Source organism: Schistocerca americana, chromosome 6 (genome assembly GCF_021461395.2).
Source record: "Schistocerca americana isolate TAMUIC-IGC-003095 chromosome 6, iqSchAmer2.1, whole genome shotgun sequence".
In the NCBI taxonomy this organism is placed as follows: Eukaryota; Metazoa; Arthropoda; class Insecta; order Orthoptera; family Acrididae; genus Schistocerca; species Schistocerca americana.
In genome coordinates this window covers 165,725,317-165,869,495 of record NC_060124.1, presented here as the reverse complement: position 1 = coordinate 165,869,495, position 144,179 = coordinate 165,725,317, and the positions used below count along the sequence as shown (strand labels likewise).

General features: G+C 39.8%; 1 protein-coding gene across 2 annotated transcripts; it reads left to right on the top strand.

Annotated features, from left to right (window-relative positions):
* Nucleotides 1-67,527: 67,527 nt before the first annotated feature.
* Nucleotides 67,528-131,096, top strand: LOC124619366 (N-acetyltransferase eco-like). 2 transcript variants are annotated; one of them, XM_047145690.1, is made up of 7 exons: nt 67,528-67,635; nt 94,621-95,775; nt 107,300-107,869; nt 108,065-108,272; nt 108,378-108,551; nt 124,715-124,917; nt 130,493-131,096. In XM_047145690.1, exons 2-7 carry the CDS (start codon nt 94,655-94,657, stop codon nt 130,614-130,616), a joined length of 2,400 nt encoding a protein of 799 aa, XP_047001646.1. In that variant the 5' UTR covers nt 67,528-67,635; nt 94,621-94,654; the 3' UTR covers nt 130,617-131,096. The 2 variants fall into 2 exon arrangements, with proteins under 2 accessions (XP_047001646.1, XP_047001645.1); XM_047145689.1 differs by having other exon boundaries at nt 67,547-67,790.
* The last annotated feature ends 13,083 nt before the right edge of the window (nt 131,097-144,179 follow it).

Below are 144,179 nucleotides of genomic sequence, written 5' to 3'. Positions count from 1 at the left end.
CTGCATGCTCATGTGAGTGATGCTGTCGATCTTGTCCCAGTCAACTCGATGCATTCTGCTACTTAGTTGATAGTAAATGTCTGAAAATTCCTCATCCATTCTTGTCAAGTATCTCCTGGCTCACCGAGTTATAAACTGGCAAAACACTTGGCCTCTCTGCTTCAGGCGTGCATAGGGAGACTGACACATACATAAAGGACCCAGGATATTGCTTTGAGAAGCTGAAGAAACTAAAACTTGCACAAAATGACACCTTGGTCAGCTTTGATGGTGTTTCTTTCTTTACAAAAGGGCCACTCAGAGACTATCTATCGAAGCCTAGGCACTCGACTTGACACCTTGTAACCTAAGGTGTGGTACAGATATGTTAATGATACCTTTTTTGTGCGGAGCCACGGTGAGAAACAGCTCGGTGACTTCCTAAGACACTTGAACAACCTCCATGCCAACATGAAATTTACTATGGAAGTAGAATAGGACAAAAAACTACCATTATTAGACGTGCTGGTCACAAGTGATGGTGAAAACCTTGGACACAGCATGTACTGAAAATCGACACACATGGACCGATACTTGCACAAACTGTCAAATCACCACCTGAGCCAGAAAAGGGGCACAACTGATATGCTCGTAACATGAGCAAGATGAGTATGTGAGCCACAGCACCTCTGATGGGGAAGTGCAACATACGGAAAGTGTTCTGAGGAGCAATGGGTATTTCAAAAGTTATATCAGATGTATAACAGAGTAAAACACTCAGTGAAGTGACACATAAGAAAAAGAAATGTCAGGTTGAGTCTTTCTGCAATACATTCCCAGATTTATGGACAGAATCAGCTGTATATTGCACAAACATGACATAAAAACTATTTACAAATCGACAAAGGAGTTTAAGAAGTGTCTCAGATCATCAAAGGAGAAAAGGGACCCATTTTCAATGTCAGGAATGTACTGCATACCATGCACATGTAGAAAAGTTTGTTTGGGAATGGCTTGGTGATTAATAAACTCCAGGATCACAGAACAAAAGTGACATTGCAGGTTGGGGCAGGTTGAGAAATTGTCCATGGCAGAGCACACACTGTGTGAGACTGACCACACAGTAAAATACGCTGACACAAAAGTTCTGGATGTAGAGAAGAGCTATTGCTCCTGCTAGTTCATGAGAACAGCTTGAACAAGAAAGAAGAAAGCCTCAAGGTAAACAGAGCTTGGCTTCTCCTGCTGTAGCGAACAATCGTTTCAGGTAGCAAGGGGAGAATCAGCAAGAGGAGAATTGCACCAGAAATGACCGTGGAGAAGCCCTTTTATGTTGGTGCACCAGGTACATATAGTTTGCGGCCGTGAGCTCAGCTCCAGCAATAGAGGGTGTAGCTTTGACAATGCCAGCCACTTGTGCTGGCGAAACATTAGAAAAATCACCAGACAAACGTCACCCGAGTCAGGCAGCAGTAGCCAACCGAGACAGACGCAGCATCAGGGAAGTAAGTGCTTTTGTGACATTTACGAGTTCCTAACCAGGAGCGAATTTTATTATATCATCTGTGTGCTTTAATAGTTTAGTTTCTGCGTGTAAATTTAATATCTAATAGCCACAGTTCTCGCTTTCATTTGCGTCAAAAAGTAAACCGATTTTGTGACATATTAAAAGTTCCTAATCAGGGTCAAATTATTTAGTTTCACCCGAGTGCTTAAGTAGTTAGGTTTTTGAATATCTGCGTATTACTAGACAGTTCATCCGTTTTCGTCAGGGTCTACAGTGGATTTGCACAGCACGTGCTGATTGTCCCCTTATCTGCATAGTCTAGTTTCCCACAGTCTTTAGTATGGACAGGGACTGCGATTGTTGTGTGTGGATGCGAGCCAAGTTGGTGACACTTCGCTCTCAGCTTCAGGCGGTGATTGCTTCAGTTACCCAGCTTGAGGCTGCAGTGGGCACCACTGTTGTGGGCTGGCCGTGTGGGTCCAACGGACGTCGAGCACGTCAGAGTCCTCTGATCGTTCCTCACTGGTGGCCAACCCAGTTACTGCTTGCACTGAGGCTGACCCCTCACCTGTGGTCAAGTGGGAGGTCGCCCCAGGGCGAAGCAGTCGGTGAAAGACTTCCCAGGCAGCTGCATGTAAGGCCTCCCCGCTTTGTCTGACAAACAAGTTCCAGGTGCTGTCTGTGTCTGACACTGTCGCTAAGCCAGATGCTATCGCCTGTCCTGTTTCAGAGGAAACCACTCAGCCTGCAAGATATGGGCAATCGCAGAGGGTGGGATTATTGGTAGTTGGGAGCTCCAATGTTAGGTGCGTTATGGGGCCCCTTAGGGACTTGGCTGACAAGGATGGTAAGAAAACCAATGTGCACTCCGAGTGCATACTGTGTGGAGTCATTCCAGATAGGGAAAGGGTCCTCCCGGATGCCATGAAGAGCACAGGGTGCAACCATCTGCAGGTGGTAGCTCACGTTGGTACCAATGATGTGTGTCACTTTGGATCTGAAGAGATTCTCTCTGGTTTCGAGCGGCTAACAGAAGTGGTAAAGACTGCCAGTCTTGCTTGCAAGATGAAAGCAGCATAGTCGACAGGACAGATTGTGGACCTGTGGTACAGAGCCGAGCGGAAGGTCTGAATCAGAGGCTCAGACAGTTCTGGGACCGTGTAGGCTGCAGATTCCTCGACTTGCGACAAAGGGTGGTTGGGTTTTCGGTTCCGCTGAATAGGTCAGGTGTCCACTATACGCAGGAGGCGGCTACACGGGTAGCAGGGGCTGTGTGGCGGGGCAGCAGGGGCTGTGTGGCTTGGACTGGGCTGAACACAGGAAGAACGTAGATACAGGAACCATTGGTATAACAGTTATAAATTGTTGTAGCTGTGTTGGGAAAGTACCCGAGTTCCTAGCGCTAATAGAAAGCACTGATGCTCAAATCGTTATAGGTACTGAAAGCTGGCTAAAGCCAGATATAAGCTCAGCCGAAATTTTTGCGAAGACCCTGTTGGCGGTGGCGTGTTTGTTGCTGTCAGAAGTAGTTTAACATGTCGCGAAATTGAGGTGTATACTTCCTGTGAGTTAGTATGGGCAGAGGTCATTGTTAGCAACCGGAATAAAATAATAACTGGGTCGTTTTACCGACCTCCCAACTCAGATGATACAGTTCACAGTCTAATATACACAGTCACGACATTGTCGCTGATTTTTGTTATACACCGCGGCAACAGCGCCCCAAGCGGTGGAGAAGCTACACTGCTGAATACGGTATTCAGTAAAATGTAAACAGTATCGTTTATATTCATTTTTAACATGGTTTTTACGAAATGTAACGTATGTAGCGCAATCAGTTGCAGTAATAATAGGAAGAAGATACACCATTTGTCTTTCTTCAGGTTTCCTAAGGACCCACAGAGGTATGAAACATCACATTAGAGCGCTCTTTGTTTACGATTTTTTTTCTAAACTGTATTGAATTACTCAATTTGTTTTTCTTTTTTAAGAGCAAGAAATGGTTAATAAATAGTAGAAGACAGGACCTGCTGCAAAAAGATGTCCTTTATTTGCACAATAACGTGAAGTTTTGTGTGTTACATTTCGAGTCAAACCAGTTCATGAGCGCGGAAAAGAAGAGTTTGGTATGGAATGCAGTTCCTACGTTATTTGACGTGCCGAATAAGCCACAACTAGTGACGATGAAGAGAAAATTGCCATACGAACGTGAAATTGTTACTGCAAAAACAATAAAACTGTCTCCTGACACAGAAGAAACAGCTACCACAAGTGTTCCTACACGAAAGACGTATATAAAATCACTAACATGCTTACATTATGTGAAATTATTCGCGTGTTGGAAAATCGAGTGAAATGTAGAAACGTGCAAATCATTAGACTTTCGTACAAAATTACTACGTGACAAGGAAAGTGCCCATCGTAAGAATAAACTGCAACCACAGCGTCACAGGACTTAAGTACAAAAGGACAAACAAATTTTAAAAAGTATTGGTTCCAAGTACTTGAAAAAAGATGCTCTCGATTTACTGAAAAGCCAAATCAGTATACCATTGAATGGAAAACGTGGTGCGAGATGGAAAAATGAAACTAAATTATTTGCACTTAATTTGTTGTATTATAGTATTCAGGCATACAGTTTTTTTATCACATTGTTTCAGCCTTCCATCAGTACGTACCTTACAAAGGTATGTGGAAGATATACAGTTAAACTGTGGGATAAATAATAACATATTTAATCTTTTAAGGCAGAAAGTGCAGCAGTTACCAGAAACTGATATAATTGTTAATTTGTCCATGGATGAGATGTCACTAATGGAAAATTTGATATATGACAGCTCTAGAGATCGTGTTATTGCATTTGAAGACATGGGTTTCATATGTACATCTGTGGTTGCCAATACTGCATTAGTTATAACGATTAACATCTTCTCAAATTTTAAACAGCTATTAGTATATTATTTCTCCAAAGGACCAGTAAGACCACCCATCTGACGCGCGCATATTTTTTGAAGTTGTCAAAAAACTCACAGAGATTGGTTTGGTTGTAAAAACGCGTGTGACTGACCAAGGCACGAATTTTGTGGAGTGGAGGCACAGACTGGGTATCACACCATTTAATCCATGCTTAGTACACGAAGGGAGTAAGATCTACTTTTTTTTATGACACCCCACACTTGATAAAAAGCATACGTAATAATTTATTCAGGTATAACATTATCCACACAACAGATGAAGGATGGATTGGCACTGCTTCATGGAAGGACATTTGTCAGTTGTACTCAAGTGATTGTGAAAGGAAGTACAAGTTGGCCCCCAAGCTCACTAAAAGAGCTGTCCAACTGCCAGCATTTTCAAAAATGAAGGTAAGCACTGCAGTTCGTGTGTTGAGTCATACAGTAGCAGCAGGCATTGAGACACTTGTTACTTGTGGCACCAAATCCTCATCTGCTACTGCTAATGCAGATTTATGCCAAAAAGTAAACGATGTTTTTGACATATTTAGTGCATAAAGTGTCAAAGGGCCTGTACCCTTACGGGATTGCATTACAAGTGCCTCAAGACATTTGGAAATATTAATGACACTGAAGCCATGGATACAGTCATGGAAATTTGTAGATGTTGATGCGAAAGATTTTTCATCTAGGATTAAGTGTGTTAAAGGACTTCTGGTTAACATAAGCGCTTTGAACATCTTTGTAGATGATGTCTTGGATGGAACCAAGTTATATATATTAACATGCAAAATGAATCAAGATCTACTGGAAAACGTTTTCTCAGTGATAAGGCATAAAGGTGGTTGTTGTAGCAATCCATCACCATGACAGTTTTGTGCTGCATTTAATAATTGTGCTTTAAGGAAATTAATGAACACACACAGTGTTGCTACCTCCAATTGTGAGGGGATAAACTGGGGTCAGACAATAGTGGATATGAAAGCTGCGCCCAACTTACTTGGTTCACCACTGTTGGACATCAGTGACATGAGTTTAGTGATCAGACTACCAAATGTGGAAGTCAAAACAGACCTCAGAGAGGCAAACAGCATGAGATACGTGTTTGGTTATGTATTAAAGAAACTGCTTACAATTCATGACTGTTACAAATGTAGGACAGTACTTGTAGATGACAGCCAAGACTTAGACGCAAATGACAAAGTTTATTGTCATTTTAAAAATTATGAAGGCAACTTTGGAAGCCTATTTATTTGTACACAAGATGTCAATGAATTTTTAACTCATTGTGAGACTAAGATGACTTCTACTTTTGTTGAATATGCTCACATAAGTAATTGTGGTGCTTTCTTTGTGAACATGTTGATGGACATCCCCAATTTTCCACCTGGGTGCTGTGCTGAAACTAAGCTGCTGTTAATAAGATTGTTTGTGAAAGTGAGGGTCTTTTACATTATTAAATTCAGGAATCAAGACAGTCTGTAGGAGCAAGAGAAGATATAAAAAAGTGATGAAGCTGGCTCATTTGGGTTGCTAAAGTGTTAGGACTGACTCATTCATTTAATTTTATATTCGTTAAATGTATCAATATGATATAATAAAGTTTTAAAACAGTCATGCTTTTTATTGAGATAACCTGATAGCACAAAGAATAAGGTGGAAATTGTATTTTTGGAAGCAGGCTTCCTGCAAAGCAGAGTGTAATGAAAAGTGATGTGTCGCTTCATTTCTACTCAAGGAAGAGCATCTATATACTTCATATATGGGATAAACAGTGTGTATTCTCTTACTTACAGTGGAATAAGTGCGATTGTACGCTAGGTCTTAAGCATTTCTTCAAGAATATGTAGCAGCTTATGTCACTTCATTCAATAGTTAGTGCTCTGTTTACTTTTATTTCACGATCATTTATGTCTCTCGCTGTTCTCCTAACACTTGTGACGCAAAAATATACTAACTATTTTGTAGATTACGTACAAAACGAATTAAAAACAAACATTATTTTTAGGTCGCATCTACCGTCTGAGGAAGGCGAGCTTTCTGGCCGCTAGGGGCGCTAGTGTCACTTGAACTGTCAAGTTGTAACAACTTTCACAGCAGTGAGTGTCGGGACTGTATATATTAGACTGTGATAAAGTTGCTGAAAGATTCAAAGAAAACTTGAGTTTGATTTCTAACACGTACCCGACTCCTACGATAATAGTTGGAGGTGACTTTAATTTACCCTCGATACGTTTGCGAAAATACATGTTTAATTCTGGAGGTACGATACATGTTTAATTCTGGAGGTACGCATAAAATATCATCCGAAATTGTGCTAAAAGCATTCTCTGAAAATTATTTCGAGCAGTTAGTTCATGAACCCACACGAATAGTAAACGGTTGTGAAAACACGCATGACGTCTTAGCAACAAATAATCCTGAGTTAATAACGAGCACCAAAACCGATTCAGGGATTAGTGAACACAGGGTTGTCGTAGCGAGATTGAATATTATAATCCCCAAATCTTCGAAAAATAAGCGAAAAATATACCTATTCAAAAAGGCAGCTAAAAATTCATCTCACACCTTCCTGAGAGACAATCTCCACTCATTCCAAATTAATAATATAAGTGTAGACCAGATGTGGCTTAAATTCAAAGAAATAGTATCGGAAGCAATTGAGAGATATACCAAATAAATTAATAAACAACGGAACTGATCCTCCTTGGTACACAATACGTGTTAGAACACTGTTGCAGAAACAACGAAACAAACATGCCAAATTCAAACAGATGGAAAATCTCCAAATTGGCGATCTTTTACAGAAGCTCAAAATTTAGCGCGGACTTCAATGCGAGACGCCTATAACAGTTTCCACAACGAACCTTTGTCTCGAAACCTGGCAGTAAATCCAAAAAGATTCTGGTTGTGTGGGAAGTATGTTAGCGGCAAGAAACAATCAATGCCTTCTCTGCGCGATAGCAATGAAAATACTATCGAAGACAGTGCTGCCTAAGCAGAGTTACTAAACACAGCATTCCGAAATGCCTTCACAAAAGAAGACGAAGTAAATATTCCAGAATTCGAATCGAGAATAGTTGCCAACATGAGTAACGTAGAAGTAAATATCCTTGGAGTAGTAAAGCAACTCATATCACTTAATAAAAGGAGGTCTTCTGGTCCAGACTGTATAACAATTAGGTTCCTTTCGGAGTATGCTGATGCATTAGCTCCATACTTAACAATCATATACAACCGTTCGCTCGACGAAAGATCCGTACCCAAAGACTGGAAAGTAGCACAGGTCACACCAACATTCAAGAAAGGTAATAGGAGTAATCCACTAAATTACAGGCCCATATCGTTAACGTCGATATGCAGCAGGATTTTGGAACATATATTGTGTTCGAACATTATGAATTACCTCGAAGGAAACGGTCTATTGACACACAGTCAACATGGGTTTAGAAAACATCGTTCCTGCGAAACACAACTAGCTATGTATTCACATGAAGTGCTGAGTGCTATTGACAAGGGATTTCAGATCGATTCCGTATTCCTGGATTTCCCGAAGGCTTTTGACACTGTACCACACAAGCGGCTCGTAGTGAAATGGAATGCTTATGGAATATCATCTCAGTTGTGTGACTGGATTTGCAATTTCCTGTCAGAGAGGTTGCAGTTCGTAGTAACTGACGGAAAGTCATCGAGTAAAACAGAAGTGATTTCTGGCGTTCCCCAAGGTAGTGTTATAGGCCCTTTGCTGTCCCTTATCTATATAAACGATTTGGGAGACAATCTGAGCAGCCGTTTCGGTTGTTTGCAGATGACGCTGTCGTTTATCGACTAATAAAGTCATCAGAAGATCAAAACAAACTGCAAAACGATTTAGAAAAAATATCTGAAAGGTGCGAAAATTGGCAGTTGACCCTAAGTAACGAAAAGTGTGAGGTCATCCACATCAGTGCTAAAAGGAACTCGTTAAACTTCGGTTACACGATAAATCAGTCTAATCTAAAAGCAGTGAATTCAACTAAATACCTAGGTACTACACTTACAAACAACTTAAATTGGAAAGAACACATAGAAAATGTTGTGGGGAAGGCTAACCAAAGACTGCGTTTTATTGGCGGGACACTTAGAAAATGTAACAGACCTACTAAGGGGACTGCCTACACTACACTTGTCCGTCCTCTTTTAGAATACTGCTGCGCAGTGTAGGATCCTTACTAGACACGACTGACAGAGTACATCGAAAAAGTTCAAAGGAAGGCAGCACGTTTTGTATAATCGCGAAATATGGGAGAGAGTGTCACAGAAATGATACAGGAACTGGGATGGAAATCATTAAAACAGAGGCATTTTTCGTTGTGATGGAATCTTCTCACAAAATTCCAATCACCAACTTTCTGCTCCGAATGCAAAAATATTTTATTGACACCGACCTACATGTGGAGAAACGCTAACCACCATAAAATAAGGGATATCAGAGCTCATACAGAAAGATATAGGTGTTCATCCTTCCCGCTGCTATACATGATTGGAATAATAGAGAATTGTGAAGGTGGTTCGATGAACCCTCTGCCAGGCACTTAAATGTGATTTGCAGAGTATCCATGTAGATGTAAATGTAGACAGAAGCCAACAGGCAGTTTGTCATTATGCAAGAGTTCATAAGAGCAGAAAGCTAAGTGCATTGTAGGTGGTGGATGTGGGGCAGAGAAAAATAGACCGGTCAAAAAATAAAAGATTTAGAAAACTAAAAGGGTGTGGAGAAAGGAATAGTCACTAAGAGGAAATGCTGTGATCAAAGAAATTAACGTAAATTAAGGCTATATGGATAGCGAGAACCAAAGATATGCTGTAATGTCACTTCCCACCTGCAGTGTTCTGAAGAACTAGTCTGTGAGGGAGAAGTCTATATGGCACATGTGGTGAAACACCCACCTAGGTCACGACTGTTATGTTGTAGAGTATGCTCTGCAGCAGGATATTGGGTGTTGCCAGTATACACCTGCTGCCTACGCCCATTCTTCCTGACTGATAACTACTGATAGTCATACCAATGTAAAAGGCCAAACAGTGTTTACATAAAAACTGGCATGCAACATTTTTTTCACAGGTGGTTCTCATTTGAGGAGATGAGAAGCCAAGGGGTATAAGTGACATTTTCGGAAAAAATGAGTTAAGTGCAGAAATGCGTTCCTAACATATGTAAAATTATGGTGGCCAAGAGATACAAGTTTATCTCTGTTTGGTGCTGCAATCTGGCGGCAGAAAATTTAACTACTTGCAGAAACGGGAGTATTGTTTGGTGGCCAAGGGGTATGTGTGAAGCGGCAATAATGGTGGTGTGTGTGTGTGTGTGTGTGTGTGTGTGTGTGTGTGTGTGTGTGTGTGTGAATGGAGTGCTACTGTTACGAAGTGAAGTTCGCTCTTTCATTGCATATAAGTGAAAAACGAACTTCATTTACTGTCTTTCATCAATAAATACGAATATTAATATTATTTTTGTTGTAAATTGGATATAAAATACGAGAGAGAACAGTAACTATGACATCTCCAGAAGGGGACTTTTCTGACAGCTCTGAAGGTGAGTAATTGAGTACACCATTAATATTATTGTCTCGTGTTTAAATAAAACACCTCAAAAATACGTATATTTTATATTTAAAGTGAAAAGCTGTTATTCGCCAGAATTACCTTTTTTTTGCTACAGACCAGACAGATGATGATATTTCGTATGAACCAGAGGTAGATAGTGTAGATACTGACTCCAGGGGGAACACTAGTGATGAAGGTAATTTTCTATAATTGATGCAATACGAGCAGTGACCTAAGTTACAGTTTGTAAAAATGTTCCTGCCAGAGTAGTTCCCTTCTTCTGATCGATAGTTCTCAGAGGAAGTCAGAGTGCATTGTGCTGTTTTCTGCTTCCAGACGCGGCCAGACGTAGTAAGCAACTGATTATAAGTGCTACGAAAGATTTATTCATTAATTCCACATTCATTAACACTACTCACATTCCACATTCCTTAACACTACTCATAACTACTTTACTTTGACAGTGAATATCTGTATAATATAATGCTTTCATGAAGCACTGTTACTGCCGTGCATCGTTAATTTCTACCATAGTGAATTATTAATGTGAAGTTAACATTACTACACAGAATTGTCTCCCCTCATCTTTCCTCACCCAATAGCCATGTTGGTGCATTTTCTTGTTCACATTTTCTCCTTGCTGTCCAGAAAAATTTTATAAGCTTTCTCTTTACCATTAAATAAGATATAATCAGAAATCAAAACAACTTACATTAACTGAAAAAGTTAAACTAACCACACATACTGCTCTATGCTTCTTCATTTCAGATGAAAGTGAGGGGTCTGATGAAAGTGAGGTAAACAGTGGAGGGCACAAAGCTTCTAAGAGAGTAAAGCATGTGGCGAGAATAAAAACACAAAGGACTCATTTATGGAAAAGAGTAGTATCATCTACAGAACGTAAGGAAGGCAAAGAATATGTGGATCGCAAAGGAAAGTTGCACAAAGAAAGAAAGGTAAGAGTGTACAACCACAACTGCTGATTCAAGTGCAATCAAAACACCAGTCAACAAACAAGACAGGAAGTATTTAATGAATATTGGAGTGTTGGTAACTGGGACTTGCAGACCTCCTTCTTATACTCTTCTGTCAGTGAGCCAAATAGAAGGAAAGGAACTGCTACAAAAAGAAAAACTATTAGTTGCCAATATTCTCTCCAGGGCAAAACAGTTTGCAAAGAGTTCTTTTTGAGGACCCTAGATGTGTCTAACAAGAGAGTAACAAACGTGGTACAAAAGAAAACCACTTCAACTACAAACATTTTACCTAAGGACAAGCGAGGCCATAAAACACCTGGAAATAAGATTGATGAAGCTAAAGTAGTTCTTATAAAGGAACACATCAAAAGTTTTCCAAAGTACAGTAGGCACTGTTCACGCCAAAAAGCACCTAATAAGAAATATCTGGCAGGAAATCTCAACCTCATGAAAATGTATCAGCTTTATAAGGAGTTTTGTGAAGAAAAGGATACAGAGCCAGTATGGGAAAGCTTTTACCGCCATGTTAGTAACACATGCTTTAATCTTAGCCCCCACAGGCCATATCCAGACACATGTGTTACGTGTGGCAAGCTGCAAAATACCATTTATCATAGATTTCTTGACGAAAAACATGGTGCTCTTGTTGAAAAGGAACTCCATCTATGGAAAGCAGAAAGTGCTCGGAAAAAGTGGTGGATGCAAAAAGTCTGGTTACTAAAGAAGCTCGGCATGTGGCTGTACGTTTTTACTTACAGAAAATGCTCCCAACACCAGTTCTGACATGTTCACAAGCTTATTACTCTCGACAATTGTGGACTCATAATTTGTGTGTACATGATTTGGGTACAGGAAAAGCCTTAATGTTTACGTGGCATGAGGGTCAAGCTTCACGAGGATTTCAAGAGATAATGGCTTGCCTACTGACATTTATTAACAGTTTGCCACCAACCATTACACATCACACTGCATTTAGTGACAATGCAGTAGGAAAAAACAAAAGTCAACACACAGTGAAATTGTGGCTCGATATAGTCAACAACATTCACATTCAGACTGTTGACCATAAGTTTCTACTTTCTTGCCATTCATTTAATGATTGTGACAGAAACTTTGGAATTATTGAGCGCAGCAGAAAAATTTCACAAAGGGGTATTTACGTTCCTCAAGACTGGATTGATGTATCACCAAGGTGTCAAGATGTTTTGAGGTAGTGAAAATGGATGACAAGGATTTTGTCACACTAGACGTGATTGAACCATTTTTTCTAAAATCTGTAAAGGGAATTAAAAAACTGCAGTGGTCGGACTTCAAAAACGATGAACCATGGACATTGTTTTTCAAATCTACCTTCAATGAAGATTTTGAATTCTACAACTACAATATGAAAGCAAAAAGCATTGGAAGACATGTTCAGATACTCCCAAGACTGACTCACAGAACAACTCCGCCAAAAATTGAGGGAAAAAAGTACAAAGACTTACTGAACCTTCTACCGTTTGTGCCTCCTGTGCATCACAGTTTTTACGCAGAACTCAGTTCTGCAGTCCATCTCAAGAGGAAAGAAGTCGATTAATCCTGCAGAGGGAAACCACAAGAGAAACTAATAAGTGTCGGCCCTTGTCAGCAGCACACCATCAAGAACAGTCGATAACAGAGAGTGATAACTCGAAAGGTTAAAATGACAATATTTTTGACAGTGATTCAGATTAAAAATGCAATAATAGAAGAAAATTATTACAGTTGTTTCCATTACTTTCCTTAATTTATTTTTTTTAAATCAAAAGGAAAGATTAGGCATTTTCAGTTTTTCTATAATTTGCAAAGAAACTGTTTTCTGGATTTTTCAACGTTAATTATTACTTTATTTAATGTGCATTATGTATTACGATTCATAACATAATAAATAATTTCTTTTAATATTTCTTTGAGATCATACCTTTCTAACTCTCACTTGGAAGCAAAGGGGTACTAGTGATATGTGTCATCATATTATCAATGACAAATTTTAAATGACTAATATTTTTGTTGTAGAAATATGAGGGAGATAAACATAAAACTATATCTTCAAATGATATTCAATAATGTTTTCTGTATTTATTTCTAGAATTAACTATTCAACTTTAACTGTAAACTTCATTATCTCAAAACTAACTTTTTGTCACTTGACCCCTTGTTCTCTCACCTCCTCATTTTAATATCGTATGTTTGTGTATTGCCAATTACAGAGTCAGTATAGGTGGTGCTTGGGGAGTGCATACGGCAGGTCTTCCAGTGGGGACAGTCACAGGTGTAGAAGCTGTGGTGTAGGGAAATGGGTGCGGCTGGTGCATAGGTCTGGCTAGGATACTGCAGAGATTGGGGGATGACAAAACCTATTTCAGGTGTAGTGAGTAAAATGGAACTCATTTCAGCACATGATTTTAGAAGTCATAGCCTTGTTGAAGTAGGTGAGTAATACATTCAAGATCATACTGATTGACAAGAGGTGTACTCCTAAGTTGCTTTTTGGACGAATCAGCAGTACCAGGATTGGATGCGATGGTCCAGGAAATCTGATTTTGAAGTAGGCTGGTGGAGTAATTATACCCAGTGAAGCTTGAGGTGAGAATGATGGTGTATTGTTGTAAAGAGTCTGCATCTGAACAAATATGATTGCTTTGAATGCCAAGGTTGTATGGGAGAAATGTTTGGTATGGAAAGGATGTCAATAGTCAAAATGCAAGTACTGATGTTACTTAGTAGGTTTAATGTGAACAGAAGTGTGTAGCTGACCCTTGGTATTTTTTACCATTGTTAAACTATTTCATCTATGTCTCCCAGCTGCTAAATCTTCACCCACCCCTACTTCTACTTCCAAATTTGGCTCTGTAACTGCCATTTTTCCCACAATTTTTTCGTCACATGACATAATCAACTGAGTAAATGCACTTTAAAAAAAGGTTTTTTACTGATCTTCCTGTGTCCATATTTGTTATTACTGTCTTCAGTTTGAGACCAAATCCTTTATAGTCCTCCATGATACATATTCTTTACTCAAATGTATATATTGGAATTTACGCTCTCAGGCACACTGTTATTTTTATTAAGTCTGTTACTGCAACATTTTACTGAATTTGTGGGAATGTCGCCAGCAATAGCTCCAGAGGAGGAAATAAGACACTCTGACCAGTGTGGCAGCAGCTGCAACTGGAACATATTGAGAGGAGAGGATAGTGCTTTGAGCTTGATGTCTGTATGGATGTGTATCAGGTTGTACTACTCTCAATAATAAACTCGTTATTCGCAACTGTGGCACTATTAGTCATTGGCTTTATCCTCTCTTGAGTAAAATCCACACTGCTGATCTCTCAGCTTCGAGAGATATTTCCATGGAACTTCCTCATTATTCAAGACTTCAAGGAACTGGTGCTTGTGGCTGATTTCCTCCGCCACTTTCGTCTGTCTCCAGATTTAACAGACATCACACTGCAACTTCAGCTCTATGCCTCTGCCGCCACAGTAGTCCTCCACAAACCCCTTCCAAAAAGCATTGAACATAATGCATATGAACAAAGCCAATGATAACTGAAAGACTGTATGAAATTAGTATTGGAACTACAACCGCTTAATAAACGTTACCTCAACACAAGATTAGAGACGTTACACCTGTGAGAGGAAGACGGTACCACATGACTAAAACTTCATGATATTATGGATGACCTTGCTATTACACATCACCCTTGAATATCATTGCGACAGAGCAACATCAACTCTCTTTTTCCACCGACTTCAGTGAGACAACATACATAGAGCATCATCTGGCAGGGACACCTATGATGGCTGTATGCAACACATGCAATCCAGGTTAGTATGGCGCATCCTGCTCATGTTCCTTCTGCATCGACTGAGTGTGTTGCCAATCGTGCATTCACGAACGTAATTTATTCAGAGTGGTATATCAAACGGTCTGTATAGTTACCACCACCCTGGGCCCCCCAGTCCAATATAGGGTGCAGAGACTAGCACCAGACAAACTTCGCTTGCCCAAAGGAAAGGAAGTCAGAACTGTGACACCTTCCGATGGTCTGTACACTTCATCTATCAAACTGGCAACCAAGAAACACAATACAGATAGGCTATGCGGTGACTGCAGGGACTTGAACTCCCAATGATCCCAGTTATCTGATTCCAGACACACAGGATGTCATCCACAGCTTAGCATGTTCCTGAATATTTAGCATGTTGGTTTGAAAAAAGTCATATCCCAGATCCCAATGAGTCAAGAGGACATTCAAAAGACAGCCATTATCACATGCTATGGAGTATATGATTTTCTGTACATGCTGCATAGCCTTGGAAACACAGCCTAGACATGGCAAAAATACAGAGACAATATTCTGTTCAAATTTCCCTTCTGCTATGCATGTTTGGATGACATTTCAATTTTCTCTGGTTCATGGGAATAACACAAAGTACACCTCAGACAAGTCCCCAATACTCTTAAGGACTCCAGTGTTATCTTCAAAGATAAGTGCTAGCTCAGTTGAGCTGAAATAATCTTCCTCATCCCTTTGGTCAGTAATGCTGTCACTAGAGAGCTACAGCACAATGTGCAGAGTTAATTACACAACTACCTCAACCTCTGGACTTTCATGAATTACACTGTTTTCTCAGTATGATTAATGTCTATCACTGACATGCCCTAATGCAGCTGCTATTCTGACACCACAAACCAAAGTCCTAGCAGGAAAGAACATAACTGTAAAATGCAAGATTGAGTGCACTTGACAAATGCAACATGCTTTTGACAAAATGAAAGACTGTCTCACACATACTACGATGTTAGCACACCCTCTAACAAATGCACAATTGACAATCACATCAGACACGAGAGATGTTATCATCAGAGCAGGAAGTAGTGGCCATGCTCCTAAGATTATTTTCTCAAAAACTAATAGATTGTCAAAGCAAGTGGTCAGTCTGATAGAGAACTGTTGGTGGCATATGAAGCTGTATGCTGGTTGTAATGGAAGCGGGAAGTTGAGCTGAAAATAATTACTCATGGAGTCGATTGATTTATTATACAATACAAGATGAAATTTATTGATCAAATTACACAATACTGACCCAAAGTATAAATACATAATTGTTACAATGTATGCACTGCAATTTAATATAAGAATGACAATCAGGATAAAGCTAAATTGCTGCAGCAAAATCTTATCAAAAACAGTTTCCAACCTTTGACTTCCATAATACAAAGATTCAGCAGGATGCTATTAAGACAAGAACCTTTAAAAACAACAAATCCCAAATCCCAAATTATTACTTTTACAAAATCGTAATAAATTCATCTTGATTTATCCTCTTCAGTAAACAAACCATAACGATGGAACCCAATCTTCAATCTTCTTTCAATCCAGCTCAGAACCCAGTACGTGAATACCTTTTCAAGCACCATTTACCGGCATACAGAAATCTAAAATAAATACGAAATAATGCTCCCCTTATATTGCAGCATCCCTCAACCACTGCCACTATCCTGTCCACTAATTCAGCAGTGTAGAATGTGTATATGGCATGTTTCCCTTTTACAGAAGCAACATTACATGGAGTTAATCAGCACAGACTGTGCCCTCATGTGCATAGGACTTAGACAGTGGTTTCATTAACCTGCAACAGGCATATGTTACACACAGGAAACAACAACATTCCATCAACTTAACAAAAAATATGCAAGCACCCATATTGAAGACAGTAGTGTCAGACTACTACAAAAATTGTTAGAGAAATGCCAGTCTATTACTCTGGCGTCTTATGAGTATGCTTTTTAGTTTTCCTTTAAAATATCATTGACATATTGTAAAGAAGTGACCACTACTAAATTCAGCACATTGTCTCCAAACCATAAATAGTACTCTGTATTTCAGAAGAGAGAGACCATGGCAACAGTGGTGAACAGTTCCAAGGCACTTCTTCAGTAAACTCTCAGCTAAGGTACAGAACAATCATACCTCAATTCAAACATCAGCTTCATAATGCTTACATCGCCACATGTACAGTCATCGTGTTTTCTGATCAAGATCTGATACTTCTGCAATAAAATTGCTTGAGCAGGGCGCCAAGTACACTTGTTACCAGCCAATTCTCCCGGCCCACCATGTTTCTGACTTGCCTCACTTCCGTCAACAACCACTCCCACTCACACCTGACCACTGCACCAGATAATTTCAGGTGCTTCCCAGCCTGAAGAGAGGTCATTGCCCTTTGATGTGACTATCAATAAGTGTCAACATGGCACATGCTTTAAAGATGATGTTGAGGACTCACCACTCAGACCATCAGCCAGACACTACATGCAACCTGTCGAAAGACTCATGGCCCCAACAATTCTGTCATCTGGACTACATGGCAGAATTCAAAACGAATGATGCGATGGTACCTAAGGGTTACCAGTAGGTAGTTGTTGCTCTTTCAAACAGCATCCTATACAAGCAACGCAGTTGTGTCTTTATCTGTGGTTGGTCTTGCTTTAGATACTTGGGCTATGCATGGCTCTGTTTGAAAAGAATAGATTGATATCGTCATAGGGTCGAGTTATGCATGTCTGCTTCCATACCCTGCAGCTAATTCACTGTAAATGATAACCTGTAGCTATGATGCTGTTTTCAAATAGTGTATGCATTGGCTGGAATTGCGAGTTAACAAAATAAACAGAAATACAAAATAAAAGTTAAATGAATAATTTAATAACAATTCTAATGTATGTAATTGATGTAGGTAACAGAATTATCTAGAATAATATTTATTTAAAAAGGTCATCTCAAATAAACAGGATTTGGTCCTATGATGTTAAGTTAAAATACAGACAGGAGTAAAGTTATGTTGAGAGCATTATGTGAATGGTAGCAAAATCCCCAAACTGAATAGTCATCAAAGATATGCGAAAACCAAGTCTGTTTCGTGATCAGAATACACAGAATATTCGCCAGCTCAAAACAGTTCAGGGGTGAACATGATAATTCACAAATGAACACATGTGATACAAAGAATGGTAACTCATGTGCTGTCTATCCTTGGCTCAGTAATACAAGCAGAAAAAGTTAGTGTGATACACTGGAGGACATTCAGACCTTGCATGAGTTAGAGTCCCTTCAAATGTTAGTACTGTAGTGACCATTCACCACCCAGAGTCTACCACCGAGGAGGAGGAGATTAGTGTTTAACATCCCATCGACAACAAGCTCATTAGAGACAGAACACAAGTTCTGAGTAGGGAAGGATGGGGAAGGAAACTGGTCGTGTCCTTTCAAAGAAATCATCCCCGCATTCACCTGAAGCAATTCTGAGAAATCACAGAAAACCAAAATCAAGATGGCCAGATGTTGAAATGTCGTCCTCTCAAATGTGAGCCCAGTGTGCTAACTGTTGTGCCACCTCACACAGTCTATCACCGACATGCCTGAATAACACACATTTTCACAGGCAGGTCTCCCTTCTTCCACCACTCACAGAAAAGTGCCCAGAATAGCTCGCTTGAGCTGTTCACTCAAGAAATTGTCCCTCTCCACATGACTCCGCTCCTGTCTGCTTTTCCATTGGCTGAAGGCAATATCTACCAAAAATACATCGTTCTTAAGTTCTACAGACATCATCTGGCTCAACTTGAGCGCTCCCTCACTAAACCAATATATTGCAATTAAATAAAGAAATGTTATAAATATTTGGTCACACTCGGACCATTCACAATAAATATAAATAAGGTTAGTCCTTAAGCAAAAAGTCAGTATTCTTGTGCAAGTGGGCTAATGTCAAATGACAACAGACAATCATTAAATTTTGCTTATTTAGGCCTACTCGTCACAAGCATCTATTGGCACTCTTTTACAAAGATGCAATCAACCGCTTCTTAACCTACTCAGATTTTGTATTATCCATTGTAATTAATTTTTAAATAAAGTTACTGGCAAAATAAGTAAACTGTTATCATTAAATAAATATACAAGTATGACAAAATATGAGGTATTCTTGCTGTATTTATTTGCTGCATAATTGTGGAGGATATGATGTTCTGACAAACATTTACATAATGAAAAGACATAAAAAATCAAGAAATAAAATAGATACGGATACATAGCATTCAGACATGATAGCTATAGTGCAATGCTGTCATCTGGAATATTATACACTCCTGGAAATTGAAATAAGAACACCGTGAATTCATTGTCCCAGGAAGGGGAAACTTTATTGACACATTCCTGAGGTCAGATACATCACATGATCACACTGACAGAACCACAGGCACATAGACACAGGCAACAGAGCATGCACAATGTCGGCACTAGTACAGTGTATATCCACCTTTCGCAGCAATGCAGGCTGCTATTCTCCCATGGAGACGATCGTAGAGATGCTGGATGTAGTCCTGTGGAACGGCTTGCCATGCCATTTCCACCTGGCGCCTCAGTTGGACCAGCGTTCGTGCTGGACGTGCAGACCGCGTGAGACGACGCTTCATCCAGTCCCAAACATGCTCAATGGGGGACAGATCCGGAGATCTTGCTGGCCAGGGTAGTTGACTCACACCTTCTAGAGCACGTTGGGTGGCACGGGATACATGCGGACGTGCATTGTCCTGTTGGAACGGCAAGTTCCCTTGCCGGTCTAGGAATGGTAGAACGATGGGTTCGATGACGGTTTGGATGTACCGTGCACTATTCAGTGTCCCCTCGACGATCACCAGTGGTGTACGGCCAGTGTAGGAGATCGCTCCTCACACCATGATGCCGGGTGTTGGCCCTGTGTGGCTTGGTCGTATGCAGTCCTGATTGTGGCGCTCACCTGCACGGCGCCAAACACGCATACGACCATCATTGGCACCAAGGCAGAAGCGACTTTCATCGCTGAAGACGACACGTCTCCATTCGTCTCTCCACTCACGCCTGTCGCGACACCACTGGAGGCGGGCTGCACGATGTTGGGGCGTGTGCGGAAGACGGCCTAACGGTGTGCGGGACCGTAGCCCAACTTCATGGAGACGGTTGCGAATGGTCCTCGCCGATACCCCAGGAGCAACAGTGTCCCTAATTTGCTGGGAAGTGGCGGTGCGGTCCCCTACGGCACTGCGTAGGATCCTACGGTCTTGGCGTGCATCCGTGCGTCGCTGCGGTCCGGTCCCAGGTCGACGGGCACGTGCACCTTCCGCCGACCACTGGCGACAACATCGATGTACTGTGGAGACCTCACGCCCCACGTGTTGAGCAATTCGGCGGTACGTCCACCCGGCGTCCCGCATGCCCACTATACGCCCTCGCTCAAAGTCCGTCAACTGCACGTACGGTTCACGTCGACGCTGTCGCGGCATGCTACCAGTGTTAAAGACTGCGATGGAGCTCCGTATGCCACGGCAAACTGGCTGACACTGACGGCGGCGGTGCACAAATGCTGCGCAGCTAGCGCCATTCGACGGCCAACACCGCGGTTCCTGGTGTGTCCGCTGTGCCGTGCGTGTGATCATTGCTTGTACAGCCCTCTCGCAGTGTCCGGAGCAAGTATGGTGGGTCTGACACACCGGTGTCAATGTGTTCTTTTTTCCATTTCCAGGAGTGTATGTTGAAATTGCACGAAGCATTTGAAAGTTGTTAATTCAGAGATTCTTCGTAAAAATGTTGTTCACTATGAAATATTTACTTCTTTAGTTTTAAAAATATTCAAGATATTGTTATGGCATTGAATGCATCTTACTTTTTGAGATTGCAGCTGTATTCAAATTTGTTTAATACTTGACTGTGAGTTATTGCCGAGTCTCAAAGAGCTACAGGCTAGCTATCTTGAAGATTCTCTGACATTATTGGTGCATCTCCTGCAAAAAGGTCATGTGTGCTGCAATTGTCCATATTCCCAGCTTTGGGATTTACCCACTTCCGGTGACGCAGCTCATCTCTGTGCCTGGACTCATCTGTACCAGTCGCATAGCTGGACCAGCTGTGGCATGCCCTGGGTCCACTAGCGCTCAGCTGTACGACAATTTCACCTCTTCTCATGCTACTTCTGGGCACTAAAATTGCTTGCCTACATGTGCATAACATCACAATATCAAACAGCTCCATTCAGTGGACAATGATGGAGCAGATTACCTGTAGAGAACAAACACCCATTTTGTGCATATTGGCTGTGACAAATTAGCATTACTGCTGCATTGCAAACAAACTATGAATCTTCCTCATGACACTGCATGTAGCTACCATGAGGCGCAATCCCTGAATCAACTAAATGAGTGTTGTACAAAGTTTTGCAAAACCAGATCTCACCTCTTGTACCTACACCCATGAAAAAAGACCATATTTGACCAGTTACACAATCTGTCGCACACTGACATATGCCCATCGACACAACTCATAACAGACAAGTTCATAGAGCTTAACGTCAAGGAACTGATAAAATTATTTGGATAGATAAAAAATCTTCTCACCAAGCAGCGGCAGAATACACACATAAAAGACTTCTATGACTGGCGAGCTTTTGAAGCCAGTGGCTCCTTCTTCAGGCAGAAGGGTTGAAGGGGAAGGAAGAAGACTGAAGGAATGGATTGGAGAGGTCTAGGGAAAGGGGTTGATTTTGGGAAAGTCACCCAAAACTCTGGATCAGGGGAGTCTTACCTTACGGGATGAGAAGGAAAGACTCCGTAACAGAGGTGGGAGGGGGTGGTCAAAAATAGACAGGAAAGACAATGAAAGATGTAGGAAATTAAAACAGAGTGAAGCAAAGAATAGTTACAGTGAAGAAAAGCTGAGCCGGAAGAAATTAACGCAAATTAAGGCCAGGTAGGTGGAAAGAACCAATGACATGTTGTAGTACTAGTTCCCTCCTGCGGAGCTCTGAGAAACTGGTGTTTGGGGGAAGAATCCAGATGGCACGTGTAGTGAAACAGGTGCTGAGGTCACGAATGTGAGAGTATGCTCTGCAACAGGATATTGCGAGTTGCCACTATATACCCTCTGCTTATGTCCATTCATGCTAATTAATAATTTGGTGGTAGTCATGCCGATGCAGAAGGCTGAACAATGTTTACACAATAACTGGTATATGACGTGCTGTTTCGCAGGTGACTCTCCCTTTGATAGTATATAGTTTGCCAGTTACAGAGCTATTATAGGTGGTGGCAGGAGGGTTCATACGGCGAGTTTTGCGGTGGAAATGGTCGCAGTGGTAGGAGCCATATTGTAGGGAGGTGGGTGCAGAAGGAGCATAGGGTCTGACAAGAATATTGCGGGGATTTGGAGGGCGACGGAAAGCTATTCTAAGTGTGGTGGGCAAAATTTCTGACAGAATGTATCTCATTTCAGGACATGATTTTACGAAATCATGGCCCTGTCTAAGTAGCTGATTAACACATTCCAGACCAGGATAAGGTTAAGTCACCAATGGTGTGCTCCGAAGCTGTTTTGTGGAGGGATCAGCAGAACCAGGAATGGATGTGATGGCCCGGGAAATCTGCTTTTTAACTAGGCTGGTGGGATAATTATGTCCAGTGAAGGCTGAGGTGAGAATGATGGTGTATTGCTGCAAAGTATCTGTATCTGAACGAAAACCTTTGCCTCGGCTCCCAAGGCTATATGGGAGGGAACGTTTGACATGTAAGTATTGTTGTTTGTTGGTAGGTTTAATGTGGACTCTAGTGTGTAGCTGGCGTTTGGTGAGAAGGAGATCAACATCAAGGACAGTGGCATGGTATTCAGAAACGTCCATGTGAAATTCAATTGGGAGAAGGTATTCAGATATTCCAGGAATTTTAGCAGGTCAGCCTCACCGTGACTCTATATGGTAAAGACGTCATCAATGTACCTAAACCAAACCAGAGGCTGAAGACTTATGGGTCCCAAGAAAGCCACTTCCAAGTGACACATGAAAAGGTTTGCGTAGGAACGAGACAACCTGGTTCCCATGGCCATACCCCTGATCTGTTTGTATGTCAGGTGAAGTACTTGTTGGTAAGTGTAAAGTTGATTAAGGTGAGTAGGAAGGATGTCATAGGTTTGGAATTAGGTGGGCACTGACTGAGGAAATGCTCAGCAGCAGACAGACCATGTATGTGGGGGACGTGTGTATAGAGGGAGGTGGCATCAATGATGACAAACAAGGTGTGTGGTAGGAGTGGGATGAGCACAGTTTGTAGTGGTTCACCTACTTTGTTTCTTCATTTGTTGTCCTCAGTGTCGACGTACCGGCAAAAAAAATAGGGGGTGGATGTGCAGTACTGTCTACAGTAAATGATGTAGCCGACAGATGCACATTTGCGTTTCACAGTCTTTTACTTTCATTTTTCACAACCCCCCAACATTACACAATCATATGTCCAAGTGCACTATTGTTTAATTTTCGATAAGCCTCATTTATAGGTTGCAGGCGAACATCCACGAGTAATAAAAATCTAACCACAAAGTTCACAGTTCTTGAAGAATAGAATGGTATGTATGAAACAGGCACTGTCATTGTTTTTACACATAGCCTAACTGTTTAACACTTATGCCACAGTTAAGTAGAAGCACTGTTTTTCGTCTGAAACTCGGCCGTGGACTGACTGTCTTGTGACCAAAAATTGGGCCCTTCATATCCTCACAATAATAGGGGCTGAAACTACACATAGTTTGAAGATTAATTTACAGAAATTACAATTAAAAATTAACTCTTTAAATTAACTGAATACATGAAGAAATTGATTCCTTTTAACAGTTTCTTCTACTACAAGAGTTAGGCCGAATTATTTGTTTAAGTGAGGAAACTAACACATATCGTTATGCAAACAATAGTTTCGCAAAACTGTTAATTACTTTGGAGTTAATTATGGGCTGGCTTTGCTGACATGTTTCTGAACAGAGCCAAATAAGTATTTGAAGAATGCTAGTGTTTTGTCTTCCAAACGTTTATAATTATTACAGAATTTATATTTGGTTATACATCAACAATAGAATTTAAGCTATGAAACAATTACTGATTTCACCCTATAATGAAAGAAATTAACTAGTAATAGTCAAAATAAATTAGAAAATCAATTACATGCATAAAACTAAGTGCAAAATTCGATCTGGTGTTATATTCTTTAAAACTGAGGACAAACCTTGCTCTTTTATGAAAATGCAGATTATATTCACGTATGTTAATGGTAATTAGTTAAAACTGAAAAAATGAATTTTAAGGAGACAGATGGCAAAACAAGAGGGGAAAAAATATCCCAGGTTGCTTCATCACATCACCCCCTCATTGGATTGACCAGACAGATATTGCAAATGGCCAACTGGTCAATTCAATGACCACAAGTGACGCCAGAAACTGGGTTAAAAATCTATGCAAAAGATATTACGTAAGAAATCTCATCAAAATTGCAGTACATACTTTTTTTTCAAATTTATACTTATGTGAACTGGCCATACGAAAATCCCCATACTAAATATTAACAAACAGATCACAAAACATCTACGAGTTATACTTTTAACAAAATTTATGCATAGACCTACTCATCATAAGAGATGTCCTTTATGGGTTAAACAAGGACTACATTTTAATACACATACCACTTTGTACAAGTCCTGTCTTGCTAAACAAAATGATTCCTGTCATGTGGAATAATCGGGTCTACTGCCACGTCCACGCCCGCCTCATCCACCATCTGCAATTGTATCAGCTGTCTGAGGCCTGTCTCGCGTCGGGCGCTCCGTTCGCGGTCCGCGCCCGCCTGGTGCTGCTTGTAAGGTGTTGTCTCTTCTCTGGTGCTCTGTCGGACGTCCGTACCCGATTCGGTCGTCATCTGTGGTCGTGGCTGCTCTCTTAGGCCCGTCGCGCGCTGGACGCTCCGTTCGCAGTCCGCGCCTGCGTGGCGCTGCTCCTTTACGTAACCCCAGGTCGATATAAAGAGTATCTTCTGTCCACCCTCCAAAATTGGGACAAGACTGGGGAGTGTGAAGGACGACCTGGGGCTACGTAAACCAGGCATTTACAACATCCCATGCCTGTGTGGAAAGCCATACAGTGGCCAGACAACCAGGACAGTGTACGTCAGGTGCAAAGAACACCAGAAGCACACCAGACTCGGACAGGCAGCCAAATCTGCCATAGCGGAGCACTTTCTGGAGCTCGGTCACTCAATGGACTACAGCAACACCAAATTTGTGACACAGACGCCAAGATTATGGGACAGTGTCATAAAGGAGGCCATTGAGATCAAGGTCACACACAACCTAACGAGACAGCGGTTACCAGCTCAGCTCGGCGTGGAGTCTGGCTCTGGAGCTTATCAGGGCCAAACGAAAGGAACCAAGAAACTCCTCTAGAAGTAGTAACACTGTAGGAGCAGCGCCAAGTGGGCGCGGACCGCGTACGCAACTCCCGACACGGGATGGGCCTCTGACAGCTGCTGCAGAATATATTGGGGCATCAAGGATTGCCCAGTCTCAAAATAGAAGTTCAAGCCATGCGGCTACGCCTTCAATAATAAAAAATTGACATTAAAACAATAGCTCTTTGGTTGTCATGTTTTTTTCTGCTTTTAAATGATTTAAATACATTAGCTGTATGATTTTTTTTTGTTTTTTTCCCATTTGCTCCCACATTTACACAATATATACATTGTACACACTCATACATATTACAGTTAACGCATTCTCACACTCATTCATTCAACTTTTTTATATATAAAATAATAAATAATAAATACAATAAAATAAGATTTAAAATATAGTTAAAATAAAGTAAAATTAAGCTTAAAAATTAAAATAAAATTAAAATTAAAGTAAAAAAATTAAAATTATTAAAATTATATAAAAATATATACACAAGATGTGTAGTTTTGTTATTTGCGTAGATCATCAGGCCATCTGGTGGAGGCCAGGTAGTGCACCCTGTGTCCAAGTTCTCGTACAAGTTCGTTATCTGACTGTTGTGTGTTTTTGTAAAAGGTTTTGGCAGTGGTTCTGAATCGGTCTTTCAAATAGGGTACCCCTGCAAGTTGGTGAAGTTCATTCGTTGGGAACTGGTATGGCAGATGGAGTGCCCTTTTCAGAGCATGATTCTGAATTCTTTGTAGCTGTTGTATGTGGGTTGGAGCAGCATTGCCCCACATAACAGCGGTGTAGTCTAAGATTGGTCGCACCAGTGTAAGGTACACTATCACCCCCCAGTCTTGATGGTAGTGTTGACGCTGGATTTATTAATGGGTAGAGCTGTACCATTCTTCTCCTGGCTTTCTCTCGAATATTTTCTATATGAGGTTGCCATGTCAATCGCCTATCAAGGGTCACACCCAAGTATTTTGCTGTTTTTGACCATGGGACTGGGGTGCCCCTTACCTCAATGGGCTGGATGTTAGGCGGAAGTGGTCTTCTACAGATTGCTATTGCCTGCATCTATGTGGCGTTGAAAGACAGTCACCATTTCGTCGCCCATTCACTCAGCTTATTACATGCTTGTTGCAGTCTTGCCTGGAGGGGTGCAGCATTCAGACTTTGGGAGCAGATGGCTGTATCATCGGCATATAAAGATAGCTGTTTTCTGGCCGTCGATGGTAGGTCGGATGTATACAAGATATATAACCGTGGTCCCAGAACACTGCCCTGAGGTACTCCTGCTTTGATTGTCTGATGGACGATGTACCATCTTGAGTGCGGACATGAAATGTCCGGTTTTCTAGATAGCTCTTGAGGAGTGTTGCATGTGACACAGGGACCCCTATATCTAGGAGTTTATACAGGAGTCCCTCATGCCACACGCAATCAAAGGCACAAGAGACATCCAGAAATACTGGCCCGAAGAAATCTTTCCTTTCCATGGCGCCGAATGCTTCCTCAACTAGGCGTAGTAGCTGCTGGGTGGTGGAAAGGCCTCGGCGAAAGCCGAACTGGACGTCTGGTATCAGGTGCTCTTCTTCCTCATGCTGTTGAAGTCTCTTTATATATAAACGTTCAAAAAGTTTCGATATGGCAGGTAAAAGACTGATTGGTCTGTAGCTAGCAGGTGATCGAGGGTCCTTTCCTGCCTTCGGTATGGCGACGACCTTGGCATGTTTCCATGTGAGAGGGAAGTCGCCAGTTGCCAGGATCTCGTTGAAAGCGGCCGCTATTAATGGTACTGCGGTAGGTGGTAGTTGCTTCAACAGCTCATTTGTTCGAAGGTCTGGTCCTCCAGCCTTTTTTCCATTTAGTTATTCGAGCTGTTTTGTTACCTCTGCTGTCGTGATCGGTTGGATATGGTCATCTTCGGCTCTATTGGCGAGGAATCTTGGAAGTCTCTCGTTGACTAGGCCAATGTGGGCTGCGTCGGCAGGGTCATTCATCGGCGTGAAGTTTTTTGGGAATACATATGCCAAAGCATTTGCTTTGGCATCTGGTTCGCTAATTATATTGTTACCCACATGTAGGGGGGGGTAACTTATGTCCGCTCCTTAGTAGAGACTTCGTCATCTTCCACGCCGATTGGTCTTGTTGTTGTAGCAGTGCAACCTTATCTGCCCAGACTTGATTCTTGTGTTTTTCTACTTCTGCTTAAATTTCTCGTTGCAGTCGATTTACTAGGCGCTTTGTGGCTGGATTGCGCGTTGCCTGCCATTCTCTGAATACTCGGTTTTTTTCCCTGATGGCTGCTATGATAGGTGGAGGCAGTTGGTGAGTTTTTGGTAGTGTAGGCCGTCTTGGAGGCATAGCTTCTGTTGCACCGTCTAGTGCTTTAGAAGTTAGGTATAATAGAGTGGCTTCTGCTCCTGCTGTCTCTGGGTCTGGTGTATCCAGAAGGTCTCTTTCAAGCAGTTGGCTATATGTTTCTCAACTGATTCCTCGAATATCAAGATGGTGTCTTGGCGGTTTATTGATGCCGACGAGGTCGACATCAAAAATGACAGGTTTATGGTCTGGTGTAAGGGCCCTTCAGGTAGTGGCAGTAACATCATTGGGAAATCCCTTAATGATGGCTATATCCAGCACGTCACTCTGCCCTCTGTTCGGAAAGCAAGTGTGGTCGTATGGTCCCACGATGATGGCATGGTTTCTTTCTGCAACTCGTAGGAGACGACGTCCACTGATGTTAGTGATGCGGCTGTTCCAGTTGGTATTTTTGGCATTAAGGTCGCCAGCAAGAAAAAGATTTCCTTGTGTGACAGTAACACCTCAAAGTCTGCTTCTTCTAGATGGCCGCAAGGGGCCTGTACACTGCAATGAATTGTATGCGGCCTCTTGATGTTTGGACTGCAACTGATGTGGCTTCTACTGCGGCTAATGCTGGGAGTGGCAGTTGGTGATGCATCAAGGGGTTTCTTAGATATACTGCTGTTCCTCCACTAGCAGTCAGCCGGTCCGTCCAGAAACAGTAGTAGTTGGCAACTCGTACTTGGATGTCGGGTTTCAAGTGTGTCTCGGTGACCAGGCACACGTCGATTCTTTCATCTTGGAGGAATTGACGGAACCCTCCTACTTGATTGCGAATTCCATTGGCGTTCCATGTGCACACAGTTAGCCCAAATCTAGCTGCCATATTCAGTGGTGGAGGTTGGCTCTGGAATGGCCTGTGGGGCAACTTCAACTGCAGCAGAAATCTGTTGCGGAATAGTGGCCACGATAGCCTGAAGGGCGTCAGTGATAGCTTTCGTCATGACTTGCTTGACTGAGGTCAGATTGAGTTGTGTTGTGCCTGAGTTGTTGGCGATCCAGCATTGATTATGTGCTGCTGAGGCGCAGCAATGGTCGGAGGGGGTGGAGCCGGGCGATGCGGAATAAACTGAGTACGCCTATGGTGGTGGAGGTTGATTCTCTGTATGCCTGCAGTGGAGGCATTGGCCTTAGAGGATGAAACATTATTGATGTTGGCTGCTGCTGCATTTGTGTTTCTTCTGGCAGCTGCAATAGCAGTATAGGTGAGACCCTGGTGAGTGTTTGCGTTTTGTCTAGTCCTATAGGCTTTAATGACTTCACAGCCAAAGTAGCTGGCAGGATGGGCTTTGTTGCAACGGACACATGTGGGAGGAGTGTCTTTATCCTTAGGGCAATCTTTGGAAGTGCGTTCTTGGCCGCACTTCACACACTTGAAGGGCATTGCACAGTGTCTGGCCACATGGCCAATACCTTGGCATCGATAACAGATGGTGGGGCCACGTTTGCCCCTAGGTTCCTCAATTGCGACGTCTGTGTTGGCTATGATCTTCATTGTCAACAATCTTCGGTTATCTGGTGTGTTGGTGAGCACTACCATAAAGAGGGGGGGGGTCTTTGTGAGTTCTAGGTGTCTGTAGTCTGAAGACTTACCTGGGAGCAATTTCAATGGCTTCCAGTTCTTCCCTCAGATCATCGCACGAGAAACTGAAGGGAAACCCTCGAATGACTTTTTTGATGGGTTTGTCAGGCGAATAGGTATAAAATCCCCATTGCCTTTTTGAGATTTCCTCTGTGACTTTCATAAAATCCATAGTAGTTGCGGTTTGAAGGTTATAGAGGTCTTTACCAGCTGTTCTGAATTGGAAAGGGTTACTGAGAAGGCCCTTAATAGTTTGCAATAGGATTTTATACGCCTCCTTGAATTCAATGATGATGGGAAGAGATTGCTGTGCTTTTGTAGAAGTCTGGGCCGTGGTGGCCAGGGTGTCACTTTGGTCGGCTGGGTCGGCGTCCATAGCTGCGAAAGAGTTGTTAGTTGATATCGGAGCAGCACTCATGATCTTGTGGGCAGGAGCCGTCCGAGTGGCTGGAATGAATCCCTCCTCATCAGCAATGGGGCGGGACTTCTTGTGTCGGTTTTCGCTAGCTGACGAGTTCGGGGTTGTCTCGTTCGTCCTTTTGCTCTTGGCAGGTTCAGGAAGTTCTTCTGTTGGCGTAGAACACATGGTAGTGGTTGGCATTAAGTAGGTAAGAAGCTTCAGGCTTTCATTTGGATCCTGCTCGGCTTTATTGGACGTTGCATTGCCAGTCTGATGCAAGTCAGTGTCACTCTTGGCGTCGAGTTCTTGCTTATTCTTCAAAGCCTCAGACGGGCGGGGCGCCTTTCGCGTGTCGGACATAGTACCAGTAAAGGCGAAGAGATTTACACATAGAAGAAGGAAAGCTAGCCTTGGCCTCTGCGAGCGCGGGCTTGTCCCATGCGAAGGGGACCCTGACTCTCAAAATCCCTCACTATCGGTCCCTAGGTCCGCAGTGTTTTATTCCTGAAGAAAGCACTGCACAACCAACAGGTACAGAAACACGACAGCAGACGACGGACGAGCCGGGCGCGGACGACCGTCGGAGCACCAGGGAAGTGCGAACACCTCAGGAGCAGTGCCAGGCGGGCGCGGACCACGAACGGAGCGCCTGACACAGGATGGGCCTCAGAGAGCTGCCACAGATGGCGTCTAAGTCGGGCACGGACGTCTGAGGGAGCACCAGGCAAGAGACAACACCTTACAAGCAGCGCCAGGCGGGCGCGGACCGCGAACGGAGCGCCCGACGCGCGACGGGTCTCAAACAGCTGCCACAACTGCAGATGTTGGACGAGGCGGGCGCGGACGTCCGTCGGAGCACCAGGGAAGTGCCAACACCTCAGGAGCAGCACCAGGCGGGCGCGGACCGCGAACGGAACGCCCGACACAGGCCGGGCCTCAGAGAGCTGCCACAGATGGCGTCTAAGTCGGCGCGGACGTCCGAGGGAGCACCAGGGAAGAGACAACACCTTGCAAGCAGCGCCAGGCGGGCGCGGACGACAAACAGAGCGCCCAGCGCCCTCTGGGCATAAATTCTGGATACGATCCTCTAATACGGCAGTCAGAGGTAGCACCTGAAGAAGGCAACGAGATACGTGGCCGAAATATTGTGCCAGAGCGACACAAACATCCGGCAGTAGACCCGACTACTCCACATGTCAAGCCTGAAGAGTTACAAAATAATTCCTCATGGGTTGAATATGAACTAAATTATACTGTGCATTGCAGTTCACTTTAATTGTAGATGGAAAATTTCACTTACTCAATGTTCAGTATTGTTCACGAGCACTTTCACTTTTTCAATGTGCTTTTACACACTTTTTCACTAAGCTGTCCACGCCTTCAGCAGGCCCAAGTGGCAGTTAGCAAGGAAATGCACTGCTGTCAGTTCCCTTTGTGGTGGTTCTCCGTCGCAGTACCTGAAAAAATGAGACAAAATATCCTACTTTAGTATACTTACTTTTTACTTGTAACTTAAGTCTAAAAAAAATGTTTCACTAACGGCAAATCATAGTCATTACTTCATAAATACGGTATATACATTACGTAGTTCTCATAACATTACAATACTTAGCATTAAAATTGAACGAACGATGTTGAGTAGAAAGATTTTAAAATAAAGTGTGCACTACACTACAAACCCTTCTTCTCAGTCATAACTGACTGAAACTGGTTAAACTTGAAAGATTTTTGTTTCTTTTCCATTTGCAAAATATCAAATACTCAATATGTGCAGTACCTCGAATAAAAGCTCAAGATGTGCAGTAGCAAAGATTTACTAATCATTACATTATAAAAAAACAATACAGTCACTATTGTATAACTTAATTACTATTCAAATCAATAGGGGATGGAAGTTGTACCAAAACATTGCGCTATTGCTCCACTCTGAGTACTACTCTCATTCAAACAGAATATTAAATCCTCACGAAATCACGAAATGTTACCAAATAGTTGACCTGTCAGAATATCCACATCAGTCTAGCATCACAGTTATCAGTTAATCAGCAAAATTATTGTTCTTCATTCCATTATTACCACTTTAAGCTTATAATTCCTCAGAAAGATAATAGAAGTTTTCAGATAACCTAAGATCCAATGATGCAGCGTTGTATGTCTTATAAATATTGCTGTTTCTGTTAATCTCTCATTCCAGCTGGAATGTCATGTATTGCACAATATACACAGTTCCCAAGGTTGCCTAGTTCAAAATTAGATCACCATTACAGTTACACCACATTTGTTTGTAGATATAGTTATCTTTTTCATTACTCAATCATGTCTGTCAGTTCTATTATTTTACTAACTTTTCTTACCTCATTAGCTAGGGGAGCGCATTTTAAAAAAATATCCCTACTGCAAAGACAAGTTCCCTAACCATTAAGACCCTAACATTATTCATTATTTTAATATTTCATTATTGCTTCATTAACTAATAAATAAACACCTGCTCTGCTTATCTAATGTAAAATTGATTCAACTGAAAAACACTCTACAGTAACAGATCCATATGCTATGGCAACCTTAACTCTCATTGCTGATCAGACAAAATTATCACTTAGAAAAACCATTATTTCACTTTATTTAAACAAACTGCTTAATATTCTCACCTGAAGGGCGACATACATACAAACTTTGCTTATTCTTTCCACACATATTACTCCAGGCAACTATGTTAAAAGCTGTAATTTCTTAATGTTAGTAAAGGTTGTACCATGACACAGATAGAAAGTTATCTCACATATACTGACGGTACCAAACATTAACACTTCTACTATACCACAATTAATGTTAAGATCTTAGTATTCAAGATGTTTTTTATTGCCTATTGCTTCTGCTGTGGCACCAAATTATACTAACTTCACACATGAGCTGATTATTTCAGGTATTAATTACAGATTTCACATAAGCTGCACCTTCTCCTCCACATATGCAGACACCTTTCATTTTCTGTTTACCTTACCTCTTTGACAGAAATTCTATACTCATGGTACCAGTTTACTTTCTTCCATCCTCTTACTTCCTTACTTTTACAGGGTCAATCCATACAAAGTGGTCCAAGAAAAAAATAATTGGTTTCTTGACTGTCTCAGAAAATTTTTATATTTGCTGGGTGAATTTACCAATGTGTAGTAGTCACAAAAATAGTTTTTTAAAAAGAATTATTGTTTAATAATTTAAAATGGAAGCCATATTTGTTCCAGGTCACATGCGTTTTTTTTCGTATTTGCAAGTGTCTTCATTTTTTAAAATCATTCAGTAGTGGATTGTCCTAAGCCTTTCAGATAAAATGCATTTAGTTCAACACACTCTGGTCTACAAATTAACATCTTTATCACTTAGCTGAATGTATTCTTTAATATATCTTTAAAAGTTCAAAATAATCAGCCACAAATTACAAAAAACTCAATTTTTGAACAGCAGTTTCCCAAAGAAAGATAAATTTCTCACCTTTAATATTTTTTCTGCTATGACACTGTATAGTATAGTTACTTTTGTTGAGTATCAATGGTGAGCAGCTTACACTTCAAAAAACACACTATTTTAAAAATTGCATTTTTTTTATTTTTCCATTCTGTGGCCTGCTATATCTTTGTTTGGGGACCTGATAAAAACCAGAAAATTTCCCAGATAATAGACTTTTATGATATCAAACTTCAGTATGAATCTCAACTTTGAGACTCAATTGGAACTTATGGAAAAAACTTAGAAACAGGAGTCAAAAATACGTATTTTTAACAACTGTGATATCTAGCTTATGGAATAAAATATATCGGTTACAGTATATAATTTAATCATATCCATGATAATTTACTTTTTATTGAAAATAAGCCAACTAGTTACATTATATTGTTCTCTTGTTATTTGTTTTTAGTACATCACTCATTGAACATTTGATAAATTTGTTACTCATTTTTGGTCTTAGATTATAAGTTCGACCAGTCACAGTTGTAAATTCCATGGGAGACATCTTCCTTTGTACATTTTTAAGTGGCATCCAAAACGGTTCTTCTCAATTTTTTTAAAAGTTGTCCTTGGTCCTGGAGGGTGATAAAATACAACATGTACATCTTGATTTTGACGGTCAATATTATGAGCTTCGCCAATCCACCACTTTTCATCGTAAATAAAAGCCACTAAGTCTGTATTTTGAAGAACCAGTTGTACACGTTTTCCACACTGACGAAGTTCACTATCAGGCGAAGTTGATGTGATCTCACACTTCAGTAAGTTGTGTGAATGGTGTACAAAACAATGAAAAGATCGAGTGCCTTTAATATTCTGACAAGTGTTGTACCTTTCCTTCAAGAAACTGTTGTAGACTTCTTGTATTTCCTCACATTGTACAAAAACATAGGTAATTCTTTTGATATGTTTTTACAGAATTTCTTGAGGTGTTATGATATGATTGTCATCAGTCTGCCGCAGACTTGCATTTGTGACAGCTCACTTTGTTGTACCCTGACACCATCACAAGCATTTTTCCCATGGCATGAAGTGAAAAAGTGCCATTTTACATCAAACCCAAAATCTTCCTTATGAAAGGAGATGTTAATAACTTTTTTGTTTTTTTATTGACTTGCTGCCCCATCTGAAAAGTAAATCAGTTTTTTTTATGGAAGGGTGGTGCTGTTTAATGTAGTTTGTTAATTTTAGTTGAAAAATGTGCACTGCTGTGGTGTTGTGTTCAAGGTAGTCACTTATGACACAAAAGCTGTGGCTTATTAGTTTATCTTCATCTTTATAATAGAATACAAATGGATGAACTGTGGCCTGTTTGTTTACCCTGTGGTGCCCTTGTACTTCATCTTGAACAACAAAGGAATAATTTTCCGAAAAGTCAGCAAGAACTAAGCACTGATTATCTACCATGATTTGCTTTTTGTCTTTCAAAAATTTACTTTGAGCCTTTGCAATAAAACGATGCATTTTCAGATTTTCAAGGTTGGCCACCAACACTTCAAAAAACTCTTCTCGTGATTTTATGAGTGTCACCATTTCAGTTCTGTCTTGTGTCACCCATTGTTTGTATTTTATATTGTCAGGCATCAAATTGTCTTCTTTGGATTCTTCAAAGATGTCAAGTTAGGCTTGTTTGCCTAGACAATCTTCACGTTTTCCCTTGATCATACAATTGTAACTGTCAATATTGCATGCCATAACTTCCGAAAGGTCATTATAGTCAACTCTAAGACTGGCCCCATCTATCATCTACTTTACGTTCTGATGATACAAACAAACACCAACATTATGGGTGCCACAAAAAATTTTGATCTTCCAATTTTAATGTCAGGATTTTCTTTTTAAATTCAGGGAATAGTTCATTTAAATTACACAACATTAACCTTTTTTGACTTTGCACCTTAGAACCATTTTCTTTCCCAGAAACACAGTCTTTTTTGCCAGACATCAAACGGCTGTTATTGTCATCGTCATAATAGTTAATAACTTTATTGATTGTGTATTCATCTAAGATATTAGATGTACTTTTCTTTTGTAATGCTGGTAAAATTCCCTGTTCTTTTACTAATTGCCTTGTTAACTTAACAAGACGTTTGACACATTAATCACTAACTTTTGCTTGACTCCAAGAATTCAGCAGTAAACTAATAATCTTAATTGTATCCTCTTTGTTTGAAGTACTGCATTTAGTTTTTAGTTTTTCTATCAAATCATCATATTCAGCTGGTGAAGTTTTAGAACTTCCATCTGTTTTAGTAGAAATTGTATTTTGAAATGAAACTTCCAAATTCTTTTTGACTGTAGCTGCCACTTTCTCGATTTTTGTATTCAAGGCACTTGGTCTTTTATTTTGACTTAGTTTTCTAATTTTAGTAGCAGGCGCTATACCCAGGATTTCGCAAGCTGTATCTACTTTTTTCATGGTTGCTTATAAGTCACAAAATTCTGTATCTGAGGTTTCAGTATCCTTTCTCTTGTGAATTACAAATATCTTAGAATGACATGTTGGACACAATAATTTCCTGGTATGAGATTGACAAAAGGCCTTTTATTTTTAGAATAATGATTAAGTGTTAATACTTGCAGACATTTTGTTATAGGTGTCTTATGTTTCTCAAAACGATCCATGCAAGACTGGCCAAAAAGGTATTTCATTTCATGGTATTTACATGTTGATTAGACCTCTGGGCCGACTCGTAAGTAGAACAACACTTTTTCTACTTCACTGTAATCTTCGATTAAAGTAATGTCTTTAGGAAAGACTCCATACACACTTTTATGACATGCTTCATTAAGAATAACGCCAACAGAACACTGAGACACCATTTTCAACTGCACACTTCAAGAACTTCTAGCTAAATAAGTGTGAGTAGACAATTGTTGGTACAAGGGGGAAGCCAACAATGAGACTTGTATAGGCTTGCAGATGCTATTGTTAGCCTGATGAAACATTTACCACAGGATTGTTTCGACAAATAATCATTAGCTAGTGTAATGTGGTGTGTTACATTATGCATTTGGTATACTTTTATTTGATTAGCCTACCAGATATCGCAGATGTTAAAAAACGTATTTTTTACTCGTATGTGTAATCTTTTTTCCAGTATGCTTTTTTTTACATGCATGACCATTTCCAGTATATAAATGCAGGGAAGGGGTAGGATCTTTAGATCTTTAAAACAAGGTTTGCATGGTTTTCTGCTATTCACTTGTTTCATTATTCTTATAACTGCCTTTTGTTCCCTGAAATCTGTTATGGCGTGGTATACATTTTCCCAGAAAATGATACCGTATGTCAGTATTGAATGTACACGAGCAAAGTATACAAAAAAAAGGCTCTGAGCACTATGGGACTTAACTGCTGAGGTCATCAGTCCCCTAGAACTTAGAATTACTTAAACCTAACTAACCTAAGGACATCACACACATCCATGCCCAAGGCAGGATTCGAACCTGCGACTGTAGCAGTCACACAGTTCCAGACTATAGCGCCTAGAACCGCTCGGCCACTCCGGTTGGCCAAAGTATACAGCCCTAACTGTTTTTGCACTAGTATTGTTGCAGAGAATGCTTATTACATAGCTCATTTTTCCTAGTTTTGAATTTAGGGATGTGGTATAAGTGCTCCATTTAGGATTTTCTTGGGTATGAATCCCAAGAAATTCAGTTTCGTTGACAGCACTAATGTTTTGGTTTTCTATACATATTACAGGTTGTGCCGGATTTTTAGTTTGATCAGTGTGGAAATTCATGAGTACCGTTTTTTGGGGATTAACTATTAGCCTGTCTTTGGTCAACCATTCAGACACTCTTTTTGAAATATCTTTTGCCGATGCAGTAAGATTTTCTTCTTTATTCGTTCCAATCAATAGACTGGTGTCATCTGCAAACAGTACTGGTTCAGAATCCATAACGTGTGATGGGAAATCATTAATGTAGACCAAAAAAAGTAAGGGACCTAAAATGGAGCCCTGTGGAACTCCATGACTTAGTCCACATGGTTCTGAAAGGTGTACTTGGAGTTCATTTCCTTCCATGTACTTAATTTCAGTTACCTGAGAGCGATATTCCAAATATGATTTAATCCACTGATTTGGCACACCTTTTACACAATACCATTCAAGCTTCCCCAGGAGTACAGATTGATCAATCACATCAAAAACTTTTGTTAGTTCCAAGAATAAACCTGAGATATTTCAGTGGTTGTCCACTGCATTTAAGACATGGTTTATCAGACTGAAAGTGGCTGTTTCAGTTGATCGCTGTGGTCTGAAGCTATGTTGACATCCAGAAATAATACTATTCTTGTTGAAGAATGTAATTAATTTTGAAAGGAACACTTTTTCAATAATTTTCTAAAACCCTGACAATAGAGACACAGGCCTATAGTTACCCATACATTGATGATCACCTTTTTTATATAAGGGTATTACTTTTGCCATTGTCAGTTGCTGAGGTACGACTCCACATGACAAGGATGAATTGCATATGTCCAATAAAGGCGAAAGTATTTGTCTTGCTCTTATTTTTATAATATAATCGGGAATATCATCAATACAAGTTGAATGCTTACTCTTCAGTGAATTAATGGTATTTAGGAGCTCTGTTGGGCTTACTGGACTGACGAACATGGATATATTATTTATTTCAATAGATGAAAGTTCTTTCCATGTTGTGTTTGGTGGATTTCCAAATTTTTTCTTCACTAATTTTCCAGCAACAGTTGCATAATAGGAATTTAAACTGTTTGCAACTGCCCTAGGGTTAGTGACATTCTTGCCATCATGTGATATCACAATATGTTTGTTAGTTGTCTTCTTTCCCATAAGATCCTCCACAGCTTTCCACATGGACTTCGGTTTATTGGATGACTTTATAATATATCTAATATATATTTTCCTTAATTTTTGCCTCTTTTATGACACATTTCAAAACTAGCTTGTATTTTTTGAAATAATTAATAAATCCTTTATTGCTGTGAGTTTTCGACTGCAGAAAAAGTTCCCTCTTGCTTTTACAAGATACTCTAATGCCTGATGTAATCCAGTTCTTATTTATCCCTCTTGTCAGTCTTTGCTGTCGTCTGTCTTGTTCAAACTGTCGTCTGTTTCTACCTTATGTGCTAATTCATTCATTCACCTATCTGTATCACCAAGATTAATGAGCACGTTGCACTTACATCTTTCTAATACCGTAAACTGGGGTGAATAGGTACATAATTTCACTTTAGTAAATATTAAGTCCAGAAATACAATATGAATACATGTTTTTAATCATTAAAGTGGAAGATGGTATAGCCATTCAACCTTGAAACTAGGTATATTTGGTATTGCTTAATATAATTTGTAGTAATTAGCAATTATAAAGTATCCCTACTTACCCCTTGGTAGCGGTCAATAGGGACAGAGATAAATATAACTCACAGAACCCTATTGCAACAGGCACAGATATCAAAAGGGACACAAATATGTTTTTTAAAAATACAAATTAACATTTAATACTCTAGAATATTAAAACATCATTTAAACATATGTCTGCCTTGTCTTATTAATGGTTCTTTCATGACTTGAATCACTTGAATAGGATCAAATTCAGATACATCTTCTACAACTGGGAAAACATAAACACTATTGTCTTTGGAAGCTTGTTTCAAAAATGATGTCACATATGTTTTTCCTTCAAGCACAACTTCGGTAATTCTACCAATAAAATATTTTGGATCCTCCTTTACGCTCTCAAATTTCACTTTCACACAATCCCCAACGTGTAACACCCTATCAGTAGACAGTTCTTCTGGTTTCTGAGTAGGTGTGGAGACATCTCTCTCTTCATAGTTGTGATCACTGTTGTCACCATCACTATCTTCTTCTGATTCATTCACTGAATTCGACAAGTCATGTGCATGACACACTCCTTCCAGGTGGTACGTTCAGTTTCCTTTTTACTATGTGGTTTTGGCAAATTATCATCAGGCCACCTTTGATGCTTTAAGAATTCAACCAGGCTGGCATTAACAGTGCCAGTGCTGCCTTCTCCACTTTCTTCAGATGGCAACATTCCAAGAACTTGGTCTTCATTGAAAGGATAAATGCCAGTCTCCTTGAAACCTGAACAAATGTTTCTTTCTATGATTGGTGATAACATGTCAAGGGTTTCTTTCAAAAGTCGAGGAAAGTACTTCTTATCAATTCCTGAACACTTATTAGTTCTGCTTTTACAATTCTCCAGAACCTCTCGCCAAGAGTGTTTCAAAGGCCTGAACATTGCGACATCTAGAGGCTGTGTAAGATGAGTTGAGTTTGATGGTAAGAAAACACACTCAATGTCATGTTTTTCGCACAAATCAGTGACAGCTGGAGACAGATGAGAGCTCAAGTTGTCACCAATAACGACTTTTCTTCCCTCAAAACAACGAAAATAAGGTATCACTATAGACTTAACCCAATCTAAGAAACAGCTGCCGCCCATCCTGCCTGATTTACTTCTGTTAAACCTTGCCCCAGCAGGACCACCTTCACTGCTAAGCTTTATATATCATGTAAGGTGGCAACAGTGTGCCATCGCCTGTAGCAGCAAACATCACGCTTGCATTGGATTTTGTTTGATTCATAACCCTGTCAGGATATTTGCAGCCTATTTTGTACAGAAATTTTTTCCTTCCAGTGTCGTCCACTAGCTTTGTCTCATCATAATTTAATATTTGCTCTGGGGGAACACCATTGACACACAAAAAATTTAGTTACAAATAAAGATCAGTTTAAAAGAAGCCTGAAAGACTTACTAGTGGCCAACTCCTTCTATCCCATTGACGAATTTTTTTTATAGAAACAAATGATGTATTGTATATACTCATACTATTAGTATTGTTATTTCAGCTTAAAAAATGTTGTATTTGTATATACTTATACATTTAGTACTGTTATTTCAGCATTAAAAAAAAGTGACATGTTCCACATCCACGAGGATCTCCTCAGTATGGATCTATGGAACGAAAAACTAATCTAATCTAATCTAGTTATTTTCGACTCTTCAAAATAACGAACAATATCCTGTGACGTAACTTTAGCACTGCTTTGCGAGATATTTTGACATATTCGTGGGGAAATAACTTTGTGTCTCTCGATGAAAGATTGTGCCCAGTCAGGACCCGGAAGATTGTTTTTAAATTGCTTTATTATTCTTCCTTCTGTGTCAACATAGTACTTCACAAAACATCATACGTCAAACATGCTTAGTGGGTATCCCCATCTTTCACAAGTAATAACACTTTCCACAATCTTCACTTCAGTTGGCACACCAAGAGCTGTTTGTCCTCCCACCTTATTTCTGTTTTCAATTTCCTGCTTAGACATTTTGATGTTCCTTTGCAATGCAGATTTCGCAATTTTAAAATTTTCTTAAGCTTTCCAGAGTGACATCTCTTTTAGTGCAATTATAGGACAGCCAGGATGATTGGGTTTATGGATCTTAGAAAGAAGGTAAAAGGTGGGGGTGCATGGTTTTTTTTTTTTTTTTTTTGGGGTGAGAAGTTCTATGAATTGAAGTGTTAGTCCTTGTGAGGGACCCAAGGTTTTAAGGAGGGACTGCAGGTCTGTTTGAGCCACAGGGATGGGATCTTGATGGCAGACGCTGTGTGTAGAGGTCTCAGACAGCTGGCATAGACCTTCATTAACATTCTCCTTATGGTCAAGTACTACAGTGGTAATCCTTTATCTGCTGGGAAAATAATCATGGGGGCATCCTCTTATGGACCGCAGAGCCTGTAGTTCTGCAGTGAACAGAGTAGGGTCTTGTCATAGGGACCTGAGGAAGGGTTGTGAGACAATGCTGGATGTAAGGAATTATGGGAATACCTGTAAGGGATGATTTTGAGGTAGTAGTGGTGGATCAAGTTAGGATCGTGGTCTGAACTGTTCAAGGCAGGGTTCAATGTTGGGTTTGCTGCTGCAAAGGTTTTGGACTTGGGTTGCAAAGTGATATTTGCAAAGGATATTATGTGTGAAGGAAAGAAAGTCCTTCACCAAAGCAGCATGATCAAATGCAGGTTTAGGGCTGAAAGTGAGGCCCTTAGATAATACAGGAGGGGAGAGTGCTTTAGATGAGAGGTTAAGGACACTGTACTGTTGTGACCGGTTCTTGGGGTTATGGGTTATTCTTGGTCTGGGAGGTAGTGGTCAAGGCTTTGGGATGTTAAGGAGGTTGGCCAGGCTTGATTTGCAAGAGAGCAGTGGTGGTCGATGGTGTGACTGCTTAGGGCACTGCAGAAGAACAGGAAGGGAAATACCACTGTTCAGGTAGTTTAGAAGAATGTGGGATAGCTTTTTGATTCGAAGTCTGGCATGTTGGTGTAGTTTGAAGTTGGCTTGGCGGATGATACCATTTAAGGGAACAGAGGCAGGCACATAACTGCAGGATTTGCTAGTAGGAGGGAATTCTGGCAGAGTGGAAATTTGCTGATGGGGCATATAGGTCACAGATTAGGCAGGTAAGAGGGAGAGATTGCTGTGTTCGAAACTGTAAAAGAGCCGCGTGTAGGGTAGGATTGCATCCAGAAATGGGGACTTCCAATGTTAAGTCTTTTGGAGTAACTTCAAGGGACAATCAGGTTTCAAGAAACAGAATGTGGGGCCTTAGTTTTGATAATGCAAAGGCATGTTTTCGAAAGGAATGGATGGAATATGAGAAGGGATTCATTTTGGCAAGAGAGGACAGTTGGAATAGTTAAAAGTCGTGAGAGTGACAAAAAAATAATAAATAAGCAGAGGGTCGAAAGGATAGAAAAATGGAAGAAAAGCAACGAAAAGAGTCGGAAAAATTAGAAAAATTTGTACGGAAATCGTTAATAAGGGGCAATGAGTGGGCAATCTATATTGATACTGAAAATGATAAAAAGAAAAGAAGGAAAACATCGATGGGGGAAGTCGTGAAAACAGACAAACTTTAGACACTGGGTAAGCAGAAAGCGAAAGTCATAGGAGAAAATGAAAACTATTTAGCTTGGCAATTAAAGTGACGTATGTGACGGCAATAAAAGTGTATCAGAGCGATTGCCGAGAAACAAAGGCACAAAAACGTGAAAGAATTACGTATAGAAAAGATAAGTGAATGGTGGAAAAGAAAATACCTGACAAATTTGCGAATAAATTGGTAATAGACGATCAGGAGAAGGTCAAGCAGTGTAATGAACCGTAAATTGTTGTGTGCAAATTCGTAAATAACAATGGAATTGTTAAATGAAAATGGACCCGTCTACGAGCATGGAATTTGGTATTAGAAAAGATGTAGGGGCAACATGATGATTAATCTTGGTGATACAGATAAATAAAAGAATGGATTAGCACATTAGGTAGCAATAGACGATAGTTTGAACAAGACAGACGACAACAACGACTGACAAGAGGGTTAAATAAGAAGGAATGATGGCCAAATGGGAAAGTATAACAACGAAAACGATCAATTATTGATAAAATTATCAAGGAAGCATTCCGAATGTGGATGCAGAAAAGTACAGCTTGTTAGTGCACCAAAATAGGTCGACATGCAGAGCTGCCACTTGGTCTACGAGATTCCGTTAAGGTTGATATCAGCGCATTCATTTTGATCTGGTAGGGTCCCTCTGAATAGTTTCTCTCTGCGATTTATGTTTCAAGAGAAATGGCAGGGATGTTACTATTACGAAAAGTAAATAAAAATACTGATTATTACGTAATTCCGTGACATGTGGGAGAAACGTTCAAAGATGGCAAACCTGAGCGAAAAAGTAGATAAATGAAATTAATCACTACTGTGAAAAGGTGTAAATTATGTATTTACTTAAGTATCAGGTTAGCGCCTATTAATGTCAAGCCTCTGAAGCAACTGTCGAAGTCATTGTTCAGAGGTAATTGACCGACCAATCTGATATGATTCTTGCATAAAAAATATACGCAAGGAATGAAAAGAAATGATAGGCAGCTCGATACCAGGGCGATTGAATGATGCTGAATAGGTAACAAGAGAACCACGTAATGTGTTCAGTTGTTCTACCCTCTAACAATTCGCCACCTATCGTTTCTTATATGCCTCTGAGAAGAAAGATGCAAATATTCACGCAAAGATATGGTTGGATACCGAAATTGAAGTTCACTTACACATTTCCATAAAATATCTAATATTTTGTCTAAAATATGGTACCTAGAAAAATGTGTGCTTACTATGCAACAACCAGACAAAAAAAAGAACGCCACAGAATGGCGAGAATAAACACAAAAGGAATATGGAGTGAATTTATGTTTGGTCTCTTTAGCAAAAGTCTATCTTCAAACGTTTTTATTATGATTTTAATTACACACAAAAACAAATAAAAATTCATTGCACATCACAGTATTAATATGTTTCTATTGTTATGTTTTCATTTTGCGCTTTATATGTTTGTGAAGTTACATGCATATATGTATTTCATGGCTAGTATAGATAATGCTCTTTAGCCCATTGAATGCATGAAGTTATAGTATGAAAAGATCACATTTCATGCATTCAGCCAATTAGCATGTAGTATTTAGGTACATTTCAAATGTTTTGTTAGAGAATTTTACTTTTTGATGAATGAATCAATTAAGAATAACCAACAGCAAATAATTTTCAAGCGCAACTGACAGCAGAAAAGCCTCAGAAAACGGCAGTGAGGGATAAAATTTCCATGCTTTTTATTTAATATAAAAATTTTGATTCAAATATGCAATATTCTACGTAGTTACTATAAAATGAAACAGAGAAAACATCATATTTGACTAATTTGCTTAGAATCATCTAAATAAATGTGTAACTCGTATTAAAAAGAAATCTGAGTCATTTTGCTTCAATAGTATACAGAGTATGATAAAGTTCTTTCTTTTGTAACATGAAAAGCAAAATTTGATATGATTAAAAACTGCAGATATGTGGGACATTAGTAAACGTTTACGTTCTTGCCTCAAAACTCAACTTGGTATGACTCTGTATAAACACAATGAAGACTCATAGTCATCAGGTCGGCGACAGCAGACTATTGTTGTGGCGTCAGCGTGCAGCAGGTGTTCGCCTGACGATGACACACGTCACGCTATCGGAGGCCTTCATTGACTGAGGCAGTACCCCCACGCCGGCAACAGATGCCTGTTGCTCACGTCAGGTTTGGCACGGTAGCTCTCAGTTGTACTTTTTCTTGCTGCTTGTTGTCATTTTTGTAGCCTTCAGTCCAAAGACTGGGGTGATGCAGCTCTCCATCCCATTCTGTCTTGTGCAAGCCTCTTCATCTCTGAGTAACTACTGCAACCTACATCGCTCTAAATCGGCTTACTTTATTCACCTCACGGTCTCCCTCTACGATTCCCCCCCCCCCCCCAACTTTCTTCCATTACTAAATAGGTGAGCCCTTGATGCCTCAGAATGTTTCTACCAACCGATCCCTTCTTTTAGTCAGGTTGTACCACAAATTTCTCTCACTCCCCAATTCTATTCAGTACCTCATCATTAGTTACGTGATCTACCTATCTATTCTTCAGTAGTCTTCTGTTGCGCCACATTGCCGAAGCTTCTATTCTCTTCTTGTCTAAATTGTTTATCGTCCATGTTTCAGTTCCATACATGGCTATGCTCCATACAAATGCGTTCAGAAAGGATTTCCCGACTTCAATCTATACTCGACGTTAACAAATTACTCTTCTTGAGAAACGGTTTTATTGTCATTGCCAGTCTACATTTTATATCCTTCCTACTTCAACAATCGTCAGTTATTTTGCTTCCCAAATAGCAAAACTCATTTGCTACTTTAAGTGTCTCATTTCTGAATCAAATTCCCTCACCATCATCTGATTTAATTCTACTACATTCCATTAACCTCTTTTTTCTTTCGTTGATGTTCATCTTATATTCTTATTTGAAGATACTGTCCATTCCATTCAATATCTCTTCCATGACCTTTGCTGTCTCTGGCAGAATTATAATGTCACTGGCAAACCTCGAGTTTTTATTTCTTGTCCATCGACTTTAATTCCTACTCCAAATTTTTCTTTTGTTTCCTTTACTGCTTACTCAATGTACAGATTGAATAACACTGGGTATAGGCTAATATCCTATCTCACTCCCTTCTCGACCACTGGTTCCTTTTGTGCCCCGTGAACCTTATAATACCATCGGGTTTCTGTACGAATTGTAAATAAAAGCCTTACGCTCCCTTATTTTCCTCCTGCCACTTTTAGAATTTGAAAGAGAGTATTCCATTCAACATTGTCAAAAGCTTTCTCAAAGTCTACAAATGCTAGAAGCGTAGGTTTGACTTTTCTTAACCTAACTTCTATGAGAAGTCGTAGGGTCAGTATTGCCTTACGAGTTCCTACATTTCTCCAGAATCCAAACTGATCTTCCCTGAGGTTGGCTTCTACCAGTTTTTCCATTCTTGTGTAAAGGATTCGTGTTAGTACGTTGCAGCTGTGACTTATGAAGCTGATAGTTCGGTACTTAACACACCTGTCAGCGTCTGCTTTCTTTGGTTTTGGGATTATGAAATTCTTCTTACTGCTTATAATCAGTATACAAGAAAGAAGTTAGGTGCAGCATCAGAGAGACAGAAACACATTTCTTACGCCCTGTATGACGTTAAAGAGAATTCAAATCATGCAATCAATAAAAAATAAAATACAATTGTTAGAAGTTGAGCTATAATCTTTGAGCTGCACAGTAGTTTGTATTATTGAGCACTGGTGTAGAGACACAGAAATCCAACATGTAGTATTATCATTGTATGAAAAGGCAAACTCTGACTGCAGAACTACTTCAAGGGGTAGAGCGTCATGCATTTATATCAGAAAAGGAACGCAGTTCAAATCAAGACTGACCTCAGTACCGTAAGTGAAGAGACACACTTTGAAATATCAGCTATTGAATTAACAGGGCTTGATATCACCAAGAAATTAATCATTTTGTGTGTGTATAGATCTCCTAGTGGTAGTGTGGACACTTTTTTCAATAAATTAACAGAAGTTCTAGATTAAGTCTCAAGTTCAAAGGTCAACATAATTCTGTGTGGGGACATCAACAACAACACTAATTTCATAAATGAATCCAGCAGCACATTCATAAACATTCTTCAAAGTTTTGGCATGTCCCCATTGGTCAATAGTGCAACAAGGGTTACTACAACGACTGCATCAGTAATTGCCCATGTGGCCACAAATATGGACAGGGAAAAACGTGATGTAGCTGTAAAAGATCTCAGACTATCAGACCATCTTTGTCCAATAACAACAGTAAAATCAAGCATCGAATAATTCCCTAAACTGCAAGTCTACAAACGACATCTGTCAGAAATCAAAATAAAAGATTTTTCAAAAGAATTAGAAAAACTAAGCTGGGATGAAGTGTATGAGCAAACCAATGTGAATATGAAATTCTCTAATTCTCCGCATTGTTTAAATTGAACTTTGAAAAGGCATATCCAAAAGTATGCATGTCTGTATCAGCATCTCACAAAAACATATGGATAACAGCAGGTAATAAGAAGTCCTCCCAAACACTTAATCACCTCAGTTCCATGAAAAAGATTCGCAATGATCCAGAATTCTTAAATTTCTATCATTGATACATAGTTAAAGATAGTGAAGGGAGACGAAAATTTAATAGTCATGGGTGACTGGAATTCGGTAGTGGGAAAAGAGAGAGAAGGAAACGTAGCAGGTGAATATGGATTGGGGGGAAGAAATGAAAGAGGAAGCCACCTGGTAGAATTTTGCACAGAGCACAACTTAATCATAGGTAACACTTGGTTCAAGAATCATAAACGAAGGTTGTATACATGGAAGAAGCCTGGAGATATGGACAGGTTCCAGACAGATTATTTAATGGTAAGAAAGAGATTTAGGAACCAGGTTTTAAATTGTAAGACATTTCCAGGGGCAGATGTGGACTCTGACCACAATCTATTGGTTATGAACTGTAGATTAAAACTAAAGAAACTGAAAAAGGTGGGAATTTAGGGAGATGGGACGTGGATGAAATGACTAAACCAGAAGTTGTACAGAGTTTCAGGGAGAGCATGAGGGAACAACTGACACAAATGGGGGAAAGAAATACACTAGAAGAAGAATGGGTAGTTTTGAGGGATGAAGTAGTGAAGGCAGCAGAGGATCAAGTAGGTAAAAAGACGAGGGCTACTAGTAATCCTTGGCTAACAGAAAAAATATTGAACTTAATTGATGAAAGGAGAAAATATAAAAATTCAGTAAATGAAGCAGGCAAAAAGGAATTCTAATATCTCAAAAATGAGATCGACAGGAAGTGCAAAATGGCTAAGCAGGGATGGCTAGAGGACAAATGTAAGGATGTAGAGGCTTATCTCACCAGGGGTAAGATAGATACTGCTCACAGGAAAATTAAAAGAGACCTTTGGAGAAAAGAGAACCACTTGTATGAATATCAAGAGCTCAGATGGAAACCCAGTTCTAAGCAAAGAATGGAAAGCAGAAAGGTGGAAGGAGTATATAGAGGGTCTATACAAGGGCGATGTACTTGAGAACAATATTATGGAAATGGAAAAGGAGGTAGATGAAGATGAAAGGGGAGATATGATATTGTGTGAAGAGTTTGACAGAGCACTGAAAGACCTGAGTCGAAACAAGGCCCCAGGAGTGGACAGCATTCAATTAGAACTACTGACGCCCTTGGGAGAGCCAGTCCTGACAAAACTCTACCATCTGGCGTGCAAGATATATGAGACAGGCGAAATACCCTCTGACTTCAAGAAGAATATAATAATTCAAATCCCAAAGAAAGCAGGTGTTGACAGATGCGAAAATTACCGAACTATCGGTTTAATAAGTCACGGCTGCAAAATACTAACGCGAATCCTTTACATACGAATGGAAAAACTAGTAGAAGCTGACCTCGGGGAAGATCAGTTTGGATTTCGTAGAAATATTGGAACACGTGAGGCAATACTGACCCTATGACCTATCTTAGAAGATGGATTAAGGAAAGGCAAACCTACGTTTCTAGCATTTGTAGACTTAGAGAAAGCTTTTGACAATGTTGACTGGAATACTCACTTTCAAATTCTGAAGGTGGCGGGGGTAAAATATAGGGAGCGAAAGGCTATTTATAATTTGTACAGAAACCAGATGGCAGTTATAAGGGTGGAGGGGCATGAACGAAAAGCAGAGGTTGTGAAGGGAGTGAGACAGGGTTGTAGCCTCTCTCCGATGTTATTCAATCTGTATATTGAGCAAGCAGTGAAGGAAACAAAATATAAATTTGGAGTAGGTATTAAAATCCATGGAGAAGAAATAAAAATTTTGAGGTTCGCCGATGACATTATAATTCTGTCAGAGACAGCAATGGACTTGGAAGAGCAGTTGCACGGAATGGACAGTGTCTTGAAAGGAGGATATAAGATGAACATCAACAAAATCAAAACGAGGATAATGGAATGTAGTCGAATTAAGTCGGGTGATGCTGAGGGAATTAGATTAGGAAATGAGACACTTAAAGTAATAAAGGAGTTTTGCTATTCGGGGAGCAAAATAACTGATGATGGTCGAAGTAGAGAGGATATAAAATGTAGACTGGCAATGGCAAGGAAAGCGTTTCTGAAGAAGAGAAATTTGTTAACATCGAGTATAGATTTAAGTGTCAGGAAGTCGTTTCTGAAAGTATTTGTATGGAGTGTAGCCATGTATGGAAGTGAAACATGGACGATAAATAGTTTGGACAAGAAGATAATAGAAGCTTTCGAAATGTGGTGCTACAGAAGAATGCTGAAGATTAGTCGGGTAGATCACATAACTAATGAGGAGGTATTGAATAGAATTGGGGAGAAGAGGAGTTCGTGGCACAACTTGACTAGAAGAAGGGATCGGTTAGTAGGACATGTTCTGAGGCATCAATGGATTACCAATTTAGTATTGGAGGTCAGCGTGGAGGGTAAAAATCGTAGAGGGAGACCAAGAGATGAGTACACTAAGCAGATATAGAAAGATGTAGGTTGCAGTAGTTACTGGGAGATGAAGAAGCTTGCACAGGATAGAGTAGCATGGAGAGTTGCATCAAACCAGTCTCAGGACTGAAGACCACAACAACAACAACAGCTACAAAAAGATCTATAGGAAGGTGCTGATTGCTGCAAAAAAGTCTTTTAATGACACAATAATATATAATGCAGAGAATAAAAGCAAAGCAGTCTGGGATGTTATATAAAAGAAAACAGGGAGAGGCAAACAAATGCAGAACAGCATAGTGCTAAGAGAGGGGGATAAAGTAATAAATGATCCACAGCACTTATCAAACTACGTAAACAAGCATTTTTCAAGTATTGCAGTGAAGTTACAGCAAAAATTCCCCCAAACAAATATCACACACAGGGAATGAAGTCAACAAAACTGTTCAAAAAGTAAGAAATAAAAATTAAGTAGGCTTAGATGAAGTACCGATGTCTGAAACAATGCATAGTGATCATACAAGGCCCGTTAACTAATATAATAAATGAATCCTTCACATCAAGGACATTCCCAGAGCAGTTAAAACAGGCACGAGTTGTACCTTTGCTTAAGAAAGGTAATGCAGAAGACATGGAAAATTACCAGCCCATATCCCTGCTGTTAGCATTCTCAAAAATAATAGAAGCAATTATGAAATAGAGATTAATGAACTACCTTAATAAATACAATGTTTTAAGCGAATCACAGTTTGGTTTCCAAAGAGGTAAAAATATGGAGTCAGCCACAGTAGTATTCACAGAAGTTGTACTTGATGCTGTTGATAAAGATGACTGTGTCACAGGCATACTTATGGATCTTTCTAAGGCGTTTGATACATTCGACCACATGATTCTATTAAATGAATTAGAAGCATTAGGAATAAGAGGGGTAACTAATGACTAGTTTCAACCATACCTAGCAGATAAGGAACAAAGAGTAGGGATAACACATACATCAAATAGACCTAAACATTCAGTAAAACACTTATCAGAAAAAAAATCCATTAATAGAGGGGTTCTCCAAGGTAGCGTATTGGGACCAATACTGTTCCTGATATACGTCAATGACTTTCCCAGTAGTGTTAGTCATGGTGAAAAAATCCTGTTTGCTGATGACAGCAATATTATAGTCACCGAGAAAACAAGAGAACTCATTGCCGAGAAAGCAAATGAAACTGTCAAGGAAGTTTATGATTGGTCAATAAGTAATAAAGTGACATTGAACACAAAGAAAACTAATGCCATGAATTTCAGTTAGATGAGAAAAAATGACAATGTTAAATTAAATGTAGATGGCACCTCTATAGATTGTGTAATAAATGTAAAATTTCTAGGAATGAATATTGATTCTCAACTGAAGTGGTGTGAACACACAAACGAACATGCTAACAGAATGTCATCCTTGTGTTATGCCCTTAGAATCCTATCATCAGTTTGTAACATGCAGTGTCTTTTAGTTACATATGGCATTCTTTTTTGGGGAACAAATGCACAAAATATGAACACAATTTTCAAACTCCGGAAAAGAGCCATAAGAATAACAACGAAAAATACTAGTCGAGCTCATTGTAAAGATCTGTTCAGAACACTGGGGATTTTAACTGTTCCATGTGAATACATTAACTAGTCAGTTGTACACATCAAAAATAACATTGGTAATTACGGCACAAACAGCTCTGGCGATCACCATGCAACAAGAGATAGACTCAGCTTACATTTACCAAGAAAAAATAAACATAAAACTCAAAGTAGCATCTTCTACCAAGGAATAAAACTGTACAATAAATTACCAAAATATATTAAAGAAACTACAAAAATAAACTTATTTAAAAAGGCATCTAAAAAGTACCTTTTATGTAATACATTTTACACATTGAAGGATTACTTGGCTGAAACAGAGTAGGGGTTTGATAAAAAATGTTATACAAATAAGTAATAATAATAATGATTAAAAAATATCCAACATTCCACATAACACCTTCACTTTATGTATTTTCCATCTTTTTTTCTAGAAATACTTACCCCTAGCTATGCACATCACAGTACTAACAACTCTTCCTCTTTCTGAGCTCAACATCTCACTCATTATGGAGGGATGCTGACTCAGTTTTTCATGATAGCAAATTGGAAGTTGCAGTACAGAAAATGGCCCAGAGAGCACCAGTATGTGTGTGTGTGTGTGTGTGTGTGTGTGTGTATGTGTGTGTGTGTAGTGAGTGAAGTGTTATGAAACAATGCGTGTATTGTGTGTGCAGTGACTGATAGTGAGATAACAATATGGCATTACATTTTTAATAAGTTATTTGTAAAAGAATTATTGTATACCAGGAGTAAATCTAATGATTGTCTCTAACTAGAAGTCTGTAAATATATGTGTATACAAATTAGCTTATTTTAAATTGATCTAAAGTTGTAAATACTTTGACATGTCCTATATCCTTGTAAAAAGGGATCTACAGATGAATAACGCTACTACTGCTACTACTACTACTACTACTACTACTACATTTGTCTTGTTAGAAGTTTCATATAGTTTGTGTCATTATTATTCATTCAATCCGTGCACAGGGAATTTATGTTTCTCACAAACTTGACGTTGGTAATGTGGCTACCGATCTGCTCTAATTATGGTTTAAACCATAGAGTATACATTCATTGTTAAGCTGTTGCATATAGTTCAGATCTCAGCAAACTGTATTTACAAAAGTGTTCACCACGAACACTGGCTGAACTTTCCTGTAGGGCATAGGTTATTTATATATTCATTAAAGGTTTTTCACATTTCACGAGCGCCATCACACGTGACAACAATAGTTGTCGTGTTAGGCACTTTTCCTGACTGCCATTTCGGCAGACATCAGTTCGCTGTAGTATGTAACATCATATATTAAGGGTCGACCTGCAACAGCAATCGCACAACTTGCGTATGGGCCGCTAGACACCGCCGCGAGCGCTGAGACTGCATTGTGATCGGAGGCGCGCGTGTTGCGTACGCGCCGCGAGGTACCGCCACGAGCGCAACCGTATCTAACTGCCGACGGAGTTTGACCAGCTCTCATTTTGTTGGCATCTAATTTTTGCCTATTCTCTTATTTGCTTAGTTGCTTAGTTCTTATTCGTCTATGGCTCATGTTATTGTGCTCTCTTTCGGCCATTCTGATTGTTTTGATTTACACCCAATTGAGAAGTGCTCATTTTGGCATTTCACTTTTGCATATTTCTCATTCTGCTAATAATATGCTCGTTAGCTTTTTACAGTTGAATTGATTAACATAGTCTCATGTACTGTTTGTTCATTTCAGCCTGTGCATATTTTGATGTTCTTTAAATAATGTAATAATTATCGGAAGCATTTCTTCCCTTAAACTTGTGTACAGTATTCTCGATGTAGGATTTGTTCTGTGACACAGGTGTAAGGTTTTGAATATAAATTATATACGAAACTGTGTTTTAAAAGGAATTAATTTTTTCAGTTTGTCCTACAATTTTGTGATATGAGGGATAAATTTGAGGGGTGAACCCATGGAAATAGTCTTAAGTGATCCCCTTTAAAAAGAAAAATTTGTGTGACACTGAAAGACGTGACACTGTAGGCACCGAAAATTTATATATATAAAATTATACATCACACGTACCATGGCACAGCTGCATGACATAAATTATGGATCTGCCTCATGACAGTACTTGTAGCTTATGTATAAAGGACGTTCAATTCCTGAATCCATTACACGAGATGTGTGTGATGTTTCACAAAACCAGATCTGACCTCTTGTGTGTACACCCATGAGAAAGACCATAATTGACCAGTTACACAACGTGTCTCACCCTTGCATATGCCCATCGATGCAGCTCATAACAGACCAGTTCATAATGCCCACCATCAGGAAGGATCCTGAGTGTGGACACAAACATGTACAGCTAGTTGGTGCACCAAAATTGGTCGACACACACAGATGTCACTTGGTCGTTATGAGATTCTTTTAAGATTCATTTCGGCGCTTCCATCTTGATTTGGTAGAGCCCCTCTAAAACGTTCACTTCCGCAATTTATAGTACAAGATAAATGGCAGGGATATTACCATTATGAAAACTTCTCCCAGTATGTCACAGTAAATAAAAATACTGATTATTATGTAATTCGAGGACAGGTGATAGAAACGTTCAAAGAGGGCAAACCTGAGCAAAATAATAGATAAATAAAATTAATCATTACTGTGAAAAGATGTAAATTATGTATTCATTTAATTATCAGACTACCGCCTATTAATGTCAAGCCACTGAAGCAATTGACGACATCCTTGCTGAGGGGTAGTTTAATGACCACCCTAACATGATTCTTATACAAAAAATATATGTAACAAATGAAAAGAAATGATCAGCAGCTCAATTTCAGGGTGATTCTGCTGAATGATGCTGAATAGGTAAGAGGAACACATAATGTATTCAGTCGTTCTACCCTATAACAATTTGTCGCATGTCTTTACTCGTGTTTCGGTGGAATACCACTTTTTGAAGACACACAGGATTATAGGATTCTTCAGACGATTACTTCCATATCCCTATGCAGCAGAAACAAGTACAAACTGACATACTACTATGCACTTTCAAGCATTTCATCTGTCTGGATATGTATAGTCTTTCAGTATCAATCAATTAAGTGTCCTGAATTTCTCACGTGGTTTAAACTGCGATTTATACAGAATCTTTCTCTGTACTTTGACAAACTAATAGGGACTACTCAAATATTTGATTCTCATGGGTCATGAAACTTCTTACAACATTAAAACTATTTACATATTTAATATATTTCTCTCTCCTTTTAACTATAATATATATGTAAGATTTTTGTATTCTCTTTGTATTTGGCTGTGTTCCTAATGACTTGGTTCAGTGGCCTGATGTTTACTTGTCAGTTGTTTTACATATTATAAAATCGCTTGTTTCTTTGTACGAGACACTGCTGTTCAATACGCATAGAAAATTAGGGCTCCTACAACGACTCAAAAAGACCAAAACAAGAAAGTGGTCAAGAAATCTTCCAACACTTATGTAAATCGAAAATTGTATACCCAAAGACAACAAAAAGAATAGATAAGATAGACAAGACATTAAGATAAGTGACTCTTAGTCAGATCCTTCAACTAGTACTCTGAGTATGCATCATGCCTATGAAAATTCGCTAAGAAATGCTTAATTACTTACTTCTGAGCAAATGTTAACTATTAGCTATTAAATAATGAAACTAATTGCAAACCATAAATATTTACTTATATGTGTCTTGTTTGCATAGCTAATGCTTTGAAATTTCATGCCCTTGGCAGTGCATTCCACCCATACTGTGTGTCTTGACAGCAAAATTATCACTTTATGGTTTGTATTAGGGTTTTCATTCAGATGTTACATATGTCTGGCCTGGATTACAACTCTCAAACTATTTATGTTAAAAGTTGGGCTTTCCATGGCACGTTTATAGTCCATGGCTTTACATGTTACTGCCTAACTAGTCCAGGAAAAGAAATTACTTATACAGTTTTAAAGGTTGTGTTCAAATTTGTCAGTATTTGTAAAAATATATACACTTATATACATCAATCCATATCATTAGCAAAACTGCTCATCTTTCTGTAACTGTCTACAGATGAACAAAAATATCTATAGCCCATACTTAATTACAACAGATCTGTAATTTTAGGAAAAGTATTCTTCGGACTTATTTACTATGAAATGCCAACATAACTAATTGTACTACGTATGAATTGCGAGTTTGTTTGCATAGCCATCCTCTGCAGCAAGTGCGCAAATATTTGTTTTGTAAAAAAAGAAATACCTTCTCTTGATGCACTGTATTCAATCAATATTTCCAGAAGGGGGTGGGGAGGAAGGAAAACTGGAGGACACTGATTTAATTAATTCATTAATCAGTCCATGAATTTGATATAGTGATAGAGGGTTTTGAAATAATCTGAAGGAGCTCGTGAACACAGAAAGTGGAATAAGTGAGCTATTTCCTGCCAATTTTTTCTATCAATTTAATTAATTAGTCAATTAATTTGAGACCAGACATAGCTCTGGGCTTCTGAGAGAGTATTGACAGGGTAGGGGTCACATGGAAAACCACTTACTTGAAACACAGGTTAAGAATGGATTATCCCCAAGGCGTGATAATCCTCTTAACAGAATAATGGGTTAAGGACCTGTCAATCAAAAGAGAACAATAGAGAACAATAGGTTTCCTCCTGAGTGTATACTTGCCCCTGATATCGGCAACGCACAATGTGGGAATACAGTGCAGCAAGAAAAGGCGTTTTTTGTTCACAAATCAAATGCATATGAATTGAAATTATGTACATGTACTAAATATTGCTCGTGTTTCTCACCCTGCTGTGAAGCAAATGCCATACTTTGCTTTAATCAGGGCAATATTTGGTGACTTTGCACGCGTATCCACAGCAAGAAAACATCTATTCTTATGTAATTTCACACCTCACCTAAAACATAATACAGATTCATCGTAGAGAATACTCTTTCTAGTGTAAACACTTATTTAAAATCTTTCTGCTGATAAAGTCCTTGAATTTCCGTCGAATCAGTGTAGGCTGACAGAAAGTGTACTACATGTACAACTATCTTTCATTCTTTATCGCCTCCCATTGGACCCAGGGAATGAAATGGTTTACATTACAATACGTCTGTATTCGGACTATCACCATGTGACATTCAGAATCCTTTACAACAGCAGGCTTATCCACGAAGACATACCGTAGTCGGCTATTTCAGCTTTTTGGTGGTCTGATAAACACTGATTCTTCCGTTTCCGTCTGGTGTATCCTCTGTATTCCGACATACCATACATACATATGCAAAAATATCTACCCATTTTAGAGCTTCGATATTTTTAAGCAAAAAAGTATTTAAAGAAACATCTTCATGTTTGTTTCTTTTGTGTAACTTTCTTTTTCTCAAAATAAAAAGATAAATAACGTTTCTGCTAGATTCTTAAAGGACAAATTTCACAATATCTACACTGTAATATTACATCATTTCTTACACCTTGCAAACTACTGAACAGAATGCAAGTTCGCTGTTCCTCTCCTCATCTCAGTTGCAGGCACATTGGTTATTGCTGCAGTGCAACGTATGGCATAAATCAAAGTCTGCTTTCCTTAGAACAGCTTCTTTCATTATTGCGAAGTTGCTATTATTTGCTTATGTCAGCTACACTGCTGCAGCGTTAACAGTAGGACCTAACGGTTTATATCTCTTAATTATGTTTTTGCTCTTGTGTATGTGTATGCTGACCAGCCTGGAGCACACACCAACACGTTTAGTTTGCTTTGTTGTTCTTTTTCTTTCCAGTGAAATAATAATTTTTGTGGAATATTGGAGTGTGTTCTGAAATCTTAGTTCAATGCAAATAATTTTCCTTCAATCAAACTGGATTTTATGGCTTTCTATAGTCAAGAAAATCAAGCTAGAAAAGTAGCCAAATGATTGTGAAAAAAGTCATACTTCTAAATCCCTGTTAAATCACTAATTCAGCAGCTAAATAACTTTAAAAAGAAGCCAGAGTTAACCCTAAAATGCCGGCCTCACAGCACTGGTTGTTGTAGTGGATATTGCCTGCCAGAGGCTGCCCCTTTCCCATCCCCCCAGCCACCACCACACCTTTGCCACTGCAACTCTTACAGACTTACTGAATTAGGCCAGATGAATCCAACCTTAGTTCCAGTTTTAAATGAAACTACAGTCTCAGCGAAAGTTCCAGTATCAATTGGAACATCAGTTACAAGGAGAAGGAAACATGCAATTCTTAAGGATTTTTGGCACCCAGCCTCAACAAGGAACAGCCGGTAACATGGGGAAGCATAAGTACAAACCCCTCTCAAGGTAATTTTAATAATTTAAAAATAATGAGCCTTAATATACAATGCATTAAAAATAAAATATTAGAACTTGAGATTGTAGCCAGTGAAGCTAGTATAGATTGTATTTGTATTCAAGAACATTGGTGCATGAGTTGTGAACTAGAAAATATTTGCATTTCCCCTTACAAATCTGTAAGTCATTATTGCAGGAAGGAAACAAGACATGGTGGTGTTTGCATTTATGTAAAACCTGGAGTAAAGGTTGAAAATATGATTGTATCTGAATCCTTGAGCGAAGAAAAACATTTAGAGGCTGCAGCAATACAGCTGAATATGCAAAAGAGTAAATTAATAATAATGTCAGTGTACAGATCACCATGTGATGATCCTGAAATTTTTAGAAATAAGTTAGAGGCATTGCTCAATATATTATATGATAAAAAATCAACAATAATTATAAGTGGAGATTTTAATGTCAACTTATTGACTGAAGGTGCATGCAAAGATCAGTTCATCTGTGATTTACAGAGCTTAAACTTGCATCCACATATAACTAACCCTACAAGAGTAACAAACTCTTCAAAAAGTCTCATAGATAATATTTTCACAAATATAGATGCCATAGATACAGTCGCAATAAATGCTGACCTAGGAATGTCTGATCACAATGCATTCATCCTTAAGTTTCCCGTAGCCCCTGTGATCAAAAATAGTTAATATCAAATGTGCAAAAGAACCTTCTCCACAAATAGTTGCAGTCACTTCATAAATACACTGATTAACCAATCATGGGCAGAAGTACTGTTACAAACTAGCGCAAATGCTGCATATAATGTTTTCTCTTGCCTGTTTATGTTGAATTTTGAAATGTGTTTTCCTAAAAAAAACTTGTCGAAACATACTCACATTAGCATTTACATGCTAACTCCTGGATCACAACAAGTATTAGAAACTCCTCCAGAACCACGAAAATGCTTCACTATAAAATGAAAAGTTGCACTGACCCCAAGTTTAAAAAACATGTAACAAACTACAAAAATATATAGAAAAGTAATTACAAAGCAAAATTATTAAGTAATGATAAATTAATAAGGAAATCTGGCAATAAATCAAGAACTACTTGGGAAATTGTGAAGAGGGAAATAGGTAAGGGCCTCAAGGATCAGGAAGAAGTACTCAAAAATAGTGAAGATATTGTATTAAAAGATGAAACTCTGGGAAATTACATAAATAGTTACTTTTTAAGTGTACCTGTGTCATTAAGTAAAACTTTACTAAACTTGAGAAATTAACAGCCTCAAACGTAGGCAGTAGTATGCTCTTAACTCCCACAAATGATAATGAAATATTAAAGGTGATAAAGAGTCTAATATCACAAATGTCTGCAGGTATGGATGAAGTGCCTGTATCAATAATTAAAAAAAAGTTGCCCAATAAATTATAAAGTCCCTGGTTCATATTGCCAATTCGTCTTTTAGCGAAGGTTTATTTCCTCAGAGGTTTAAAATCTCTAAGGTTAGACCTCTGTTTAAAATAGTAATCCACACAAGGTAGAAAATTATAGACCAATATTCCTTCTCCAATCATTTTCCAAAATTCTAGAGAAATTAATGAAAACTAGACACATAAGTTACTTCGATACTTACAAGCTTCTGAACTGCAATCAACATGGCTTTTGCTAGAGCCACAACACAGAATCAGCTATCCATGCATAAACTAAAGAGATTGTCAGGAATCTCGACACTAAAAAATGTGTAGCGGGAATTAACTTAGATCTGTCTAATGCTTTCGATATAGTAGATCACCAAATTCTGTTAACCCCTTCACACCTGATTTTTTATTTATTTATTTTATTTTTTGAGCTTTTCCTCATTACAGAGGCTTATCTCCAACATAATAATTTACTTGGAATCACTTATAAAAAAATGTCTGACATGATTTTTACATTCATGTGAGTCTCCTAACAACATTCTTCTAAGAGAAAATTTCATATGATTTCTAGTTTTCTAGATATTTAATGCACACAATTGTGTTCATCAGGTCCCGAACTTCATGTCATACTTTAAGGAGGTTAACAGTACGAATCAAGTACGCCACTCTTTATTTAACTTTAAAATAGAAGAAACAATGAAAATAATTCCAAATTACAGTTCTTATTTAAACAACAATGGTCAGCACACTGATTTTAAGGTTTAGTATGAAACTGCAAAAAACAGTTTCTGTCCTTTTGGAGACACAATTGAACACAATACAACTGGCCTTTTTTTAACCACTTACACATGGTAATGTCATTAGCACAAGTGATTTCTTCACAGTAACCTCTGGTTTGTTTCATTGTTGTTTTATCATCTGCAAAAGGCAAGTTCTTTCCAAATCTGTTTTGACGGACAGTGACTGCTGCATTGATGGCTTGAGATTTCAGAACTTCCACACACATGAAGACTTTGATTCCCCCTGGACTTGGTTTCCCTTTGACATACTACTTTGCAGAAAACTTCCCAATGAAAGGAATAATTCCTTGATTCACACAAACATTCTCTTATATGGGAAGTTCACTGGAGCGTTTTCGAATGGCTGTGTAAGTTGGTCTGACTTTGTAAAATTTATCTTTATTTAGAGGTGGATTCTGCAGATTGTTTACCAAGTGTAAATTTGTTCATAGTTCTAAAAATGTGTCTCGTGACATGTTTTCCCAACATACATTTACCTTCGGGCTTGTATCCCAATACATTGGTAATCTGGGAAATTTCAAAGCGCCAGTCAATATATGCAAACCACCTAACACCTCTAGTTCTCGAGGAGTTGTTTGCTTTAATGAGGATTTGCCTTGTAATGCATTAGTATGTGCTGCCATCCTAGTGAAAAAACCATCTGGTATATATCTTTTGAAGTATTGTATTGGAGAACACAAGACAGATTCTTCAAAATTTGGAGCTTTGTATGTTTCTGTCATGGTATGTAGAGGCTTGCATTTCCATTTTATAGATTCTTTAGGTGTCACCAACATGTTGTCACACAAGCTATTCAATTCTGGATTGTTTTCATTGTATAGAAAAATTCATTTCAGCATTCACCACCTCTCCACCATCTTCATCTTCAGATATGGTGTCTCTACACACATCATTCATGCCCACTTCATCTGCTCCAACATGTTTCACTATTTGTGAAGCTTGCCTTTTATTAAGTGGTATACTGTCATCCTCACCTAATGTCAGAAACATCACCATTTTCAATTATGTCCATAATCAAGTCCCAATCTTTCTCCACAGAAAGATATTCCTTATCCATATTTGTAAGTCAAAAGCCAACAGTATAAAATAAAATCTTATGAACAGGTCAGTTATTCACCTCCTTGCTGCTGGTACTGAAAAAATACCACATATAACTACCATAGCCATGCAAATGCAGCTGAGGCACATTTTAGGTTACATTTCCTAATATACACCATTAAGGATCTGTTGTACACAAATGTGTACATTAAACTTACTTGATACATACCACAAATATCATCTGAATGAAATTGCTGAAACTTCCACTGAAAGAATGTCTAATGTCTCTAAAAGATGGAAACCACACAAAACATTCATTGACAAAACCCACAACGTGACTATTATAGCAATAAAGTCAACGAGTAATGGCTTCCCACCGAGAGACAACACCAGAACACCATTTTACTATGTGGTTCACAGACTGCTCACAAGAGAGCAGCAGCTGCTGGAGCATGGCTGAAAGAAACATACATAAATGTGCACAGTGAGTGTGGATGCACCTCACATTTCTTATCAGCAAAATATTAGTGAACAAACTTTATGTACACAATTGTGACCACCAGGTCTGACAGGGTTAAACAAGATGTAAGCGATAGGTGTAAGGGGAGTTGTGAGACAATGGTTTGAATCTTACCTTCAAGATAGAACTCAGGTGGTAGAAATCATCACAGAACATAGAAATCAGAAAATCAAGTGGGTTTCAGATGCAAAGAAATTGGAAATAGGCGTCCCACAGGGCAGTGTTCTTGGTCTCTTATTGTTCTTGATTTATATAAATGCCATAAAAAATCAATATATTTGTACCAAAATAATGTTGTTCATGTATGACACGAGCATAATTATAAGTGATGATAAAATATCATTAAACACCACAACTGACATAGTCCTGAAATATATACAACAATCGTTTAATACTAATGAGATAACACTTAATCTAAGTAAAACAAATTATATACAGTATGGCAAAGCAACCCAAGATATGGACCTCCAGTTAAAACTAATTGATAAGGAGATAGAGAGTGTGCAATCGACACAGTTTTTAGGCACTCACATTGATCAAAACTTAGCTGGAAATACCGTCTCAAGTATTTATCATGTCTTACAGCATAGTGTTCTAGGGTAAAACTAAATCAAGCTTAATAGACATCTTGAAATTTCACAAAAGAGCTATACGAATCATAAAACATAATTCTCCAAGAACTCATTGTAGGACCCTTTTCAAGCAACTACAAATACTCACAATACCATCACTGTATATATTTAAAAGAATTCTGTGTACAAGAGCACACATGAAAACTCTACATATAAATGAGGACTGCCACAATTATAATTCTAGAAGTCATAAGAATTTGTATGTAGAAAGGGTAAGGACAACACAAACCCAAAAGCATGTAAGTTATTTTGGAATAAAAATTTACAGTGCTCTGCCAATCTACATGAAGGAAATAATAGATGAAGTACAATTTCAGACTGAGCTTAAAAATTACCTTTTAAGCAAAACTTTCTATGACATAGATGAGTACTTTGATTTGTGTAAATTTATTGCCAAAAATTTTAATTTATATGTCTAAACTTGTACTTTTAAAAATGCCTTGAAAGTAATATTCCATTATTATGTTTGTAGTACTTTTACTTGAATGATAACTTTGTTGTGACAATTCCTACACCATGTAAATGATTTACAGGAAGATAATAATGTGAAATGAAATGAAATGAAAGAAATTTTCTAAATCATTATCCGGCCCATGTATAAGATTTTCAATTGGCAGTATAGTAGTAAAGTTTGTTATTCACTATCCCATCAGCGGGTTTTCGCGATATTACAGTCTAAGGTTTTTCGATCGCTTCCCTGTTTTCCATTATAGACCCATGGAGAGAAACTACTTTCCGCAATCTCTCCTGAGCACAAGTCGACCAATACTTTGTGAGGAAATCCTTCTCAAATTCATTATATGTCTTGCAAATTTCTGCTACCATGGGTGCCCATACAACAGACTCACCCTGAATGTGAGATATGACAAGTTGAATTTTCTGTTTCTCGTTCCCAGACCGTGTAGTAATCCTCTGGAAGCTTTCATAAACACAACTGGATGAGGAAATTTCCTCTCTTGTGTCAAAATCTGAAACTGCTAGTGTTTTTAAGAGGCTTTCCTCTAATAAAACTGTTCCGACGATTGAATAATCGATGTATGGACTAGCCGTACTCCGCACATCTCTGTGACATGGTTTCACTGATTTGTGTTTCTATACATGTCACGTTCACATGTTGATTTCAGATATGCACTATGTTTGGTATCCTTTACCGTAGCGACCTCACGATGCAGGTCAGCGACTTGTGTATTTACACAATCGCCCTAGCCCAGTAATTCACTCTTTAATATCTTTTTAATTTGTGACAAGTCGCCTTGGACATTTCCGCCCCCCAGCGCCTGCTATACGTGATGCCTCTAAGCTATAGGTTGGGTGGGAATATGTAACTCAGTTTCCAGTTGTGTATTAATTAGGGTATCATTCCCTTAACCAGCGACTGAAATCATCGCCAATTTTGTACTCTGTACTGTGAATTCCTTATTAATTTTCGATTCCTGACTAACGGTGAACTCATTCGACTGCTGTGTAAGTTGAGTGACTTTTTCCTGCAGTGTATCGCGCACATTTTTTAGCGCTCCAACATCGTTTGACAACTTTTTTGCTTTTGTCTGATAGGCATCTCTTAGTGCAGTCATTTTGGTGCAGATCACGTCAAAATTTTCATCAGTTTTATAGGTTTGTTCTTTGGCAAAACGTTCAAGACTTGCGTTAATCTGCACTGCTTGCTGTTGAGACAATTCATCCAAATTTGCCGTTAAGTGCTCTTGTGCGGTGTGATCAAAATCAACCCTCAAATATTCGTGTTGGCGTCGCGTGACTCGCTCAAGAGTCATATTTATTTGTTCTGTTTGTATCAATGCAAGACTTCGGAAATTATTGATTATCGAATTTGCCAATTTATGGAGCAATGCACTAAATGGAGCATGAGCAGCACTCATCTGGAAAATTTCTTCCGCTAATCTGGATTCTATATTTTTCTCATCTTGTGCATTATTTAAATTTACATCAGGCCTCCATCAGTTTTGTTTGCATACAGCTTAATAGCTGCGATGCTGCTTCACACATTGCTCTCTTGTCAGCCGAACACGTTTCATTCAGAATATTTCTACATATAGTCATATGCCGTGTTTTACATCTATTATGCAGTAGTCTCTGTTTCTTTAGAGGTTCCTTTATGGTGAGTGTTACCATGGAGGGTGCCTCCCATTATGAACTGTTCTACTGGGTACACATTAATCCAGTGCATGGTGAACTATTCATTTGAACTTGAGTTATAGTTCCTCTACATGTTCCTGCCTTCTGCTGAAAGTTTCAACTTCCTCTTTGAAGTATGACACTTCTGATTTCTTGTCTTGTTCACTGAACATACATATATCGTTCTGCTTGTTTTAGCTGCCCTTTGTACTTTGGCAATCATTGTTGCCATATCCATATCATGATCATTGATACCAGTTTAGATGTAGATGTTATCAAAGAGTGAAGGCCTATTTTTTACCATTAGATCCAATAGATTTCCATCTGAGTAGAGTGTTCTGTTCTATGTGTTTTTCAGAGAAGGCATTTAGTAATGTTTCTCAGGGTGTGTTATCGTGACCACTACTAATAAAACTCTAATTTTCCCAAGTGATTGTTGGATGATTAAAGTCTCCACTGATGATTACAGTATGATTCGTGAGCTTATGTACAAGCACTGACGTTTTCTCTTAAGTTTCTGCCTACATCGGGAGATGAGTCTGGTGGATGACAGAAGGAAGCAGCTAAATTTTATGTCCACCCCTGATACTAAGTCTTGCCAAACAATCTCACTTACAGCTTCAATTTTTATCTCCATGGATTTGAGTTTCTTGTCTATTGCGACAGATATACCACCTCCTTCTCCCATTAACCAATCCTTGCGATATACACTCAAATTTTTCCCCAAAATCACATTGTAATCAGTTTCAACCAGCTGTCTGTACCTTGTATTATGTGAGCTTCACTACTTTTCAGGAGCGCTTCGAACTCTGGCACTTTGTTACTAATTTTTCTGCAGCTAACCACAAGGATTTTAATACACTCACCTGCAAGAGGCATTTCTTCCGATCTTCCACTGATACTATTGGATTTCCTACAGCTATCATTATCTGGATTGTATGGAGTGTCACATAATCTAAAAAAGAACCCTGTGCCCCATACACAGTCAGCTACATTAGAAGCAGCCTCTAATGTGTAGTGTAGGCCTGACCCTATATTGCAGTAGCTGCCAATCTTTTGACAGTAGTCAGGGCGATTTTCAGTTGCTTATTAATGTCAAGGAACTCAGTTATATTTGAGAACATCATTCACATTAGGGGTGCAATTCGGCTTGTGCAGTGTGTTACAGAACAGAGAACAAATAACACTAAAATAAACCCACTCGTTTTATCTCTAATTCTAGCTGTAACATTTTTCATCTTTGGAAATGGAGATCTCTGTAAATGCCAGTGATAGAGAGCACTGACACATTCACTAGTTTAAAATCTTTGATCTGCATGACATAGCACATACTTACCATTGTAGCTGATGATGGCACAACAGTGGGAAACCAGTTCGTGTGACAAATAATAAATAATTTAGAATATAACAACTGCGTTTTGCGCGTTTCTCTCGTAATGTATACAATATTCTACCAAGAACCGATGGAACAGTCAGTCAATGGAAATAACTTTAAATTGTGACTCCTGATTATTTATATCTGTTGAACTAAAAATTACCAGTGGCTTATAAGAGTTGAAGAAAATACTTAAAATGAGAATTCTAGTAAGGCAACTGTAATACCTGTAGTAAAAATTACTAATTTACTGAAACCTTTTGTTTACTACAAATTACAAAAAATACAATGTACGCACGTTTGCATCTTGCATTCAACGTTCTGACGGTTACACCAGTTATTAATGTACCAAGATTTCACATTTGTAATGGTTTATTTCTTACATTAACCTGTGATTTTGCGATGCTAATCACTTCAGTATGTTTCCTTGACAAATGTATTCCCGAAAATTCATTGCTGTGCATTAATTATTTTATGTGTTGCGATTTTTTTCCACCAGTGTAGATCCAACAGCTTGGGAGAATTTGTGTATGTTGCAAATTACGTAACTTCATAAATGCATGCAATAGCTTCTACAGATTTATTAATATTTCTAGGAACATCAGTTTAGTCCTCTTCTTTTGTTTCCTCAGCATCATCTTCTGTGTTGTAGATTTCTCTTTAGACCTGATGCCTTAGTAAAAGTGGCGTGATCTGGCAGAAGGCCATCAATTACTTTTGAATAGGTTGTGGGAGTGAACAGTGATCAATGTGCTACAAATATTTACTATCAAAAACAGTCTTGATCACAATTTATTTATTACAGTGACTGGTTTCGACCACTACATGATTTACCACAAGAAGTAGGTTCTTACTCATTGGTCTGAAGATGACCACAGTAGTGGTCGAAACCGGTCACCGTAATAAATAAATTGTGGTCAAGACTGTTTTTGATAGTACAGAAAGCCATCACTCTGAATGTAGTCATTTGGACTATATTAACTGTTCTGCATTTGAATTAATTCAGCAGTTGCTGCTGCATTGTCTTGAACGTTAATGGTTACACAAGTATCTTGTTAATTGCCTCCAAATTCCACTATATTGAAGCATGTGGCGACAGTTTCATGCTTTATCTCTCCTACTGTCATGCCAACCAGTATACTGCATCCGGGACAGAAACTGACCATGGAAGAACAAAAGCACTTTCAGCTTCTTCATCATGAAGAGTAAGAGACTGCATCAACAGTCGCCAAGATAATGGGACTTGTATGTGTGAATAACCCCTGGTTCATGGATCTTCCGAGGCTGATTGAACCAAGCCAGTTTACATTTGATAACTTGATTTTCGGTCGGCAGGTTGCATTGTCTAGGACAACAACGACTTGGCGATTTTCTTTTTTCATTTTGGCATTGAAAGAACCCAGCCATTCTTCCATAAGACCACTCACCATCCGCGCCTTTTAATTGCTTCTCAGCATGACTGTAAGCTTAAAGACATCTATGGTTTTGAAACTGTGGGATTTTGCTGCTTCTCCAGTCACCAATGGCTCTTCAGTTTGCGTAACATGTTTCCACACGGCATCAGAATGACTCTTTCCTTGGACACCTATCCCACGATGCGCTTTTCACCTCAAATTGCTAGAGATTTAGAAGGCAGTGTGGAATGGGGCAGTTCCATTTCATCGGCACTAATCACGTCTTTCGCATCATAATTCGCAATTAGGTTATGCAGTATTATCTTCCATTCGTTTGCTACAATTTGCTGCACGTACTTAGCTTCCCCACACACTTCATTTCTCACGAGACAGTGTCTAGCTTTGAAACACTCTAACCATCACGTGGATGCCTTAAATTCCTTATTCGTAGCCCTTTAGCGGCTTTCAGATCATCACTCCCCACCATGTGCCTGGACAAAGTAAGTTTTTCGCCCACGCACTTACGAACGATTCTCCCACTATCTCGTAAATTTCTTCATTTCCAGTATTTGCGCCTTTATTTTCATTTTCGCATTCCCTTCATCCATTCGTGCAGTATCTTATCCCTGTTTTTTACCGCATTTGAAACGCAAGAGTACGTTGCGCCCAGAGAGCTTGTTTTTCTAACTCGTCTGAACTATTTTAATATTTTCGTTAAGTGTTAGGGGCACATGCTTCTCGTTCGACATAATATTGTCGTTTAAAGTGCTACAAGTCAGCTGAAACTGGCAGGTGCTGTATTTTTCTGCAATGCTTGTCCTTGCCGGGAAAAATGATTATTCAGGAGAGCAGTACATTCAGAGCTATTCAATCATCGTGTTAAAAGTAGCACGGACGTTAATAACTAATGTGTACTTTAGTACAGTAGTACTGTGTAATCATAAGCCGCATTATAAAATTAATTAGTAAATAAGTCTAAAAATTTACGTTCAGTTTCGTCGTTGGAGACGTTCCGCTTGTACAAAAAATTAGAATGCAGAATTGTATTGAATGCACCTTAACTGAAATATTTCTACAGTTTAGCCAGACTTCCGGATGATACACGTTCCATTTTGATCAAGTTTTACTGTATTTTTATTTTTGTAGCTCGTCGGTGAACTACACCCAACGTAAATCGTTGCTTAAAAAATATCTTTGATCTATACTGAAAGCGCGGGAAAAGTTTAACGAATGTTTGTGAAATACTGTGAGTGGTCTGTGTTTGAACTTCGAAGTGCCACATCTGATATTAATGTTGTGCTGAAAGGTGATACATTTTACAGATTTGTGGAATATATTAATACAATACATACAGGACTAAGAGATGCAGCCTCTTTGTATGGACAGTGTATGAAGTGTGTGTGAAGATACATTCGAAATTTCAAATTGTTGACATTTTGTATGGGATTTTCGTCTGCGTCGGTACGTACTTCCATGAAGGAATAGTATGATGTAATTGTAAAACATACCATAGATGGTGTTATCACTATTACCATGGGAGAGAAAATTAAATTTAGCGAAGGAATGAAACAGTTTTGTGACAAGCAATTTGTGAGTTTCGAGTGCTAACGTTCCGCAACGTTTTCTGAAGGAAGCGATGGAAGTCAGATAGGCTGAGGGTCGAATTTATATAAAATGTCTTTTTCTCTTCAAATAAGATCTACAGACACGTCTGTGCGCAGATTTCTACCCATAAAATGGTATTTCCCGTAACTATAAATGGTGTTCAATTGGGCGTCAGAGTTATAGGGAGATTGAATTAGCTGAAACTGGAATCCAAATCTAAATGAATCTTATATTTTTAAAGGGTGTAAGTCAACTGCCACACATTTATGGGAAATTGAGAAAAACCATTAGAATACTATGTGGGCATCTTTATTGGTATTACGTTATTGTTGGCTAAGAGATTGACTTTCTTATGTTATATTTCGGTAATGTAATTAATCATTAAAAGATGAAATCTGGTGCCCTTAAAAAAATTAAGCTCTCGTGTACTCCTTTTTACTCACATTACTGTAACGTTATCTTGACTACATACGTTATAACAATTGCAGTTCTTCGTTTCACGATACCAGTGCATTATTGTATAAAAGTAATAATTGTCGGCGATGCATTCGCCTTGGCTGCCGTTAATTACAGGTAGCTTCAAAATTACTGTTGAGATTGATAGGTGTTGGCAGGCACATAACGTTGCAGTTTTTCATTGTGTTGGGTTGATTATTCCAGATGGATAAGTTATTTATTTTATTTTTAATTACACACATGGTGGACCATGTTGGAGGCCGAGAAGAAATGTCTGACTAATCAGTCCAGTGATTAATTATTCACTCCATAGACCCACAAAGGAGGGAATCCTAGGTGTGGAACATGTCTGATAATCACATTACAAAAATGTAATTAGAAAAACCTTAGTTTCATTAATTTTGATGACCCTCAGTCAGTAAACAGTAAAATTATGTACATGAATTAAAATAAAACTTCTAATATTTACAGGATTAATACTTACATCTGCTTTCCATACATCCATGATTCAAACAGTAGGTAGTTACTTGACTGTTACAACCAAGTATTGTTAAAAATTAAAGTACGATAAATTTTCATTAAAATGGTCTACTGCACTTGATAAATTCAGGGATGGAATTGGAGGAGTTGGCCACCAAAAATTCTTTAAATTTATGTTTAAATTGTGTCTTGTCTGAAACTAAACTCTTAATGGTTGCTGGTAACTTATTGAAAATAGGCATTGCTGAATACTGGACTCCTTTCTGGGCAAGAGTAAATGATTTTAAATCTTTATGTACATTGTTCTTATTCCTAGTATTGATACTGTGTACTAAGCAGTCAGCTGGAAAAAGAGATGTATTATTTGCAACAAATTCGTTAAGGAATAAATATACTGAGTAGCTGTGGTTAGTATGCCTAATTCTTTGCATAGGTTTTGACATGATGATCTTGGATTTAGGCCTACACTACACATTACTCTTATTATACGCTTCTGTATTCTAAAAAATTTTTCTAGGTTTGTGGAGTTACCCCAAAATATGATATCATATGACATAATGGAGTGAAAATAAGCAAAATATGCCAGTTTTTTTTATATTTATATCTCCCATGTCTGACATCATTCACGTTGCAAACACAGACCTGTTTAGGCACTTTAGCGGTTTGTTAGTATGTCGCTCCGAACTGAACTTATTCTCCTGTTTCCAAGTCGTCATATTTTATACACACATTAGAAGGAAATCTCTTGGAAGTTCTGAACTGCATATAGTGGATCTTTTCAAAGTTTGATGACAGTGAATTGGCTGTGAACCACTCTATTAATGTCAGTAAAAATTTGATTAGCTGCCCTTTCTAAATTTATATTTGATTTAGTGTTTATTACAATGTTTGTGTCATCTGCAAATAAGACAAACTTGGAATCTGGTAATGTAACAGATGACAGGTCATTAATATACACAAGAAAAAGTAGTGGACCTAGTTTAGTTTATTAGGGAGCACCACATGTAATTTCTTCCCATTCAGATGATGTCTGATTGCCTACTGCTGAACTGTTACCTAATGACACCCTTTGTTTCCTGTTAGTAAGATGTGACTGAAACCACTTTGCAGCACTATGAGTGATGCCATAATATTTTAATTTACTTAAAAGAATGCTTTGATTGACAGTCAAAGGCCTTTGACAGGTCACAGAATATGCCAGTTGCCTCTAATTTGTTGTCTAATTAATTAAGGACATTTTCACTGTGAGTGTAAATAGCCTTCTCAATATCAGAACACTTAAGAGACCAAAACTGTGACTTTGACAGTATGTTATTTTCACTAAGGTGCTTAAGTAGACGCTTGAACATAACCTTTCCAAAGATTTGTGAAAAAGCAGGCAAAAGTGAGATCGGTCGGTAATTTGACGGCATTTCTTTGACCCCTTTCTTGTGGAGAGGTATAACTTCAGCATCTTTAAGCCAGTCTGCGAATGTTCCTGTGATAAGTGATTGATTACACAAATAACGGGTCTAGTGTAGCAGGGGATACAACCCGTCGGCTTTGGACAATGACGTCACAAGTCGCCAGAGAGCAGTTTACCATTTTCGCTTTTGCTGTTATGTTTCAGTTTCGTTTTTTTACTGATTGCTTAATAAAGTGGATCTGTTTATTCTATCTCGTGAGATTTTTTTTTAAAAAAAAGCCAAAAAACACTTATCAGCTACTGAAGGGAGCTACAACACTAAGAAGAATCGCTTCTCGTTTGGCGACTTGTGACGTCATTGTCCAAAGCCGACGGGTTGTATCCCCTGCTACACTAGTCCCCAAATAACTTAAGATATGACTGAGCTCACATGAACACTCTTTTATTAACTTTGTTGATATGTTATCAAACCACTAGCATGCTTTGATTTCAAGGAATTTATGATGGATTCTACTTCTTTGTTGAAGTAGGTGTCAATTCCATTTTACTGAGATCGCCGGAGTGCACTGGTCTCAGATATTCCATTGCATTATTTTCTGAACCTGACAACCCCCCATGCTATCAGTAAGAGAGACAAAATACATGTTTAAATGGTTTGCAACACATGTCTGTTACCAGGGTTTCATTTATTTTTAGAGCTATTTGTTCCTCCTAATTTCTGGTCCGACCTGTCTCTGACTTAACTATATCCCATATTGTTTTTATTTTATTCCTGGATGTATTTATTTTCTTCTCATAATGCAGGTGTTTGGATTGCTGGATAACCTTCTTCAATAATTTGCAGTAATTTTTGTAACGAGCTATACTGCTAGTATCAAAGGTGTCCCCACATATCAGATAGTTTCCTTTTTGTCTCACATGATATTGTTATCCCTTGTGTGATCCATGGTTTCTTATTATAGGCCTACTTCTGCTTAATTTGAGTTACCTTCAGGGGAAAACAATTTTTAAATAAGGTGCTAACTTTATTAATGAATGTTTTGTATTTTCCATTTGTCTTGGATGCTAACTGTTCACTGACAGTGTTTTTCAGGACATCTGTATTAAAATCACCAGCAACCACTAGTCTAGTTCTTTGTTTCCTAATTTTAGATGAGATAATAAATCTTCAAGACCGCTTATAAACGGGTTGAAATTTCCTGAAGGTGCTCTGTATATGGCTACTATTATGAAGGACCTATTATGAAATTCTATCTCTGTTGCACATGTTTCTAACTGCTGCTCTAAGCAAAATTTATTAATGTCAGTATTCTTAAATTTAAAACTGTTTTTAAGAAATGTGGCAACTCCTCCTTTCTCCATATTTTGTCTACAGAAATAACAGACTAGTTTAAATTCTGTAAGGTTTAAGGTATCTATATCAATGGTCACATGATGTTCAGAGAGGCAGATTATATCAACTGGGTTCGATGTGACTCTTAATTCATCAAGGCACATAAGTAGTCCATTAATTTTACTTCTAAGTCCTCGAATATTTTGATGCACTAAAGATAGTTGGCATTTCGCATTTACCGAGATGAAATCTGGTGGAAATAAAATTTCTGCTGATTGCTGTAAATTTTTAACCGACAGCTGTGTTCACTGATCCAATGCGCCAGGATTATGCTGTTTGATTTCTTTCTCAAACTGAAGGTTTCTTTCAACCTTTACTTCTCTCAGAACTTGACTTCGTTCTGTCCTACCTATCCTAAAAAAGGTGCTGCCCCAACACACATGACCACTGGTATATTACCACTCATGGCAGTGCCTCCCCCCCCCCCCCCCCCCTCCCGTCTTTACATTTCCTGCTATTAGCCCAGCCAGTTTTCCCTTTCCTGTTGAGCTGTAGGCCATGTCTAGTACAATTCTACCTACTGAGAGAATCAACAGGAACCAAACCAATATATGTGACCCCGTACCCGACCCAAGTAGCTGTTCCAACTCCAAATTAACTCTCCCGACAGAAGAGTTTAAATGAGGTCGGTCATGGCGTCCCAGAACAGACACAAACTCAACAGTGGTATGTCTCAATAGCTGATGCAATCTTTGCCAGGTCGCACTCTATGGGCCTATGCTGAAACTATGAGTCATGCCACGCTTTATGTTACCAAAAACAAAATGTGAGAAAGGCCTAACAAAAACTGTCACAGACTCTTTTCTTGCAGTTTCTCCAGAAATTCTTCTCTTCCTGTACTACAAGTGAGGGAATGACTTTCAGATCTAGTATTTCAGTAGTAGCACCCTCTCTAATAAAAAATTTACTTGGTTTGAAGTATTAAGAATCACGTTCTGCATAGTAAACCATCTGTCCTGCTTCTCTTTGTAATGCAGAAATCCTACTGCAGTGTGAAAGTGCCCTGTCACTGGAAAGTAATGGTAAAGTTTGTTGAATCTCCCAGAATTGGGTACAAGAGAAACCTATTGTGTGTGTATTTCTTGTTCTGAGTTGAGCAGTTATCAGAGTACAGATGCAGTCTCATGTATTCTTGTGCTATATATTTCCCATTATCGTCCGTAAATGAGCGCACATCATTTGGACCCTTCGTACGTTCATGGTAGACATACACCTTGCTTGTATTAGTCTTTAAGTTGAATGGGGGAGGAGGAGGTGTGTGTCGTGTGGGGGGGGGGGGGGATCTTCAGAAGTGCTATTTGAGCTTTATTTTTAAAGTGGCATGATTCACCACGATGTCTCTTTATTTTTAAAACTGCACAATTCTTTGACTGATCATAAATGACATGGTTTTATGGTCTTGTTTCCATCTGTTACAGACTCCAATTCAACATTTCCAAGTTTTCTAATGAGCATAGTCCATATCAATTCAGGCAGGCTAGGAAAAAATCTTACCTTCGTAGTCGTGGATGTTATTGAATTTAGCCTATGTTAAAATGGAGGACTAAGTAAGGTACATGTAATTTTTTTTTTTTGTTTCCTCCAAAAAAAATTCTGCTCTGAGATACAGACCTTCAAAGATGACATTACACATACCATTCTGAAGATGTGAATTTGGAAAAAAAAAATGCTGAGGGAACAGTTCTAGATATTTTGTTGGTTTTTTATTTGAAAGATAATTGTTTCATGATTACAAAGAAATCCTCCATTTGGACATATCTGTCAAAGTTTTTACTATAGCACTCTGAACTTTATGATCTATGGACTTTTTTCCCCCCAAGAATGCGCATCTGTCGTCGTCGCCCCCCCCCCCCCCCCCCCGCCCCCCCCCCCCCCCCCTTCATTAGTACCATATGGTTCTACATTCCCTGAAAATGAGAGCTTCCACCTTTAGGTTGAAAGGGTTTTATAAACAATTTATATTTTTGCCATACATAAAACCTGTTTTATTACCACATTATCACATAACAGGCTCATAAAAATCAAAATCTAGCCTTACAACATAATTTTAGTTTAGAAAGATGAGTAAGAGACTCCAAAATGACCAGCAACGTAACTATCTCGCTGCCGAAAGAATAATGCTACCAATGGTCCCCATAACCTTCTACGATATGTCATATTATATTGTGCTGGTTCTATGTTTTAACATTTAAATCCTGCTTTTACAGTTTTGTAATGCATTTCAGCATGCTCACACTAAACCTCAAGCCAGAAGAAACGGAGAACTCCATGAGAATGGTTTTTCTACCCCATGTCGGTGGTGTGTCCATTAAGATCGGCAGGCTGTTCAAAAAACATCAAACAAAATGTGTCTTCCGCCCCCCAGAGCGAGTGCAAACGATGTTGGGTTCCGTTGAAAACAACCTAGGTTTAAGGGGTCCAGGGATACATAAAATCTCCTGCCAGTGAGGGAAATCATGTATTGGCCAGACGTGTCGCACTGTTAAAGATAAATGCACTGAACATTGGGTCAGCCAGAAAAGTCTGCTATTGCTGGACACTGACATGGGACTTGTGAACTACGAAGAGACGAAGATCCTACCGTCCGCCACCATGTACTCGGACTCCATCATTAAAGCAGTCGAAATACTTTTGAGCAACGACAAGAGGCACGGGAGTTAACTCAGCAATGCATGGAAACCAGCAGTGGCGCCACTAAGGCAGTTATGTTGGGAAAGTCTCAAACGATTTTTTTCTTGTTTCCTTCTTCTTTTCATCTTCCCAAAATAACTTTATTCTTTGGCTATGTTCCTCTTTCCTTTTCTCTGTCCATATTTTCCCTGTTTTCTTCCTGCATGGGGTTGTTAAAACTCCATCTGGTATGTGAAAGGTCCAAAGACTTAAAGGTTTCAATTTGTAAAACTTCTGTGTATTCTGTTTTGTACTGAAATCAGCCAGTCAATGAACTAAAAATGTGTTCCACTGCTTCAATATCTTCTTTTGATATAGAGTGATGCCTTCCTGTTGAACCAATAGGAAACATTGTGAACAGGAAGTGAGCACTGATGCCGTTGTTGCTGTCCTTTGACTAGAAACCTATATCTAGCAGCTGGTCTGTGTGGCAGCATAAAGTTCACTACAATTTCATGTAACTCTTAACTGGTGTCTATAATCTCTGCAGTCCACCAGTCACATGCCACAGACCTCCCCCTTCTCAGGTTGTGAATTTGAATATTGTCTAGCTGTTTCTCAGGTGCTGGCCAAGCGAACAATATTTCTTGTTTCTTGCTCTTTAAAGTGTGGGCAATATGATTTCGCCCATCACTTTGAGTCCAAAAATGTGTCGTCCTACACCATCACAAGACCTCTTCCTGTGAGTAGTATCACTGTATACCCAGTCAGTTCGCACCTACTTAATTCAAATAGCTCGTAACAATTTTTAAAATGACTAGGAGCACCATCAGAAACAATGATCTTCTCTGCCCCTGTTTGCAGTTGAATTTTGCGCATTGTTAGCATAGCATGTGCCGAGTCATGTCCTGTGCCATCACTTACGACTGCAACACTTGTGGTCGTGTTTTCAAAATATGTCACTCCTGTAAAAATTTAAACCTGGTCATTACTCCATTGATACCCTTGTACTTCTTGTGGGAGATTTACAGACCAGTTCTCAGCAAAATCACAGTGAAGCACTAAATATATTCTTCAGCTTGTACACATATTTTCACTTTTGTAATGAGTTGTTGTTGCAATTTCTTCAGATGCTGGTGTGTTACTGCTTTCACTGACCATTATCCAAGTTCATCAATGAAACTGTCAAAGGCAACAATTTTCTTAAGTTTATTTTCCTCCCATGTCGCATATGTAATTTCTGCAGAGTTATCTGCTAAGTCTTCCAGGCCAAGTGTCTGTAAAGACAGTCCTCCCTTTCCAGGGCAGTCACCACTTTCTTGAAACAAACAAGTCTTTCGTGTTATGTCACAGACTACTTATGACTTCACACGCCCAACCAAGGTGTCATATGTTACATGCTCCAATAAGTTCTTCAAAGTTACCACACAAAGTTCAAAATTCGTGCAGTACACACATAAACAGGCATCTCTAGGTGGGTTTGGAACTACCCACTTAGGTCGTGCTGCATAAAATTTGGTCTTCCAATACGTCAAGTTATACAGTTGTCTTATAAATTGCAAAAGTTTTTTTAATACTGCGAGTCATGTACCTCTTCACTTTCACAATTTTTGACCTTCAACTGTCACAGTTATAGTGTCTTTTTTGTTGGCACTCTGGTAAGAACAGTTCCATTTATCTTCCAGATAAAATGACTGCACTATTTGAACTTGAGCTGCTTCTACAGGATGACCATAATAGAGATCTGGTCTTCCAAAGACTCCTTTCACAGACCACACATTTCTTGATTGGTCTACCATGTACTTTGATACTGATGAAACGTGGTTCAAAATTGTTTTCTTTAAAAATGTCTGTGGAATAATAGTTAAAACTTGCACCTTTTCACTGTATGATGCTCAATATTCAGCAGCTGAATTGATATTTGTGAAAAATATGTGGCAAGAGGTGCAGGAGTGCTTTGGTTCATTTTCTTCTGAAGATGGAATTTCTACTTTGAAGCGTGTGTTCAGTTTTACTGTAGTGTATTCATCCATAGCTTTAGTAATTTCTCTGCACTTTCTTGATGCATAGAGCTTATGACTCGACTTCACTGACCACGGTTTCTTAGCATGGCTAACATCTACCTCTGTAGCTGACTGATTCAGAATATTTAATTCTTCCTCTGTTGATGCAAAATTTGCATCATCTGCACTGTGGGAGGCTTCACCTTGTTCAGATACTCTCATTGTTGTTATTCTGCCAAAACATTTAGAACACAAAAAGTAGTCACTGGAAACATCTTTACTTTGAAACAGAGTCTTCAAATGAAAACTTTTCTTCCCAACCTGAACAAAGTCTGTTGTTTTGTCTGTCTTGTATATCACTCTTCTATGGATATGCAGTCAGTCAGCACACTTCACTCTCCTGTGGCCCCAGTCAGAAGACATTTCAAACAGTCCTTTTCACAAAACACACTGCAACTGTGTCAGCTGGCAGATTGCTCACGGAAACACAGAACTCGCTGGATGATCTTTCAAATAAGAATAACTGTATCAAAAATCTAGAATTGTTAGAGAGATGCAGCATTTCAAAAACTTTTTAGAGTTTTCCATCTTCAAAATGGTGTTCGCAGTGTCGTCTTTGGAGGCCGGTGTCTTGGGGCAGGAATTTTTTTGGAGAAAACAAAAAATACGTGTTTCTTACTTCTGAATTTTAACGTATGCTAAATTCAATAACATCCGAGGCTATGAAGGTAACCCCCCCTGCCTGAAATTATATGGATTATGTCAATGGCATTTACCCACCTCCCATGAGATTATTACCATCTTTGCTTATTTCTTGTAATCCTTCCAGGTCATATATCCCACTCACTTCATTTTTTGAGCCATAATTGTGGTTTTTCAATTTAAAGGCCCTGAAAGTTGCTGCTAAAATGAGTGTGGTGGTATTGATTCCCCTTGTTAAGAGGAATGTGAGCTGCAAATCATCACTTTGGCCAGTGACATCTACATGTAGGTAAATAATCTTCAAGCCACTGTATGGTGCATGGCAGAAGGTACCCTGAACCACTACTTGTCATTGTACTCCTAATCCAGTTGCAAATAAAACGAGAGAAAAACGAGTGCCTGTACGCCTCACATGAGCCCTAATTTCTTGTATCTTATCTTCGTTGTTCTTACGTGCGATTATGTTGGTGGCAGTAGAATAATTAAACAGTGTCAAGTTCTGTAAATTTTCTCAATAATGTTTCTCGAAAAGAATGTCGCCTTCTCTCCAGTGATTCCCATTTGAGTTCCCAAAGAATCTCCATAACACTTGTGTTGTCTGAACCCACCAGTAACAAATCAAGCAGCTCGCCTCCGAATTGCTTTGATGTCTTTCTTCAATCCAACCTAGTATGGATCCAAAACACTCGAACAGTACACCAGTGTCCTCTATGCTGTCTCCTTTACAGGTGAACCACTCTTTTCTAAAATTCTCCCAATAAACCAAAGTCGGCCATTTGCGCCTTCCCTACTGCAGTTTTCACATGCTCGTTCCACCTCATATCGCTCTGCAACATTATGCCCAGATATTTAAACGACTTGACTGTCAAGCAGAACACTAGTAATATTTTATCCGAATGTTACAGGTTTGTTCTTCTTACTCATCCGCAATAACTTACACCTTTCCACATTTAGGACTAGCTGCCATTCATCACACCAACTGGAAATTTTTTGCTAGTCATCTTGTATCTTCCTACAGTCAGTCAACTTTGACACCTTTATAGTATGTCACAGCATCATCAGCAAACAACCGCAGTTTGCTGCCCACCCTGCCTACCAAATTATTTATGCATATACAGAACAGCAGTATCCTGTCACACTTCCCTGTGCTCACCTGATGGCGTCATTGGTGAACACTTCCTGTCGAGGACAACATACTGGGTTCTCGTATTTAAGAAGTCTTCGAGCTACTTACATATCTGTGAACTTATTCCATGTGCTCTTACCTTCATTAACAGTCTGCAACGGGGTATCATGTCAAATGCTTTCTGAAAATTTAGAAATATGGTATCTGCCTGTTTTTTCTCGATGCATAGTTATCAGTATATCATGTGAGAAAAGGGCAAGCTGAGTTTCACATGAGCGATGCTTTCTAAAACCACAGTGATTCATGGAGATAAGTTTTTTAGCCTAAAGAAAGTTTATTGTATTCGAACAGAGAATATATTGAAGGAGTCTACAGTAAACGGAAGTTACGTATATTGGTCTGTAATTTTGCAGGTCCATTCTTTTACCTCCTTCATATACTGGAGTCACCTGAGCTTTATTCCTATTGCTTTGGACTTTGTGCTGGCGAAAGATTCACGATAAATACCAGCTAGTTAAGGGGCTAATGCTGTAGAGTATTCTTTGCGAAATCAAACTGGGATTCCATCCAGACCTGGTCATATGTTTTCAAAACTTTCAGTTGTTTCTCGATGCCAGGTATGCGTACGAGAGTCTGAGGGTCAAATGACATTGTTTGTAAATGATTTCTTGAAGGTGAAATTTAAAACTTTGGCTTTTGTTTTGCTATCTTCAACTGCCACACCAGGCTGGTCAACATGGGATTGAATGTAAGCCTTAGACCTGCTTAGCGATTTTACGTATCATCAGAATTTTCTTGGGTTTTCTGCCAGATCTTTTGCCAAGGTGTGACAGTGGTAGCTGTTCTATGCTTCGTGCAAAGATCTTTTCACAGATTCACGGTCGCCAGTTGTAGTGGTTAATAAAAAAAATGGGAGAAGAGAGACCGTGAAAAAGGGAAAGAATGAAAAGCAAATCGGACTTCGTATTACAGAAAAGCTATTGTTGGGGTGGTCCTTGCGGCGTTTTTGAGCAAAAGTTAAACCAATTTCCACTACAAAAAATGTTGAAAAAGAACAGAGAATAACAAAATGTAACTGACAGGGGGAAATGACTTAGATAAGAGTTCATCCTTTACCAGGTAAACTTGTCTTCTTTCGTACGGCGTCCAGGTCTTCAAAAATCTCCTTCATTTCAGCGTGAAAAAATCTGCTCCGAAATCTTGCAATAGTCCAGGGATCACCAATTTATACCAATTAAAATCATCTTGATACTGTATGCAATTTAATTCACTTTGCTACTTCCATCCACCGAATTTCTTAATAACTTCCACAATGTCTACACATTACAATCAGATCGAGATTAGCCATTAAGTTTTTACGTCAGCATCTGATCACGCCTGCCTTAAGCTACGGCTATCAAGAGACAATTGAAAACGGATAGAAAACAAAAAAGGTTACAATTTTGGTAGTTTCTCTGCCGTCGAGCGCTCATACCGCTGCGACGGGATATTTTTATCTGAGGGAACGAGTGTAGCGCGGCGAAATTCAAAGCCCCGCTACACTAGAGTGCAACAGCCTTTGCTTCCTCAGCATCCGCCGAATTTTGTTATTAAACCATGGTGAGCCTTTTCCATTCTTTATCTACTTACTAGGCATGTAACACTCCAGATCACGATTTACAACCTGCTTAAACTTTGCCCATAATTTCTCTACATCCATCTTATTAGAACTATGTGATACCAATTTGCTAAGTGAGATGTTAATAACTGGTTATCTGCTGAACCTAGCAGAAACACTCTCCTCGCACCTGGACTGATTTAGTAACTTTCATAATCATAGCTGCTATAATGACATCATGATCGCCAATCCCTGTTTCTATACTGACATTGTTGATAAGGTCAGTCTGTTTGTAGCTGAAAGATCTAAGGTATACCCATGTGTGTGGGCTCCCAAGCTAGCTGTTCAAAATAAGTTTCAGAAAACGTCTTCAAAAGTGTTTTGCATAATGGTCTGTCTGTAACCCTTGCAGTGAATCCACAGAGATCCCAGTCTATATTCGGCAGGTTAAAGTCGTCTCCAACTAGTGGTGCATGATCTGGGTATTTATGCGCTATTGACCGTAGCCTTTCTTTGAATGAATGTCTCTGGAACTGTCACAGCTGATTCGGGTGGACAGTAAAAACATTCAACAATTAAATTAGTTTCACCTACACCTATTATTTGTGACCAGATGACTTCACTGTCACACTCAACTTCGACCCGGGACAACTGGGAGATCTGGGAAGAACTCGGGGATTTTTTCATCTGGGAGAAAACCGGGAAAAGCCTGGGCATTTTTTAGAATTCCGGGAATTTTTCGTTGTTTTAGTTTTCAGTTAAATTTTTGTAATTTTGACTGATAAGAATTGATACTCTAACAAAGGATATTACTGTATCCCGCTACTGCAGAATAATACTGCAACAATAAAACGTGAACAAGGGAAAAAAAAACAAAAACGAAAATATAAATTGCAAAGGAAATGTGCCATATACAGCAACAAAACACAATGTTCACACAAGCGTTTGCCAACAGCAAAATGTGTCAAAGGCTTTAGGAAGACTGTGCAATACTTCACAACAACAAATTGCCTCCTATGATCATGACGTCGCAACTGTTTACATTAGGTTCGTTTTAGCAGTTAAGAGCGGGCTCGTGCGCATGTGCAGTTAAGTGGCGTATGAGTAGTACCTTCTCCCGTTTCTGCCTACAGAAATGTGGATGTTGGCTGTGTAAGCAGTCGCAGCAAGCAGCTAGATGCAACCGGGAAAATTTTTACCCCTGCGCCCAAGCTGCCAGATTCTCGCATGCGCAGCAGGCCTGGATCTATGAGAGAGGGGGAGGGGCCAAATTCATATTCTCGAGGAGAAAAAAACCTTGTTTCACAAAGTGCCTAGCACCCAGTGCACGTTGGTCATATCGATTACTCATATGATTTTGATGTGCATCCAGTCGGTTTTTGAACACACTCTGCAAGTTGATTTCTGAATGAATCATAAGCCACGCGGGGTAGCCGTGCAGTCTGAGGCGCCTTGTCACAGTTCACGTGGCTCCTCCCGGTTCGGAAATATCGTAGATCCAAGGCTGATGCGCAGAGCAGTCTTGAGTTATAGTGGGGAAGTGTGTGGTCTCCACGTGACCTGTGTTTACATTTAGTGATTTTGCTGTTTCATCTTCGTTTACTGCTCTTACATCAAATGAAAACAAAACGGATTTCTGTGGCTGGGAGCTATCAAGTGAATTAAAATACATTCACATAATTACGGAAGACTAATATATGTTATTAGTTTCAGATTTTATTTTATTTCCGCTTTTCTGACAGCCATGCATTGATTGCCTTGTAGAACAATGAAGTTATTTTTGCCTGTTTGCTTAAGAAATTTGGTTTTCATTGATCTTTTACGCTGAGGCAGTCAATGTGTTTGAAACTAAGTGCTTAGTTCCACACTATTGGTTAATTTCAACTGCTCACTGCATTTCAAGTGTACGTTTTCATCTTCTAGCACATATGGCATTATGCCATAATAAAGAATCAAAATTGAGTTAATACAGTACTGGTACTCCAAGAAAATTTACATACTGGAACCCACACTGAAAAGCTTAATATCAGATCAAGGCCTTCGTCATTGGGAATCTAGACATACGACTGTGCTCTTTAAGTATGCACTTTAAATCTGTCATTTTAGTATGGTTCACGAAATTCCGATGCTCTTGGAGTATCCTCTGATGTCTTTGTTTTCTTTTATGAATAACGTTTTACACGTACGAATACACGAGCTTCCTGCATCATAGCAGCTGGCAAAGTGTGGTGGCGCCTGTTATCTGGCACTCTCTGCCGGCTACTGAAACGAACCTATTTCTGACAGGTTGCGGGAAAATATTGCGAATGGTGGTTTGAAAAGTGTTACTTTCAAAGTAAATTTCCTTTTACGCAAGTTGAACTATGTGCGAGAATGTACGATGAGTTTCTTAAATCAGAGCGTTTGATGACGAGCCATTTAGAAGTATTTCAAGCCCAGAAGATCAGACATTCATGTCATGAGCATGTGCTATGGGAACCTCTCTCTCCTCTGCGGTAGCTAATTTATTTGTGGAAAACTTTGAGGACAAGTCACTGGACTTAGGTAAAAAATTTTACTGGCACATTTATGTGGTATGCCTTAAAGTGTAACACACGCAAAAAATAACGTGTGGAAGCTTAGCTTCTCTTGCATTTTATTTCTCTTGCATCTTATTAACCTTAGAGACCAATATTATATGTGAAAGCTTTGCTTTTCTTGTAGCAACACTATTTATATCAATTTAAAACATTAACTTTTCCTGTTTGTGTATCCGCACTACTTAACAGTGATGTTGCTATTAACTGACTACATCACGTCTTGGGGTCTGAATATCTGCTGTTATCGGCTGGCGAGATCGCAGTCTCGATTACAGTGGTTCGGAAAGTAACATGCGGTGTTTGGTGGAATTCGAATTTATACTTTCATAATACGAAAATATGCAGCGTACATGTTGCTGCACATCAAAAATGTTTCCAAAAGGAATTATTTTTCCCTGACTTCGTTTTATAAAATACCGGAAAATTCTTTGCCCGTGTATAAAAAAAATATAACCATTCAAAGGATTGATAAGTTTTTCAGTTCCAAGGGAATATATACTGTCCCTTAATAACACGGAAATAGTGTGTTTTCATCAGGGAGAAAGTGTATTTTTAACTGGGAAATCTGGGAATTTTTCCCACTGTCCCCGTATACACCCTGTCAATAGAGACAGTATTTTTGTCAATTGCAATGAACACTCCCCCTCCCATGGGCTCTAATCTGTCTTTCCAATATGCATTCCACACCTCGCTAAATGTCTTTGAACTTTGCACTTCATGTTTCAGCCAGCTCTCTGCCCCAAGGATAATTTGAGCACGAGAACTTTATTACGAATACTTCAACAGTTTCCTGATAAAATTGTGAAAGTCGAAGTGTCTTTATTCTGAACATTGTGTGACTTCCCATGCTGTGAATCGACTGGCGATTGTTTATTGAAGCTCTTCAAACTACTGCCTAGCCTAAAAAACCCTTATTTGCACTCCACAAGTATTCTGCTACCCGAGTAGCTGCTTCCTTTGTGTAGTGCACCTCTGACCTATCAAGGAGTCCTACAAATCCCCACATGATAATGCAGGTCTAGAAATCTGCAACCAAGACCATCACAGTCGACGAAGCCTTTGGGTGAGACCTTCCACTCGGCTCCAAAGCAAAGGACTATAGTCAACTGTGGGAACAATGCTGCAGATTGTGAGCTCTGCTTGCACCCTGTGCACAAGGCCAGCAGTCTTCACCACCTCCACCAGTCACCGGTACTACGATCTGAGGATCGTCTCAGAACCCAAGCAACAGGCTTTGTTGGTGCTGACATGAGCCACAACTGCACCGTGCTCAGTTAATACCCACAGGCATATCGGATGAGCCCCCCCCCCCCCCCCACCTCCTTGCAGACGTAACGAATGCACATTTGCTTTCTTTCCAGCCCCAAGCGCTATCTGCCTAATGGGCCTCATAGCGCGCCTAACATTGGAGCTTCCTGTAGACAGTAAACTCCTCCCCGTGCCTGCTTGGACCCTGCTGAAGGAGCGGCCACCTGTTCACTCACAGTGTGGAAGGGCGAGGCAAGGCAGCCAGTCTTCTCATAGGCCCTCCACCTCGAGCCATGCAAATGCGTTACCAGCCACCACTCATCCTGCTGTGAACGTGGATCCACCGCAACAGGTGCACTAGGATGTGCCTTAGAAGCAGAACCCGTGGGCAAAAACAAATGACATCTGGGGAGTATCAGTGCAATGCACCAGATTCTCTGCCACCACTACACCCCAAGGCAGAAGCCTGAATGTGACTGACCGTAGCCAACAGCAAGTGGATACGCACTTACCTTGCGCTCTGCAGATGTACTCATACCACAACCGAGAGCTGGAGCCTGACAATGTCAGTGGCTTCTGTCACATCACCTTTTGTTTTATGTACTCACAGTTTTGTTGTTATTTTGCAAAGCCAACGAATGGGGGGGACAGGACAAAAAATGAAAGGAACAGTTTGTTTGTGAATTGACGAAATTGGCGAATGTGATACAAAAAAAATGAAGAGGTTGTGGTGACAGACTTTGCGCGAGGTCCAGGTTAGTTTGGAAGGTGACAGTTTGGTTGAGAGTTGGTAAAGCCTCAGCTAATTGTTTCATGGAAGATTTTGAAGAACGGGCCATGCTGCTTCTGCAGATATGTTTACGATACATTTTTAATCTTGCTGTACATCACTGAGATTCTGCAGCAGTTCATTGATCATTTGACTGGTTGACATCATAACATTTGATTTACTGTGGTCGTGGCGGAGACAGGAAGTTACCTTTCTTAGATCTGTTGGTCGAACAGAAATTGAATCGATGACTCTGCCACTCTGTGTACAGAAAACCGATGCTACAGATCTGTATTTCAGTGGGCGTAGCTTTCAAAGTCCAGCTTAGAAGAGCACCTTTCTACACAGAGGCATGATTGTAGTTGGACATGGACCATCCCTGCTCTGAGGCTGACCACCTGATGACGGTGTTCAGAAGGAATGGGTATTCTGACAGTGATATTAGATCAATACTATTGAGGAAACAAAGATGCAACTCTCTTCAAACAAGCTGAGAGGACCAACACAGTGTGGCTTTCATTCTGTGCTGCAGCAATTAGCAAGATATGTAGTCTTAAGCAGTCAGTCAGACCAGCCTCCCATCCACTCATAAACTTTAAAGAAATGTTGTGATCAGTTAAATATAATCTCGGATTGAGAGTAATGGGAATCTGACTCCTTGTGTGCGGCAAAAGTTATGTGGGACACTCTATATGGACTCTTGCCAATCACTGCAGTGAGCAACAGCGTTATCTTAAACACAGGTATTTGGATTAATCAGAAGTTGTAGTACACAGCGTGTTAAATAAGCACCACATTTAACAAACAAGAATATGCTGGTTCATGCATTGACCTATTGGGACTCTGTGAAGCAGTTGAAATTAGTTTGTGGAAACAACTTAAATAGGCACACCAGCTATGCACTTAGCAATCCACTTAAGTGTCCACTTGATAAAGAAAAAGCACTGGGGAAAATTGATTGCAGTTTACCACATGATGAGAGGGGTGGAGCTGCAAGCAATGCTGGATCGAGAGTGCAGAAAAAATCTGTGGACGTAGAGGCATCACCTCAGAATGTGCCATTCCTTGTTGTCATCATGATGTAATCCAAACTCAGAATGTGCCATTCCTCGTTGTCATCATGATCTAATTCAGCCAATCAGATGACGTCCTGTAGCTATAAAACTAGAAGCCTCGCCAATTCATGACATTGAGTCTTTGTCCCTTATGACATTGATCGAGGCAATCATTGAAAGCTTGTAGTTTTATCCGAATTTAACATGGCAAGTAAACTGAGAAATTTTTATGTGGTATTGCTGATATTTGTTTTATGGGCATTGGGCCATGTCCAAGGCACAATTGTCTGCCCAGCAATTTGTTGTCCAGTGCTGGAGACCTCGGATGCTTTTAATGATTCAGAAAGCAGTTCTGTATTAGAACAAGCTCAGAAGGTTAGCTGTTCATGTGTATCCATGCAACGGTTAGTTCACATCATCAGACTGCTGCCTAAGAGTGCAGAGTTGTGCCAACATATTCTGTGAAGCTTGTTGCAGGGAAGGTTGCGTCGCACGTAATGGATCCGCTCTCGGAGCAGTGCTGACTATGTGCGATCATAGATCTGATGCACAAATGCCAAAATGAAGTTTCTCTTGGAACTCAGAAAAATCTGTGTTGTCAAAGTACCTGCATCCACACAAGCCAGAGAATTACGCCTTGGGCTACAGTCTGTTAGTAAAACAAATACCCAGCAATATCATAAGTATTGGCCATGAAAGCCTGTGCCACCAGCAGATATTGCAGTGCCTCACATCGGGCATAATAGGAATGTCCCACTGTAGATACCTATCCTTATCCCCTCTTCCTCTTGCAGTCATGCTCTAGGCATGTCAGATTCTGTTGTCTGTAACTGTCTTCTCCCTTTTCCTGAACTATAAATGACACTCTTGACATAGCAAACCGTTCCAGAAGAATACGTAGTTTGCCAGTCTCTGTCACGGTCTGCCAACTCCATGTCCAGGTAAGATCTTGAAAGGCATCATTTCATCCTCATTCACTCACAAGTCGCCATAGTGGCGTTAAAGAACTTGTGGAGCGGCGGCCAAACCGCCCCGCGAGGGATCTCCCGGCCACCAATGCCATACGCTCATTGTTATTATTATTATTATTATTATCATCATTATAATCATCATCATCTTGAAAGGTCCCTTTTGGCACACAATTGACATAGTGCATCATTGTTGCTGACCTGCCAGCCAAACAAGTGATGGTCTCTTTGAGAGATAAAGGGGCATTCAGCTCACCTGGAGTGTTATTGCCATTCAGATACGTCTTGTGCTGTTAAGCCCAAGGAGACCAGCCTCGATCATCTTATGTTCATCACTGAATGGGAGAAGCTTATTACCATTAAAGTGGCTTGTCTTATGGATGAATGCATGGCTTATGTGGAAGAATCTAATCTCCCTGTGCAGACAAGACCATTATGCCATAATCTAAAGGAAACATTGTAAAGAAGGCAATTCTCCCATCCTAGGGGCCTGCGGTCTCCATGAAGAGGAAAACATTGGGAAGCAGTTTTAGCAGTATGTCATTTTTCTTAATAGAAGGATAAGAACTACTGGTTTAAATCAGTTTATTTTTGGTCTATGGGTGGTGACCAGTTTCGGTCATAACTGTCGCCAGACACGAATTTAACCAGACCACGTGGGGAGCTATTGCTCAGAGCTATTATGTACTACCAAGAATTATGTCAGCATCTTGTCTGATGACGCTTGCTGTAACAGAAATTGGTCACTACCAACAGAAAGAAAATAAATTGTAATTCAGGCTGGTATTTTTTATTCTTATGAAAACCTTGGTGCCTACCATCTGTGGGGTCTCTCCACCACCGTGTAACTAGCAGTTACTGTCGTTATCTATGAGTTACAGAAAAGAACAGTGTGCTCTTTATACATACCATTATGTCAGATAGGGGCTCTGTGGTTCTTCTTAGGCAGCTCATCCACCTCTTCCTCAATCTTGGGAATTTAATGCATTTAATATGCCATGTGCAACTGTGAATGATTGCTCCAGGGTTCCGTTTACATTGAACATGGTTCTCACAGACCACACTTCTTTGAAAGGGAAGGCTAGCTACATTTCAGTTCAGCAGAAGGATTTTTATGAGCTCACTGTTCAGTGGTCAGTTGGTAGTGAACTAGTGATCATTTTCCTGTATGGATTTATTCAGCTGTGGATGTTTGGGTGCTAGCCGTTAGTGGAAAAGCTCAGATCCTTCTGGGATTAAAATTGCAAACACCCTGATGGGGGTGGATAATCCTCTTAAAGCTTATTCGTAATATCCCAAGGAAAGAATGTGAGAAGATAGTGCAAGAAATAACTGCTATGATCATTCGCACAGCACATAATTCATTATCCTACATTAGCATGGTGATCTTGAGAAGTAGCTGAGGCCATCAGAAGTAGCCAAAGAGAATTCCAGTGGGAAAGGAAACACGGCTTTGCTAATAATACAGTTTGATATAAATATTTATGAGCAAAAACTCTTTATTTTGCCAAACAACAAAATAACAGGATTGTTGGGAACAACATGTCACTTCAGTGAACATACATGCAAATGCAATGTATCGACAGACATTCACACACATCCGCAATACCTAAAATTTTATTACCAGTAATACTTTGTATGAATCTTTTTGATATAACTGAATTACTGGTGACATACCGTGCCGAAATGTCAACTACAGACATTTTTTACCCAAAATTTACTCAGTCACATCAATGAGGTTCACTCAAATAAAACCTGGTCAGTGCGCCTACTTTTGCCTTGCACTTAGTGTGACACACACATAACTGTGTGTATGGTGGCATGTATTGCTAGAGAGACTGACGCTTGCGCTCTGTTTGATGTTGCATAGCGCCAGTGTGGTTTCACGCCAAAGAGAAGGTCACACAAGTTATCCCTGAACACGTAGTGGAGTGAGCAGGAACAACAAGGAGTGATTTGATTTTTGGTGACAGGGGGAGTTGGAGGCTGTGAAATGTATCGATGGATAAAGGCTGTGTATGGTGAGTGCAGTCTGAGTAGTTCAGGTGCTGTGGAATGGCGCAAACGATTCCTTGAGGGGCGCGAGTCGCTGCAAAACGATGCTGATTGTGTTATCACATCGGAAATGGTTGCGGTAGTGAATGTTTTAGTCTTGGACAACAGCAGAATGACTGTGGACAAGATCCATCGGTTACTGGGTGTTAGCATACTGCATCGACACTTGAACTTTCAAAAAATCTGTGCGCAGTTGATTCCCCGCCAACTGACTGCTGAACAGCACAATACTCGAATGACGCTGTCTGAGTCATCTGCAACGTTATCATGAGGAGGAATACGGCTGTGTATTGTCACAGGTTATGGAACATGGTGCCACCATTTTAAACCAGAAAGCAAGTGTCAGAGCAAGCAGTGTAAACATGTGACTTCACCACCTCCAAAGAAATTGAAGGCTGTGCACGCCATTTCTGGTAAGGTCATGATGTCCTTTTTTTTTTTTGACCACAAGGGCCCACTGCTTGTCGAGTTCCTGGAATGGGGAACTGCCATCAGTGCCCAGCATTCCAGCATTATGAAGCCACTTTACAGAACCTTAGACAAGCCATCAAGTTGAAACGCAGAGGCATGTTGTCCAGTGGCGTTATCCTCCTGCATGATAATGCCCACCCACACACGGCCAATGCGGTGAAGGCAACACTGGAACATCCACCGTACAGTCCCGATCTTTCACCATATGACTTTCATGTGTTTGGACCTCTAAAACATGCTATTCGCGGACATCGATTCGCAACGGTCGACGAAATGTGTGACTGGGTGCAGGTCTGTATCTGACAGCAGCCTACTAGCTTCAAGGATGGAATCGACCAGATAGTGTTGCAATGGGGTAAATGTGCCAACAGTGTCGGCGACTATTTTTGAGTGTGTTTACTGTGTATAACTACATTTGTGAGTTAATAAAATCGTTACCGTTACTTTACACTAGTGCCTCAGGTTTCATTTGAATGCCCCTTTATACATCATAACAAAATGTAGTATTCTGTATTTTAACACCCACCAGATAAATCTGTAATGCTCCTTTTTTTGGACTGGGAATTCAACAGGGCACTACTACTTCCCCAGGCCCACATACAATTAACAACAAAAAGTTTCACTACATTAGTGATAACAGCAAAAACATTATCCTAGTGAAAGTTAACAAGATTTGGCAAGACAGTTTCTCCTACTCGATGGACAGAAAGTATCATAGTACAGACATTGAAACCTGCCCAGTTCGGAATTACGGTTGCAGTGGCTCTTATTAATCAACATGTCCATAGGTTCAGTGTTGAATGCTACCTGCTTTGTAATTACCATGGACAGAATTGCCACTGTTGCATAACTAGATGGATCATCACCCTTGTATATCAGTGACTTCTGTCTGTTTTATAACTCTGCAGCAATATGCTCGGTAGGATTTGGTTGATAAATGGCAGTTCAGAACATGTGAGGTGTGGGCCCAAAATCGTTGACATAGTTTTTGCCTACATGATCTGTGGTCAGATGCGTTGGCAGAATTACAGACGTGACCTCCTTCACTCTGAATTGTAACTGGATAACCTACAGCTGGAAGTGGTAGACTTTGATCACAAGGTGACGTTATTGCACACAAAGCAGCTCGATACACTCTGTGTGCAGAAATTAGATTCCCCACAGCTCCTTAGAAACACGTCATGGGGAGCAGATCAACAAGTTCCAGTAAAATTTTGCCACCTGTTAGTTCTTGGTTAGACAAGGATGTATCATGTACATGTCAGTAGCACCTTCTGTTTTAAGCCTACTAGACCCTACCCACCATAGTGGAGTCAACCTTGCAAGTGGAGCTCTTTGGATGAGCCTTGTTGATAGTCTCCTTATAGAAGCAGGTATTTCACCTCTAAAGTCTTAATTGGTTATGCAGTTAAGATTTTTTTAGACCAGAACGCCCTTGTTACTGGACCATTTTCCAGTGCATCAGCATCCAACCCCTGATAGTACAAAAGACCTTCAGTGTGGCATCAAGTATCACATAAACCTTAATATTCATTGCTATAGGTTGTGTTTGATCCTCCATGACTACATAGCCTTATACTGATACCCCCACTCATGTGTTAGGTCTGCTTTTCAGAGTTTTGCTAGACTTCCAAAAAGCTCTGAATACCATGCCACATCAGCTTCCTGGGCCCTGACTCTTTGGATACATTACCTAAAGAAGCTTTCACAATGGCTGTGCTGCCAGTCAAAATTCCATCTTACAAAATTTGGAAGGCATCTGACCAAATTAATTCCGAACAATAGCTTCCACCAAGAAGTAGAGGCAGTTGCTTTGCTCCTTTCAAGGAGAAGCTGTAGCCTAGACCATAAACTACAGGCTACTTGTACGTTTTGTGATCTGTCAAAGGTATTTTGACTGTATGAATCACAATATCAGTCATTAGGTAAGGGACGTGAATTTAGCTCTCAAGCATCATCCAACTGGAAACTAATTACATGTAGCTTCCATTTTATGGACCTTGGTTTTTTTTTGTGTACATTAACGACCTTTCATCAGTTACACATGGATGTAAGCAGCAATCTGGAGGGGATGGGAAAGGGAATAGTAATGTACAGTTGGGGAGAGAGACAAATGCTGTCTGATGTAGTGTGCAGGAACTACACTGCCTATAGAACTGCTGAAGTGCCTCAGCCAATCTCTATTTGCAATGCGAATGTTGTCAAAGAGGATACAAGGGTGTTTACTTCTGTAATGTCTTCTGGGTAAAAATTATTTGTGGTGTGAATCCAAGAACATGCTGCAGAGGCCTGTTTAGTGGACCATTGATAAAACTACTGCTTCCCAATGTATTTTTCCTTAGTGAAATTTGTCATTAAAAATTTATATCTTTTTCAAATGAGCAGTTCCGTTCATGGAATGAACACTAGAAATAAGAATAATCTTCACAAAGATGTAAAGTCACTTTCTTTGGTCCAGAAAGTTGTCCATCATTCAGGATCAGACACTTTCAGTTACTTATCCAGCAGCTGTAAAAAGAGGTAATATTGAAAAATAATGTGAATATTAGTACAAATTGAATGCAGAAGTGATCATTGTAAATAAGTGTTATAAAATGATTCTTCTATTCAATGTTCATTACCTCATGAATGAAAATTTGTTCAAAAGTTTTTTGACTCATTCTGCATCCATGATAATTCTACTTTGGATCTGTGGAAGCTACATTAGCATACTAGTATTTTTTTTCATTGTAAATATCTATTGTGTATTATTGTTCTTCTGACATGTTCTACATCCTGGAGGATCTCCGCATTATTGATCATTTGGACCTAAAAAGTACATATTTTCTAATCTAACAACAAAAACAATCAATTATTGACAAAATTATTTAATTGGATAGATAGAAAATCTACTGGCAAGTTTTCGGAGCTAGTGGCTCCTCCTTCAGGCAGGAGGAGGAGCTACTGGCTCTGAAATCTTGCCAATTACAACAGTCTTTTGTTTGTGTGTTCTGCCACTGCTTGGTGAGTATCTGCTCATTCTCCAGCTATTGGGCGAGGTCACCCTCCTGCATGCATTTTCCTCCATCCTCTGTGCAGTATCGCTATCTGCGCTGTCAACTGTAAGGGACTTCTTAGCTTGTTTGTGCCTGATATCCAGCACGGTAGCCAGTCCATTGTAGTGGGGCCGCCATGTACCCTGTTGGTTGTAGCCCCCTGACCACAAAGGGATTGCTCTGCTGATGCCTGCGCCGTTAACTCTCCACGTATGCCACATTGTACGAGTGGGGTTTCCAGACCCTCTCCCGATTTTTATCCAAAACTTCCTGTCGTTCCATACTTTCCATGTTAAAGTTGGTGTCTCCCATAGTTCCCCCCGTATTCAGGAGGGTGGCGTTCCGCAGGACACCGTATTGAGTGTCTCTATTTTTAGTGGCGTTGCACAGTTCATCCAGAACCATAACTTTACGATCCACTCACTGTAGTGGAGACATATCGATTCTTAGGACTGGTTTTCGATGACAAATTGACTTGGCTACCTCACCTTCGTCCGCTTAAGTGGAAGTGCTGACAGCACCACAATGCCCTCCGCTGCCTGAGCAGCACCAGCTGGGGTGCAGAGCGCTCTACGTTGCTGCAGCTCTACAGAGCCCTTGTTCGATCCTTCCTTGACTGTGGGTGTCTGGTTTACGGTTCGGTGGCGCCCAAGATGTTGCGTTTTCCCCTGTTTTAGTGTTTGTTGCCCTTGTCATTCTTGTGGTTTTCTCCTTTCTTCCAGCTGTTTTTTGTATGTCTTGATTATTTTACTCCCACCCTTGTGTAATTATTTTAATTTTAACGAGGGACCGATGACCCAGCAGTTTGGTTCAACCTTCCTCCCACCCCCCCCCCCCCCCACCCCCCTTTTAAACCAACCAATCTTGAGCCATGTTGAGAGTCATCTGATCTACACAGTAGAGAAATTATTGATGTCATAGCTGATGCTATAGTGCAGGGAGACAGCATTTTAACTTCCCAAATTACTCATTTTTAGTAGGCAATGTACAAGGCGGTGAAGGGGGGGGGGGGGGAGACACGACTTACCTAAAGTCATATCCCAGAATGATTTAAGAGAATTTCCACCCATCCCGTGGCTTAAATTCCAAATCTTACCTCTTTATATTTGAAATCTATTCATGTGTTATTTATCTTTATCAAACACACTATACTTGAATGACTTTTCCTCTTTTGATATCCTCTTGTGTTGTCTGTACAGAGGAAAGGGGGGGGGCTGTAGATATGTGGGAACCTTGATCTGCACTATTCCTCCTGCTGCCCTCTCTTAAAGTGTCTGTGTCCTATGTCTTATTTTATTAGTAATCTATCACTGTCGTATGTAAGTAATATCTTGTGACATTGTCACAGCTCTGTTTGCCTGTATTACTCACAATATTCTTCTCCTGACTCGTTGATAAAGAGAATAAATGACTAATAATCATACTGATGAGTTATATGAAAAAACCCTATTCATCAGATTTGTTCTAAAATTTTATTCAGAAAATGGATTCACTTTGGCACCAAGTTAGATAGGTGCGGTGCTAATAGGGGTTAGAAATTTTATGTCAGAAAGGTCCATACTTTCCAGTAGTATTCAGCAGGTATTAATGGGTTTCTGTGTTTACTTCTGTTGCCTGAGCTTTTGTAATATTTGTTTTATTCATTGCTTTGTTGTATGTGTGAATATAGAAGTGTCAGTTTTTTGGTTAAAGAAGTGTTGTAGAGTACCTAAATGTAGGCTATAGCCACCACAATTTATTTTATATGAATTGAGCAACTTTTCAAGTTTTTAAATGTGCTTTCATTGTCTTTGGTAGTATAGTACACTGTGGATTTGCACCTATAGCCTTACTGAGTGATTATGCATCTGATCCAAATATCTTGCATGAAACGACTTAAAATAAATGGCTAGTGGATAATTTGACACTATGGAAAGATAATTTTGTGTCACTTTGATTAAAATTGCTGTTGTTTTGTGAATTCGTAATCCTGTGTGACAAAGTTTGGTGGTGCAGCATGTGATGTCTTTGTAGGCTAAGGGAGGGGTAACATTGAAAGTCATGACTAAATTGAAAATGAAATTATTTAATATTGTGTACTTTTTCTTTGCTGACTTAATAACTAGTTAAACAATGGAAAATCCAGGATGGAGTGTATCAATACCAGAGAAGGAATGTTGCTACTCACCATATAGCAGAGATGCTGAGTCGCGATAGGCACAACAAAAAGATTCACACGATTATGGCTTTCAGCCATTAAAGCCTTTGTCAGCAGTAGACACACGCGCGCACACACACTAATGCAAACGCAACTAACACGCACGTCTGCAGTCTCAGAGAGCTGAAACCACACTCTCTCTGAGACTGCAGATGTGTGTGCTAGCTGCGCGTGTGTGTGTGTGTGTGTGTGTGTGTGTGTGTACTGCTGACAAAGGCTTTAATGGCTGAAAGCTATAATTGTGTGAATCTTTTTGTCATGCCTATCATGACTGAGCATCTCGGCTATATGGGGAGTTGCAACTTTCCTTCTCTGGTATTGTTAATAACTAGTCAATACAATATAGGTATGAGGTATTTTTGTTGGCTATTATTTCTTTAATATGTAAGATGAATAAAAATTGTCAGTTAGCATTAATGCCTAAGATTGTTATTGTTCAAAGTTACACTCATTACACTTAGGATTTAAATTTGTGTGTATTCTTTGAGTAACTTTCTGTGTTTTGTTATGCTTTTTCTTTTCTGTTTCCTTTTTCAGGTTTTGTGACTTTTTGAAGTACTACACTTGAAGAATGGATGCTGTTGAAATCACACCGCCCAGGTCACTGCGGCGGCGGATTATTTTCAATTCACAAACACCCTCTAGTAGAAGGCAACTGGAAACCCCAAAAAATCCTGGAAATAGTCCCTCTGCATTCACTCCCAGCAAGAGGTCAGATGTGTCAGCTTACTCGTCTCCTGATCGATATAGCTCTCCTCCCCACTCTCCACGTTGGATACTGGATACACCTCCGAAAATTAGTGGCTCTCTGCTTTCTTCACCAAGTAAATTTCTGGATGACAATATGCCCTCCCGAATGTCCAGGTTTGACTCATTTCTCAATTCACTCTCCCTAAGACATTCGTCAAAATCAGATAAGAAATGTTCACCAAAAGTAAAAGTTTTAGATTGTGAGAGAGCGGATGTCTCTGCAGTGCAACCAATGATCCTTGACAAAAACAAGTCTGACATAAATGGTAGTAGCAATAGTGGTGAAGTGGAAGTACCTGTTAAACAAATAAAATCAGTGAAGTACCTGAGCAGTGACAATAAAGAAAATGAGGTCTCAACAAGTAAAACTAGAAATTCTGATCTTTTCATTCAACCCACATCATTCTATAAATCAACCAGAGCAGAAATCAATAACAAAGAATCCACAATTACTGAAAATAATATCGCAAGTAATAAGTTTACTTTCTTTGGAGGCGTTAAAAGAAGTCGCTCGTCAAGTATAGAAACTACAAAAAGACACTGCAGCACAAGTTCGAATAAGCCAAAAGCAAAGAAAGCAAAACTATCAAAGAGAATGAGGCTTGGAGAAATAAATGTAGGTGTAAGACATGGTATTAAAAAACCTAAACCAAAGAAAAAAAGTGTGACAATAAAACCATTCCCGAAGATACCAAAAATTATGCCAAGTGACAGAATTAAAGCTCTCTCTGATACTCCGTTGGTGAAGCAGGGTTCACAACAGCTACTAAGGGGAGCCCCCAGCACAGCTTCACAGAGTTCACAAATTACTCCCACAAAAAAGATACCATCTCCTAAAAAAATTCCAACTCCTCCTCCAGATCCTACAAAGAAATTTTTTAAGACCAATCGAACATTGCATATCAGCAAGAAGGCAACAGTGACAATGGAGAACAATGTGAAGTAAGTACTGATAAAATTTAGATTGTTTATTTTACCGAGTATTATTCTATTTTCTCAAATTAAGAGAACAGACGTGAACAGAAATTTCACCAGCTTGCTTGTATGTCTCAATTCACCATCCTAGAAGTATGAGGGAAGGTCAAAAAGCAACACACAATAATTTCATTACCAAAATGTTTTAATTGGTAACAAAACAAAAACCACAAATACGCCTCTTACCTAGTTTTCTACATACTCACCAATGTTCTCAACACATTTCTCCCATCATGGGACCAGTTTAAATATGCCCTGCTCGTAGAAGTCCATTTTGTTGTGAGTACAGCCATCGGTGGACTGCTGATTTCACTTCTTCATCTGTTGCAAAGCATTAGCTGGCCAAGAATTTCTTCATGGGACTCTGCCTGCAATGTGGTGAATCATAAAGGTTCACACGGCCCTCTTAGAAGAATGCACACTATCTGGAGTAATTGCTATGGTCTGGGTAGCCATACCCATACATGCCACCTATTTTCCTGTGGATTTCACTCTGTTTGTTCCCTTTGGTCCACAGGCATAAAACTACACTTTGCTACTCTTCACAAATTGATGACAGTAACGTGCACGGCATGTCTATTTCATAGTTCAGGCTTCTCTCGCTAGAGCTGCACACGAAAACAAAATATCATCTGTGGTGCAAACTTCAAACTACATCGTCGTGAAGTTGCAACATTCACTGCAATACCAGGGGAGAAAAAAATTGTGTGTTACTTTCTGATCCTCTCTTATACATTGTTTTGTGAATTTTCTTTAACAAGTTTCTGACACAGCCTGTATCATTTTCGAACAAAATTTGAATATAAACGGTTGAACTTCGTGCCGACACCATCATATAGGAAAGCTTTGTGGAGGCTATACAGATAGTTTGTAAGTTTGTGTTTTATACTTCAAATTGTCTTGTTCAGTCAAATAAGGCAATTTAAAAAATTGCTCAATGACCATTGAAATTTTACTCATTGAAATATATTCTTCTTTGTTGGTGAATGCAATAACAATATTTTTAAAGGATGGATGTATTCATCTGTGTGACAGTTGTAAATAATGACTGTTATCATCTTGTATATTCAAATTGTCACTTGGAAATCAGCTGTTTGTGACTTAACTGTAGACTTTGTAAAGCTATATTTATTACGAAATAGGCAAACACTTGAGCCTACAGTTGCATGCAGGGGTGGAATGTCATGTATTTGAGAATTAAGGTCATGGTTTTGTCATTGAGGATGTGAGGAAGTGCAAACAAGTTACTGTGCATAATCTGGTACAGCTATTGCACCTAGGTTCTATTACATTTATCAGCTACTTGGGGGTTGTTGATGGATGGACTGTTGTTTCTATGGCTGCTTCTCAATTCATTCTGCAAAGTAGGTCTACTTCTGATTTGTGATTGATTGACTGTTTTCGTATTAGGTGCAACCCAAGTTTCAATTATAAAAATTGGTTGCTAACTATGGAACACATATTGTCTGTCTAACTTAAAACAGGATCATAAATTACTATGTGAAACTATACTGCATTCATAGTAGAGGGAACCATTGGCACAAGTTGATGTCGAAATAAAAATATCTCTGCAGCGTAGTGACACAGCTTATAGTTTGATGTACTACTTAAAAGGCTGACAGGTTCCAATGATTGGCTATAAGACTGGTTGTGAGTATGATTAATCAAATAAGCATAGACTATATTACCAAACACATTCAGTATACGAGGTCTGTTCAGAAAATTCCAAAATATTTGTAATTTCGCGACAGTGGTGTGTTGGAGCGAAATGTGATTGGCAGCCCTACAGATGCATGTGTTTAATGTGTAACTGCTGGAAGTTCCTTTGTTGTATGACTTAGGTATTGTTTAGTGCTGTATTGAGTAGTACATTGTGCCGCAGAGTTCACGAATTGCAAGAGGACAGAGTTAGAGGAGCAATGCATCTGTATTAAATTTTGCATGAAACTCGAGAAAACCTTTACAGACACACATCAAATGATGCAGGAAGCCTATGGTGATGAGTTCTTACACCGTACTCCGTGTTAAGATTGCTTCACATGGTTTAAAAATGGCCAGAAGGAAGGTAACAAAGACCTTCATTCAGGATGCCCTTCGACGTCTACCGACAATGCTCATATCAGGAACGTCAACAAAATTGCACATGCCAATTAAAGTCTGACTGTCGGAGATTGCAAAAGAATGTAGCATTTTAGTTGCATCACGTCTTTAAATTGTGACACAGCATGTAGCAAGACAATTCATGGCTCTTGCATCATGATAAAGCACCTGCACGTTCATTGCTGTTGGTGCATGGCTATTGCACAAAAATCGAAATTGCTATGCTGCTTTATCCTCCATACTCTCCAGACCTGGCCCCTGTGGTCTTTTTTATTATTTTTTTTTATTTCCAAACTTTAAAACCCCATTGGAAGAATGAATATTTACAACGATAAATGAGATGAAAGAAAATTAATGGATGCACTTCGTGCGATCCAGCAAGAGGCATACCAAGACTGCTGCCGGAAGTGGAAATGGCTTTGGTAGCGGTGTATCAGTTGTGGAAGAGAGTATTTCGAAGGACACCATGCATAATAAGTAAAAGGTAAGCATAAAAAAAGTTGTGGACTAAGTTCCGGAATTCTTTGAACTGATCTCGAACATTGGAATTTTATCTACTACCTGAATAATACCCAAATATCTGAGGTAACTCAAGGAAAACTTTCGGGGCAAGGATGTAGAACATAGTTTAAATAAGAACAGTGTACATTCAAGCAACACTTGTGGATCCACATACATGAACACGGCAGGTACAAAACATTTCAATTTATTTATAACAGTTGGTGGTCAGCAGTGGTAGTGCAGTGTTATGTTTCATTTCCTATCCAGATAGCTGCACGGTACAATGCAGCACAAAATATTTTTGCAATTTTATTCATTTTTCTGGTGGATTTAGCTACATTTTATATGATAGTTAAATATGGTGTACTACTCTGGTAGGTGTTAAATTTAAAGTGACTTATCAGGATAGAGAAAATATTTGTGCAATGGATAAATCAGTGTAATTAAATGTGTTTTACTTTTTCATGTTACTAATGGATGTATTATTTAGAATTTTGTGTAAAGGAAATGAGTGGCAAGTTTACAGTCCAAAGCTAGTCTCTGTCCTGTATCAATGCAGAGGTAACATATTACCGTAACTTGGCAGTATTGAAGTTACAGTCAATCAATCTGGATTATGAGTATACCTCAAACCATAACATGTTACCAGCTACCTGGACCTCTGCCGGTTGACAAAGAAGCAGTTTAGTGTGTCCACTGCAGCATTCTGTCCACGCTAAGGTACACGAGTCCAACAAGTGCTACCACAGTCCCTTCATCACAAACATATACTGCATATTCTGTTGTGGCCGACACTCTTCCTAGCACCCAACACATTAGCAGTGACTTTCCAGACTGAAAGTACTTGACTGTTGTTACAGATACTATACATTCGTACACAGTTTTCAATCTTATTACAGCTTAGATTAATAATATTTATTAGAACAGTACAAATTTTCATCTCCTGCTATTAACTACTTATCACAAACCAAAAACTTGTTTAAGAAAAGAGATAGTATGTGAAGTATTACACACAGTTAATGTAAAACATGATTATAATTAAAGTTAAACTTTCAAACCACTGTAGAAATAACACCACGTGTCAGAATGACATCAAATTGCAACGGAATATTGTCAGAGAAGGGGGAAAACGTATGGCAGAAGAAAAATAAATAGTCACAAAATGTAGCAATAGATGGCACTGTAAGCATCCTAATTTAATTGCGGTCAACTACAAATGACAAATGAATTGTACAACAATGCCGAAGGTGTACATTTGACGTTAAACGAATTGTACCACTCAGTGTGCACGGGTGTACAGGTGTGATACTGTTAGTTACGTAAGCCCATCCATCACGGCAAGGTCATTTCACAATGGATGGGAAAATGGGTTTTTAGTTGTCCTCAGGCCAAAAACCACATAAAAAGCATCACTAATTTTAATTGTCCTGGGGCCAAAAACCGCATAAATAGCATCAATCACATCGGTTTTTAATTGTCCTGAGGCCAAAAACCACATAAAAATCGTCAGTCAAAGTCAAATCGGATTATTAATTTCCACATGACTGGCGTAAAATGTTCGATATACTGTCCACTATTTTGCACAACTGATGAAAATGTTTCTGGGGTCATGTTTAGAATGTGTTGCGCAGTGCGTGCCTTCAGTGCAGCTAACTTTGCTGTCGGAACACTGAACACATCATCTTTCAGCTAGCCGCACTGTCAGAACTCACACGAATTAAGATCAGGTGATCCGGAAGGAAGGCGGTTGGGAAATCATGGCTGATAATTCTAGCATTTCGGAAATGGCTCCAGCAGCTGCCTAACTGAATTTGCAATGTGCGGAGGTGTGCAATCCTCCATAAAAATGATCCCATCCACACTGTTGGAGAGCTGGAATTACATGGTTGCACAAAAGACACTCATAGCGCTTACCGGTGACAGTACAGGTAACAGGACGGGAAGCACCTGTCTCTTCGAAAAAATATGGCCCTATGATAAACAATGCCGTAAACCCGCACCAGACAGTGACCTTTCCAGGATGAAGTGGTACTAGTTGATTTGCGTGTGGATTTTCCATTGCCCATATTAGACAGTTCTGTGTATTGACATACCCTGTCAGATGGAAGTGGGCTTCGTCTGTTCACAAAATCTTCCACGCCCAATCATTGTCCACTTCAACGTGAGCGAGAAATTCTGAAGTGAAAGTCTCCCTTGCTGGCAAGTTAACAGGAAGCAACTCGTGAACATGGTTAATTTCGAACGGGTAGCAGAGAAGGATGTTTCGTAGGATTTTAAGCACCGTGCTCACAGAAATGTCTGATGTTCGGGCAGTTCTCGGTGCACTACATGTTTGCACACCACCACTCGTCTCATCCTACATTGCTGTGGCCACTGCTTTCAGTGACGTTGAAACAGTTAATTTCCTCACCCTACCAGGTTGCACATTAGAAGAACCTGTCTTTTTGAATTTCCGAATCATTTTCTTGAGACCCACTGCAGTTATTGGACCAACGCCTTTTTTCAAACCCTTCAGTGTCTGGAACTTCTGCAGAGCGATGTGTTGACAGTCCTCATTCTTGTAATACAGCTTTACAAGCACAGTCATGGCGAACATCGCAGATGCGAAGGGAGGAAAAACAGCATACAAGGTGTGCTTTTATCAACTTCAGTGGGTCATGCACATGACAGTTGTTTTCATTACATACTCTTGACACAAACAGCACCACCTGTTGATCAATTTTCACACTACTTTTTTTTCTTCTGCTGTATGTTTTCCCCCTTCTCCGATCATATTCCATTGCAATTTGATGTTATTCTGAGCAGTGGTGTTATTTCTACAGCATTTTGAAAGTTCAGCTTTGATTATAATCACCCTGTATAATAAATTTAGAACACTGTACTAAAAAGAGTATTAGCATCGAAAAATAAAAATTAAGTCTATAGCTGTGATGTGAAACATTCTGTGTGGGAAACATTAAATTTAAGCATTGGAGCTTGTGTAAGAGATCTACAGGTTTCATGGTGAATTCATTCCTCTAGCACTCATGGGAATGAAGCTGCAGCACGCTGCACAAATTTGATGAAATCTTCTATTGACTGCAGTCTTGGAGTTGACACAGAATTTCTCTACTGTGTCGCAATGTGTATAAGGAGCACAGTACATCACATCAGATAGGTTCCAAGTGTGGGCACAGTTTCTAGGCTTGCCTTGTTAGTGTCACACATGTTACCAACAGAATACATTTGAAATATGTTATGTGCATCACTAAGGAGTCTGAATGGCCACCACTAACTTCAGAAACTGGTTCTGTTCTATATTTGTTCCTGCTATGTGCATGTTTTTGCAAGGGAAAGGTTTACCTGAAAGAACTGTTCTTTTATTAGACAGCATACTTTGTTTTTCAGAAGACATGCTTGTTTTGGGTGGCAAAATGATTTTTGTGAGACACTTTACAACTTGTGTTAAGTCATTCATGCAGCCAGTGGATCAAGTTTTAATTGTGGCTGTGAAACATGTATGGTTAAATCTCACCAAATTAGCGTGTGCAAGAAGGTTCAGCCGTTCCCAGTTTCATAAAATCCCTGAACGTATTCAATGCAGTCCACAGTATTCATAAGGATTCTGCAATGTGATGACGACAATAGCTAGCTCATGGAAGAGAAATGCGACACTTTCATGGAAAGTGACTTTCGAGGTTCGAATGTGATACTGCTACTCTTGTGACCTTGTCAAAACAAATTTCTGGTTGTGAAGATGTATAAACAAAAAATCTCTGTGTTGTTAAATAGTGATCCCTATGAGCAAAGTGTTTGTGATAGAGAGAGTGAAGACGAGATGATCAAATATCCTGTTGTCGTGAACAGCAAGGCACTGAAATGTTGAAATTTCAAAATACAAAACAAAATTTGTCTAAATATTCTGATGGTTTGACTTGTAAGAGAATTGGAACAGTTACCAAGAAAGGTGGACGAAAACATATAGTAAAACAAAACAATGTGCTTCTGTAAATGAGTTGTCAGTTTCTAGCGAGTAATGCAGTAGGCTTTAAATGTTACATGTAGCTTGCTTTATAAATACAGTAAACAGCAGTTTCCATTAGAAACTTGTATTTTGTATTATCCGTATAATCTCGGATATGCACTAACCCAGTTAGTCGGGAGCTTCCTGTAAATATTTTACTTTCTATAGGAAAAAATATAGCTGGTTTTCATGTTGGTTCCCTAATTCCTTGAGTGAGGTGGCGCAGTGGTTAGCACACTGGACTTGCATTCGGGAGGACAATGGTTCAATCCTGCGTCCGGCCATCCTGATTTAGGTTTTCTGTGATTTCCCTCAATTGCTTCAGGCAAATGCCTGGATGGTTCCTTTGAAAGGGCACAGCAGACTTCCTTCCCCATCCTTCCCTAATCCTATGAGACTGATGACCTTGCAGTTTGGTCTCCTTCCCAAATCAACCCAACCCAACCCCCTAAATTCCTTAATGTTTACCAACCAGTGTTGATGATTGAACTTGTTTTTTAAAAAAACTGTCTCCCCCTCTCGATGTGGTGGTGTAACTTAGTAATGAACTACTTATTTTCATTACTGGTTTTGGTCATTGAGAATAGGCCTCATGTCTCGACCATATGACTTGATTTTTCAGATCTTTTAATGAAAAAGAAAAGCTGCCAGTAGCTTACTGTTCAGTGCATTTTAGACCATACATTATTGCAAGTGAAATATGGTTAAAAGTAAAAGACACTTCTTGAGTTGGTAGTGATACCGATATCAGTCTTCTTCTAGAAGTTAAAGCGAGTTACTTAATGACATAAATGCTGACGGGTTTCACTACAGCCTCAGATACTACTGTGTAATAAAACTTAATTATATTGATCATTGTAGGCCCAGTGTCACACACTCACATGTTAATCATCTGCAAACAGAAAACTCCAAATATATATAAATTTTTTCCTTTGGCGAAGATTGTTTGAACTTCAGTCGTCTGCTGTGGTCTTAAATTGTCTCAGGATTTACACAACAAAAGGCACCCAAGTAATTGTTATACTACTATTAAGTGGAAAATACATGTTGTATTTCAACCCACAAGTGGCAGACATTCCATAAATAAAACCATGCAAATTCAGGTTGAAATGTCCCCCCACACATATTCTGCTGTTCGTTTCCCTTCCCTGCCCTACTTCAGAGACACGTGTGGATGAGATGTGCCTTTGTGGGTGTGGGTGTTTTTTCTGAAGAAGGTTTTGGCCAGATCTTTTCGTTCTGCCTATCTGCTTCTCAACATACCGCCTTTACGGTGTGCAGCAATTTTATCCTTTTCCTAATATTACCTAAATAAACTAATGTAAGGTGAGCCATAGCTGTGGCTTGACTATAGTAAAAGTATGGGCATCTGCCTTTTTATCTCTAACTAGAATGACTCAAAGTGTAGAAATGTGTATACGTTTTCCTACACCTAACGTGACTAATGTGCTAAAAAGTCCTTTTTTGCTGTTTTTGCTTTTGTAGTTCAGGGAGAGTGTAGTGCAACAGATTTGCAAATAATTACTCATTTTAGATTGACCCTCTCTCTGCTTACAAAGAGCTTGACAGAGTTCGTGCTAATAATAGTCCTTTCAAGATTTGCTATGATGAAACCAATACCAAGTGGAATTATGTTTTGAGGATTTTTCGATAGCTCCCCTGAGCTCTCCTTGCCAAATTTTTAAGTTCTTCTGTCTGATTGTGTCTGAAGAGTTCTCATTTCAGTTTTATAATTTTAACTAATTATACTAACAAAAGGGTATAAGAAATGATGCAAGAGAAATACCATTATCACCTGCATGAGGGCATAGAAATACTCAATTATGACAAATGAAAATTTGTGATGGACCAGGACTCACACCTGGGTTTCCCATTTATGGAATTTGTTATCTTAACCACTTCCGGCTATTTGAGCACACTTTTTGTCAGACCCATATTCCCAACTTGTCACTCACTACTGACACAGAGCTTCCGTGGCCACTCTCCTCATCGCTCGCATTATCTTGCGTGGTTCTCCCTAGAGGGAGGACCTAGTGTGTGTTAACACTGCAGATATTGTTAATGCTGTAAAGACTTAGATACTACTATTATGTGTTTGTTCTTTTGGACATTCTTAGGTTCGATTCCTGGCCATTTCAAATTTTTGAACACAGTTGTGTATTTGAGCATTTCGATGAATCATGAGATATAATTCATCGAATATATGCTGGTTAACACACAATTTTTTATGAAAAATGCATTTTGTCTTATTGCTAATTACGTATCATGTGCACAAACCCAAGTTTTCATTGTAAATATTAATTAATTATTACCAACCTTTTATAAAGCATTGTTGATAGATTGTTTAACATAAGAAACTAAAAAAATACTATTCAGTGTTTGGCACCTATGTATTTCACACTTCACAGAAATACTCTTAGAATTCATCATCTTTAAAAATTTCCATGAGCTACAAATTGAACCTGGGACACCCACATGGCAGGCCAGATTTCTACAACAGAGCGACGCGGCCTGTCAGAAAACTCGTCCTAGTTTTTGTGAATTAGACATTCAGAAAAATTCGAAGTTTCTTGTTCTACAGACTTTTAAGAGTTTCACTGAACTGATTTGGGAGAGTAAATATAAAAAAAAGTGCAAAAGTCCAATTGCAGTGAGATCTCCTTGTAAGCGAAAGTCGTTGTACTGACAAGACTAAAATGGCTTTTGATTATGCCGCATTAGAGTAATAAATCTAACAATATTTTTCACAGATCTGTCTATACTGGAAGGTCCTACCATGCAGTAGCAGAATCATTCCCAGTAGGAGTATAGACAGTATCATTGGTTATGAGAAAAGTTTTTGTGACTATTTAGGAATTGCATGCTGCAGTTCATTTACCAATTCCAAGTGTTTCGCAGTTGAAAGAAATTGCCAGTGAAGTGTGTATGAAAAGCAGTTTTCCAGGATGAGTAGATGGAAGGCGATACCTATCCAGAATCTTTGTTATTCTGGAAGTATGTTCTAAAATTATGAGCAGTATTATGCTATAACCAGTTGCTGGTAACAGCTACAATATGCAACCATAAACATTCATGCCTGTACGGTAAGGAGACCACTGAGGAAGGAAATAGAAAACTCGTTAGTCATAGCTGGTCATATAGTTCAGTGCATTTGCTTACTACATAATACTGTTATCGACTGGAGAAGGTAAATTCTTTTGTTGAATACTTTATCAAATCATTTTTTCTTAAATTTGTAATAGTCTTTAAAGAACAGCTGTAAAATTCGAAACATTGGGTGATTTACTACATTCTTTGTACGCATCGATTTACTATAAATGAAAAAAGTTAATCACTATGCAAGATCCGTCGTATTTTTTCTTAACAAAATCACTTGTGTTCCATTGTCACTATATTGTATAACCTGGTTGTGTGCTAATGCTTTACAACACGAACAGTACACAGGGCGATACGTGTAGTGTCTTATTTAGTTCAGGCTATGAAAAAGAGAATTCCAACAAATGATAGCACACACATCAGAAAATACATTACTGTGTAATGTGATTAATACTGGGAATTAATTGATATTGAGATATTGAACCCTTTGGCTCTTTATCAAAATCAGGCAAGAGTGAAGTACCGTCTGTGTCAGATGAGAACTTTTGCCGAGGGGTTTAGTGATAGAGAATTGATCAGTATTTGCATTGCCTGCCCATTTAGCTGAGTGGTCAGTGCATCTGACTGCCATTCAGTGGGCCCGGGTTCAATTCCCAGTTGGGTTGGACGTTTTCTTCATTTGGGACTGGGTGTTGTGTTATCATCGACATGCAAGTTGCCCAATGAGGCATCAAATGAAGACTTGCAACTCTGCAGCCATATGATCATATCATTTCATTTTTTTCAGTATTTGCATTGAAACTTTTCAGAGAAACAGGTTTGATGTATGTACTACAGGTGCTGAAAACCTGCTCTGCCAACTTGCACCAGAAATATTAAACATTTTGGTTGTCACCAGTGCAAACATCATAGTGCATAACAGTGGATTTGACATCCTAGCTCAACATAGAATTCATTGTGGACGGTCAATTGCTGTATTGAAGTTAAAATCGTCTTTATTGTTAGGCCATGTCATATTTATTGAAATAATTGATATTTTGACTCCTGCTGGGGTCTTCTGGTGCCCATTATAAACTGAGCTCAGTCTACAGCAGACACCAGCAGAGGAATAAAGATATCAATTATTTAAAGAAATATGGCATGGCCTAACAATCCAGAAGTTTTTAACTTCAGTGACAATGACCACAAATGCAGTTTCTTTATAGTCAACAAGATACTGAATTTCAAAATTGCTTAACCAGCCCTGCCATCTAAAACTGTGTTCTGGACTACAGTTAAGTAGGGATAAGTTGATGCCTGACAGTTGGCAGCCTGGTTGCCAACTTTCAGCTACGAAGTGCAGATGGCTGCAGGTGAAAACAGTAGACATATACAGAGCTCCAACAACATTGAGGTGTTGCTGTAGATACATTTAGAAAATGGCGTAACGTGGTTGACTGTAGTAGATGCACGAAGCTGCTGTGTACAGCCCACTGCAACTGTCGTTATCTTCTTACAGTGACTCCACTATGGGTCTCCAACCTTTTATGACTATTTGCATCAGTCTTTTGTTTCCTCCCTAATTTGTCTTCTGTTAAAGTATTTTGAAGTAATCAACAACAGACTTTTACTGCTGTTAGTTCTTGCTTAGGTGGCCTGTGCTATACCTGTAAAGTTTGCTCTATGTATAGGTGATAGTCTTAATATTTTTGTTTCATTTCGTTTTCTTTACTCCACTGTATTGTGATATTTCTGTTTTGTCACATCATGTAGTGGCAAGTTTAGAGTTCAGTCTGTATTTTCTTTTTCCAGGGTGGAAGTGAGGCATGGAAAATTTCTTCTTCCTAAGAAGGAAATAAAAAAACAAAGCACAGTTTTGAAAGGCAACCCTTCAGCACAAAAAAGACCGAATATCATTTTTGAGCCTATGGATGTTGATGATACACCACAAGATATGCTTCAAGACAAAGTCAGTGATACTGTTAATGCTATCCTTGACTGCCTTGACACAGATGGCCCCAAAGAGGCATGTGGCACAGATATTCAAAATATTACTGTTGCTGATGACTGTTTGGATGTAACTGAAAACCATATTGCTTCTTGTGCCTTAAAACAACAGCCATCTGCTAGGCAACAAGAAAATTTAAATGCTGGTGCCATTTTGAGTCCACAAGTTATAGAAAACTTAGAATTGGATACTACCTCCAGTACTTTTGCATGCACAACACCCAGCAGTATTACAGGCCTACAGGTGTGTGGTAATGAGGGGGAGGTTGGAATGCAGGCCAATTGCACTAGTGCTTCTGTTGCAACTCAGAATGTGGATAAAGAAGTTAAATTGTATCCAATTTTCTATCAGGACCACACACAGAAGTATAGCAGGTATGTGCTCTGTGTCATTAGTTACTCCAGTTAAGTTTAATTCCGTCTCTTAATTCTCCATTTACGATACTGCAGTGTAGTAAGTGTCTTAATTCAACTCTAGGGGACACAATTTCTGTATTGTAGAAACTACCTTAATACTTGTGACTTTGTGGTGCAATTCCACACTTAGTGTTGATCCCACTTGTTTTTCAGTATGACACCAGCTTTGAAAAAGGATCATGCCAGTAGGAAAAGAAAATGGCAGATGGTTGGAAATGATCAGTACCAAATTGATGCCGGGCAGAAGAAATTTGGAGCAACTCAATGCAAAGAATGTGGTATTGTTTACCAACTTGGAGACTGGGAAGATGAGATGGCCCATGAGAACTATCACAATAATGCATCTGCTCTTAAGTTTTGTGTGAGTTTTTAATATTCCTGACTCATAATTGTGAATGATGGATTTTGATTGCAAGAGGTTGCTATTCAATTCTTCATGTACTTGTTGTATGTTTTCCCGTAACAGGGCTGGAGAGATGAAAGGGTAATATGCGTTTATGGCACAGGAAGAGTAATTGTTGTGTACCCTGATGACAACAAAATGTGGTTAAAGAAAGTGAAAGCTGTTATGGAAGTTGCTAATCGTGAGACTGGCTACCTTGATGTCAGCTGTACACACAAGTATTTGGAAAACAGCAAGGTAAACATTGGCTTTATTAAATTATGAATGATACTGAAACTGTAATAATTTTTCTCAAAAATTACATGACAGCGTATGTCTGAACATGTAATCTATCACAGTTCATTCGCAAGTTGTTTCAAAAGGTGAAAATATTTTGATAACAATGAGTATTCAGTTAGTTGTTTCTTTAAAAAAAATGCCCTGGCACAGGAATCACACTGTGACTCATGAGTAAGTTTGTGCAGTGTTAAATCATTCAGGACTGCTTAAAACTGTGAGCCAAATATGGACTCAATTCTTCGTCCCACCCACCTTGGGTGATATTCTTCTATTAATGTTATGCGTACCATCTCACATGCGTAGTATGGAAACACAAAGGAGCCCAGTAGTCTGTATGCCATCTTGTTTTGCTGCCCATTGCAGTTTTGTGTGCCTATGGGTGCGCACACACAGAATGCTCAAGAATGTGCAGCAGTGCCACTGCAAGTAAAATGTCGTGCGTTTCCTGCATCCTTCTTACACGATTTTAACAAACTACGTGGTGAAAAAAAGATTATTTAACATGTTATAGCATTTTAAATGTCAGATTCGTTGTTAAGTGCCTATAATTTTGTGAATCGTCATAGTTATTGTGATAGATTCCGTTTATGTAACACACTGTGAAATTCAATTAGTTTGTAATTATAGATTGCTATGCATAAAATTTAGCAAACAGCATTGGAAATTCCTGGATGGAATAATATGTGAAAGTATTGGGCATTAGTTTTGTCTTGTCTGGATTATGGTTGCTGAGTTTATGTATGAGCTGCTCCTCTTAGACCTGCTTCATCATCGTGGTATCCATTTAGCCACTGGTGCTTTTTGCAGTAGCCCTGTCGGTAATCTTCTGGTTGATGCTGGGATCCTTCTCCTTTCATTTGGGTGGCCCCAGTTCCTGTGCCATAACTGTCTGCTCTTCCCCTGTTCACTACTCCTGTTCTTTTCGTGCCTTTTGGATGCCACCCCCACCCTCACCTCGAACCACCGCGCTGCTCGCTCTCTGGTGGGTTTGCCAGTTGAACTCCGCCTCAGTCTCCTCTCCTTGTCCTCTCCCACTTAGTTCCTTGGCACTGGATTCGGACGGATTTCTTCCAGGGTCGAAAAGCCTCCATTACTCCAATGGTGTTCCGTTGTTTGTTCTGCCTGCTCTTGCCAGGGTTTCAGGATGGCTCCCTACTATGGCGAGGGTATTATAAAGTTGGTACAACACTATGACAAATGGCTAAGTCAGAGCAGTGGCTATGTAGAAAAGCAGCTGTAAGGTGTAGCTAACTATTGCAAATAAAACATTTTTTATTTTTGCAGTGTTTCCATTTCGCTGCCAATTGCAACTTACTTTCCGAATAGCCCTCGTAATTTTTTGAGGGTCATTGTAGCTGGTGAAATGAGCATTAATGTGGTTTTCCAACATAAGTAAAGAAATTATGTATTTACATCAAGGATATGCCTTTTCATAAGCTATTAACTTGATGGGTTCTCAGTTCCTCACTTAATAGATTATGATTTCATGATTCTATCGCATGTACAACTGCACTAACATGTTTGTGTAAACTCGGCTCTGTTTTGGCAAAATGAGCAAATTTTAAAATTGCAGCAAGAAAATGTAGTGTTAGCCACTATTTGCCATTGTTGATGCTTCTGTGAAGAAGAAAACTGGTAAGAATTTTGGAGCAATTAAATTGCTTGTTTTGTTGCAGTTGCGGTGAAATCCTGTAACCCATTGTTTTTTCAATAATGAACAGCTGGTATTGAACTTTACCAAAGAATTTTCTTTTCACAACTCAGTGATCTGAGAAATCACAAAAATTGACATCAAATAGCTCACCATTGTTTCGATCTTACAAGGGAACTACTTAACTTATTCCTTTCAAATATCTCGTAGATACTTATAATTTATTTTCCCCTTGATGAGTAGTCCAGATGATTCTGCAAGACCTCAGTGGTCACAGCTTCAGAGCTATAAAATATTTTGTCTAAAAAAAAAAGAACAGTTCTGTTCTTTAAAAACATGGTTAATTCCTTTTATGGGGCACTTGCAACTGCTCATCAAGATGAAAATAGATTACATCTTTAAAATGTGAAGATATGTTCGAGGTGAAAAAGTTCGGGAATTTGCTTTGAACGGGGATAGAAACAAATGATGATGAACTTAGAAGTGTCATTTTTCACAGATCACTTAGGTGTAGAAAGAAGGCTCTTTGGTAAGTCTCAGTACCAACTGTTCATTATTAAAAACTCACTGGATCATATGATCCCGCTGCAACTGCAACAAAAGGAGTGATTTAACTGTCTCAGACTTTTTACCTTTTTTCCTTCAGTGAAATGTCATCAGGAGATGAATTTCGGCTAAAACCTACATTTTTCCTATTGCTGGCTTAAAATTTGCTTCTTTCCATAACACAGCGGAGTTCACACAAGCACCTTGCAAAGATGCCAGTGCATTGCAGTTGCAACAGAATTGTGAAACAGTGTTTTATTAAGTGAGGAATTGAGTAGCCTGTGAATAAGTACACCCTTGGTATAAAAATAAGTGCTTAAGTCACAGTGATGCTCATTTCTCCAGCTATCGATCAGCCTTAAAAAATACATTGTCCCATTGAAAAAGTCTGTAGTTAGTCGCATGTTGCGGGAGATAGGAAAGTTCTGCATGTTAGCTATATGGCAAAATACTCTCCTCTTTGAGTGCCATTATTATCAAAAGCTTGTTTTGATATCTTGAACTGTTCAGCAGATACAATGGATGTTTCAAATAGCTGTCTTTCACACTATTGCAGTGTGTTTGGGTAGAGCTGGGTATGCTTTTTTTAATTTTAAATAATGCTGTGAAAGGTTGATGTTCTATGACTGATGATTTGTTATGTGAAAACTTAAAAAGTTCAAGAGTACATTCTACAAACCATGTTGTACATAATCATCAGAATCTGATAAAATTAAGCACTATTAGGTTAGTAGTCATACATTTCAATGAATCTTCTAGGATTCTATGTATGCGTGTTAGTATGAACAATTAGCAAGTAGTATGGAAGACATTTACGAGTATAGACTTAAAAAGATGTATACAGTTCTGATTTCACACACTGATTTTGGTCCTCAAGCTACTGAATTATGTCATCATTCAAAGCTATTTATGACCGATTACCTGGATTTATACTGTGTACTGCATTACTGTATCTGATTGGAACTTGAGTTTTGGGAACTCATACTTAACTCTCTGTTTCGGGTACCCCTGGTCATCGCGACTGTGTGTGCACATGCACTCAAGGAATGGGTGAAATTATTGATTGAAGCTAGATGCTTCCTTTATTCTTAACATACAATTTAACTTATTGATATACAATTATGAACTTTATTGATTTTGTTGGTCTGGTGTGTGGCAACTGTGGTTCTGATTCATGGTTCGGTCCTCAAATCTTAAGCATAGGCCTTAATATTTTTCCATTATTTTCTCCTTTCATGAGTTAACATATCCTTAAATACTCTGGTTTTTGTGACAGATTGATTTTGTGCTGTACTCCTACCCATGATTATGTTCTTCTGTTTTGCACCCATCATCATGAGTTTTTCGAGTTGGCTCACTCATCATACCCATCTCTCTTGATGATTTTTGAGGATGCGACTTTATAGATGTAAATTTGTAATTTGCATTGCCTCTGCACTTATTTCTATAGTTAAGCATTGTAATGTTGTAGTTTTGACTTTGGATAATTTGTCTTGTGACAGAGCGTTCCACGATCTGAAAATGCCATATCCTCATACACTTATAGATTATAACTTGGGTACAAGTTATTTTTCTTACATTTTATGTAGTACATTATGCATCAGATACTTCTATACAATGTATTCTATCTTTTGGTATTACTTTGAACATCGTTTGGCAAACCTTATAGTAGGTCTCAAAATACTGCGAACACATTGTTTCCATATTATATGAGGGGAAAGGGACATCCTCCTCGAGCATTACTTCTCGTCAATAGTAGTAGTCAATACCAGTAATATTTTTCAAATTTTGGATGGGTCAATATTATCTCAGCTGTTTTTCAAAAATTTCATATAATTTTATACACAATGTTATATTTAAAGCTAAATTTCGTGACTAACAATTTACAAATTTCAGTCACAACACTGAAGTAGTAGACCAACGTTTGAGTACATTACCCAGCACCTATGATCTCTTGCAAGTCGACTGGACCAGCAAGGATGTCGCCATACCGGAGTGTAGGAGTGGATCCACCCATATCTTCAGTTTCCTCCCTAGATTTCTCATTACATGCTTCAATGGATAGATAACTTCCTGTCTGGCTTTCACTTCAAATCCTGAAACATTGTTTTGTGTACTAAGAATGCTGTTCAGTACCTCCCTCACATCACACGGCATGTGTTTTGCCTACATATATTAAAAAAATTAAGTATCCAGGCTTACGTCAGAATGGATTAAAAAGTGTTCACATATGAAACTTTAAGATACTATTCCTAATATTTACAGTACATATGAATAAAATGTCTTCACTCAGTTTACCACAACACCCATCACTTTAATTAAATTTGTCATGAACTCTTTTGGGTATCCTTTGCAGAGTTCATAGGAATAATAGTAATATTTAACACTAATAGTACCCTAAAATAAGAAAATTTATTATTAGATATTTAATGGCATGGTGTATTTGTATCATATTCTAAAGCACAAATCTATTACAAAACAGAATTATATAGTTGTGTGAACCTGCTAATATAGTGTAGCATAGATTTAAACTCAGTCAATAGATAAAACAGAACTTTAGAAATCACGTGATCTTACATACTACATTCCTGACAAACAACACAGAATGATATAGTTGTATGAACCTGCAAATATAGTGTGTATTTTCTTTCAAATTAGGGGTCACTATGCATCCATGTTCAAAGGTCTTTTCTTCTACAAGGTGTACAACTTTGCTTCCAGCGTTTTTTCCCCAACAGTTGAGGCTTTAATGAAACAAATTGGTTACACATGTATCATTCAAAGTATTTTCCATCACTGGCCACTACTTTCTCCCATCTTTCGGGCAGTGTACGAACCCCGTGTCGAAAAAATTGTTCATCTTTTGAATTGATCCAATTTGTGACTTCTTCATGAGATCGGAAGTGTTGGTTAGCCAGACCATGTGCCATTGATCTAAACAGGTGATAGTCAGAGGGAGCAATGTCTGGAGAATACGCCGGGTGGGGTAGGACTTCCCATTTCAACATTTCCAAGTACGTTTTCACCTATTTTGCATCGTGGGGTCAAGCGTTGTCATGCTGCAAAATCACTTGATTGTGCCACTCGCTGTATTGCGGCCGTTTGTCTTTTAATGCTCTGATCAAACGCATTAATTGCATTCGATAACGAGCACCTGTGATTGTTTCACTTGGTTTTAACACCTCATAGCACACGACGCTGAGCTGGTTCCATGATCTTGTAGCCGTGAATATTCAGTGTGGCCATTGACGTGGAAGCACGGCTGGGCTATCCCCATGATTTTTTGCATTTAGTGTTATCGTAATGAACCCATTTTTCATCCCCAATCACAATGTGATGCAGAAATCCCTTCCATTTTTGCCTCTGAAGCAACTGTTCACACACGCACACGCACACACACACACACACACACACACACACACACACACACACACACACAAACGCCTTTCAACGTCTCTTGGTTTCTGCTCACATGGGACGCAAGTTCCTTCTTTCTGAATCATGCGCATAGCCTTAAGACGCTCTGAAATAGCTTGCTGTGTCACTCCCACTAATCGTGCCAATTCTAGAGTTTGACGCAAGTCTTCACTCAGCAGTGTCTCCAATTATGCATTTTCGCAAACATCCTCTCTTCCACCACTATGCTGGTCTACGACGTTAAAATCACCGTTCTTGAAGCGTTGAAACCACTCACGACAAGTTCTTTCACTGATAGCGTCCTTACCATACGTATTTGAGAGCATTCGATGAGACTCAGCCGCTGTTTTCTTCATATTGAAACAAAACGGTAACACCTCCCGCAAATGAGGAGAATTGGGCTTGTAAACTGGCATTTTCAATCAAGAACAACTTTATGATGCAGACACAAACCAACTAATGCTTGAATGAGGTTATGTTGACAGAAGTCCAAGCTAAATGCTTGACGTCTGCAATCTGTTTCTTTTGACCGCTACTTACCGTTATCACCACCTATCGGCAAATGGTGGAAGCAGAGTTAAAGTTAACAGTACATGAGATTTTACCAGTTTGCTTTGCTTACCAGTAGTTCTTCTTATCTTTGCACCTACAGTGGGCATTTCCACAAAATTCTAACTACACTTGATCTTGTATATAAATTGCTCAGATGTACCACAAATTGGGCTACCTGTATCAATCACAGTTACCTTCCCACTGATCAATCTTAACTTTAATGTAAGGACACCCAAAATCTGGATAATCTTCTCTGCTGTCAGACACTTCATGCAAAAGATTGCTTTCAATTTCATCAAATGCTACATCCACACTGTCTTCACAGGGTTTTATCAACTTTACAGGCATCGTAGCATTACTTTGGTTACTCATGTTGTCAGGTAAAGAATGAACACAATGAATAGATTCTGGGGCACAACTAACATCACCTGTTACAGAATGAACACAAAATACATTACTGTCAAAATTGCACTTCCTTCGTAGATTCTCTTTCACTTCATTCCACCATTTGGGATACAAATTCTGACTAACCACAACTAACTTTTCCAGAATGCACCTTTATCTATGTTATCATCAATCTGGTTCCAAACAAACTTCAGCAAGTCTTCAGCTTTATTCTCCAGGCTCACAGATACCTCACTTTTTACTGTTTGGATCATTTTTCTGCATGACATTAATGAAAAACAGCTTTGACTGGACTGGTTTTCCATCACTCTCACTTAACATCACTTACCTTACCTCTGTTGTCAACATAATTCACAAATAACTCTGAAACTTCATTATCCTTAAACTCTACAAATACCTGATAGTCATCATCATAATATTCCTCCAAAACTACTTTATTTACAACATCATTAACAATACAAGTCTCATCCCATCAGAGTCAGTTATTCACCTACATTCATTTGCAATAAGCCACCAGTCTCAGACTTACCAAGCTGTTATTTCGCAGCTCTTATTCACATCTACATCAGAAATAGCACCTACTTCAGATCCAATACTGTCATCATCTGATTTGCATATATCAACACAGTTTCCCAACTAAGAGAAGAAATCATTAGTTCATACTACATCAAAATTCCCCCTACTCTCAGATTCTGGTTTGTGATTAGCACATACATCACCATAATTAGACATAGTATCCCAAAACTTTTGATCAAAATATAAATGAGAAATCTGATATTCCTTCTGTTCAGTTTCAGATACATGTGCCATATCATTAACACTATTATTATTGTCTAATTGCAAGTGTTACTTTGGGGTGCTGTGCTTGTTGTGTTTCCTCACCCCAAAACTGTGAACCTTCCTTCAGGTGAATGCCGTTTTCTGAGTAGTTACTTCTATGGTTGTTTCTTCTATTAAAAAGCCATGGTTATCCCAGATATTCCTATCCTGCTGATGTTCAGAGTCTGTCTGTCTACACCTTGATCCTGATAGACGTAACCATTATATCTCTTTCTATAATTACTCCTATTGTGATTTCTAGCATTCCGATTATTATCGTACATATTTCTTTCTATTGCCCTATCCAGCCTGTCAAGACATTGAAAAATTGTTCAAGACAGTAATCAGGTCCATGTACTGAGTCCCACTGCAGTCCTTTTGGTAATCTCCTTTTAAGTGCATCAATCAAGGTCATTTCGTCAAATGGTTTGTCAAGATGTGCTAATTTTTTAAGTTGCTTCTTACAAAAAACTTTCAAAGTGCCATCCCTATTCCTATAATTAAGAGCATTCAAAAATTTGCTTTTGATTCTCCCCTTTCGAGCTTCCAACCAAAATTTATTTAGAAAACTTTTATCGAAAGTTTGATATTTTTACCACTGAACTAAATTTAAATTTGCACGTGACAGAGCTTCACCTTAAAGACATCTTGTAACAAATTTAATTTCTTGAGTGTTCTTCATACCTGACACAAAACTATCTCTGCAGTGGTGCAGATAATCAGTGGATGTAAATTGTCTGGTGGAAAACTTTTGATGGGATTGTTGGACCGCACAATACCATTGTTTGCACACAGACTTTGGTTCAGATAAATTTCCTGAGCTGCTGAAAGTTTTTGATCTGAAACAGTTACATTAGTTTGTATATTGTTTTGTGCATTTAAAATTTTTTGGCTTAAACTGCAATATTTTGTTGCATTTTTTCCACTACGGTCCTCTGTTCAACTCTAACGTAATCAACATTCTTTGATTGTTTTGCTGACTCAGCTACAAACTCATTTTCCAAAATGATAACTTTATTTTCTAAAACATCAACTTTTTCATTCACACTTTTTAACCCCTCTGACAACCCATTTTTTAGCTCAGAAACTTGATTACTAAGTTCATCCATCTGATCTTCTACTCTGTTCAATTTGCGGTTGTTATCTGTCTTCATTTCTTCTAGTTTTGTCAGTTTATACTGTTCCTTTACTGACCAGGATTTCACTCGGCTCGGCCATGTCCTAGCTGGATCCTACAGCTTTCATTTCTACCTCAATCCTACCCTCATCCCTATTCATTGTGTTAACAAGCACACAAGTCCACAAACAAATTAACTTTACAAATAGTTTGTACTTATCTTTCCTTTTTGATGTCGCTGGTTGTAGTTGTAAAGTCCTCTTCACTTTCATTTGATTCAATCCGTCATTATTGGTAGTACATCATCACTGTTGGTATGATTTGCTTTGTGGGGCAACCCATGTTTTTTTTTTTTTTTTACTTCATGTGACTGAAAATTTATTTATACATAAATTGTAAATGAAAATAAAGTGCTTTCTTTTCTGCAACAGACAAATCTTCATTATTAGTCATTTATTCCCGGACAATGTTCACACTTGTAATCTACCCGTCCCTTCGTTGTTGTTGCGAGAGGAGTAAGATTTACAATAAATTTTTTACTTATCTTTTCTCGCACGGTTGGCTGCAGTTCATGTCTAGGGGTCTGATTCTTGAAGCTGAAATTCTCACATTTTAGGTTCTCATGGTTCAATTTCTCATTTGAAGAATGTTGTTGCAGAATTTTTGTTTTTATGATTATTTATCTCACATTTTACTATATCACACTGCCTTTTGACCCACCAGAGGGCTTGCCACTCTTTGGCGGGTTCGTGCCTGGCTACCACGGGGCCCAGCACTTTTTCCCTTCCGTGCTGTCTATCTATTCTCTTGCTATTCTTTTTCACCTCCCTTGGGGAACATGTCTGGGGTATTCTTGGGAATGTTCTGCATTCCGTCACTGACTTGTGAACAGTCTTAACTTTCTTTTTGCCTCTCTTTTCCTTTCTTTGTTTCCCTTCTCTTCTCATTCCTCCGCTTTGGCGTTTGAGGATCCTCTTTTTTCTTCTCCCTTCCTGTGCGCTCCTGAAGGCCGGCCCATGTGTCTGGCGTGTAAAAGGTGACTGGGTAACGTGTAATTCCCAGCCTGGGTCGACAGATAGGGTTCGCATGTACCCCATGGTACAGGCCAGGCCCAGGGAGGGGTGATTGCCTGAACTGTAACCTTCCCAAATTGTCAATTGGTCCCTCTGTCAGGTGTTCGGGAGGTGTGACCTGAGGCCTGAACGACCTGAGGCGTGAACAATCACCTAAGCTGGGTGCGCTTCCTTGTGAAGGGGGCTCCCCACTTGGAAGGAGCCCGCCATTGGAAACGTTGGCATCATGGAGGATTTCCTCATGATGTATAAATCATCCTCCCCATCGACGTCGACGAAACTTAAAAGTAATAAGGCTACTGATTCGAAGACCCTTCCCGCTGCACCGCGGTTCCTTGTAGTGTCATGTACTGAAGACAGTCCGTCCTTTGCCACAGTCAATCTGTTTATCATTCAGAAAGGTGTGGAGCCCATTGCTGGCCCTGTGAAATCTTGCTCTTTTACGGAATGGCGCCTTGCTTTTGGAGACAGCTTCTGATTCTCAAGCACAACTGCTACTTGCTGCCTCGCTTCTCCACAGCTACCCTGTTCGTGTCGAGGCACATAGAACTTTGAATTCTTCCAGTGTTGTAATTTACACCAAGCTGCTTGACGGTCTAACAAAGGCTGAAATACAGTCTTACCTCTCTGATTAGGGTGTCATTGTTGTCTATCATGTAATGAAAAAGATCGATTCCTCCTTGGTGCTCACCCGCACTCTTTTTCCTCACCTTCGATAGTGTGGTGCTGCTGTCCAAGATTAAAGCAGGCTATCATCACAGTCTGGCCATACATTCAGAATCCAATGCTCTGCTACCATTGTCATCGTTTCAGCCACACTAGAACATCTTGTCGACACCCAGCAAAATGTGTAACCTGTGGCAGGGATGCACCCGAGGTCGAATGTCTGCCTCCTTCTGCCCACTGTGTCAACTGCAGTGGCGGCCATGCCGTCTCCTCACGGGATTGCCCCGTTGTATGTAGATGAGTGGCTGTTAGAGATTTGGGTAAAGGAAAAAGTGCCTTACCCAGTAGCTCGCAAGTTACTGGCTAGTCGGAAACCCTTGTCTGGCACCTACAGCTCTGTTCTTGATACCCCTCGCTCCATGAAGGACATGGACATGCAGACATGCAACCTCAATTTTGGAGGTTGTGAAGTCGTCCAGTGTCACGATAGCATTGCCGTCCCCCACCCCACTGTGTAACAAACCGTCAAACTCTCGCCTAAAGGGGCGAAGCTACCCACTACACAACTGGCAGGCAGGAAAGAAGCAGTACTTCCGAAAAGACTTCCTCCAGCCAAACAATACCCAAGTCATCTTCCAACCAGAAGGGCTTGAAGAACTCTGCTAGACCAACGGTCTTCTCCTTCACTAACTTGAAGATCCTGCTAGACAGTGTCTCCACATGGTCACTCAGCCCGACCGGCCTCTGTCTCGCCGGTGCGCACCACCAACCGTTTTTCAGCGTTTGACTCCACAGACCGACTGCAAAAGCACACCGATGCTTCTGTGGACCCCGTGGAGCAGGATCCTCTTGGTTCTGTGCCCTGTAGTAGCGACTCTACGCCTACTCTCCCTTGGCAGCCACCGAGTTGACACCCCTAAATCTCTTCCTCGTCAAGACTGTCCTCCAATGAACATTCGCAGCCTTCAGTCCCACAAAAAGGATTTACAGTTGCTTCTAGCATTGCAGCATCCCCTTGTACTCTGCCTTCAGAAAACGAAATTATGCCCTCAAGACCACTTTGCGCTTTCACATTACTTAACAATTTGTTTTGACATTTCCCCTGAGGTCGGCATCCCATCTCATGGGGGCGTCATTCTTCTCATACAAGATGACCTTCATAGTGAACCCATCTCCCTGACTACTCGTCTTCAAGCTGTTGCCGTTCGCCTTTTCTTTCCCCACCTGACTTTCTCCCTCTATACTATCTATGTCCCTCCAACATTTGCTGTTACCAGGGCAGACTCCCTTCTGCTTATTGGGCACCTACCCCACCCCATTTTTGCTACTCGGGGACTTTAATGCGCATCATCCCATTTGGGGTTCTCCCAGGACCTGCCAGAGAGGTTCCCTCTTGGCTGACCTTCTTAACCAACTCAACCTCTTCTACCTTAACACTGGAGCACTCGCTTTCCTTTCTGACTCCTCGCACACCTATTTCCGTTTGGACCTATCCTTTTGCACCGCCCAGCTTCCCCATTGTATTGAGTGGTCTGTTCTTTCTGACGCCTACTCAAGCGTGCTGTGTGCTATCTGTCTGCTGACTCGTACCCCATCCACATGCACGCCCAAATGGCTGCTTACTAAGGCTGACTGGCAGCTTTACTTCTCCCTGGCGACCTTCACAGAACAAGATTTCCCCAGTTGTGATGACCAGGTGGACTATCCCACCAATGTTATCCTTACTGCCGCAGAATGTTCCATTCCTCACATTTCCTCTTTACCATGTCATGTCCCAGTCCCTTGGTGGACTGAGGCATGCCACAACGCAATTTGCGCACGGAGACGTGCTCTCAACGTTTTTAACTGCCATACGCTGGAAAACTACATTCACTATAAACAGATGCGTGCAAAGTGTTGTAGAGATCTTTGGGATAGCAAAAGAACTACTTGGATTTCAGTCACTAGTTCTTTTGACAGTTCCACACCTTCCTCTGTTGTGTGGACCAACTTCCGACAGCTCTCTGGAGCCAAGATCCATTCCCCCATTTCCGGCCTGACAGTAGGTGCCGATGTCATCGTGGCTCTTATTGCTACCTCCAACACCTTAAAGCAAGTGGAGGAGACTCCAGCGATACCCTTCTCTTCTCTGAATTGTGAGTACTACAATGCCACATTCCAGAGTCGGACACTATCCACATTCAGATGTTGCAGCATCTCTCTCTTGCGGGCAAGCACTTTCTGCTTAACACACACATTGCATCTGGGCTGAGGGCAAATTTCCTGGACACTGGTGTGAAGACACTATCATACCCCTACCTAAGCCCGGTAAGGACAAAAACCTTCCTTCTAGCTACCAGCCCACCTCTCTTACCAGCTGAGTTTGCAAGGTGATGGAACGTATGATTCATGCCCGGCTGGTGTGTTTGGCTCGAGTCTCACCATTTACTCACGAATGCACAGTGTGAATTTCGAGCGCGACATTCTGCAGTTGACCATCTCGTTACTTTGTCCATCCATGTCATGAATGGTTTTCTGCGAAAATCCCAGACTGTGGCCATGTTTTTTGATTTGTCGATGGCCTAAGACACCTGCTGGAGAACTGGTATCCTCAATCTCTTGACACGTGGGGCTTCCATGGTCACCTGCCCTGTTTTCTTCGGGCATTTTTACAAGACTGGGTTTTCAAGGTGTGTGTGGGCTCTGCCTTGTCGGACACTTTTTCAGGAAAATGATGTGCCTCATGGTTCCGTCCTGAGTGTCATCATCATTGCTATTGCCATTAACGATATAATGGCCTGTCTCCCACCGGGTGTCTCCGGTTCCCTTTTTGTCGATGATTTTGCCATCTATTGCAGTTCTACATGGACCTGTCTCACTCAGCGGCGTCTTCAGTGCTGTCTTGACTGTCTTCACTCCTGGAGCATCGCCAGTGGCTTTCGCTTTTCCACTGACAAAACCATCTGTATGAATTTCTGGCAATGCCGATGGTTTCTCCCACCATCTCTACATCTTGGGCCTATTGCCCTTCCATTTGTTGACACTACGAAATTCCTGGGGCTCATGCTTGATAGGAAACTCTTGGTCCTCCCAAGTCTCTTGCCTGATCCGTACCAGATAGGGTTGATAGAAGAGATAGAGAAGATCCAACGGAGAGCAGCGTGCTTCGTTACAGGATCATTTAGTAATCGCGAAAGCGATATGGAGATGATAAACTCCAGTGGAAGACTCTGCAAGACAGACACTCAGTAGCGCGGTACGGGCTTTTGTTGAAGTTTCGAGAACATACCTTCACCGAGGAGTCAAGCAGTATATTGCTCCCTCATACGTATATCTCGCGAAGAGACCATTAGGGTAAAATCAGAGAGATTAGAGCCCACATAGAGGCATACCGACAATCTTTCTTTCCACAAACAATACGAGACTGGAATAGAAGGGAGAACCGATAGAGGTACTCAAAAGTACCCTCTGCCACACACTGTCAGGTGGCTTGCGAGTATGGATGTAGATGTAGCTTGTTTCACCGATTCTGATGGACTCCATAGTGTGGCCACTTGCACTATAGCAATGTTTATTTCACTTCTGCCAGTTCTAGGTTGCCCCACATTTCCATGATAATTGTCTGCTATTGATCCAGTTGCAATTAACTTTTGTTAAATACGATAAATTGTTAACCAAGTTGATGGCCATCTATCTGGCAATCGTTCCGCAAACCTCTTGAAGTCCTTCTGTCGCTGACTGCACAGTTTCCATTAAGCTCACAACCGGTCTTCTGTGCTCCAATGTTAGTCTGTCAGCCATGAGTGCTAACACCCTAGAATAGAAAACGCAACAAAATAAAGATTGTTCACATAATTTTGATCCACCCTGTATTATTATTGTAATTATTATTATTATTATTATTTATTATTATTATTATTCGCATAGCTTTAATAAAATGACTTTTCTTTTCTTTTTTTCTATGAAGAATATACCTATTTAGTAACTGTTGTTGAGGCTGCTGCTGTTAATTCGCATGTGATGAAGGGCAGTGCACCAGTTGCAGTCCTCAGTCCTGTATCCGGAGCAGCGTAGCACCTCCCATACTCAGCTTAGGATTAGGAAAATGTGTCCTTCATTCTGACACGTGTTCATGCTGTCTTCGTGATTTTGGTCCACAGGGTGATAGTGTTCCTATTCTTCCTCCAGCATTGCAGACTATGTTGGCTCTGTTATATGCTGCATTTCCTTCCTCTGCTGTGGTGTACACCGAGCTGAAGCTGCTGGTGCTTACCAGGAACTCATGAGTTGAAGCTCCTGGTATATGTTAGGAACAAATACTGAAGTTAGGCATATATTTGCACTAATTCACGTGACGCTGGGTCTGCACAGATGCAGTGCTGTTTAGACATTACTGAGCTTTACGTTCTGTTCTTCTCTGAAGGTTAGGGTAATTTAGTAACACTCCCCTGGAAATTGTCCTATATCCCATTCAGAACAGCGTATGCTTCTGTCTTATGTTTTAGTTGTGGTCTTCAGTCGACGAAGACATGTCTGTACCCTTTGCGGTCCTCAGACTTCGTGCCAACACTGTGGACGAAGTTGTTCTGTCCATTAAGGCCAAGTGGACAAGATGGAGGTCATCTCGCACTGTGGTCACATGTACCCTATTGGTGCTATGTATGGCCCCCTGTCACTTCACCCGATTTCACATACAAATCACTGTTCAGCATGCTCTGTACGAGCTGCAGTGTCATGGAACAATAGTCCCCACCCCCCACCCCACCCCCGGAGACCGACCATTCAAGTAAAAATGGTTATAGCTCCTTGACAGTAATGCAACCTTGCAGAATAACCAATGGGGCTCAAAGTGTCCCAGGACACCTGCCTTATTTCACTGTTGGGACATAAACACGACTAGAAATAGGAAACAGTGTGAAACAAGACTTATCCAACCAAATTAATTTCTTCCATTGCTACATAGTCTAGGTTTTATGGCTTCAGCACTATGTTTTCCTGTTATGGATACATGCATCACTGATAAATGGTTATGGAATTCCAACTCTTCCTAAAATTTCTTGCTTCTTGCCGACAGGGTTCACAAGTGCGACATTCTGTCCTGCAGTGATTTTTTCAACTGTCATCCTCTTATTTTTCATCACAATTCTCTTTAGTGACTGTCAGTTATGATCAATGAACACACACTTTCGTCTGTGTTGTGACTTTGATGTTTTCCCTGTATGCAGTATAAATCTTAGATACAGTGCCTCATGAAATACAAACACTTTGGTTGCCTTGCATATGGAAGCATGCATGCAATGCACCAACAATTTGCCCGTTTTAGAATTCACTAAACTCTGACATGATTCACTCTCAGGTACACAGAACAGTGTTCTGATCGTGTGTGACACTTGAAATATGTCGAGAACGTTGCACAGGTGCCATCTTTGGCTGTATACAGCAGAGCAACCTGCAGGCTTGGCTACCATCTGCATTTATGTTCAAGAACGTTTCTCTTTTAACTATTGCCCATATCAGTTTTATTTTGTTTATTGATTTCAGACATTATACAGATGATTTTAATTTTTTTATTCCTGTTCCATAAGACAGAATGTTATTTTTTTGAAATGTGTAATCAGTTGTTCTTCTCATTTTGTCTTAACAATTTCAATTAATTTTCTTTTCCTTGCGTGTGGTATTTTGATTCCATTTGTAATCCACGGCATGTTGATGTCTTATTAGTAGCAATTTTACCCTTTATGGGACAGCTGTGAAAGACTGATAGAGACCCACTATAAATGCATTAAATTTGAGATGGATGTCTATCACACCTAGTCACATTCCTTGAATGATGTACACAACAGAATGAAAGTGAATAATAGTGCCAGAAAGTAATGTAACACAATTTCTATTTTAGGTGTATATGTTTGTAAACCAGAAGTCTGTGCTTGGTATTCTTGTTGCTGAACCAAAGAAAGAAGCATATAAAATGATCTCCATAGAAGGTGTTGACTGTTGCTCTGCAGAAACGTACCCAGTTTGGTGTGGTGTCAGCCACATTTGGACAGCTCCCAACCATCGCTGCAAAAAGGTTGCCACACGTCTAGTGGACTGTATGAGGTAATTATTGTAATTACTTGCATGTAGAACTTCAAATCAAGTCCTATAAAACTTTTAAGGAAGTCCATATCTTCTTTGAACCTGATAATACTTCAGATAAATAGTACGGTCATTGTCTAGCTTTCCATTTGTGATATGGCCTATATTTAGTTCCAGATTTGCTGAAATTTGATTTTGTGGAACATCAGTATGCTAATTTTGTGGTGGTTATGGACTTTTAAAGTGCCAGTTTGTATGGCAATGAACATAGCAGGGGGAAGGGGGTGGGGCAATGGAACATCCATGATGGATTAACAACAAAATAGCAAGAATAGATTACTAGTCACCACATAGAGGAAGCATTAAGTTGCAGGCAGGCACAATAAAAAAGAACGCTGGAAATATTTCAACTTTCAGGCACAGTCCTTCAGAAGTAAAAAACAGGCACACATTCACACAAGTCACTCTCGTAGTACACATGACCACTAAGGCCTGATTGGTGTCCTTAGTGCCAAGATATAGTGAATGTATGAGTTGTTCTTGTGTGAATGTGTGTGTTTTTTCTACTTCTGAGGAAGGACTTTGTCTGAAAAATGAAATATTTCTAGCATTATTTTTCATTGTGCCTTTCTGCCACTAAACACAACCTCTGTGTGGTAAGTAGCAATTTATCCTTTCCATTTCGTTGCTGGGGACATTAACACACATGAGATCTGTTCAAAACATTCCATTCGTAATTTCGCACAAATGGTTTGTTGGAGCAAAATGCGGTTGGCATCTGTGCACAAGCCTGTGTTTAATGTGTAACTGTCAGAAGTTTAATTTCTGTATGTCTGTTAGTTATTGTACAGTGATGTACAGTAGAGTCCCGTTAATCCAAACTAATTGGGACAGGACCTCGTTTGGATTACCGATTTGTTCGGTTTAGCCGGAATTACGGTGACGAGTTTCTAGAATGAAGTATACCAAGCAGATAAGTAGGTAAACCATGGCAACAGATGGGAATAAGTGTGGGAACAATGGCTCACTCTCACTCACTGCCCTTGTTGTGCATTGTTGACACCTTTGTAGTGTCTTTGAGGTCAGTGCACTGCCAGTTGGCTCGCAAAGTGCCTGGTTATGTTAGTTATCGATCACTGGCATGCATAACAGTTGTATTGTATTTGTTCAGATGTAGTGGTGTACGTATTTTCATCATGAGTAAATGGAAGCATACAACATTAACTATCAAAGAAAAATTGAATGCTTCGAAGCAGATAGACAATGGTGAGAATGTATCTAAACTGGCAACGGAACTAGGTGTTGGTAAAGCAACCATTTGGGATTGGAAGAAGAACCGAGTGAAGCTTGAACAGTCCTGTGCAATGTCTTCGGGAAAACCACTCTAAATTCGGCACACTTTGAAACAGTTCCAGTATGATTAAGTGGATGAAACTCTTTTCCTTTGGTTTACACTGGAAAGAGAAAGGGGAACTCCTTTGAGTGGAGCGCTGGTTCAGGAGAAGCCTGTTTACCTGAACAAGTTAATGAATGGTGATGAGTCTTTTAGTGCGAGTACTGGTTGGTTGGGAAGATTCAGAAAACGTCATGGAATCTGTCAGCTAACAATTACTGGAGAGAAGCTTTCTTCTGACTGTGATGCAGCAAAGGAATACTTGTGCGAGTTTGAAAAAATAAGAGAGGGAAAGTAGTCTCCCCAACAAATTTATAACGCTGACGAGACTGGCCTTAATTTTAGGACATTGCCAACAAGAAGCCTGGCATCAAAAGCAGAAGACCATGCGCCTGGTTTTAAAATGTGCAAAGATTGTGTGACTTTATTAGCGTACAAAAGCGCTACTGGTAATCACAAGCTGCCTGTAATACTGATCGGCAAATCTGCTAGGCCCAGAGCTTTTAAAAACAGCAGCATGAAGTCCCTGCCCGTATTATCGCAGTGATATAAAAGCTTGGATGGATGGTAAGCTGTCCAAAGAATGGTTTCACAACCAGTGTGTTCCCTCTGTTCAACGGTTTTCTAAGGAATATCATTTGTCTCCCCGTGTAGTCCTTTTGATTGATAATGCGCCATCTCACACCAGCACTAAGGAATTATGTGATGGAGAAATTGTGGTGAAGTTTTTGCCGCCGAATGTTACACCATTTCTACATTGGGTGGACCAAGGCGTACTGCAAACATTAAAACTGATTTACAGGAAACAATTTTTAAGAATGCTGATCCAAGATGATGGCATTCCTTTAGTGGGCAAAATAAAAAAAGACCAATGTGAAGGATGTTGTTTATTGGGCATGGCAGAATATTTCAGAAAATCCTGGAGAAAACTGTGGACATCTCTTGAATTTCAGGACAACCTAGCTGAAAATAAAGAGGAAAATCTACTACAAATGATACAAAAAAATCCCTGGATGTGAAGAAGCTAGTGAAGGCATACATAGATTAGTGGGTGGCATAAGATGGGGCACGTGTGGAGAATATTACTGACGCTAATTTAGTTGCTGCTGTGACTCAAGACGAGAAAGAAGTGGACTACTGTGACGAAAGTGACAATGAGCCCGAAAGCGACAAAGGAGAGCTGGTGCAACACAGTGACACAGCAGAAGCCCTTGACTTCGTGCTATGTTACTTGACGCAACAGCCCACTGCTACACCTGCTGATTTGATATTTGTGAGACGATGGCGCAACTATGCATCATATAACAGACTGTCTTCATTATGCCAAAAAACAATGACTTAGTTTTTGTCATCTAAAAGTAGGGATAAAATGTCCGCTGTGTTTTAGTAAGTTTAACAGCTATTCTTTCATTGTTATGCGTTGTTTAAACCTAGTGTGTGTGTGTGTGTGTTTTTTTTTTTTTTTCCCCCCCTAATACATGTTTTACTCTACTTTGTAAATTAAAACAGTGTGTATGTACAGCAGTTTACCGCACAGTTTTCCATACTTAGACTAACATTTATGTTCGGATTGCTAGGGTTTGAATTAACAGGACTCTGCTTTATGAGGTAGAACGTTGTTGCACAGTTTGCAAATTTCGAGAGCACAGAGTTAGAGGCGTGCTTTAAATTTTGCATGAAACTAAAGAAAACCTTTACAGGCACACCAAATAGTACAGGAAGCCTACAATGGTGAATGCTTAAGCAATACGTGGTGTTACGAATGGTTCACATGGTTTAAAAAGGGCCACACGGAAGTTAAAGATAACTCTTATTCAGGATGCCTTTTGATGTCTACCTACAACTCTCGTGTCAGGTACATCAACAAAATTGTGCATGACAATCAGAGACTGACTGACTGAGAGATTGCAGAAGAATGTAACATTTCAGCTGTATCATGTCATGAAACCCTGACACAGCATCTTGGAATGCATCGTGTTGCCACAAAGTTTGTGCAACAGCTCGCGTCAATATCAGAAAGACCTTCACCTTGAAATCTGTGAAGAGCTTTTGGATCCTGCAAATGAGAATGAGACATTCCTTAAGAGAATCATAACAGATGGTGAGACTTGTGTCTACGGTTATAATGTTAAGATCAAGGTTCAACCTTTTCCATGGGTTGGGGAAGGGTCTCCAAGACCAACAAAAGCTCACCAGGTCAGGTCAAATGTCAGTGCCATGTTGATAGTTTTCTTTGACTTTGACGGATTAGTTCAGCACGAGTTCGTGCCACAGGTAATCAGTGGTACTGTCAGGACTTGTTGTGACACCTTCGAGAAAATGTGAGAAGGAAATGGCCTGAAATGTGGCGAGACAATTCATGCCACTTGCATCACAATAACGCATACACAAAGTCATCCCTGTTGGTGCGTGACTATGGCACAAAAAATGAAATCACTGTGCTGCCTCATCCTTTGTACTCTCCTGGTCTGCCCCCCTCCCCCTGTTTCCAAAGTTGAAAAGCCCTGTTGAAAGGACGAACATATGCTACAATAGACAAGCTAAAAGAAAATTCGCAGACGGTACTTCATGCTATCCAACAAGAGGCATACCAAGACTGCTTCAGGAAGTGGAAACGGCATTGGGAGCAGTGTATCAGTTATGGAGGAGAGTATTTTGAAGGAGACCATGCAAATTTCTGGAATTTTTTTAAAACGGACCTCATAGTTTGTATTTACCAGTTCATTGTGTGTTTCTATATTCCAACTTAATTGTCATAAAGCAGTGTGATTATAATATAAGTTAAATGTTTATTTGACACTACAATAGTGAAGCCATAGTCACAGTACAAAAGAAGAAAAAATTTATGTACTGTGACTTTGGCTTCACTATAGTGGTGTCAAATAAACTGTTTTTGTTAATCTTGTGCACATTAATGCACCTCATGTTCAAAAACTTCTTATTTTCATACAAAAATGGTCAATTTCATTTTTAAATTTATTAGTCTAAATACATTTAAATAAGTGAGCGGACATTTTCATTCCTGGTACTTATTTCTGCATAGTAAAGTAACAAATGGAACCATGGAAAATCCAGTGAGGCAGCCAAAGTAGCCAGAGACAGGGTCATGGGTGAGAGTTGTGCTGGCATTGAATGTGTGCACATTGTCTACTCTAGAAGAAGGCTTTTTTGTTAAAAGCTTACATGTTTAGCAGTCTTTTTGTTGTATCTGTCTGCATCTCAACATGTCCTCTATATGGCGAGTAGCGATCTATCCTTCTCATAATATTATCAGAAAGTAACAGATGACTTTTTAGTGCCATATCAGTAGTCATACTGTAATGAAGTCAGATACCCATTGGTGGATATTGTGAAGAAAAATACATACTTCAGAAGCATGCCCTGCAGCAGGGTTCAAGAGCCCCAGGCACTCGTACACCACACTGCTTATTTGGATTCTTCCACTATATATTAGTTCTCCTGGACTTAGACAGGAATTTCCTCTGCAATATATACTTGCCTCCAACCGACCTTCTGGACTTGACATCATTCCCTTTGCTAGAATTTTATTATTTGCTCAATTATTTCAACCCCCCCCCCCCTCCTCCTCCTCCTCCCCCCATCTCTCTCTCTCTCTCTCTCTCTCTCTCTCTCTCTCTCTCTCTCTCTCCCCCCCCCCCCCCCTTTTCTTCATTTTTACATCTCATTCTGTCATTTCTGAACGGAAACTGGCACTTGCTTACCAATTGCCATCTTTGATACTCTGTGCTGCATTTTCCATGTTTTGTTTGCCTTACTGCTCACGAGAATTGGGTCCCATTCAACTTTCAACAGTCTCATTCCTTGCTGAAGGAATATATCACATCTGCAGTATTTTCTATTTTAGTGTTTTCATCGTCAGTACTAGGAATTTTCCTCCTGTGCTTACACTGTTTGTAGGCCAGTTACTTTATGTAGGTGTAGTTTTCTGTAGTTCTTGACAGCGATACATGGAACTAGTTATTTGTTTGTATTCAAATTCACCCTCTTTTGTAGATTTACGGATCCCATTTTAATCATCTTAATTATCAAAATATCTTTGCAAATCCTTTATTTTATTTCCTGCCTAACTTCCAGTGTGCTTAACATTTAGATATCCAAACTTTTTCATTTCATTACATTGTTTACAAGTTTATTTAAATTAGTGTTCTTAAAGTATAATTGAAATGGCTGTTTTAATTGCAGGATGTCATTTGTGTTCGATCACTTCCTGGAAAAAGATGAGTTCGCTTTTTCAGTGCCAACTCTTTCTGGAAAGTCATTCGCAGAGAATTATACTGGAACACCTAACTTCCTTGTCTATTCATGAAACAGAGCAATGATTTAAAAGGAATAGTGTTGCATTGTTTATTTATTGCTTTATAAAATTGTTTAATTATTTTTGACTCTGCATTTATCATATTGTGGCCTTGACTGCTCAGATATTAGTAGTAACACTGTTTTTAAAGAGTTAAGCTGCAGTAAGTAGAACTTAATTAGAACTTCATTGTTGCAACATTTTTATTTTAATGGTGGATATTGCAAAGTGAGTACTTCCATTATTTGACTTTTCGTGTGCATTGGTGTCTTCTAGAAGGTACTTCATTACAAACAAATTGTACATCTCTGATAGACTCCCACTTCCTGTAAATTTCGATCAGTTGACCTTACTAAAATTTTGTGCTACATAATATATGTAAAAAAGTGGATCAAATTACAAACAAAAGTGTGCACGAAATATCCCATGTTGTTTATTTGACTTGTACAAAATGTATTTGTTGCTGAATAAAATGTTTTATGTAATAAATAAGCCATTGTTTTAATTTGGGGATCATCAGAGTGAAAAACACACACAGCTTTTGTATTTATATCTAATAATTTTGTTTCACTAAGTGTAATTTGGAATAAGATAGACTTTTTAGTTCTTTGTTGTCATTAGTTTTTAGTAGCTGAAATGATGCATGCATTTGCATACTTATTTTTGAAGAGTTATTTTCCTCACAGCGTCTAGCTGTATCAGCTGAAGCGAAAATACAAAATAAAACTATCAGCTTTGTGCAAAATCTTTACGTTTAAGATTCTTCTTTATGCATAGTTTCAAAAAATGTTCCCTTATATTATCAAAAGGGAAATTCTCTCAAAACTACAAAAATAGCACAGAATGCTGGTCAGTGCTTACTATCAGGAAACAATATATCAGTACCCGCCTATAGGCACACACTAAAATTCAATATTCTAGCTTTCGGAACTAATAGTTCCTTCCTCACGGATGAAAGGAGGATAGTGTGGGAAAAGTTGAAAAGGAAGGGCAGATCTCTATGACTGCAGGGTGAAAGGGAGCCAACTGTAATGAGGACAAAGTGCATCATGTCAAAGCTATTCCATTGGTAAGTTCTGCACCAATTACACTCTAGTGATGATGACTGAGTGAGAAGTAAAAATGGATTAAGAGGTAGAGAAATGGATAGTGTAATTACAGGGTGTATACGACTCATCCGGGAAAAACTTGGGAATTTTTTTGAATTCCGGGAATTTTTCACCGTTTTTGTTTTCAGTTAAATTTTTGTAATTTTGACTGGTAAGAACCGATACTCTAACAAAGGATATTACTGTATCCTGCTACTGCAGAATAATACTGCAACAATAAAAAATGAATGAGAGAAAAAACGAAAATAAATTTAAATTGCAAAGTAAATGTGCCATGTGCAGCAACAAATAGACGTAATCAGATTTGGAAACCACGCCAGTCTTGGGCCCTATTTGTATTAACAGCTTTTTCAGTATTAGACAACAGTATTTCAATTTTTCATGTAGCAAAACGTTTGACGAACTTTGAGGTAATAGATTCTTTTGCACGCCATGTAAAGCTGCAGCAAGATTAGAGAGAGAAAAATTCTAGGAGCTAAGGACTGAAGGAATGTGTACTTCCTTGCTTGTCTCATGTCGTTACTGGGTTTATGTATCCAATATTTAATTTTGTCACACAAAACAACAAGTTGTTCGCTGATATGCAATAAAGAGTACAAATTTTCTGAAGAGAGTTTCTTTTTTTAAAAGCAGGACAGGATGTCAAACCAGGCTACTGTAAGCAGGAGAGGCCACAGGACATTCTAATTTCCACTGTCCTTAATATGGTTTGATGGCATCCATTACTAAATATACATGTTTCAATTCCACAGACCAAAATACAGAGACGTGTGATTGAAAAATGCTGTGTGAGGAGGCGAGGCACTGCACTTAGGCACACTTCGACCAAATAACATGTCTTGCATTTCCTCCAACACGTATGTTTTATGCATCAGATTCTTCAGAAAGATGTGCACGACAAAAGAATATATATATATACATATTTCTTTTATTAATCTTTTCTGCTGAGGGCAGACAATATATTTGAAATTAAGTGTTTCATTCCACACACTGTTCGCTGCATTTCAAGTGCACGTCTTCATCTTCTATCACAATGGCATTATGCCATAATAAAGAACCAAACATGAGATAACACATTACTGGTACTCCAAGAAAATTTACTTCCCGAAAGCCACATTGAAAAGCTTAATATCAGGTCATGGCCTACTTCACTGGGAATCTGGACATACAAATGTGCACTTTTTAGTATGGGTTACGAAATTCCGATGCTCTTGGAGCATCCTCTGATGCCTTGTTTCTTTTATGACATAATGTCATCTTTTAATGTTTTACACGCACGAACATATGGACTCCCTACGACATCGTAGCTGCGCTAGCGTGGTGACGCCTGTCATCTTGCGCGCTCTAGCAATTGCAGTAACGAACCTATTTCTAACAGGTCGTAGGAAAATATTCTGAATGGTGGTTTGAAAAGCATTAACATCAAAGCAAATTTCCTTTTACGCAAGTTGAACTATGAGTGAGAATGTACGATGAAGTTCTTAAACCACAGAGCATTTGACTGTCATTTAAAAATCAACTCTTTGATGATGAGCTATTTAGATGAATTTCGAGCCCAGATCATCAGACATTTCTGTCGTTATTGAAAGTTTTACTGGCACATTTGTGTGATATATCTTAAATTGTAATATGCGCATAAAAAACCAAAATCATATTTGAAAGCTTGCTTCTCTTGCAGCGTTTTAATCTTATAGACTAATATTATATGTGGAAGCTTTGCGTTTCATGTAGCGGCACTATGTATATTAATTTAAACCATTAACTTTTTCTGTTCGTGTGTTCGGGCTACTTAACAGTGATGTTGCTATTAACTGACTACATCACGTGTCCTAAGCTCTGAATACCTGCTGTCATCGGCTAGCAAGACCACGTGACATGAGCTATGACTGGCTTACGAAAGCGTATCGCAATCTCGATTTCAATGCTTCGGAAAGTAACAGGCAGTGTTCGGTGGAATTTGAATTTATACTTTCATAATACGAAAATATGCGGCGTACATGTTGCTGCACATCAAAGATGTTTCCAAAACGTGTTTTTTTTTTTTTTTTTTTTTTTTTCCCCCTGTGTTTTGTTTTCTAAAGCTCCGGGAAATTCTACCATCGTGTATAAAACCATAATCCTTCAAAGGACTGACAGTTCCGAGAGGGAGTATACTGTCGGTTAACAAGGAAAAAGTTTTTTTTCACCCAGGAGAAAGTGTATTTTTAACTGAGAAATCCGGGAATTTTTTTCCTTGTCCGCGTACACACCCTGAATTAAGAACTAGAGAAGAGGAGGAAGATGGAAAAATAGTGAGACAGAATATGTCCCCCTGCGGGTCCGAGGGTTAGAATAGGTCCGAGAAGTCCCAGCCTGTTGTAAGAGGCGACTAAAAGGAGTTTTACACTTTTTGGCCCTATAAGTTCAGGTCCCATTTTATGGTTTGATCTGCCACTTTCCAAATTCTACAGAAGTGCGGGCCATGTGGGGAAGGATGCCTTATGTGGTGCCCCCGCACCCATCTAGAACGGTGGGGTGTTCATTTCATCTGGCGCATTTACAGGAGACCCAAAGACAAAGGAGTTGCTACCGGTGCCTTCATCTTGGCCTTTGAGGGTGATTCATTGCCTGAAAAGGTTAAGGTGATGGTTTACTGGTGTGATGTTAAACCATATGTCACTCCCCCTAGGTGGTGCTTTAAGTGCTGGAAATTGGGGCACATGTCTTCCCGCTGCACTTCCAACGCCACTATGTCGAGACTGCAGATGTCCACTGCATCCAGATACTCCATGTGTGCCTCCTCCCTCTTGTATCAACTGCGAAGAGCAGCACTCCCCCTGCTCACCAGACAGCACAGTACTCCAAAAGGAGCAGAAAACCATGTAGTACAAGACCCTGGACCAGTTGACTTACCAAGAGGCTAAACGTAAATTTGAAAGATTACATCCTGTTTGGTTGATGTCTGCATATGCTGCAGCTACATTACCATCATCATCACAAGTACCAGTCGTACCACGCTCTGTGCCATGAACAGTAGGCGCTCCCGGCCTGCGGAATACACCTGCCCCCTTGGCAGTAGTGGGGAAAATCTCCTTCCGTTGTTCCCAAAGTCAGGAGCCAAAAGCTGCTGCACGAAGAGCTTCACTGTCTTTGTGCCTGAAGCTACTACAGGGAAGTCCTCCCAGCAAGCCCCTAAAGAGAAGCGAAGGGCAAGCAAACAAGCCCCAACACCAACACTCCTTACCAGTGATGCGCCTGCAGATGAGTTGGAGATCTCAGCGTCCCATGAGAACCTGGATCTCACTTTTGCCTCGTCCTCCTCAGTAGGAATGGATACAAATACTCAATTGGTGGCAGCAGGTGACCCTGAAGTATAACTTGCCTCCTTGCATGCTTCGTGCCTTCCCAGCCTCATGATAACGTCATCCTCCAGTGGAATTGCTGCAGTTTTTTCCACCACTTGGATGAGCTACGGCAACTATTTAGCTTTACACCTGCTTTCTGCATTGCCCTCCAGGAAACCTGGTTCCCAGCAATGCGGATCCCTGCCCTTCACAGCTATAGCGGATATTACAAGAACCATAGCAACTATAATAGAGTATCAGGTGGAGTTTGTGTCCATGTCCAGAAATCAGTATACAGTGAACCTGTGCCACTTCAAACCGCTCTTGAAGCTGTGGCTGTCAGGATAAGGATTACGCAGGACATGACTGTCTGCAACGTTTATCTTCATCCAGATGCAGTACCCCTGAACGCATTGGCTGCACTGATTCATCAACTCCCTAAACCATTCCTACTTTTGGGAGATTTTTAACGCCGATAACCCCTTGTGGGGTGGCACTTGCTTACTGACCCAGGTGGAGATGTCGAAACTTTTCTGTCTCAACTCGACCTCTGCCTCTTAAATACTAGGGCCCCCACGCATTTTAGTGTGGCTCATGGCATTTAACTCAGCCACTGATTTATCCCTCTGCAGCCCACGACTTCTGTCCACTGGAGAGTCCACAATGGCTTGTGTGGTAGTGACCACTTTTCCATTATCGTGTCACTCCCGCAGTGCCATTCCCCCGGACGTCTACCAAGATGGGCTTTAAACAAGGCAGACAGGGAAGCTTTCACCTCTACTGTCACTGTTGAATCTCTCCCACATGGTACCATCAATGTAGTAGTTGAGCAGGTCACTAGAACTATCGTTTCTGCAGCGGAAAACACAGTCCGTTGTTCTTTAGGGTGCCCCAGGCGAAAATCAGTACCTTGGTGGTCACTGGAAATGGCTGAGGGCATTAAATAGCATCGGCGAGCTCTACAGCAAAATAAGTGGCACCCTTCCCTCTAGCACCTAATAACTTTTAAATGGCTCTGTGCCCGCATTCACCAGCTTATAAAAAGATGGAAACAGGCGTGTTGGGAGAGGTACATCTCGACCATTGGGTGCCATACATCACCTTCCCAAATCGGGGCAAAGATCAGACGTGTTTGTGGGTACCAGACCCTGACAGGTGTTACTGGCATTAACATCAATGGCGTGTTATCTACATACACAAATGTAATTGCTGAGCACTACGCTCGAGCCTCCACATCAGAGAATTATCCCCCAGCACTTCGCACTCTGAAACGGCGGATGGAAAGGAAAACCCTCTCATCACAGTGAACCCTATAATGCTCCATTTACAGAGTGGAAGCTCCTCAGTGACCTTGCACATTGCCCCGACACAGCTCCTGGGCCAGGTCGGATCCACAGTCAGATGATCAAACACCTCTTGTCCAACTACAAGTGACATCTCCTCATCTTCAACCGGAGCTTGTGTGATGGTGTCTTTCCATTGCAATGGTGGGAGAGCACCATCATTCCAGTGCTCAAACCCAGTCAAAACCCGCTCTATGTGGATAGGTATTGGCCCATCAGCATCTCCAACATTCTTTGTAAGCTGTTAGAACGTATCGTAAGTCGGCGGTTGTGCTGGGTCCTGGAGCCACGTGACCTACTAGCTACGTGCCAGGGCGGTTTCCACCAGGGCTGCTCTACCATTGATAATCTAGTTTCCCTAGAGTCTGCCATCCGAACAGCCATTTCCAGACGCCAACACATGGTTGCCGTTTTTTCCTTTTTTTAAAGCTTATGACACAACCTGGCGACATCATATCCTTGCCACATCATATGAACGGGGTCTCTGGGGCCAGCTCCCTATTTTTATCCAAAATTTCCTAACGCTCCGTACTTTCCGTGTCTCAAGTTGGTGCCTCCCATAGTTCCCCCCATATCATTCAGAATGGGGTCCCGCAGGGCTCTGTATTGAGTGTATCTATCTTTGTAGTGGCCATTAACGGTCTAGCAGCAGCTGTCAGGCCATTGGTCTCACCTTCGTTGTATGCAGACAACTTCTGTATTTTGTACTGCTCCTCCAATGTTGGTGTTGCCGAGTGTTGCCTGCAGGGAGCCATCCACAAGTAGTAGTCCTGGGCTCTAGCCCACGGCTTCCAGTTTTCAAGTGCGAAGTTGTGTGTGATGCACTTCTGTCGGCGTTGTACCGTTCATCTGGAACCAGAACTTTACCTTAATGACGATCCACTCACTGTAGTGGAGACGTATCGATTCTTAGGACTGGTTTTCGACCCCTGATTGATGTGGCTTCCTCATCGTCAGCAGAAGCGGAAGTGCCGGCAGCACCTCAATGTCCTCCGCTGCCTGAGCAACACCAACTGGGGTGCAAATCGCTCTTGTTCAATCTCGCCTTGACTATGGGACTCTGGTTTATGGTTTGGCTGCACCCTCAGCGTTGCGTTTACTTGACCCAGTGCACCACTGTGGCGTTCGACTGGCAGCAGGAGCTTTTAGGACGCGTATTGCCCCAGTTCAAAATATCGTAGATTCGGGGCTGATTCGCAGAGCAGTCTGAGTTATAGTGGGGAAGTGTGTAGTCTCCACGTGATCCGTGTTTACATTTAGTGATTTTGCTGTTTCCTCTTCATTTACTACTCTTATGTCAAATGAAAACAAAATGAATTTCTGTGGCCGGGAGCTATCAAGTGAGTTAAAATACATTCACATAATTACGGCAGGCTAATATGTTATTAGTTTCAGATTTTGTTTTATTTCCACTTTTCTGACAGTCACGTATTAATCGCCTTGTAGAACAATAAAGTTATTTTTGTCGGCTTGCTAAAGAAATTTGGTTTTTATTAACCTTTTATGCAGAGGCTGTCAATGTGTTTGAAACGAAATGTTTAGTTCCATACTATTGGCTAGTTTCAACTGTTCGCTGAATTTCAAGTGCACGTTTTCATCTTCTAGCATGTATGGCATTATGCCATAATAAAGAATCAAAAATGAGTTAATACAATACTGGTACTCCAAGAAAATTTACATCCAGAAATCCACACTGAAAAGCTTAATATCAGGTCGAGGCCTACTTCATTGGGAATCTGGATGTACGAATGTGCTGTTTAAGTATGCACTTTAAATGTGCCATTTTAGTATGGTTCACAAAATTCCGATGCTCTTGGAGTATCCTCTGTTGTCTTTTTTCTTTTATGACATAACGTATGATCTTTTAATGTTTTATACGTACGAACATATGGACTTCCTGCTTCATAGTAGCTGCCATAGTGCGGTGTTGCTTGTTATCTGGCGCGCTCTGACAGCTACTGAAACGAACCTATTTCTAACAGGTCGCGGGAAAATATTGTGAATGGTGGTTTGAAAGGCGTTACTTTCAAAGTAAATTTCCCTTTATGTAAGTTGAACTATATGCGAGAATGTACGATGAATTTCTTAAATCAGAGCGTTTGATGACGAGCCATTTAGAAGTATTTCGAGCCCAGAAGATAAGACATTCAAGTCGTTACTATGAGCAAATTGATGTATTGCTACGGGAAGCTCTCTCTTCTCTGCGTTAGCTAATTTATTTGTGAAAAACTTTTGAGGACAAGTCACTGGACTTGGCTAAAAATTTTACTCGCACGTTTGTGAGATATGTCTTAAAGTGTAACACGCGCAAAAAGATCAACATTATATGTGAAAGCTTAGCTTCTCTTGCAGCTTATTAACCTTAGAGACCAATATTAAATGTGAAAGCTTTGCTTTTCTTGTAGCAACACTATGTATATTAATTTAAACCATTAACTTTTTCTGTGTGTGTGTGTGTGTGTGTGTGTGTGTGTGTGTGTTCGCGCTACTTAACAGTGATGCTATTAGCTGACTACATCACGTGTCCTAAGCTTTGAATACCCGCTGTCATCGGCTGGCAAGATCAGGTTACATGAGCTTACAAAAGCACATTGCAATCTCGATTACAATGGTTTGGAAAGTAACGTGCGGTGTTTGGTGGAATTTGAATTTCTACTTTCGTAATACGAAAATATGCAGCGTACATGTTGCTGCACGTCAAAAACCTTTCCAAAAGGGGTTTTCTTCCCTGAGTTTCGTTTTCTAATGTTCCAGGAATGTTCCTATTTAAGCACTCAGCCAGTTTAGTGGTGGCCATAGATCTATACTCCTCAAACCACTGTGAAGTGCCTGGCAGAGGGGAGGTGTCATTGTACCAGTTGTCAGGATTCCTGCCCATTCCATCCACGTATGGAGTGCAGTAAGAATGATTGTTTGAGTGCCTCTGTGCATGCAGTAATTATTCTAATCTTATCATGATCCCAATGTGAGTGATACATAGTGGATTGTACTATGTTCCAAGAGTCGTCATTTGAAATCGGTTCTTGAGACTCAAAAGACTGTCACGGGGTAGTTTAGTTTATCATCTATAGTCTTCCAATTCAGTTCTTTCAGTATCTCTGTGGCACTCTCCCATGAATCAAACAAACCTGACCAATCCTGCTGCCGTGCTCTGTCTATGTTCAATATCCCCTGTTAGTCATATTTGGTACAGGTCCCACACACTTGATCAATATTCTCGAACCAGTGGCACAATTTATTTGTAAGCAATCACCTTTGTAGGTTGACTGCACTTGCCCAGTATTCTACCAATAAACTGAAGTCTACGTACTACCTGCTTTACTCTCAACTGAGCGTATGTGATGATTCCATTTCATATCCCTAGTGTTAGTCGGGTATTTCTATAAGTTGGCTGATCCCAACCGTGACTCATTGATATTATAGTCATAGTATACTAAGTTTTATCATTTTGTGAAGTGCACAGTTTTACATTTTTGAACATTTAAAGCAAGTTGCCAATCTTTACACCATTTTGAAATCTTACCAAGATCTGACTGAATATTTATGCAACTTCTTTCAGATAGTACTTCATTATATATAACGACATCATAAGCATAAAACTTGATTTTTAATATTAATGTTTTCTGCAAGGTCATTAATATACAACATGAACAGCAAGGTTCCCCAACACATTTCCTTGGGAGCACACTCAGTTACTTCTACATCTGACAACACACTATCCAAGATAACATGTTGCATTCTCCCTACAAAAAAGTCATTCCAATCATAAATTTCACTTGATACACCATATGATCATACTTCTGACAATAAATGTAGCTGTGGTACTGAGTCAAATGCTCTTCAGAAATCAAGAAGTACTGCATCTCTCTGACTGCCTCGATCAAAAGCTTTCAGTATGTCACGCGAGAAAAGTGTAAGTTGGGTTTCACATGATGGATGTTTTTGGAATCCTTGCTGGTTGGCATCGAGGAGGTTATTCTGTTCAAGATACCTCATTATGTTTCAGCTCAGAATATCTGTATAAAATGCAATATTGTGGACACTGATAAGTTGATGCGCAACACACATGGTTTCACAAGTTGCTCTGCCTCCCCCTTCCTAATCGGCCTACTGGATTGCAATATAACTGACCTTGATTGCATGTGCCTAATACAATTTTATGGTGATTAAGGCTATCGTTACCAGGAAAATGACAATGGTTAGTTGGAGGAAAGTGTACAATGGAGTCTCCTGAAGGAAGAACCTATTCTAAACTTAAGCTAAATACTGATGATAATTTTGAAATGTACGGAATACAGTGCAGTTGCTCACAAACCGCACGGGGGAAAAAGGGTACATGTATATTTACTACAAAAAATAATAATAACACAAATAAATCACTGATTAGTTAAAAAGAAGGGATATTTAAACGGTTGCCAGCCCTCTAGGGCAGTGAATGTCCAGAATCTTGAGAAAGGTAATGGCAAAGAAATTTAAGCAAATAATCGCTGGTGTGGCAACAGAAGGTTGTCACGCTTTTTCACAGCACAACAGTTCATGATAAAATAAATGAATCAGAAAGCACTGAGTTTTCAGATACTTATCCTGAAATATTAAATTTTGAAAGTAATGTTAAATGAAATTACTGGTTAAATAAATGACTGGCTTAACTTAAACTGTGCTATGTAAGAAAAATGACTTTCAGTAACTTAGTATAACATAATGCAAAATTTAGAAAGAGGCAAGCAATTTACTTTCGAATATTGAAAGACTGAATTGAATTTACTTTAAGCAAATGAGCAACTGATTTTACTTTTAAAATAACAACAATAAAATACATACCAAGCCAGCAGAAGTAACTCGCTAAGCTAAATACAGAATAAATGAAATTGCGCACTCTTAATTTGTGCTGTATTTTTAGTTATTGGTTTTGCTAGTGAAATTTTGCTTTACTGTAAATAGTCTGTCATGCAGTACAAGAATGAACAGTTACTGAGGCAGAAAATTTAGACGGAAACTGGTCATTAGCAAACACACAAAACTGGCAGTAAATATTTAATCGATTTTCATATTCTTACGACACTCGGTGATTGCATGGGAAGGAAAGGGACCCTGCTTGGTAATAATGTCTGAGGACGTACACAACACAGGGGCCTACAAGTTTTAACTATTGAAAGTTATTATTCGAGTTATTTATACTTTGTGAAGGAAATGTTGCTGGGCAATGCCTATGTAAGTTTATAATTTTTCACTTAACAGTCTTGCCTAGTTGTAGCTGTGCAGATGACGAAGAATGTAGCCGACAACAATGCTGAGCAGCTGCTGCTGCTGCTGGTGTTTGGTGAGAACCCAGAGTCATCTCCAGAGCCACGGATAATTATGGGATAGGCAATAGTTGGAATTGCAGCTTCCTCCGCCTGTTCACTCCTACCATGCGCTCAATACTCTCAGTTAACAAATCAGGTGCATCTACATTGGCATGAGCATAGCTGCACATCGCGGTGGTGGGAGCGGCCAATAAACACTTTCACGGCTCGAGCTTCTCTGTTTCTTCTCTGCTCGCAACACGACAGACGCTCCATATGCAAAGATAACCCTATGGCACAGCTACTACGATTTCGTCGTTACTGTCAATACATTTCAGGCATAATCCATGTCACTTCAGGCAGGAGGTTTGGATGTATCTCTCAAAGTTCTTTTATTTTTGCCTTTTGAATTTCTTTTATAATTCACAGATTATTTTTCTTTTCAAAAATGCCAATCCAGAAAAGTTAGATTTTTTTTTCTGTTGGTTAGTACCATGTAGTACTGTATTCTCTGTAAAGTAGAGCTTCCACTTTTAAGTTGGACGGGTTTTATTTTTTAACAACTGAAGTTGTTTCTTACTAATTTCTTTGTTACAATGTTTATATCTATTGTCTTTGTTGCAGTTGTGGTTGTTGGGTCGTATAGGGATTTGTAGAACCAAAACATACCACTTAATCGATTGAATACTTTTATTGTTGCTAGAAATAGATACACAAAGTGACACATCGAAAATCTACAGTAGCTTGATTCGACAACTTGGCGAACACACCAATAAACAATTTTTCAAGGAAGTGAGTTCAAAGTTGAGTCGGTAGATTGCTTGCGGTCGATAACCCACCCCCCTGCCGGTAGTGCGGAGCACGGCGTAATCAGTGAGGTATGCAGATTGGCTTGGGGGGACAGATAGGCGAGGAAAAGGTATAGTCCCTATGCCAGAGAGGAGGCCGAAGCTGACGACCTGTTCTGGACATGGAGAGACGAGAGGAAGACAGTGATGTTGAGGAAGAGGGACCATGGGGATGGTGAGAGTTGAAGGTACTGGCCGTGTCGATGAACAGTGTAATGCTATCGACACCGGCTTCGAGAGGAAGGGAGAGATGCCTGAGCAGTGTAACAGAGGGATGTGAATCATCAAGAAAGCGGGGAGGGGCATGGAGGATGAAAAGGGAACCCTCACAGACCTGGACTACTAGATCATCGGCTGTATACATGGAGACGTTGACCATGACGTAGATGCTCGGCGGAGGAGCTGGCGACGGTGCGGGTGAGACACAATCACTTGACCTAAAGGGGGACGTAGCTGTGTCGCGCTAGGGGGAGAAACGTTACACGGGACACTATGACCTGAGTCGGAACACTCGCTCGTAGTGTGGGCATCACATTGCACATCACTTAGAAAACTGTTGTCACTCGGGTGAGTACACTCGACTGGAGTGGTGAAGTCACACGGTATAACAAATGCTGCTTCCGAGATGGTCCATGCCAGCTTTAAATGGTTCATGGACACGGTGTGTGGTTGTCCATTGATGGAGATTTGGAATGTGTTTTGGGAGCGTGACAGTACCTTGTAAGGTCCTGTGTAGGGAGGTTGTAAAGCTGCCTGCACACTGTCATCCCAGAGCATTACATGCTCGCATTGAGCCAAGTCTGTGTGTACGAAAACGTGTGGAACCGTGAGTGCATGCGGAGGGGGTATACGGATGCGTGAAATACACATGCAAACACACTCGACCAAGTTGGGGAGCTCATCCGATGAAAGGGGATGTGAATCCTCGACGAACTCGCAAGGAAGAACAAAGGGCTCGCCGTAGAGCACTTCCGCCAATGATGCTTGCAGGTCCTCTTTGAAGGCTGATCGGACACCTAAAAGCACCCAGGGAAGGGCCTCCGACCACTGTTCAGTATGGCACATGAGGGCTGCTTTTAGTGTTCTGTGCCAGCGTTCGACTAAACTGTTAGCTTGTGGATGATAAGCAGTTGTATGGAATTTATTGACACCGCATAGTTGGCAAAGACTGGCGAAAAGGACGAACTCAAACTGCCAGCCCTGGTCCGTAGTAATCGTGGATGGACAGCCGAAGCGGGCGAGCCACCTTTGGACAAAGGCGCGAGCCACCGAGGCAGCTGAAATGTCAATTAGCGGTACAGCTTCCACCCATCTGCTGGTACGGTCGATCATAGACAAAACGTATCTGCAGCCCTCAGAAAGGGGGAGGGGACCGACGATGTCGAGGTGGACGTGGCGGAAGCGACACTTAGGAACATCGAACTGTCCGAGTGGCAGCTGGGCATGATGTCCGACTTCACTGCGCTGACAGGGTATGCACGCACGGACCCAGTCACGCTTGACATTAGGCCATACAAAACGTTCGGTTACAAGGCATGTTGTAGCCCGAATGCCAGGGTGGGCTAGGTCGTGGAGGGTATCAAAAACTGCTCGACAGAGCAAGGCAGGTATGATCGGGCGCGATGTACCGGTGGAAGTGTTACATATGACAGGGTCGTCAGACACCG

Excerpts from the sequence above, each read along its gene's own strand:
- LOC124619366 (XM_047145690.1), top strand. The coding sequence starts at position 94,655 with ATGGATGCTGTTGAAATCACACCGCCCAGGTCACTGCGGCGGCGGATT. Across the intron at positions 95,776-107,299 it reads ACAATGGAGAACAATGTGAA|GGTGGAAGTGAGGCATGGAA; the intron begins GTAAGTACTGAT and ends TTCTTTTTCCAG. Across the intron at positions 108,273-108,377 it reads CATCTGCTCTTAAGTTTTGT|GGCTGGAGAGATGAAAGGGT; the intron begins GTGAGTTTTTAA and ends TTCCCGTAACAG.